This window comes from Colius striatus, chromosome 1, assembly GCF_028858725.1.
Source record: "Colius striatus isolate bColStr4 chromosome 1, bColStr4.1.hap1, whole genome shotgun sequence".
Lineage (NCBI taxonomy): Eukaryota > Metazoa > Chordata > Aves > Coliiformes > Coliidae > Colius > Colius striatus.
Genome location: NC_084759.1, coordinates 91,102,649 through 91,210,706, shown reverse-complemented (window position 1 = coordinate 91,210,706; position 108,058 = coordinate 91,102,649). Strand labels below are relative to the sequence as shown.

At 41.9% G+C, this 108,058-nt stretch overlaps 2 protein-coding genes across 3 annotated transcripts; one reads left to right on the top strand and one right to left on the bottom strand.

Annotated features, from left to right (window-relative positions):
* Window positions 1-11,139: 11,139 nt before the first annotated feature.
* Window positions 11,140-67,827, top strand: ABCG1 (ATP binding cassette subfamily G member 1). Of its 2 annotated transcripts, none has more exons than XM_062000785.1 (15): window positions 11,140-11,272; window positions 14,334-14,577; window positions 43,999-44,116; window positions 44,259-44,391; window positions 45,778-45,828; window positions 49,599-49,744; window positions 50,430-50,553; window positions 51,506-51,620; window positions 52,316-52,464; window positions 52,648-52,749; window positions 55,703-55,871; window positions 56,622-56,722; window positions 57,190-57,348; window positions 58,687-58,805; window positions 59,960-67,827. In XM_062000785.1, exons 1-15 carry the CDS (start codon window positions 11,231-11,233, stop codon window positions 60,186-60,188), a joined length of 2,001 nt encoding a protein of 666 aa, XP_061856769.1. In that variant the 5' UTR covers window positions 11,140-11,230; the 3' UTR covers window positions 60,189-67,827. The 2 variants fall into 2 exon arrangements, with proteins under 2 accessions (XP_061856769.1, XP_061856776.1); XM_062000792.1 differs by lacking the exon at window positions 11,140-11,272 and adding an exon at window positions 11,760-11,809.
* Window positions 67,828-77,332: 9,505 nt separating this feature from the next.
* LOC104553614 (trefoil factor 1) lies at window positions 77,333-80,799 on the bottom strand. Its single transcript, XM_010196323.2, has 4 exons — window positions 80,718-80,799; window positions 79,608-79,754; window positions 78,373-78,522; window positions 77,333-77,349 (listed from the first exon to the last, which is right to left on the bottom strand). The coding sequence occupies exons 1-4, from the start codon at window positions 80,797-80,799 to the stop codon at window positions 77,333-77,335; spliced, it is 396 nt and encodes a 131-aa protein (XP_010194625.1).
* Window positions 80,800-108,058: the final 27,259 nt, after the last annotated feature.

Genomic DNA, 108,058 nt, shown 5'->3' with positions numbered 1-108,058 from the left:
CTGTCCTTTTTTAGGTGTCTACTTCAGATGAGATGACATCACCCAGAAATGCCTGTTTCTCTCCATTGACTCTGAGGTCAACCTAGTGCAACATTAACTCATAGACACCTACATTTGAAGACAGCATTAGGTGCTCAGAAGAAAGCCCTCCCCCAACTTTCATGCCTTGGAAGAAGGTATCAGCTTCATCCATCATGCCAATATTGGGTGAGGTAGGTCAGCAGATCTGTGGCATTATCGGCTAGGCAGGGCATTATACTGAATCATGGAGAGGAGAAACAGTTTTTGCAATTATGGGGAGTTCAGCAGCTGCAGCACCTAACTGGGACCCTGCGGTTCCACAGGCACACAGCTGGCACAAGATTTTTTCTCTCTTTTCCAGGATTTTGCCAATAATGGCACATAGATTCACATACCACAGCAGCTTTCATGCCTCCCCTCTCTGCTTCATGTTTGAGCAGGATAGAGGTCTTACTAATAGGACTTTGGCCTTGGAGGAAGACAGATGGGATAGGACACACATCCTTGGTGTCTTAGCATCCCATATTCCTGCCACTGTGCCTCTCAGAATGCATCTTGATCCCAACGTGCACATTAGAGGCATACGGTGGCACCAGTGTACTACTGCATGTGCCCTTGCCTCCATCTCAGTGCAGCTGCCTCCCGTTCTATGCGGCCCGCAGGTGGAGCAGCCAGATCACATGTTTCAGCAAAGACTGGGCAACCCAGGGCCTAACAGAGGTATATGTGTGTGCAGATTATGTAGGAGGAGTGAAAAAAAAGACAGTAAAAAAAGGATTAAAGCACAGACAAGCTGAAAATTCCTTCAATGCCAACTTGTCAGTGCCTACTGTCAGAGCTAAGGAAACTTGTTAAGGAGAGTTGTGACTGCATCACTCCTTCATGACAGATCACTGCCCAGCCTTGCACACTCACTGAGACCACCGCATGGCCCCTCAGAGCAGCGAGAAAGCAGGGACATGTTATCACTGTGCAGGACCGGCAGGAGACGCCTGTTCTCATTCTGGCTGCTAGCAACCTGCCTGTCTCAGACAAGCAAGCTGGCAGCAGCGGGTGTCATCTGAGAGCGTGATGGAAAACAAATAAACCCCTCCTGCTTTTATATTTTTATGAGCATGAAGACTTGTAGTTGGTATGTTATTAATAGTGAGTGTGGTCACACTGCTCTGTGAAAAATGTCCTCAATTCTCACCAAAAGTGCTAAAACACTTCAACAAGAGTGAATTTTTTATGCCATGTTTGAAAGCTGAGTTTTCCTTGAGTCGTTCAGCCTCATGTTAGAAACTGGTTCTTGCTTTGCTGTAATGACTCTCTGTTCTCTCGGTTGTCCTTAATGCCTGATGGTGCGAATGTGTGCAAGGTGTATTTACAGTTCACTTACAGGAAAACATGGTCTAGGCTGTCACTGCCAAAAAAAACCCTAACAAAGGAAGCTCTTGGGTCACTGTAAAGGATAATCTGATTTATTCTGCTTGTGAAATGTCAGAAGTGATTGATATCTTAAACATGAGGAAATGGAGTTTCCTGCTTTGTCCCACAGCTTGTATTGCAATTGTCCCTGTCTCATTCTCTTTTATTATATGATCTAACCATGGGTAGCTGGGAATAGTCTCCCTTTTTGTTCTCTACATTGTACAATGTAGTTTGTAATTATTTCATGACGACTTTAGTTAGTCTTTCATTAAAGTTGCAAGAACCACATTTAGTGATTCCATTTTTTTTTTAGTTGACTACTCAGTTCTTAAAAGAGCTGACGGAGTTAACTGGCCTAAAAGACAGTGAAAACGTTCTTCAGTTTTGGAATTACCTGTTTGGAATTACCTCAGACTCAAGAGTACACAACCAATTGTCATTTTTTCAGACCAAAAGTATTACACTGGAAAACTGCCAAACTGGAAAAGAGCTCTGTGGGATCCTGCATGTTTTCCTGTTGGCTTGCTCAGACTCTGGCCAGGGAGGCTGCAGGTGCTAGTGGGGAGCTGGGCAGTGAAAACTTCCAGCCATGACTTGCCTGAAGGCTCCTTCTCTCCCTAACCCTCGTCTCCTCTTCACTTTCCTTTCTCAAGGAAAAGTTAGCAGGCTGCTACAAAACTGGAAGTATACCTTCAATAAAATGACCTGAGACGTCACCATTCATTAAGGGGTTACGTTGTCATGTCCCTCAGTCCTCTCCTCTTCTAATAGTTATCTGAGCCAAGTCTTAGGAATTACTGTGTTAGTTTGAGAGGCCCAGGTGTGTGGTCTTGTTCTTAACAACATGGCCTGCTGCCACTGAGCATGCATTGTACCATGAACATATGCATGCACAGGTGAAAGGAGCTTCTCACCAAGGGTCTTCTACAGCTGGAAATTCCAGATGTCTATAGTGCATGCACAGATGATGTGGAAAGTGGGTCTGAATGGTTCAAAATAGAAAAAGGAAACAGAAGAATGCTTACTGCTCGGGTACTACACAGACTGCACCTTGGGAAAAATACAAGTTGAAAGATTTTAACATGGGAGAGGTGTTGTATATTGCAGCTGTCAGTAGTAAACCAATACTGCAACTTTTTAAAGTACCAATTTGGTAACATTTAAAAACATTGTGCCCAACACCAAGTATGTAAGTATTTTCTGTCTCACAGGACAGGAAGCCCGTGGTTGCTGAGGGACCACTGATGCCAGTCTGCCTGTTTACAAGCAAGACAACAAGAGTCGAATCCCAGAAGTGCTCTGTATATGGGATAGACTCAGTATGAAGCTGACGTGACTCATAGCACTGCAGAAATAACAGAGTAATTTAATAACATTCGGAAAGGAGCTGCACGGCCCGAGTAAATCAATGAAGACAAAGGACTGAAGATGATGCTACATAGCACTTGCTGGCCCTAAACTTGTAAATCATTGGCCTGGTGAGTTTACCATTGTGATTCCTAAAAATATCTCGACACAGAACCTTAACCACATTGAATAAAATTTGCAGTCCTGGAGAAATGACATGGTTCCTAAAAATGTTACATGAGAATTCAGAAAAGGCCAGAGCAATGGCTGCATTAGGTTTGGGTCTGTGACTCCAGCTCAAGGCAAAATAACAGAATGGCTTTAGTTTTTTTATGAACTATAATATCAAACAAGATGTATAATGCCATGTGCTGAGATGACTGCCCTATTCTGAGCCTGCCCTAGCCAGGTCAGCCCCTTTCTGTGAGCAGGTACGACCGTGATTTATGAAAATATATGCATGCTCACACATGACATAGCTACATTCTTGTGAGGTTTGACTCAATATCCCATGACAATCTGTTCAATACTGTACAGCAGCAACTGCTAAACTAACATATCTCAAGACAGCCATCACTGGAGAAGCTTTTAATGGGCATGTTTTGATTAAGATTGCACTGGAGATAGTGTTAGGCCTGAAGTGATTAAATACTTGCATTGGTGATTTGGAAGTAAATATAACTCTGCTGATTAAGGTGTATGACTTATGCAGAATGGTAAACAAAGAGGCTAAAACTGTTGCATGCAATGATCTTGTCTGCTTGATAAGCTTGACCCACTTAAGTGAAATGTATTTAAGTGGTTGACTGCATAGATAAATTTTTAGGAACAAGGTCATACCTACAGAGCAGGAAACTGTATCCCAGCAAGAATGGACTCAGAAAAGGATTTGGCAATGGAAAGATAAGCAAATGAGCCCGAGCTCCCACAGTTACACTATGGCCAAAAAAAGGTTAATGGGATGCTTGGATTAACAGTGCATAAGCAAGGCATAAGTAATGTTAACTCTGAACAGGGCATTAGTGGGATCAACGTTGGAATGCTACATCAAGTTTTGGCATCAACTGCTCTAAAGAGGGGCTGAAAAGGTATAAAAAAAGAGCCATGAATTATTAGATGGAGGAGAAACTGCCTTGCAGAGTGTTAAAGTGTTCAGTGCATTTCACTCCTAAAAACAAAGACTGGATACAACTTGATTATTATATCTAAATATCTGCCTTCTTAGACCCAAAACTGGGAAAAGTAACACACTGTAAAGGGTTTTTTAACCTGGTTAAATGAACAGCTGAAAACTGAAGTAGACACGTAGATTTTTTCAGCAAATGACAAAGCACTGGAATAATATCTATGAGAGGTAACTTTGCCCTGCTTTGATTTGGTACCTTCAAAAAAGCCAGAATGCCTGTCCAGAAGACAGTTGAACATTAGTGAGTCCCATATAGGGTAACTGAGGGATGACTGAAGGACCAATGACATACAAGGGATCAAATTAGCAGATATGGCCTCAGTCTGATGTGTCAGGAAATCAATATATGTCCAATGTGTATGAATTAAGAAAGGCTCATCATGAAAGGCTTTCACTTCAGGCCTGTGGGCTGACCAAGGAAGTTAGGCACTGCTGAATGCTATGGCTATGAGCTTTCTGATGGTGCCAAATAATTTGCAGGGTTCCCAGTACACCGCTCTTAAACCTCTATTAGCTGTGCCAGGGACTCAAAGGAGCTCATCTCTCCAAATTGACAGACTGTCACTGATAACCACAACAAATTTAAGTGTAGTTCATAGCCTGCAGTTTGGCTCCCTCATGGGTAACGATAGCTCTGCTTCCTTGGGAGTCTTACCAGAGACCACTTTTTTTTTTCAGAATGCATCACACTCATTTCTTGTTTCTAGATTTAATTTTGGACAAAGGCATTACCGAGTACATTTAACAAGCAAACAAGCATGTACAAAGCTTGCCAGCTCCTGCTGTGCTCCTTCCTGTATGTGGTCCTGGTAGCTGGCTGATAGAAGTGTGTTGGTGCTTTGTTCCCCTGTCAGTCTCATGTGGGCTACAGGAAAGAGCAAGGAGGACAACTTTTCCAATGCCTCATTGCTAACTATACAGTTTTTTTTGAGGAGTTTTGTAGTTTTCTTCCCTTGAGCTAAAGCACAACATGAAAGTTCTCAGTGAGACGGAGGCTCCAGCAGACTGGTTTTGTTGCCTAGGAATCATGGTCATTATCTCCCAGGGATTTCAGTGCTGCCGGATATAAATGTACACATCTGCAGGGGGCATCAAGGGAGGTTCATGTCACTTATAAAATGATCTTTGAGATATGCCAGATGGCATGGCCATGTGGAATAATCAAGGTTTCTCTGCCAAGCCTCACATCTCACAAAAAGAGTCTAAAATCCCAGATCTTCTGTGCTTCTGCTGTCATTCATGTACAAAACCACCTGAGGTGGACAGAGCTGGGAAAAGAACTGTTTTTCTTTCTAACGTGGATGGTTAGAGTGCTTTTCTGGCAGGCATGGTAACTGCTCTGCCTAACCTGGAGCAGGGGCTTTTGTTCACTCTCCTGTCCTTTCTAGAAGAGCTCTATATCCTGGGGTGAAACTCAGAACTTCACGAAGTTGTTCCACTTCACACAGAAACAAAGAGGAGAGTGGCATTCACATCACTTCCCTAGTTGATGTTTAACTGCACTTTCAAAGCAGAACAACTGTAAGGGGAGAGACACCCAACACTTTCCCCACAGAATACTTGATTTCAGTGACTCAGATCTTGTCCTGTCCCAAAAAGCACGTTCAAAACTTTTCTTGAAATCGAGACTGAATTTGAAAGTTTGAAAAAACCTTTTCAGCACCAGGAGTGCTTAGTGGCAGGGCTATTGGGTGCAATGGGATAGGTGCCATATGCAGCTTTCTGTGAGGAAAACAAGAGTTGGTGTCATCGCTGAGAATGTCCTTTGGAAACAGCTTTCAAGGACTAAGTCCAAGTCCTCCAGGCATGACTCTTTCCTTGGCACTTCCTTCTGCCTGACTTTTACTGTTGATGCCTGTGCTTAACTTCCCAGGTGCTTGACTGTCTCGGTAGCATACAGGGAGTCTAAGCTGGCAAAGGATTTCAGAAGATTAGCACCATGTCTAATTTTCAAGTTGCCTTGTGAATTGAGACTGCAGTCTTTCCAGCAGACTGAGAGAATATTTTCTTTACCTAATCTGCAGGGTTGCTGAAGTTTTCCCCCCTGGTTGTCTCTTCACAAGTAATATCACTTGCTCCCTTGAGCTGAAGACCCTGAAGCTACAGTCCTGGAGGGGAAACATGATGCCTAAAATTCAGATGCCCTTAGCTGCAATTACCAGCTGTCAGTCCAAGCAATGTGTCTGCATGTCTGGTTATAACAAGGGCAGGATGATTTGAGGGGGACTGCACTGTAGAAATCCAGAAGAGTGTCTGAAATTGTGTCTGTGCTGGGGACCTTTTTTCACGTGTCCTTCCAGCATGATATATGGATGACAGGAAAATTTGCTATTTCTCCTCTCATGATAAGTGAGGGAAAGTAAATTTGCTGTGATCATGCTATGTTGACATCAACTGAAAGTAGTGAGTTCATATAAATTATGCTCATATAAATTATGCTCAATCTCTGACAAAATAACTCTGCTGAAGAAGGAAGAGTTACGATGTGTTTTCTTGCTCTCTCCTGGCACGCCTTGGGATCAGTGGGCTATGGCAACTGAGGACTACTTAGATACACTAACGGACCACCATCTCTTGCAGAGCTGAGCTAAGCCATTGCACCTATTATTACTTCTTTCCAGTATTATTCCCCCTAGTTTACTTGAGCCAAAATTTGAGCCATGTGAGGTAAACATTTAAGAAGACTGATTTTTCTTTTGGGGATGCCCATTTCTCTCCATCGTCTGAAAGAGTCGGCTGCATGACTAACTTAGATACCAGTTTTCTAGGCAGCTAAAATTAGAGATGAATCCCACCCATTATACAGAGTATACCTAACCTGAAAGGAATGACTGATTATGTTCTTCAGTATTAAATAGATCTGAAGGCAGATCTGTTTAAACTGACTGATCACATTCTTCTCAAATAGCATTATGTGACTATTTCCAGAATTGATATGGAAGTATTAATGTCATGTAGAAAAAGACAGGGCAAAATTGATAGGAGTTATGACTGTTGTTCGAATAAACAGGGAAGGGGAACAACAGGAAGAGAGAAGAAAAACATGATCTAAGTAACAGAGTTTATTGCACTTTAGTAAGATGCTTCCTCAAATTTCCAGCCCACTGTCAAAAAGCACTAGAACTGTCTTTTTAGTTGGAGACTGAGTGCAAAGCTGCTTAATAATTTCCTAGTAGTAAAGGATGGTATTTTGTTTGATGCATCATCTGAAAGTAATATGTATATTGAAGTCTTTCAAGTCCTAATATGTAGGAACTTCAACAGAGTTAAAATAATTCCCTTCCAGTAATACGCCAAGCTTTTTTCCCCCACTATACTTTCCCTTCCTCTGACCCTTTTTTAAAAGCCCAATGCACACTCAAAACTACCCAGGCCCTCAGCCTTTCTCAGGTCAGACCATAAGTTTTTTCTCAACTTCATCTTTAGGCTGTTCAAACCTACCAATATTCAGGGAGGGTGTGGAATCTCCTTCCTTGGAGGTCTTCAAGACCTGCATGGACAAGTTCCTGTGTGACCTGATCTAGGTGGACCTGCTTCTGCAGAGGGGTTGGACTAGATGATCTCTAAAGGTCCCTTCCAACCCCTACCATTCTATGATTCTATAAGATGAGAGAAAACATATTTCAGAATCCATCCAAACCAGAGTATATTTTCAAATGGAAAAGTGACACTCTGTCTGGGATAAAGTGTTGTTGTTGGGTTTTTATTTAGGTCAATAATTGCATGAAGTGTTTCACAGTGGGATGTGTTTCTTTGTGCCCTCAGCTCCTCTGACTTTTTTGCTAGATTTAGAAACACAATTCTGAAACCAAAATCCTGAATGTTTTCCTTTGATAAATACATTTTTTGAAAAGAGGACATTTTTCTCAAAAGCTCCTTAAATCTCTTCTGTCTAATTCCTTAAACTTTACCCAGATCATCTCAGATTAATAGCAAGTTGATAATAGTTAGAGCTGAGGTATGTCTTTAAATGAAAACTCCATCTAAAATATTCTTTCTTTTGCAGTTAACGCTTCAGTTTTCTCATCTGCCTCTTCCACAATTCTTGGCTGAACTTTTCCTACATGTTGTATCTCAACCGTTAAGTCCACGTCGGTCTTTGCATTTCCCCAGGCTGTACCGCTTATATACACGAACAGACACATCAGAGCTATCAGAAATGCACTAAAATACTTCCTGTGGCTGTGCTGTAAATCTGCCCTCTCTTGCAGCTGGTGCATTTTCACTTTGTTCTGCCCTTCCTGGTGCATTTCTGCTTGCGAGGGATGTCTTTTTCTTTCCTGTGGGTTGCACTACTCTATTCTCTGTAATGCTTACCCTGCTGTAAAGCCTGGAAGCTACTACTATTTCCTCATCTATTTTAGGAGTCAGGGTTTTGTCCCTGTCTACTTGTCCTCACCTTCATTTGTAGCTTCTTTTTTTTCTTGCCCTGGATTTTTTTTTTTAAACACAGTTTTATCTCTCTCTTCTTTTACTTCTCTTTATTTTTTTTTCTCATGGAGTTGTGTTCTTGATCTTTTTATCTGCAGGGACCAGGGGATCACCTGTAAAGTTAATGGAAGAGTTAATGAGGGAATGTAGGAATGCAGGAGACTGCTATTTTTAGCATGCTTCATCTTATGCAATCATTTTTTTCCTGTGTGGTATCAAAATAGATACCAAATAGAACTCGGTTTCTGAGAAACCTGTTTTATGTCTCAGTGTTTTACAAGCTTCCTTAGATACTGATACTGTGGCCACCATGAAAAAAAAAAACCCAACAAATGTCCTCAGGATCCGATCATATACTCTTGTTCACGAAAAACTCTGGAAGGTGATGGGAGCCTCTGGGGAGGCTGCAGAGTTAAGCCACCATTTCTCTTCGTATCATGCCTAATATCTGTGCCTCTCTGCCACTTCAGACGGTGAAGAGTAGTTTTCACGTACACTATTAGAAGCAGTATGGCAAACACACAGTTGAGCCTCCACTACTTCAGCCATAACAGAAACACAGTGATGGAGAAGCCATCAACCTCATTGATCAGGGGAGTGTATAATGTCTCATGAGCTCGGTCCACGCTGCTGGCCTGTGAACAACGGGCAGCAACAATGACCTAGCTGGCAATGCAGACCAGATGAGAGCTAAAACTTTAGTTTGTGCAGCAGATTTCAGTACTGTATATTTAAGTTTCACCACAGCCTTTAAGTTGCATTCTTTCCTTCTTCCTGAGCCTTTAGCAAGTTAAGATGGAGGACTGGGCCTGTATCACACATTTGCCAAGACCAGGGTATCTCTTGTTCACTCTCTGTATCTTGTTCCCCCTCACAGTTAAAATACATGATGCCTTTAAGCAGTTTGTTTTACCCTGTAAATGCCTTAAACATATAAAGCAGTATTTCACAGACCTTTCTGGGTCTCTTAGGGACATAATGCATCCTTCTCAATGTTTCTAAGGGAAAATAACAGATAAAAGCTTGAAAAACTGCTTTGGACATGTGCTCCAAATCAAGTTAATGAAATCCCTGGACCCTCACTGAATGGATGCTCCATAACTTCTCTTTATTGCTAATATTAGGAGATAATTGTATTTAATTTTTTTTCTCAAACACAGTTCAAGACTTCTGTTGAGTATTTCTGGATGTTTTGTCTGGTATTCCCAGCAGCTAGGCATTTCTTCCTCAATATATTAGTTATAAGTAAATAATTTCTACATCTATACACTGACTTCAAGGCCAAACTTGGTGAGTTTCCACACTATTCTTTGGCAATAGGATGTATCAGATGGTAAAAAATCATGTGTTTCCAAGGGGGAGTCTTCTGTCATGGAAGAGATACCTGCTGGGGGTTATTGCCACATTCAGGAGCAACAACTACATCAGGAAGTCCTCAAACCAGAAACAGCTGTAGGGTGTGAGAATACCAGTGAGACATCTGATACAAGCCAGCCCTGTGCTTAAGCTCTTCCTTGAGCACACATCTCCTGGCCACTGACAACAGGGAGGGTATTTGCAGGAGATGGACTGCCACCTGACTCACTGCAGATGTTCTGTGCAGCAGTTCCCTCCTCACAGTGCTATGCCAGCTGCAGTAAACATACCTCCACAGCTCAGCAAGGATAAAATACCTACCTAACATCCAGGAAACTTGTGAAGATTACCTCTGTGTCTGTTTAATGCTACTGGAGCACTAAGCGTTATGGCAAGCTCCCTGGTTAGAAGATTCGTCATAGATTATGAACTTGTGCATATAACCTGTGGTAGATGCTTTGAATTCAGTTCTATGATCCCTGCTATAATTTATTCCCTCTTCTTGCTGCTTTCTGAGGAATAGAGAGGGAGCCTCGGCACATGCCACAAGGAGGCCCAATGAGTATGTCACTTCAGAGACACTTCAGATGGTTGGTGGGTCTTTCAGTATCTGGCTTCTTAGTGAATGGGTTGGGCAGAGCTTTCTGCCACTGGGTAGCATGGCTAATGAGTCTAAGTTAGAACCTAGTCTCAGATCTAGATTGAAGTCTGCAGTGCCAACACAGCCCTAATGGCATGTGAAAACCATGCACTGCACTTCATGGGCAAGAGTGTGGTTCACACCCCATCTTTGCAGGACCTCACTGAAACACAAGTCTTCAAATTAAGGAAAAAGTGAAAGAAGAGAGGAACTCAGTGACCACCTTCCTATCTCTCAATTTCTGAACCACTGACTGCTCAGCTTACAAACCAACGGCACGAAAACCCCAGGGTCAGAAGCACCCTCTCCAAATGGTGCGGGCGGGATGGTACCAGGCGCAATGAGATGGTGCTTGACTTCCCGTTTCCTAAGGGGAACGCCATCCCGCCTCCCCTCCGCGGGCTCTTTAGGAAGACGGGCTGTCAAACTCTGTCAGTTGTGAGCGCGGAGGCGACGCTCGGCCGCTCTCCTCAGCGGGGTCCCGGCGAGCGCTCCTCGGCCCCTCAGTTCCCTGAAGAAGCGGCGGCCGAAGGAAAGCCCCGACCTCGCGCATCCCGGGCAGCTGCTCCGTGCTGAGGGGCTTCCCAGCCTCACCTCGCCCCCCCGCCCCGCCGGCTCCCTCCATCCTGGCGGCGGTGGGGGCGGGTGAGGACCGTACCAGCCGCGGCGGGCCGGGGCGGAGGCGGCCCCAGCGCGGCGGGAGGCCGGTCCCTCCCTGCCCGCCTGCCTCCCGCAGCCAGTCTCGGCGGCGGAGAGGCGGCACTCGAGGGCTCCGCGCGGTGCAGGCGGAGCGGGAGCGGGAGCCAACGCCAGCAGCCGGGCCGGCAGCGGGGCACATGGCATGTCTGATGGCGGCTTTCTCCCTGGGCACCGCTTTGGTAAGGCTCGCTCTGCCCTCCCTGCCGCCCTACGCGGGGTGGGCGAGGGACGATGCGCGGGGCTGAGGGGGCAGGTGACGGTGCGAAGGTTCCTGCGGGCGCCTTCCCGCTGTCCCTAAGGGACAATCGGGGCCGGCCGGTGTGCCTGGGACCGCGTCCCGCCGCTGGATGCCCGTGCCGGGGTGCGGGGAGCCCCCCGATCGGCGGGGGCGCGGGGCGTATGAGGAGCCGGCGGCGCACGGCGCGGTTTGACCGCTGGTTACCTCTGGGCTGTCTCTAAAACGGGGGGATTATCGGGCGCTGCGAGCATGCTCCCTGCGCCGCTGCGCCCCGTCCTTCGCGAAGCAGATTATCTGTGGAGCGACCGTAACCTTTGCATAACAGCCGGGGCGAGCGGCTGGGGAAGGAGCGGGCAGAGCCTATGGGACCGTCCCGCCGCTGACAACCGGACCGGCGGGCGTCCGCTGCCCGCCCATCCTTACGGGCGAAACGACACTGCCTGAGAAATAGAGCTGTGTGAAACCAACGGAAATAGATGTGAGGGACGGCTTTGAGAACATATGCGCGGGTGGGGACGGGAGGCGCTGGGGTTGAAATGGACAGCAGTTTGAAGTGCGGGGCTGCACGCACATACCGTTATGTCAGTGGAGAAACGAACGGTTCGTTGGTGTGGGAGGATACGGGAAGGGAGTTGAGGTGTGTTTGAGGAGCGGTTACGCAGGGCTCAGGGTGAGTCTGTGGCTGTGGTAGGCACGGGAGCTGCCCGCCTCTTGGCAAGCAGAGGTGATCCTGCGACTGGGAGCCACTTCTGCCACCCCAACTTCCCGGGTAGAGGATTCTCAGCCATATCAAGGAGTCTCGGCAGGAGACAGGCATCTGACTGAGGGCTGGCAGGATTCTGTCATCCTCTGCTGAAAACAGGCATTTCAGTCCACCAGGTGATTGAAATGGTCTGTTTAATGTCCCAGAAACAAAAAGTCTCTGGCATCTTACTCACAGATGATTAAGCTAGTGGAGACAAAGACCTTGTCCAAAGGGTGTTTCTTTTTGAGCCTCCTGAATACTCAAGGTGACCTGCTCGTTGAGTCTTGTTTTTTTTATGTTCCCCTTGACCTGCGAAGGTGCTCAGTGGTTCCTCTGAACCAGACAGCTTATGAGTGCCAGCGTGAGCCTTGAAAACATCCAGGAAAGAATATTGCTAATGTGCTTTCTGTTATTTTTTTGGGACAAAGGAAGTTCCCATAGTTTTAATTGTTCAGTTCTAAGATGTTTCACATTGCTCTTGTTACTGTTCAAATTACATACCATTACAGTCAACTATTTAAGAAACTGGGAGTAAGCATTGCTGGATACCTGATCTCTGAGTAAGTTGAGAGCAGCATTAAAATCTCTTTCTTGTGAAAATGTGGTAAGCAGAGCTGATTTTTACATCCACAACTTGGGGCTGGTGCAGACGCTTAGCTATGTAGTGGTTATGTGGGATAACTTTTACGTTATTTTTCATCAGTGGTTATGTGGGACTGGTTTTTTGAACGTTTTTCATCAGCACTCATGACAAAGGGCTCATCTGAGGCAAAGCTGCTCTTGCAAGATAAATGGGAAGACCAGTAACAGTGACGGAAAGGATGAAAACGATGCAGTGAAAAGGAGACAATGTGACTCTTTAGTTGCATTGGAGGATAAGTTGGGGGAGACAGTGGCATGACCTACAGCTCTCTTTTTGAGAGTGTTCAACAGTGATGCCTTGAAAAGTAAGGCAGCACATGTGTTTTCCAAGAGGTGCCTTTGTAGGCACGTAGGTTGTTGGGCAGATGTTGACAGCATGGAAAGCCTAACACATAAGCCAGCCACAGAAGTCCTTTCCAATACAGAGCTGTATTAAAACTGTAATATTTTCTAATAGACAGCTGTGCAGACGTTGGGCTCTGCTTATGATATACTCCAAACAACAGATGACAATAAAGAGCCTCTGAACTCTTCAAAATTCTGTTTAGCTGAAGAAAATTAATGATTGTTTTACTTTTGGCCTTACACACATCCTGTTGATACTGCTGCAAGGTGCCTGTGCAGGTAAAAGGAACGGAAAAAGTTCAGATTTTGTGTGCACAATAAAAAAGATAAAGGCAAATGGCAAGGCCTTTGTCATGGTCAGGACAGGAGGGGAAGGAGATTCCTTCTGAAAAATGCAAAGTGGAATTGCACCAAGTGCTGTGATGGGCAAAGCATAGTAAGAGATATGACTGAAAGCATGAAGCATTGACCTTACAGTGTAAACAGTGCAAGTACTGGAGTAGGGTTTAGTATGTTTATGTAGCTGATAAGATATCCAGTAGAGATCACTGTCAACTGAGAAAAAATGTGCAAAGATCTTGGGAGGAAAATGCTGTGCTTTCCTAACAGACCTCTAGGAAAGGAGCTGTGCTGCTCCAGGTTGCAAAGTCTCCAGAACAATCAGTGCAGGAACAACTAAGGCACGAACCAGTGCATTTTAAAATTCTTAGAAATTTTAAAACTTTAACTCGGGTAGTTTCACAATTATGGTAATATATGCTGATCCAAAGGAGTAAGAGCTCTTAGGCTTTTCTGAGTGACTGTCTTTTGAGATTTCTGCACAAATAACTATTTGGCCAGCTCCCTTCCCCCTTCATCTCTGTCCCAATATAAGCCCTGGAAGCGGAGTAACTAGAACCAAATTCTTTGAGTGCATGAGAAACCAAATACAATGGGGACTAAACTTACAAATGTATTAATCTGATACGAGAGCTACCCTGTTCTGAGGATATTCATGTGCTGTGTATATACCTTTCGATGGGAAACTGGTGCTAGAGGAGCTGCCTTTTGTGTGCTGCAAGCGCAGGAGCTCTTTTACCTCTTCTGTCAAGACATTGGCAGAACAAACGAAAGATTGTTTTGTTTTCCTTCCCATTTCGCCTTTGAGCACGTTGCTGTGCTGGATTCTCGTGTTATTTAAATAGCAATTCTTCTACTGCAGAAGGTTTTGAAACGTGTTCCTGAGCAAAAGCCTGTGAACTCTATCCATTCTCTGACTCTTTCCCTCTAGAACGGCAGCAGTTCTGCTTGTACCATGGCTGAGCCAAAGTCAGTGTGTGTTTCAGTGGATGAGGTGGTTTCAAACGGCACAGATAACCAAGACGGACGGCTAATGAATGGACATTTTAAAAAAGTGGACAATACTCTGACAGAAGCTCATCGTTTCTCATACCTACCCCGCAGACCAGCTGTGAATATCGAGTTTAAAGAACTGTCATACTCTGTCCAAGAAGGCCCATGGTGGAGGAAGAAAGGTAAGGAAAACTTGATGTTGTGGCTGTAATGTGCAAACGTTATTGTCCATGTGAGTGGCCACGATAGGTTGAATGAGTCTGATGTGGACAGTGAAGCAAAATGAGTAAAGGGAGCGACTGTGTTTTCAGAGTTGCTTTTCACTTGGCTTCTTGATGTACCCGCTGCCCCCCAGCAGGCACTGGGGAACTGTCTCGGAGCCTGATGCAGTGGGGTGGATGGTCTGTTGCACTCAAAGAGACTGTAGATGCAGTAGTTCATACAACTGCTTATTTTTGCCTCACAATTCTCAAGTATCTGAACTAAATATAGTATTGCTTTCCTGCCAAATATGTGTCCTGTGATCTTGTGTGTCTACAGTTTATTGTCAAGGGTGGGTAGAGCATGCAGTAGTTTAAAGATTGGGGTGGGAGGAAAGAGGATGCTTTTTTAATTTGTGATTGGCCATTTGGTGGAATGGTATTTTTTTTTTTCAGTACTCTTTCAGAACAGCAAGCACCTCTGAGTTTCATAAGGCTTTTGAAACCAGGATAAACATTCTTCTCTTAGAAGTGATGTGTTTGGAGAGAAATGCTATGAGCTTCAGGAATGCCAGCCCATCCATGTCTCTTGGTTTTCCGTGATGGGTCCCTCTAAGCTTTTAACTGACACAGTCACTGACTATTGCTAGGACTGAATCCTGGGGTGTTCAGGGAAGGACCAGGATGCTCTTTTGCTATTTTGCTAATAATATGCAGCAAAGAGCTCTCAGCATACAACACAGGGCACACCAAAGCATTACAAATACTGAGTGCATCTCAAGGAAGTGAAACATTGCCACTTTCGTGTCACAATCCAGTTTCACTTATAGCTGTCTCTGAGGCAATTCCTCTGGTTCTGATTTACTGATAGGAGTAAGAAGGGCGTACTCACCTCTCTTCTTTATATGCTGTTGGTCTTTTCCAGTTCTGAAAGGTGGGTGTAAGGTGACTCTGTTCTTTTTCATCTGCTTTGCATCTGTTCCTTTTACACCTTCACCTGCTTTGTGTAGCCATGTGTTTCCTAGAGAGTTTTGGGATTTTTTGTTTGTGTATGACTAGTAATTTCTGAAAGGAAAACTAGGTCATGCAGTAGATTCCTTCTAGCACAAAGAAGTAAGCCCAAGAGAAAATACTGAAATCTTCAGGAGAATTTTGTCTGCTAATGACATAATTGCTCTTCCTTGAGAAATTCTGTCTTAGTAACATAAATTGATGTGGTTGTGTGCTTTAGCTGTTTTTGAGAGATAAGCGGCTGCCAATGAACCGCTCACCTGAGCCATACTTGATACCTGTACTTGCTCTAAATCTAGAAATACACTGGTTTAAAGGTTCCACTTGAAATTATTTCGTAAAGTACACTGCTGCTGTCTGGAAATTGTGTCCTTATCATAACACTAAGACCTTAACAGTCTAAAAATGCATGGTATGAAAAACACTGGTGCTATGGCTGTGGAAGTGCTACTGTATGTGGACAGATAGTGCATACAATTAGTCGTTTGTTGAAGGATGTGCAGACTTGAGACTTTAATGGGGTTTTCAACATCAAAACTGCATGTACATTCACTTGCCTTCTTTTACATGTAGCCATACTGTCCGAACTTTGTTTGACAGCAACTTTTGTACATTCAAAATGATTTTTTTTTCTTATTAGAACAAACTCAAGCATTGGAAGCTCCTCCCCCATCCAAGAAATGGAACTATGCCAAAGTGTTTTGTGTAAGATTTAAAAACTTGAGATTTCTAACTGGACCTCTTCCTTATTGGCCAGAAATGATCGAGAGATTCTATACCAAAAAAACCTCTGTCCACATTTGCTGACACATCTGAGTGACTTGGCTTAAACAAAATGGCACACGCTTACAAAATGTCTTGCTGATGAAAAGGAACTATTGGAAGTATTTAGCTCTAGGACATGGGTATAACTGTGTCACCTCACTTAGATTTGGAAGAAAAGACTGAACTTTTCTGGCTTTCTGTGAACAAGAGTAGATACTCTTCCTCCTTACCTGGTCTTGCACCATATGTCTTTCCTCAGACCACTAAGGACAGCCTCTTGAGTAGCTGTGAGGCATGCTGTCTTTCCACAGGTCTTGGCACTCTTCTGCTAAACAAATATCTAAAACAGACTCAGGAGGTATATAGTTGATGCCAAGGCTGACTGTGAGCCGAAGTGTACTCTCACTGCAAGTGAGATGAACCACATGATGTGCTTCCTTTGGAAGACATGGCCAGATGGAGACAAGTTGTTATCCTTCTCAACATCAGTGAGAGCACAACTGGAATACTGTGTCCAGCCTTGGGCCCTCCAGTTCAACAGAGATACTGGGAAGCTGGAAAGGTACTGTCAGAAGAGTAAAAAATTGGTCAGGGTACCTACAAAAAGAGACTGAGGAAGCTGGGCTTGTTTGGTTTGGTGAAGGGGAAGCTGGAGATGATCTCATTCTGGCATACAACTACCAGGAGGGCAACTATAAGGACGGCGGAGCCAAACTGCTGTCAGTAGTGCCTGATGGTATATAACAAGAGCTAGTGGCCACATATTGCAGTTTGGGTGGCTTATGGTAGACATTGGGAAATACCTGTTCACCAGGAGGTTGATGCAGCAAGGTTGTGTGCTTTCTCTGTGCCAGGGGGCTGTAGAAAGTTTGTCTGGACAGAGCCACAGTGACCTGATCTTGTGTTGGTGATTGTCTTGCTTTGTATAGAAGGCTGGACTAGGTGACCTCCAGAAATCCCTTCCTTCCATGATTCAGTGAATTACTAGTCAGATTATGGAAACCTTCTAGAAACAAACTTTCCTCCCAGCCATGTTCTCTCCTCCAGGGACTGACCCAGTTAATTGCTTTTAGTAGAGAAGGTTTTCCATTAGAGAAATAGAAAACCGAATTGCCCAAATAGTCACAAATAATCTCAGTTTCCTTGAATTGCTTTAGTGTAATTTGGGATATCTGTCTTTAAAACCAACGAACTTGTCAAGGAATGTATTACATGTAAAACTATTCTGAATGCCTCTTAGGTTTCTCCTCCCATGAAAAACTGGGACTTTGCAGTGGGTTTTAATCTTTTTATGCTCAACAGAAGGGCAATATTGTGCTTCCAAACACTGGTGGTTTTGTAGCTCTGCAGTCTTTGTGGGTTCCCTGTGCTAAAGGATCTCTCATTGCTGTGATGTGAAATGTTTAAATTAACTTTTTTTTTTTAATGAGAAGAGTAGCAGAAAACATATTCTAGAAAGTACAAAGTCCTGTGTAGTAAATGCTACTGATTTAAAAGAAAAAAACCAGCAAACTTGTATGCGTGAGCTAAAAGAAGAAAAAACACGAGATGTCTCTCAGTTCACATTGTTCTTGGGTGCTGGTTGTGGCAATAAGTGATAAGGGATGCTGTTGTGAAAATGTGCCTTTTAAGTTCACAGTGTTTCTGTTCTGAAACGGAGCTTGGAAAAAAATTCTGCTGTTTCTGCATCATTTTCCATGACTGTAATGAATTAGTTAAAACCTTTCATGAGTGTTGGATCACAAAGGGAGAAATACAGTTTGCTTGCAAAGACAATTTGTGCCACTGTGTTGGAGAGGAACTAAAGAGCAACATCAAAAAGAAGAAGGTACTCCCTTCAGTAAAAACGGTACTGCAAAGTAATATTAAGGTCAGGCTCTAAACTAAGAAAAGAAGGAATAATTACTAATGATGTCATTGTGTTCTGTACTTGGCTTCATTGTTCAGATAATGAAACTCATCATGTGTAACATCATCTACATTTTATTAAAAGCTCAAAGAAATGTGAGTTTGCATTGCTTGTCAACAGCAAAGCAGCTAAATATGCCACAGTAGGTTCCAAATTAGCATTTGTCATTGATTTGTGTCTCAGTCTTAAAATGTCTAATTAATCTATTGAATCTTATTTTCTTTTTAAAAGAAAGAACATTTTCATTCTCATTTTATGTGATAAATGCTGCTCTGCTCTTTTAATGAAGCTTTATCAATTTCATAGCAAAGACTGATAAAACTCTGGACCTGATTCACTCATGGTGTAGTTCCTCTTGAAGCCAGTCATAACAAGGAAGAATCTGGCAGGTGAGTCCTTGATCAAAGGAGCTGTGCCTAACCCATCCTGTTCAGGAGTAGTTCTTACTAATATGGGAATTTGGAAAAGGTTACAGAAGTAAAAGTTTCAGAAGGTCTCAGATGTCTTTGTCATTTTCCCCATAAAGCTTTCAGGGAATTAATCAACTGATAGAATCAACTGTGTAAAATCAACCGCTTCTTCAGTTTTGAAGGAAAGAGATTGATAAGTTACTTGATTCAGGACTTGTTAGGGTTAAAGGTCTTCCAGAGCTGAAAATGGGTCTCAGTCTTTGAGTCCAGCCTATGCCTCAGGGGTTTCTTGTGGGTCATCAAGGTTCGAGATTTGCTTAAGAAAGCTGCAGGACTTTAGGAGTAGACACACTGTATTTTAAGATTGAGATGAACTGGCAAAACCAGAACAAGGAAACTTCAACACACAAAGAATGATAAGGCTGCTTAGTCTGAAAATGCCTTTTTTCATTTAGGACTGGCAAGCCAGCTGGCTTGAAGGGGAAGAGAAAGAAAAGAGTCCTGCATTAGACCTAGTGTGGGCTCCTTAAATGTGGAAAAGAAACATCTGCAGAGCTTCAGAGAAAATGTGGCCAAAGTTTCACTATCTTGTCACAAAGCTCTTTATCTGAGGGTTGAGAAACAAGATCTAAAAATCGATCTTATCTTGGCCACTGTACTTTTTGTTTAAACTGCAGTTTGAAGTGCAAATCACAGACACATATATTGGTTTTACCAGTTTATAGAAAAATTACAGATGCATAGGTTTTAATACTAGCTGAAAATATTAGCTGGAAAGTGTTTAGTACCTGAAAACTGTTTGCAAGAGGATTTTGGAGAAAAGTCAGTCCCTTAGGTTTCTACCATTTTTGTTAACAGCACCATAAAGCAATCTGAATTGAATGGGTGGTTTGAGGATAAAATTATGCATAGTCCCAAATATGAAGAGGGCATGAGAAATACTTTGGAGCCTTCTGTCTTGGTCAGATTCATTGAGCTTTACTTTGAAAAGAAATATACATTCTATATATCCACCAAAGAACATTTGTTGTAATGTTTTTCGGTGATTTTGCTATAATATAGGATGGAAATGGAAATAGTGTTCCTTCATAACTTGAGTGCATCCAGGAAGAAAGTAGAAATAAATTTGCTTTCAAAACTCCCTGCAACTCAGGGATTACTTTTTTTTTCCTCAAGCCTGTCAGTATTCATGGTTAATTAGGCAATATTTTAGTTGGAAATTTCTCTGTTGTTATTTTTAGGACAGTAATGACTCATTTGTGCTGCATTTGAATGTAAGCTCTGGTAGGATTTGGTCTTTAGTAACCTCTGAGGGAATGGGCTCCAGACAGTCAAAATGCATCTGGGTATTTTTACGGTGCAGTTTAGTAGCAATACAGAAATTCAGGCTCAGCAGAAAATGTGGTATTTCTGTTACTTTGGGTTTGTTCTAATGGCTCAGACCCCGTGGAAATAAAACAACCAGAAAGGTGCTGTCTTTTCTCACAAGGTTGTTGCTTCGCAGCTTTGAGATTTGTCACATTAAACGGGAGGAGTGGAAGGAAAGGAATGAAGGACAGTGCTTATTGTGGATGGTTTGATATTCATGAAACACAAAAAGTGGCTGTCACAGTCTGAGATGCTGTGATTGGAACAGTGAAATACTTAGGTTTCAGCTAGGAGCTCTGTGTATTATGTTAATACTGATCTCTGCATAAGATGGAAACTTAACCCCCTCGCCAAATCATCAGCAGAGATTTAAACAGGCTGGATTTTGCTGATTTGCTTTGGTGCTCTGTTACTAATTAGTTCTGGTACGTGCACCGGGACAGACCTGTTTCTTTTTATTTAGATAGGCGCTTTTTTTTTCCCCCCGACATCCTTTCTGTGACTTCATTTAAAAGATTTCACACATATCCCTCCCCGCCCCCCCCCCCCCCCCAACAATTCCCCCCGGGGCGGGGGTTGGGGGGGGGGGGGGGCGAGGATTTGCCCTAAATTATTTGCTAATCCTTGCTGGAAGAGTCGGAAAAAGCCTGTCCTCATGGGCAGCAGCAGGTGCACTGCGGTAGAGGTGCCGCATGCCCGCTCCGGGGCTGGCCCGGCGCGGTTACTGCCGGGCAATGCACTGCAGTAAACCCGGCACTGGTGATGCTCTCAGCCAACCGCCCGGGCCCTGGTTGGCTGCTCCAGGCGCTGTTGCTAAGACGAGAGGAGAAGATGCAGAACAGTAAAGAGCAAAACCCACTTTGCGAGAGAGGGTTTGGTGGGGTGGTTTTGGATTTTTTTTTTGGTTGGTGGGGGTTTTTGTTTGTTTTTCTAGCATTCCTCTGACAGATGGCTTGTATTGTTCGTCGGTTTTGCCGGCTTTGTACCAGAGTGTGTTTTCATCTTGGAGAGCAGAGTGTATGCAAATTGAGATCCATATATGCGAGAGAATAAGCACGTGAAGCCGGCTGAAGTGATCTGCGACACTAGTAAAAGCCCTTTAAGCAAATAGTCCGTGGATTCTTTTTCAGGGTTGTAAATCTTGTCAAAATTAATGAGAGCAAAATAAGATTTTTAGCAGAGGATTTTTAAATGCTTGTTTCTACCTTGATAAAAACCCATGCAGTTTTTAACACCTAAGCTGTCTCAGGCTGGTGAAAAATATACTAAGTGGTCACTGTTGCTGGAATAGTTCACAGCACTGTATTAAGTGATACATATAACTTCCTAGCATCCTCTTGCATGGGTTGTATAAAATAGAGGTTATTTGGGACAAGTCTTGGTCAGCCTCTTTATCTGATCATTCTACTGTTTCCAGCTGAGTATGACCTTACTTCAGCATGACTTATTTTCCCCTATGCAGAGCCCATTGTTACTATTGTGGGTTTGGTTTGTTGTTTGGGGTTTGGGGTTTTTTTAATGTAAAACTTTTTTTGAAATGTGTCTGAGATTGACTCAGTGAATTTTAGTCACCTATTTTTTTTCCTTCTCTTTGCTGTATTGTTTGTTTAAACATTACAATGACCCGACTGTTTTTCATTGTAGTTAATGCTTTACTACAATAAATTTTATTAGTTGGTGTTGTGAAAACTTGTGGCTGAGGAAGGAAGTTTTAAGAGAGATACTAATTAAAACAGTTTGGAAGTTATATGCCAGGAAAGTGGTGATGGCAGTGGCAGGGTTGTTGGGAATTTGAGCTATGGTCTCTGCTGTTTTCATCTCATGGTAAGCATATGTTAGAGGCTGTCTGTAACTCACCCTGACAGCCCTGCACTACAACTTTCTATACACTGAGTGGGATTTGATGAAATGCTTTGATCTTTTCTGCCCATCCGTATGCAATGATGTAATGCTCAAGGTGTTGAGGAGGTAGAGACAGTATGCACCATCATATTGGTGATCTTTTCTCACATTTCTAAGTGGAATTTGGTCCACAGTCTGAAGATATGTCTGATTTGGTCCACAGTCTGAAGTCTGAAGGAAGAGGAAGCAAACCATTTTGCAATTAAAGGCTTCAGCCATCAGATGGCTGATCAGAGTTCTGCATAAACACAGTAAAGTGAAAGAGAAATTGCAAAAGGAACCAAAAGTAGAAGGTGGCTCAAGAGTAAAAAAGTTAAAAGCCCACTTTTACTTCTGTGTTTACATGCCATTTTGGAAAGCACTTTCTCTAAGCCCCTGGAATCTAAACTTACCTTTTGTTCTCAGAAGATTTAATATCTCGCTCAGCTCTGTATTCTCTAAGAAATTAATTTCTTCACACTTCCCTGTAGCATTGTTCTTGAATTCTGACTTTGGGAAGTCAGAGTTCAAGGAATTTCATACTAATCAAAATGTGGCAGACCCTCACAAGGGATTCAACTACATTATAATTCACAATTGTACCTGCTAAACTGATGGCTATCTATGTCCTTTATCAGATAACTGTGGTTTTACCATAAAAATAAACATCTCAACCCTGACTCCAAAGAACACAAGAGAATCCCAGCAAAATTTCAATGATAGTTCAGCACAAGGAATGAACTGGTTTAGACTTAAAATTGAAGCATTGCAAACTGAAGGGTGGATGTTCAGTCTGAAGATGGATGTCCGTGAGACAAAACCTACTTGTATTAGCCAAAACCAGCTTGCCTTAAATGTACAACTTCCATGATATGCACACTCTGAGGTGCGTATCTAACATAAAACTGAGTTTCTGATAGAATAAGATGGGAGTTTAGGTCAGCTTGCCATTATATGAAGTCAGAGAAAGTCCACCTGGCCCAGTGTGCCTCTTTTGACAGCACTGTAGTGGTTTTGCCTAGACCACGTTTTGGTAGTGGGGGGACCACAGGGATGGCTTCTTTAAACAAAGATCTGCCAGAAGCTTCCCCTATAGCTGATAGGCTAAGACAAATCAGTTCTAAGATGGACCCTGCAGCTGACCAAGGCCTGGCCAACTGAGGTAACGCCTCTGTGAATAATGTTTTTTAGAAGGAGGAGAAGTTGCTGAACAGTTGCAAAACTGCAGCAGCAGCAGGGAGTGAGAATATGAAAACATCTCTGCAGACACCAAAGTCAGTGGAGAAAGGAGGGGGAGGAGGGTGCTTAGGTCCTGAAAGGAAGACTCCCCTGTGACCTGTGGTGAGGACCATGGTGAGGCAGCTGTCCTGCAGTCCATTGGAGGCCACCGGGGAGCAGAGATGCACTCTCAGCCTGTGGAGGAGCCCACGCCGGAGCAGGTGGGTGCCTGAAGGAGGCTGTGACTGCCTGGGAAAGTCACCCTGGAGCAAGTTCCTGGCAGGACCTGGGAGCCTGTGGCGAGAGAGGAGCTCATGCCACAGCAGGTTTGCTGTCAGGACTTGTGATCCCGTGAGGGACTCAGGCTGGAGCAGTCAGTGCCTGAAGGACTGTTCTCCTGGTGGATGACCCATGTTGGGGCAGGGTGTGAAGAGCTGCCCCCATGGGAGTCCTCATGCTGGAGCAGTTCATGAGGAACTGCAGCCCATGGGAAGGACCCACGCTGGAGAAGTTCATGAGGGAGGGACCCCACAGTGTAGCAGTGGGAAGTGTGAGGAGGCCTCCCCCTGAGAAGGGGCAGTGGCAAAGTCCATCTTTAATGAGGGGTGAGGGGAGTGTTTTAAGGTTCAATTTTCTTTCTCATCCCTTTGTTCTGATGGTTCATTAATAAATCAAACCTTTTTCTCCCCAAGTTGAGTCTGTTTTACCTGTGATGCCAATTTCTGAGTGATCTGCCTGTCCTTATCTCAGCTTACAAGCCTCTCATATATTTCTCTCTCTCCCCTGTCCAGTTTAGAAGGGGGAGTGATACTACAACTTGGTGGGCACTTGGCACCCAGCCGGGACAAAACCAGATAAGGCTGAATGGTATGGGAAAAGCTGAAGTGCAGACAAGTGTGTGTAGTAGTGTTTCCCTGGATTCTTGCAGCTTGCAGCTCAAGAGTTTTCCTAAACTAGGTGTAGTATCTTCGTGTTTACGAGTTCTCAGTGGATTTTTCTTTTATAAAATCATTCACTTGTCTCTCTGAACCTAAGCAGGCTTTCGGTGTTCTTGCTGTCACCTCACTGTTTGCCTCCTTTGTCAAACCATTTAGGAGTGAGGTGAATGGCACATAGCCTGATAAAAATTCTGTGAGATTTAGGAGTAAACTTTCTTCATTGATTGAGCACTGACTCCTACTCTTTTGGTTCCTGTTGCTTTATCTGCTTTCCCATTTATTTGAGAACCATCCATCTACTTTCCTGTCAGATTAATTTATTTAAGAACTTTGTTAAAGGCCTCGTTGAGACCTGACATCCATTTAAGATGACAAAATGGCCCTCTTTTTTTAGATATTACTTCCAAAAGACATTGAATGCCATTTATATTACCAAATCTTGTGTCAGAGACTTCTGCACAAGATCTCTCTTTTTTGTCTATCAAAAGCATTGGGACAAGCTGAGATATTAGTGGTTCAGATTGCCTGCCCACCGTTCCAGCTTTGAACTTAGAAACTAGCAATTTTTTTTTAACATCATTGGTTCAGAGGACAGCAAAGCCACCAGGCCTTACTTAAGATTGATTGTGTCTTAAGTAAGCTGTGAAAAATGTAGTTACCTTGTATGAAGGCCTTGTATGAAGGTAATTTACAGGCACGTCTTAGACTGGCAGAGGTCACCTCATGAAGACCAGGCTGCAGAAGACATCTTCTTGATATCAAACCCTATGCTACTTAGGAGATTGAAAGTCTGAGGGTCTCCAGATCTGTCCAAATGCAAGCACTTTTTTTTTTACCAACTTTCAAATATATGAGAAGTAGTTATGGTGCAATAAAATATGCATGGAATAATTACTGCCCTGATCAACCAATTCTTTGACTTGTTCATCCTCAAACCAACATGTTAAGTATGGTGGAAAAGGGTCAAAGTACATACATACAAAGGCCAAGCAATTTTGTGTTTTTCCGGTAATTATTTGAATCTCAACAGCTACCTACAAGTAGAATAGATTAATTTCTTCCTGAGATAATTATCAGGAGACCTGTTGAACCGTTGGTGATGATTCAGATATTTGAAAATGGCTCCCTTGTGAATCAGGGGCTTTAGTGCAGATGTTGGAGTTTCGTTTGGATACTTAGTCTCTTAGAAAAGAAGATTTTATAATTATTTGATAGAGAATGTAAGTGGTAGTATAAAGTACAGAAGGACTAATGATGTGCAAGTGTCTCTGGAATGAGGACAAAATAATTCTGTCTAGGAAATGGTGTGGCTAGAGACACAAGCTACAATATGCCTTTAGTCACACCGCAGGAACCTTTGTAACTGCGTTTCCTGATTGGACTTTCTTGTTGCTGTTAGGCATGTGTTCTTGTTTACAATTCATTTAGACTTTGCTGATTTCAGGGGGAGAAACAGATGCACTCTGAAGACTTAATTCTCTTCAGAGAGAATAGGGATGAAACCTTCCAAATTCTTATCAGAAAGAAGTGTGTGGGATTACATAATAGTCAGACTGAGTTAACCATTTTTTTGTTTGTTCGGTTTTTTGTTATGCATAGAAAAATAAATGACAGAGGCCTTGACTTTACAAGATGATTTACCATCTGCCTCTTATCTACTATGTACAGTTTACATCTTTGGTGTAAGAATCATATTTCTTCCTGCTTTGCATGTTTAGAATAATAACAAATGTTGTTTATAATTGCAGTACCTCTGCAGCAGGAGAGAGGAGATTGGAACATGCCGTGGTTAAGTCCCCGGGCAAATGATACTGAGTTGCTTGCTCTGTCTCCTGCTCTTCAGACAGCAGGCTTTTATATCAGACAAGAGAAGAGAGGAATTTTCAATAAAGTGATGCACCTAGTTAATATGAAATTTGAAGGAAAAAAAAAAAGAAGGTTTTAATACTCTTGTTAAGCAATGGAGTTAAATTCTGCCCTGTTGCATCTGTTTTGTGCTTGGAAGCGGTCAGTTGACTGAGGCTGCACCACCAGAGCATGGCTGGTATAATTTTTTTAGTCATGATCCAGTTATTACCTCAAGGGCTTTGAAAATTAAATGTTCTAATAGCACCAACATGACAGGGCTAGAATTGGTAAATGAATGCACAAATAAAAGGGCATTGAAGGTAAACATTTGCTATTAGAGGAAGGGCAGTTATTTTTCCTGGGTCAAAAAACCATGTATTTTAGACAACTTACATGATGCGAGTACTAAGGCCCAACTGTCTAGCTATTTGAGGCTTATAAAGCTGAAGGCTGTAGATGACTGAGTGGGACTGAGTTCCTCTTCCTTCTCCACTTGGAGACTTGAAGGTCATATACTGCCACCAGAGAAATATGAGTGTCAGAAAGACAAGGAAAAATGCGGAGGGGTGCATCTGAGTACAGCTGGCCATGAAAAGTTACCCTCTTGGGTTTTGGTTTTGAACCTGAGTCTTGGAGAATTATTTGAAGGAGAATTTGTCCCGAAGGAGCAAATTGACAGTAAATAAATATGAAACATGCAGATACTGGATCAGAGGCCTTTCTGAAAACCAATTGGGTCAGATCTGTTTTGTAATCAGAACTGTGATTTTTTTTGCAAGAAATTTGCAGTGTTTTCTAATTGTGGTGCTTGTAAAACAAGACTGCTGACAGCAGCATAATCTGGTGGGGCTTCAGGACTCGAGGGGTTGCGCTTGTGTAAACCTGACCACTGCTGATGGCTCTCTGCTGTTCCTCCTCGCTGTCTGCTTGGGAGCTGCACACATGCACAAGGCAAGTCTCTCCACCGATGGGTTTTAGACACTCCTATCTCCTCCAGTTATTGATGTGTGGACCTACAAGCCCTCAGGTTTGCAACCTCTCACTTAAGTGCCTGACGTGCAAACTTCTGCTGCTCACCGTGAAGTCCATCATGATATTTAGTTAGTGTTCATTTACACAAGCTCACAGTAGAGAACGTATTCACATGGTAGACAATTGGGAACAGTGTTTAGCAGGAGTACAGATTGGACTGTGTTGATTCAGGGCAGGTCTCGGTCAGACAGATGTGCTGGCCAACTGTGTGCTCACATGCATCTGGCACTTTTAATTCCCTTTTCCATTGATTTTTGCAGGCTTGTTCCTCCTCAGCCCTTAATCCATCCCTTTCCCTGCCTCTGGCAATTCCTCTAAATGTCCCTGTAATTGCCATAGCCACGCCATGGCTGGTTTTATACCATCCCAAACTTCTGTTCCTACTGCATGATGTGGTAAGTCTTATTCTCCACCAGGGCATTGTCCTTTCTCGCTTGCATGGTGTACCATGGAGAGAGCTTCCCTGTTAATGCATCTTGGTGGGCTTTACTCCAGGAACAATGGTCCTGTCCTTTAATTGTCTTCACAGTGACTGATTCAGGGGGCTTTGTTGGCACTGGGTACATTAGTACAATTGATTCACAGAGCCTCGACTTGATCTCTGTGCTCAATGTTACTGATCTTTTATCATACAACTGAACAAAGACCATTTTTAGATCCTCTTGGCTGATTTGGTTTTTCTAAGCTTTCTATTTAAAAATAAATACAATAATGTAGTTGACCAGTTACTTGTTTAAACCTATGGAAAGTTTCCTCATGATGTTAATTGTCTCTGAAGTGGAGCTCAAACTGGCATGTTTTTACCCTCACTTGTGAGAGTTTCAGGAAAGTTATGAGTGACTGCAAACAAGGAATCGAGTTGCTGCCACTTGTGATTATAATGAATCAGGTTTTGCTGTCTTAAAGGCTGACTATGCGAGCTGCTATATCAAAAACAGTCAGAAGTGCTTGACAGACATTGCTGAAGAAGGCTGACTGATTTCTTGTATGGGAGGAAGACAATGTAAACCTCAAGGAGAAATACGTTACCTGAAATAGTCCCAAGTCCATGAACCCTGAAATTACTGTAAGACTAGATGTTCATAGAGAAGGATTGTGTCTTGTCCAGTAATATTATGAACCTGGGGACACCAAAAGAAAGATGAAACTTCAGAATATGCATAGTAACACTTAATATACTTACCCTTTAGCCTCTCAACAGAAGATTTAGCATCAGTCCTCTGAATTCCATATACTCAAAATACACCATGTACACGTTACAGAACCAACCAAATAAATAAAGCAGGCCTTCCCATACAGGGCATAGCTGCAGCATTGTAACACTCAGCGTTTGAGTTTTATTGACAGGTAGTAGAAATAAACTCCCCAACCAAGCAAAGGGAGTTGGAGCAAAAAGCGACACACATTCTGCAATAAATAAAACTAGCTTTGAAGCCAACCTACAACTCATCTGGGATGTTCATACTATTCCACTTTGAAAGTACAGGACCGAGTGAACTTTGAAGTCTCTACAAGAGCATAATGAATAGAGTTTCCTCAAGGAACAGGTGTTGGCAGTCTGCCAGGAGTGTCGTCTTATGATAGAACATTTTGGACCAAATTCACCCCTGATATAGCTTAAGTGAAATGGATAAAGCTTGCTGAAGTAAAAGCATGGACTAATACCTAAAAGACACTTTTTCACTCATCAGTATGGTTTATTGCTAAAACTGCATTCTGAAAAATAGAAATTCAACACTGAAATGTCAGTGTTGAATGTCAAATCAATGTGCCACTTGGGCCAAACTAGATGCAAAGGCCATCTTTTCCCCACTCCATCCCACCACCCATGGTTTAAACTTAGGAAAACTTGTCCTCAGTTGAATTCCAACCCCTGTCCACATGTTCAGCATTACAAATGAGAAGGTGGAAGGCATATTTATGTGGTGGTAGAAATGTGTCAGCAAACATAATCCAATATAGGCACATCTCAAAGCATTAGAGACTCCTCTTTCAGGGTGCAAAATGCAATGTATTGCTTCTTACCAAGATTTCTGCATTTTCTCTTTAGTAATCTATGAGTATATTGTATGTGTGTTGTCTTTAGATATAGCTAAATATATATATATAATATATATAGATACATCTATTTTTATATGTAATTTGTAAATGCAAGTGTGTATTTATATACAAATACATGTTATCTCTGTTTTCATACATGTGTATGTGTATATGTATATGTACACATATACCCATGCACTCAGGTATATTTATTTATGTACAAAATCTGTGTATCACTGTAACATATATTTTGAAAAGAATGTTTTTATAGTGGTGCATATTCCTCCTCCTTTGTAGTGACAAGATGATACAATCACAGAAAAGTGGCAACAGCCTGGTGGTTTTTTTAAATGAAAAGCAAGAGAGTATCTGTTGCTTAAAAGTGGTTCAAGTCTGTTGCTATTGGATTAACAGCATAACAAACTAAAGTAGCAGGGAAAATGACTGTAAAACTGAAGCTGTTTTATCCACCTGAATACCAGTGGTGTATAAAATGGTATAAAGAAAAGACAGCATTTTACTGGTGTTTTTCAGTAGGGACTCATTGTATTACATAAGTTGAGTAATTTTCTGCTCTCACTCATTTTGCTCATAGTCAGACTGATTGTGGTTTGTTCTTGTTTTCTTTAGAAGTTGTAAGAAATAGGTTGGAGCTCTCATGTGTTAATGGTTGGTCCAATTCATATATGTTTGTGCAATTCTGCCTGTTTGTAACCACTCACATTGTTGTCTGAATTTCCCTCTTTATTAGCTGAGCATTACTGCAGCTCACTTTCCTGCTGGGTGTAAAGGAGAGTAGACTTACCTGCTAGATAATGTATGCTGCTTCTGTTTGTTTGAATAGTGGTGACAGAAAACTGGAAGGAGTGTATGCTTTGGCATACAGAAGGAAAATATCAAGGTTTTATGTAAACTAATGGGAACATGTGCTTCAATCTGTAAGAGCCACGGAGACAGTGATACAAAGAACATGAATATGGAAGTGATATTTTTTGGGTTGATTTTCATGGGGTCTAGAAATGTCCCTTTACTGCACTGGGGAAGGCAAATAACAGCACCACAGATGGAGGGCACTTAGCAGAAACAGCTCTGTGCACACAGTGGGTGTCCACATTCCCTTGTGGCTGCTTTCACCTTCCCTGAGCGCCTCTGATGTGGGGAAGGGAAAGAGCTGGTGGGCATATTTTCTGGTTGTGGTCCACACTGAGATGATTCACACTGATCCCTTACACCTGACATATATCAGAGGTGTAAGCAGGAGTGTTCACTTTGTGGGAGCGAGGGGAGCAGGGTAGGGGTGGCAAGAGCTCTGTTGTCATTGTGGTTTTTTGCTAGCCACACCAATACTTAATACACCTTGGGAATTTTGTGATTTTCCCAATGCATTTTAAAAGACTTCCTTTTCTATCTCCTCTAGCTCCCCAAATTACCCACGCTTGTAGCCATTCTGTGCAAGTGCTGACACTAAAACACATAGGAAGAAGTCTCCAAAGAAGTCACATTTGTCTCCAAATGCTTCCAGGGTGTTTACAACTGTACACAAGGAAAGGAGATTGAAGGTAGTCAAGATTAACCTCTCCTTTTGTATTGCAGTATCATTATCTAATTAGTTCAGAAGCAAAGCCCTGCAGCTTAGTCAGGATTAGAGCGTAGGCATCCATTTCAGGAGGAAGCCTTTGAGAAGAGCAATCTTCAGCCGTCCACCTACAGCATTTCCTTTGTGGCTTTGCAAGATAGAAAAAGTGACAGATGTAAACCTCCCCAAAGGCAGTTACGTCTTCTTACATGCACTGCTTTTAAAGGTACTTGTGCCCCCCTGGACCACTGACTCTTGGATAATGGCCCTTAGGTCCTTGGATAATGGCCCAAGGGTGCCCCTTGTCTTTGCTGTGCATGGGCTGTCAGGGCAGAGATAGAACAACTCCACTGGAATTCAGTGGTTCAGATCCCAAGGAGAGGGTCTGCTGGTTCTGAATCACTCATGCTATTTTGTTGCTGGCACAGATAGTTTTTATCAGGGAATTGGAGCCATGATTCAGATAAGCTGGATGGAGAGGGAATGGGAGGGAGTGGGAAATTTTTCCCAGTGGCCAGAAAAGGTCCTTTACCTGAACAAGGACCCTTGTCACCCATTAGTTGCTTTGCCTTACTGCAGAAAATGGACAAAGTCGTTAAAATACACGGAGATATCGCAGCTGGGACTGTTGCTACACATTTCACAGGTCCCATTCTTGGAGTTTGTAAATGCTGGGACTCATGCCTCATTCTCTGATTTTGGTTCCTCATCCATTCTGAAATTACTTTTTTGTTTAGATTCAGCAGGCATCCTTGTAGAGGAGCATGTCTTGTGCAATTTCCCCAGGCATTCTTCAGACATACAGATGGTGAGATTTCTGTAGGCAAAGCCAAACTGTGGGTTTGATTAAGTTTTGAATCTATGTGAATCTAATCCTGATGTGACCTTGTCTTCACTGACATGTAAAGGTCTTAGAGCAGTGTGTTGGGTTCCTGCTAGAAAGGATACTGTAGCAATCCTGTCATTATATCGGGACAGTTTGTCATCAGCATATTAATGAGGAGTGTGGGAGAGAAGAATAAAGTATATGAATTCTACCCCCATTCCAAGACTTTAATATTTGATGTCAGTTAACTAAGAACATGAGACCGTGAGTCTGACCAGGGCATGTCGAGGCTGCTGTGTTCACAGTAATATCACCTGTAAAACAGGCAAGGATTCTTACAAATATTACAAATACAGGAGTGGAAACTCATCTGTTGGGATTAGGTAGCAGAGCTTAAAAGCAGTTTGTTGGATTTCACTCAGGTCTTCACTGGAAGTGGAATGGTGACTCAGTTTTGACACATACATACATGATTAAAAAAAAAAATAGTAGTATTTTGAAAATGTTGTTATCAGACAACAGAACAATGTTCTGTACTTCTGCCATTACCTAGATTGTTGCAGCCCCTGTCAGCATAATGTAATCTCACCTGTTGGCACAGAGACAAAAAAGACACAGGTAGTGCATTCACCACTTGCATATAATGATCAAAAGCATTTAGCTAGCACTGAAATGAAAACTAACAGTATTAGATGTGCTTATTTTTCCATTTGCACACAGGTTACAGCTGTCATTACTTTCCCTCTTTCTGTCACATGCATTTAGAAAAAAAATGCATGAAAACTTTGAACTTCCATGTCTGTGGCACTGAATGCACTGCCCGTAGGAGCGTGTGTAGCCTGGCAGACTGCAGTTGCTTTATCACTGCATGTAATGAAGCTACTCATCTCGCACTGAGATTCTAAATTATACTTAGGCATATTAGATATTTTTAAAAGCATAGATTGCATGAAGGGTTATACCTAATAGGCCATGTTTTTCCTTGGGCATCTCACAGCAGTGAGACACAGGCTTAACAGGCAGATTCTTCAGAGTCCATGTAGGTTTCTACTGTGTAAGAGGCTGTGTCCAAGCTAGACAACAACCTAGACTCTCTTCATGGACAAAAGACTGTCAGTGGTGTGTAGGTTACTATTAATTTTATTCAAAATAAGCCAGAAGTGACTCTCTACTGGGCGGAAGAACTGTGTTGGGGTGTCCCTGGTGAGCAGCTGAATGCACACACAGCCACTCTCCCAGTTGAACCTGCTGGAACAGGAGAGAGAAGAGTAAAAGCTGAAAACTCATGGATTGAGGTCAGGGCAGTTTAATAAGGGAAGCAAACCTATGCACACAAGCAAAGCGAAATAAGGAGTTTATTCACTGCTGCCCATTGGCAGGCAGATGATTAGACACTTTCAGAAAAACACATGGAAAGGTCCCTTGGGAAGACAGATGCTGTAACCTCAAACACCCCCCCGCCCCCATTCTTCCTCCTTTCCTTCAGCTTTTATTGCCAAGCACAGTATTGTAGGGTATGGGATATCCCTTTGGTCATCTGTCCTGGCTGTGTCCTCTTCCAACTTCTTGCGCACCCCAGCCTACTCTAAAAAAAGAAAGCCTTGACTTTGTGCAAGCACTGCCCAGCAATACCCAAATCATGTGTTAGCAGTACTGTCACAAATGCAAATCACAGCACTTTAGGGGCTGCCCTGAAGAAAATTAACTCCATCCCAGCCAGACCCAGTAGAATAGCTTACAGGTGTTACTAGGGAGTGAACCAATGCAGAGATGAAGTGTAAACAAAAGGTCTGTTTAACACAGATATTGGAAAATGGTAGTGCATCAGAGTAGAAGCACCTTTTTTGCTTTGTGATATTTTTCTGACTATGTTTTCATAGAGAATTGTTAGGTTGAAAATTTTCTAGTTAGGAAGCAAGAAAACCCAATTGAGCTAATGATGAGGGCACTTAAAAATGTGAGACCCAAGTTGGAGTTCTTGATCTGACTCAAGGACTTAGTTCACCTCTCACTGGCCTCTGGCATTGCTTGTTAATGGTTTGTAAAAAACAACCAAACAAAAAAAATCCGTCTCTAAAACTCAGATTTGAGTTTTCTATCTATCTCAGAGTAAGAACAAATCGAAACTTGAGGTGGAAGTCATGCTTTTGTGAAATGAGTTCTTGCTTCCCAATTCGCTGTAATAACTTTGTAGATGACTTAGAAAAGATAGGATTTACAAAATGCGGAATGATTCTCATGCCTTATTTTAGTATGTCCTGAAAATATGAATTAGCATCGATGTTACTATTTCATTTTAAATGTTAGATAATTTTAATATGTACATATGAAATCTTTTGTTATGTAAAAGTTAATTAGTTTGATGATACTTTGATGATATTGCAGTCTAAGTGCACCTGTCAAATGATTGTTTCTGTTTTGTGTGTGAAACATCAAAGAGTTTCCGTCTTGAAAACTCATATCTTTACATGGGACATATTGATAAAACATTTAATTCCTTAGTATATATTGTTAGCAGCAAGAGTCAAGCTTTGTTTGTGTTACTCTATAAGCTTCAGCTAATCCATAATATAAAATGTAGGTCAACTGGAGCTCTTTAAAACAGATGGAAATTTAGTAGTTTATGGTAGTTCAGTGGATGTGTGTCCGTGCAAGGCTGCCAAATTCTTTTATTCTAAATTGAGAAGAAAGCAGAAATCAGACTGCTGAAAGACACTCCTTCTAACTCATTTTAATTCCAGAAGCAGCAGTGCCCTGTGCAGTGGGTTTTGTTTGTAACATATTCATCTCTGACATGCTACAGAAGATGATAATTAGTTCAGTGGTGTTTAAAGGATTTTATATTTAGTTTGCTGACAATTAAAAGTATTTTAATTTGGGCAACTTCATTACTGTAAATATTCAAGAAGAGAGATAAAAACACAGTTTTCCAAGTAAAATGTGAGAACTGGAGGTAAACCAGAGTTTATTTCTGCACACACTTTGCATTTGTGGTTATTTTTACATTCAGGGAAATTGATTATATCTCTTACAAGATTAGTGCTAGATTAAAGTAAGCATATCCTATGTTATGTTTCTATTTCATGAAAGTCTTGAGAGTGTTGAGCACAAATAGGCAGAACCAGTATGGCTATTTCTGAAAAGTCTCCCAGAACACATGCTCTAGCCATCCATGTGGTTGGCTACAGACATGTCCTGCTGTTGTAGGAGCTTGTTAGCCTCAGCAGTTCTTCTGAACTTGACTCCTGTTATTTGCAGAGCTCTTCCAGTTTCAGAGGCCTACAGCTCAAGTTTTATCAGTGTCTCTGCTTCTGGATGTAGTAGAATTAAAGACTCATTTGTGAGCTTAAAGTTTACTTTTAAAAACACTTCTGATATTTGCATTTGATTGTTTTTCAAAGGGTCCTCCTGGCTCCAAGCATTCCTTAGCCTGCTTATGGGAGAGAATGGGATGGGAGCAGTGGGAATGTGAGGAAGTGAAAATGCTTCTTGCAATTTGCAGCACAGAATTGGTTTGAGATACTGGGGAAGAGGCAGGAGAAGGATTTGCAGCAGTTGTTCAAAAGGTCTGATGGCCAAGGTGCTTGGTGGTTGCCTGTTGATCAAAGTTCTTACAACAAAACTGTCATTACTATTACTGTTGGATAAGACTACTGCAAAAACTTGCTTTTTGTTTGGAGTCAAATGTTATGTTTTGAGTTATTGCATCTGACGTGTGAACTGTCAGTTTAACCTAGACTTAGTGGTAAAGATGTACATAGAAGTATTAGGGAAAGCTTCTTTTTACACACCAAGGTCTTCAGGCTAGATATTGCCATCATGCCCAGCTTGGAGGAAAGAGGTGCTACATAACTTCATCTGCTTCTGCTGTAACTCCAGAAAACCCCAGGGCCTTCCTCTCTAGCCCTTACACAGGTAGGCAGCAAAAGAGAGACAAAGTTTCACTTTTGGTTTCTCCCTTTCTCGCTTTCTTGCTGTGTGCATTCTTGCAGGTGGGGAGAGGCTGGGAGGCGGAAGAGAGAGCACAACACTAAAAAATGTAGTGGCTGAACACCAACACAGGAAACGCAAAAGAGTCTTCTCTGAGGGAGGAAGGATTTCTGGCCCACTTGACCTGCTGGCCACACTCTTCTTGATGCATCCCAGGATGCCATTGGCCTTCTTGGCCATGAGGGCATATTGCGGGCTCGGTGTTCAGTTTATTGTCAACCAGGACTCCCAGGTTTCTCTCTGCAGAGCTGCTCTCCAGCAGCTCACCCCCAGCCTGTACTGGTGCATGGTGTTGTTCCTTCCCAGATGCAGGACTCTGCACTTACGCTTGTCGAACCTCATGAGGTTCCTCGCTGCCCAACTCTCAAGCCAGTCGAGATCCCGCTGAATGGCAGCACAGCCTTCTGGGGAATCAGCCAGTCCTCCCAGTTTGGTGTCATCAGCCAACTTGCTGAGGGTGCACTCTGTCCCCTCATCCAGGTCATTGATGAAGATATTGAACAAGACTGGCCTCAGAACCAACCACTGTGAAACTCCCCCGGGAGCTGCTGGGCTATTTTGAAATATCTCGTACTTGAAGATTTTTTTCAAAAGGGGAGGGATGTTGGGAAGGGCTCTGGTTTTATCTGTTTGTAAGACTGTGGATAATACTATTTGTACTTTGAGGTATAAAAGTTCTGCAATTATGAGAAATTACTTTCTGCCTGACTGGCACACGTAAACATCTTTCATCTTTAAATGTATGTATGAGGCTCGTGACTTTAGTTTGTCATTTGAGGGAATGTGTCAGCCTTTCATTTCAAATTGTGTTGGCTCTTCTTTTGTCAGGGAAGACCTTTCATGCGTGCTTAAGTAACAGAAACAAAGGCAATTAAAAAAAGTCAGTGAAAAGCAATTATCAAACGAGGATTAGGCTATGAATATTGCTTTGAAAAGACATTTCCACTAGATTCATAAGAAAGATGAAGCATTGCGTCATTCATACATGTGGGGTTTTTTTCTCTTTCATGTTTCCTAAGGGTTGAAGATAAATTAGGGTAGCTATTTTCTTTCAAGGCAAAGTACAAGCTATGTCCCAGATCTCAAAATGCTTCAACATGTAAATACTGCTTCTGAAGCCATCAGGTCTTGCTGCAAGTACAGATGTATTTGCATTCATGTTTGAAGGTTACTTTCGTTCATTGACCCATTTAATCATCTTCTCTATCCTCAGTTGCAGACATATGGCTTCCTGTGCATGCGTATGAAAGATGAACAGCTTTAACTCTCTCAGGCGGAGACATTCAACAGGGAAACCAACAAGAACTGAATCTTACTGTGGATGCATCTTATTGAAATTAATACACAGGACTCATATATATTAGTATAGTCATCCTGTAAACCTGAGTAGAAGGCTGTAACCTTGCTGTAGGGCCGGACAAAAGGAGCTAGACAGAAAAGGTGCCTACAAGGAAGGGCTTAGAGCAGCAGTTCCAGTAAGACTAATGTCAAACAATATAAGAGACTTCTTTAACAAGAAGGGAGTCTCGTAGTTGGCCGTTACTGGCTCAGGTTGCTGGCTGTTACTGGCTCAAGTTGCTTACGTACTTCAGCTTCACTTAGTCATAGCTGTAAAGAATTAAAGGGGGCTGGCACAAACCTCATTCATGTCACAGCATGACAGGGAGGTGTAATCAATAGTTGGAGGAGCAAGAAGGTGTGCCCACGATGCTACTGACTCTTGTCCTGCTCCTCTGTGCTTTTGGAGGAATGTGTGTTTCAAGAAGGTCTGTAAATTGTGTATCCATCTGCAAGCACTTCACTTTGCTGTTACTTGGTAGCATGGATTGTGTGTATATGAAACCCATCTTATTTACAGAGAAACATTGCCTGTCCAGGAGATGTGATAGAGCCAGACAAGGTGAGTGAGATTGTACAGTCTATTAACCTTCAAACTCAAAATTACGAGGCTGCAGAGTTTGTGGCCTAACAGACTGTCATATCTAATTAGTTATTCTGAAGAAAAGCAGTATTCAGATACTAAAATAATGCTATGAGCAGCCTGCATAATAGAGAAAGAGCACGGTGCACACAACTTTTATTTCAAAAGTTTCAAAAAGGAGTAAGTTTCGAAAGGAGTAGGTCTTTTATTTCAAGTTTCAAAAGTGAGCGAATGAGAGTACACAATCAAAGTGATATTTAGGAGGGCCTGTTTGTTAAGCTATATTAAGCAATACAATTTACTCCACCAGAAAGACAGAGCTTTGCTGCTCAGGAGGTTTTTTGGTTTTGGTTCCTTTTTTCTTGTTGAAGAATGAGAGGCTTCTTATATTTTTAGGTTGAGGGGAATGGCTTCCTTTTTTCAGAGTTGGAAAGGACTTTGAGGCAAAGGAATTTAATTTCATTACTTCAAGCACTCACTTAGCTTTTCTGCCCTCCCTGTCCTGATGTTTGGTGCCTGGCATGCTGCTTTATAGACATTTACATAAGGAAGGTCGTTTCTCTTAGGCAAGGTACAAGAATGCATTACAATTGTAAATTCCCTTAATTGTCCTAAAGAGGGGCTCACAGCTTATACAATGGAAAATCCCATTCTAGGTCTCTGAGAGAAGTCTGAATAGAATAGAAATATATGGATGTGTGGACTCTAATGCTGAAATGGAAAAGTGATTAATAAAGAAGTTTATTCATTTTTGATACACAAATGATGGTGGAAGCCATGAATAAACAACCTGTAAGTTTACTAATGGGTTTTATTTGGTAAACAGGTACCTTAAACATGTTTAATAGCTTCAGTGTCACTTTGCCTCCCCAGGCTTTATAGAGGTACAGTTCAGGCCAATGTACAATTAGGAATGTTCCTAATTCCTATATTTTTTCACTGTCAGAAAAGCTGTTTCTGTCCCACATATTTTCTGAAAGTTCAAAGATGCCTTTTTTTCTTCAGTATTGATATCTGTAATTAGTGTAAGCCTGTTTGAACTCAGTGGGGAGTTTGAGAAAGAAATGTCCATTTAAATAATCATAGAATCATAGACTCATAGAATGGTAGGACTTGGAAGGGACCTTTTAGAGATAATCTAGTCCAACCCCCCTGCAGAAGCAGGTCCACCTAGATCAGGTCACATAATCCCTATCAAGTCCCATGCTAGCTAATAGGAAGAAAATTAACTCTATCCCAGCCCAAGATCAGAAAAAGAGTCTAGAGATGAAATATCTGCCAGATACCACTTCTGCAAGCTCTTCCTGTTAATCAACAGGTCACTAAGTTTCTCTTTAATTTGACCTGTGACTGTGTTAGCTTTTTTTTCTCTGTTACTTGTGTTGTTGTGCAGTAGGTAATCCAAGAAATTAACTTTAGCTGTTGAGGTGTGGGTATGGTGTATCTCAGGGGCAGCAGCAACGTCATGAATTTGATAGGAGCATTTTTACATACTAGGAGGACTCACTGCTGCTACCTCCGGGGAAGAATGTGAATGTGACTCTTGATTCCACTTTCCTGTATTTGGGTTTTGTGTTGGAGAATTCCTTGGACTTGGGCATAGTTTTTTGATTAAAACAATGGGAAACAAGATGAGGGTCAAGCCTATACATTTTAGAACAGGAAGATGCAGCGGAGTTTCTTTAATGGAACAGGATCAGTATACAGTGCCAAGAGATTGCTGTGGTTTGTCTCCATCATTTAACAAACAATTTGACTGACAGTGCTGTAAAGAAGAATTTTAAATTACTGTTTAAAAAGTGTGTTACACTACAAAAAGACACAGAAATACAGTCCTTGTATCTTTTTTTTTTTTTAGTACATTAGTGGTGCCTTTCTGTCTGGACACAGGTAGAGTGTGGAAAAAACAGGTTATGATGCCTTTGGTTTTGACATTTAAAGTGCCAGATACTGATTACTTTGTGGCTCTGTTTTCAGTTGTTCATAGTTTTGCCAAACTTGAGCTGTTTGAGCTGAAATTTCCTGTTACATATTTGCTGTAGTGAATTTTCTCAGAAACCTTTAGTGATTTCGGGCCAGTGATACTTGCAGGATACCAGCAGCTATTTCCTGCCTTCAAAAGAGGTGGTGATGAAAGAGAAACAGTTCAGATATACTGGGAAGAGCAAATCCTGCTCTAATTGCAGTAAGCAGGGAAAGCCTGCTGTGCTCACTTGGGACCCGAGAACGGGGGCTCTTACTGTCTATTGATGGATACAGAATTAGATTACAATACCTAGAAACTTCTAGGAGTCTGTGTGACATTTCTCTCAATAACAAATGTGTGTGTTACTAGCAATGGAGTGGAAGTGAATGAAGCATTTTAGTGAGAAACCTGAAGGTGACATTTACCTGAGGAAATTCACTGTAAGGGTAGGGAGTTTATTTATGATTTTTTGGGTTCTAATGCAGACATATTCTGAAGCAGGCAGTTCTATCCTAACTATGAGGAGGGAATGGCTTGCTCCTTTCTAGGTTGATCCTAATTTTAATCAGAATAATAAAACCAAATATTCCCAGAAATCCATGTAGAATCCCTGAGGAAGCAAATAAAACCAACATATTTCTTCCTTGCTGAATCCACTAGCAAAAATTTTGGTGGCTTGAGCAACAAGAACTCCCCTAGCATCTTCATCAAAGATAAGAGGTCACCCTCGATCAGCTCATTAAACAAGGGGCTGCTGTGGGCTTTGTGCTGCAGCCAGGCAATGAGGGAAATCTGCCTATTGAATGGGGGTCTATTCAGGCCAGTCATGTGTTTCTGGCTGCAAATTTGCTCTAGTATCACAGTGCCTGGTGTTAGCTTTCCATGGGAAATCCTAATAGGGGAAAATGAAACACATTTTGTACCCATGGAGAAGCAGCTGAACTCTAGAATGTAATTTGAGGTGAAGTGAAAACCAAAAAATTTTGCATCACTTGAATTTACTGTTGCAATGTTGATTTCTTACTTTTTATATTCTATTTTTCATGGGTTGGATAGAGAAAGTTCCTGAGTGTTTGTTCTGGTTGATAATGGTGTATTAATGTCCTATTGACAAGTTTATATTTTAAATAGTTCTTGAAAGCTGGTGTTTGGATTCCCAAATGGACATTGGCCCCTAAATATATTCTTAATGATGAGGTTGCAGTAAGTGCTGGAAGAGACACTGGAAAACTAATACAAGGTATTTTGCACTAGAAAGCAAAACAATTTTAAGAGAAGTAACTAAAGTCATGCTGCTAAACTCAGTCTTAATGTAAGTCCAATCCCAAAGCAGCCAGCCACTGTGGTGCTTGAACTGTATGGCCCCTAATACACATCCATCTTGGGTTGAGTTCACTCTGAGGTTCAGCCTTTTGTTAAACTTGGAGGTACCAAAACTCCTTGTGGCGTGGATCATGGTCTGGTGGCTTAAGGAGAATAAATGGAGTTGAGCTAACTAAACCAGGATTGATGGTGGTCAGAAATTCTTAATATACAGCAGATGGATATGAAACAGTCCCTGTACTGTACTGTAAGAATACAATCCCCTCCAAATGCATAATCTGTTTCTCGTGAAAGACATGTGGCCCAATATAGAAGCTTTAGGTCAACTGATTCAGTTAAAGATTAGCCTCAATATTCTGAAAGAGAAGACTGTAGTTACTTATGGACTTTAATTCCTTATAAAGGATTATATTGGGCACCAGGCTAGTGCCACAGTGTCAAATCCTTTTGTGGGTTTGCTAAATTAACCTTTGTAATACAAAGGCTTCTTATGTGTGTCCACTCAAAAGAAGAAACAGTTTTGAGTTTGTAGGGACTTAAAATGACAGTGATTGGGATCCTGATCTAAAATTCATGGGTTTTTTCTATTTCTTCTTAAGTCATGTTCCTCTAGTGCTTTGCCAATGAGTTGCAGAAATGTGTCCCACTGTAATTTAGCATTATGTGCTTAAAATGGAAACCTCCATCAGAGGGGCAGAAACAAGTAAGTGCAGGTAATGAGAGGGAAGATACTGCAATTAAAGGTAAACTGGTTATCATTTGTGAAATGATGTTTGGAAAAGTAACTGTAATATAGGTAATGTTAAGTCACACACTCATGTAGTGAGAGGAAAGGCTTCAGTTTTAGGTAATGGTATGTCTGTTGATACATGTTTTGAGGTGATGCATTTGTATTTTCGATTGTACCTCCCTCAGTATTCATGATAATACACATTCTTTATGCTCCCTTATAAGTTTATGCAATATTGATCTTTAACCTCACGATGACCTGACTGCTATGAAACTCTAACAATAACCCTTTACCCTGGAAATACAGGTCAGGACAAGCCCATAAGACACAAATTGTTCTAATGGAATTGCCATGAAATGCTCTGTCATGTTGAACTACTTTGCAAGGCAGACAGGGAACAGAGACATACACCAATGAATACTTTAGCCCATGCGCTAGATGTGGGACCCAGTGAAACAAATCTCATCCCAGTGGATGTTAATGACAGACCAACTTGGCCAGCTCTTGACCAGGGTGCGAAAGAGTTTCCTAGCAGTATGTAATGTGGTGGATAGGTGCATAATGCAAATCATTGGTGGTAAAGTCTACTATTTGAGTCTCTTACAAATTTAGTAGGCTTGGGGAGTAGCACTTAAGGTACACTGTGAAAAACTTTGTCTCTTTAGATCCTATTTGGTACATATTGTCATGTTTGAAAGGTCTGATGTCTTCCTTAGGCTTTTCCTTCAAATGCAGATTTCCAAAAGGTGATGACACTGGCATGAAGGTCAAGCTTGTTAGACCTTGTCAAGGTGCCATGGTTTTCTCTCTTTAAAATAGCTGTTCCTTTTGATATATTGTCTTTGCTGTTGTTTGTAGGACTTGCTCCATAAACGGGCAATGTGAATACACTGCTATTTTCATATTTGTGGTATCTCATAGCTTCTAAAAAGTTGTTTCTTTCAGATATTTTAGAGTGAAAAAATACTGATCTGTTTAAAAAAGGCACTTGAGCAAACTGTTATTTTGATATATTGGGTCAGTTATGTTTTCTAGGACATTTGCCGTGAAAACAGTAGAATTCATTATTTCTAGAGTAACATTGGCTACTGCTTTCTTCCTGGGCTGAGGAGTACTGGAAGGAGAATATTTGCTGTGGATTTGGGAGATCCAATGGTAGCATTACATTAATGTTTTTGTGCAAGTTTGCTCTCTGTGGCATTGAAAGGGTGTTAACAAAAACTAAAAAAATTTAAAGGGAATGCTAAACAGGGATGAAAGGAGGCCGAGAAATAATGGAGTTAGGAAGAAAGAGAAGATAATCCACCATTCATTTTCTAGGAGCTTGCAGACAGATGATTTTTTTTTTACAGCATTTCAATGTTCCAGCTACAGCTTATTCTAATAATAATCACAACATTGTTATGGTTTACAGGTGTCATGTAAAATCTGCCTGCATATACACCAGCATGGCAAAATGGATTGCCAAATCCCAACACTGTATGTAAATAGGTCTTCCATCCTTCTGTTTTTATTTTAATTAAATTACAGAAACATTCTCAATGTATTAGATTGTGTTTTGACACCTTATTTAACATTTTTTTATAATTAAAAATTTTAACTAAAAGCACTGGTAATTAAATTACTCTAAGTAAAAAAAAGTAAAAGGGAAAGAGATCCTGAAAAGTTTAAATGCCAGTCAGGTCTCTCTTCAGTCTCCCCATTCAGTCATTATTGCTTAAAATGAGAGTCATGCAGATGGATAAAACTAAGTTCAGATTTGGAAATCTCATTGGAATTCAGTTTGCTTACACCTACAGTAACATGGAGTTTGGGCCTTTAAATTAAGGCTTATTGGCAAAGGTATTTTATTCTGGAATAAAGTGAGAAATTTGAAGTTGGTGGTGTGCTTATTCTAGAATAGCTTTGCCTGAGGACATGTTTATTGTTGTATGATCTTGTGAAGCGGATTAATCTAAGTGAGAAAAAAACCCATATGTTCTTAATCTGAAATAAGCATTTCCCTAGGAATTATTTTACAGAGCTACTGTGATCTGTCTTCCTGCCTAGACAAGCCGATATAGCGTTTGTGATAAGAGAGTCCTTATGGAAAAGAGAGTGAAGCAGAGTTGTCTTTTCCTGTATGTCTCCTTTCTCTGTGTTCCTTGACTTACCTCTTTTAGCAGGAAATGAACAAAGGTGTAGGGCTTTGCCTTTTGAGATCCTGGGTATTACTCTCCAAGAAGTTGTTGTTTTGGTGAGAGGGCAGAATTTTGGCAGTGAAGCTGCAATGATTGGAAGGCTGTCTGCTCAAGGCTGCTGAGTTATGTTAACTGCGGGGTATGAGATACAGTAATGGAGACACCAGCACTCTGAGAGAGCATTTAGCAAATAGCAGCAATGCTTCTTAGCCCTGGTTGAAAACTTTCTTGGTGTTAATCAAGAATGTGTGATCCTGTAATCTCACCATACTACTTGTGCAGAAATAGGAGGCTACTGCTTCAGATCAGAATTTGGCTTTTGATAGTTGTTCAGTGTGCTGATCTTAGCGTCAGCCTCTCAATAGGTACCTGGTAACAACTATTTGTGAATGTTGTTTAGAGTCAATAAACATTTGTTGCCCACCAGATGTGACTGCGAAGGGTTTGGTGAACTTTTATGTCTTCTTTCAGGTTATAAGACCCTTTTGAAAGGAATTTCAGGGAAGTTCAGCAGCGGAGAACTTGTGGCAATTATGGGTCCTTCAGGAGCTGGGAAGTCAACGCTCATGAACATTCTGGCAGGATACAGGTCAGTAACAATGAAAATCCCAAGTAAGATAAGATCGCTAGCCTGATGGCTTACTGGAGACAACAGCAGAGGAAATCTTACCCCAGTGTTTGCAAAAAAAAAGGATATTTCACAGATGTTTTATTTTCCTGGTTTGTTTCAGAGAGACGGGAATGAAAGGAGAAATTCTCATCAATGGACAACCTCGTGACCTGCGCTCATTTCGTAAAGTCTCCTGCTACATCATGCAAGATGACATGCTTCTTCCTCATCTGACTGTCCAGGAAGCTATGATGGTGATCTTTGTTTCTTGCTCGAATTTGTTTTACTGGGAAAAAATGAGAAATATGTGTTATGCACATGTTCTTATTCCTGGTAATGCCATGAGCTGTTATGTCTATTTGGTCTCACTCAATGAAAGTACTTGATATTTCGATGATGCCTTAAATTCCCTTTCAGACTTATCCTTCTAGGGTATCTGATCTTTAGCTTCATCATTTTCAATTTGTGCCCAGTATTATGATCAGGAAAATTTAAGGCTGTGTTGTTTAGACCACTCAGAGAATGGAACCTGCAATTCTGCATAGAATGAGCCTTTATGGATAGTAGTTGAGTAACTTTTTCTCTTCCTCTCTTCCCATCTTCTGTGTTATGACTAAAAATTGCCTTGAGCTTGCACTCTCTGCTACTTCTACTCTTTCATACCTTTTCTTTAATAAAGGCATTGTATAAATTCTCTTTCAATTTTTCACAGGAAAACAACAGGAATTAGAATAATCCAAGACTTACAGGCAACATAAATTCTTACTGCTTTTCCTAGCATCAGTTAGCTTACTAATTGCCAGTTTGACTAATCAGTCTAGAAATTACATTTCAATTTGAGAGAAGAGATTATGTTTCTCAGAGGATGTTAAGAAAATAAGGCTAAGGTTGCTCATACTGTATACTAGCATCAATTCACTGATTTTAAGGCTGGAAGAAATCACTGTAGTTTTTATGTGGCTAATTTTCTGCAAAAAACTCTGTGAGGAAGTTTTTCTTCTCTTGTTTACTTGAACATTGTAGTCAGAATCCCATAGGACTACTTTTGTAGAATTGGGCCCAGATGATACTTGCTGTCTAAATTAGTCAATCAAGGCTCTGACAAAAATAATTACTTAAGAGTTTAATTGCTTCTAATAGGGGTTAATCATAATGTTTTGTAGAGCTACCTCTTAGGACAGCAGATGACATCTTTCACAAGATTATTTATTTCTGTACTCACTTGTTCACATTCTGGAGAAAGGCAAAGTTTTTTGGTTATCCTTATGACATAGATGAAGCACAAATAAACTCCGATTCTAGCGTTGCCTGGGAAGTTAGTGGCTATGCAAAGAACATGACTCCCCCATCTATTCTCAAGTTCTTTGACTTGCAGGATGGCCTTTATTTCTGATAGGCATTTTGTCAGATGCTTGAGTGATTACTGAAGTCAGATTATACTCACTTACCTACTGCACAGTGGTGCTTGTGATTTGTACATTATAGATCAATTTAAACTTTCCTGACTGGATTGAAAGAATTTATTTAAATGGTACATTGGGATATTATTTAGATGTTATTATTAGGATGAGACATGCACTGTAACTGATTGTTGTGCTTCAGACCAGTTTGAAATCAAATTCCATTATATTGCATTGCAGGTATCTGCTCATCTGAAACTTCAAGAGAAAGATGAAGGCAGGAGAGAAATGGTATGTATACTGTCCATCAAACTGAGAAAGAGGAATGCCAAAGAGATCCATAAAGTGAGCTCTGTAAAGCAGACATTTTTATCTAATATTGAATTACATGAGACTTGTAATGATAGAATAAATCCTAACCTCAACGTTGACAAGTATCATTAGGAGGGAGTGTTTACTACAATCTATATGAAAATTGCTTTCAGTATGAGACTGAGTTGGTACCTGTAAAAGTTCTACTGAAATGAATCCACAGGTTTTGTAGGATTCCTTTCAGTGTACCTCAGCACCCTAGATTCTCTTACTTGTATTTCTGAGACCTCAGGCATCTCACATGTGGCGAAGTAAGTAAGTCATGTCTGGCAATGGTGAGTGCAGGCCTTAATTTTTCCAAGGACGAATGGGAAACTCAGCAGTTCTTATAACTGCTGCAGAAATTTCTGTGCTCCTTTTCGAAAGCATTGATCTTTATGGCTCTGCTGGTGTGCATATCATTGCACTGCAGAGGTTAATGTAGTTGCAGTTAAGATACAGACTAATGTATTCTGAGTTGGGTGACTGAGATTTGGACAAGCGGGAAACCAGGCTAAAACAGACATGTATCTTTTTAGAACACTGGAAATTAATTGCACAATTTACTCTTGCACATTTGATGCATTGTCCTGCTTCTGACTGTGGCTGACATCCGACTTTTCTGCGTGAGAGGGAGATCAGGGTGTGTTTTTGCCCATAGAGACCTACAACCAAGACAGTACCTGTGCTAGGAAATGTGATCCTCTCACACATGTGATTGCCATGATTCTTCCCTGTCGTTTATACTGACACAGAATCACAGATCTGTCCTGTTAAAGAAAATATCTTGGAGGTGTGTGACCAGACAAAATGTCTTTTGACGTGTTAGCTTGTGCATGAGGCAACTTCCTCAACTGAATTTGGTTATCTCAGTTATACTTTAAAGGGCTGGAAATGTGCCCTTTATACACATGTATTTTGCATTTTAAATGTCTTAGTCTGTGTATTCCTAAGGACACTCAGAGCTCAGGCTTCATTTCTGCTCGTGTGGAGTTACCAGAGCATGCCATAGCCTAGGAGAAGAAACGGTTCGGTGCTGCACAGCATATTTCAAACCCATATATGCCCATGGAGGATAATGGCTAGAGCTAAACATAAAAAAATCACAGCACTTGTGAAAGCTAAGCTAGTTCAGATTACTGAGAGAGTTGTGGAACGTGGAGTGGTAGCTCAGAAAGTGTTTGGAGGTGTTTGGGCCATCCTCACGCTGTGTTTGAGTCCAGCATAAGACGGCACCAACAAGGAGACAGTACAATTTCTCATACACTGCCTCGTTGAGGAGCAAGCCTCTGTTATGTGGGGGTGGTGCAGAGGGCTAATGTGGCTCATGTCGTAACATGGGCTTATGGCTAACATTGAGACTTACCTTCCAAGAAAGCTCTCTGCTCCTTCTACTGTTGTTAGGGACAACAGTTGGAGGAATCATCTAGTGACTTAGCAACTCAGTTGTCCCAGCAATGCAAAGGGAGTTACTGTTAGTGTAGGAAACTCCCTGTGTTTGTGCTATGTTTACTCCGGTAAAATTAAAGTTTTGGACTTTCCATGATTTTTCAGTGTTCTTTTTTTACATAAATAGAAAGAAGGATGAGGTTTTCATTTTGATGCATTTTGTGCTCCTAAAGTCATAGGTAAATTAAAAAATCATACAAGTGAAAATCATGTAAGGAAGAAGCCACCTTACAGGAGTCAACTTCAAACTGACTTGTGGAGAAGGAGGGGAGGACATGGAGAGACACAGGAGTAGGAGTGGAGCATGGACACAAGAAAGTGTTGGCCTGCTGTCTCAGGAACATGAGAAGCTTCCTGCTCTTCCTCAGATGTCAGTTTAGTTATTTTGTTTTTGTTTTTTTTTACAATCTGATAGGGGTCTGAACTTGACTTGTTGGACTTTACCATCTCAGAGGAGTCTTTTACTCTAGTAAAAGCCACCTCTGGCAGTAGTTGGCATGTGATTCTTAAACAGAGGTTTATAAATGAGAAGGTGAAACTGCTTCTGAATCATCTGATGAAAAGTATACCATTTGCCTGAAATATTAAAATTATGTCAACTTCAAAGGTAGATCATCCATTTTCATGGCTTTCTTTTGTCTATTATCTATTTCCAAATTGGAATGTTTGGCATTTTTTCAAGCTCAAGAGAATCCTTGAAAATTGGAAACACTCCAGAGAGGGAAACTTACAGGAATCAACATATGTTTGGTTGCTTAAGATTGCTTTGGTTCTCTTATTACTTTTTTTAATAAGAAAATACATTTCTTTAGAAACAGCTGTTAATTTTATTTGTGCTTTGAAAATCTTAATTCATTTACTTTACTAAGTTAAGTCAAGCAAACAAATTCACTCGTTTACACTCTCACTGTAACTCCAAACAGCTCTTTGAGGAAAAAAAGCCTAAAGTATGTATTTATTCAACACATATTAGAAGGGCAGTCATTTTCTGGTTAGTGTTACTGGCCTGTGCTGGACTAGGTCATTCATTTTATTGTTGTAAATTTTAAGATAAACATTTATCACATAAATTTCATTAACGTGTCTGCTTCTGTTAGCAAGATCATAGATGCTTGTTTAAAGTAGGGACAAGTGAAAAATCCTTCAGGGGACCGTAGTTTGTTTCTAGTTTATCTAACTTGTGCTGCCCATGTCTTGTAGCATCCTTCTTTGAGAGAATGGGAAGGAGGTAAGTGGGCTCTCCTCCCTGAGAATCAGGGTTAGTGGTTTTTGTTCTTTTTTATTTCCTATTCACTGAGAGAGGTGGCTCCTGGAAATCAAAGTCAGGACAAAAGAAGGATCAGACCTTGGTTGTTCTAGCCAGACTTTTCCATGTTAGCTACCCTTTCTGGAAAGTCCCTCCATCCAAGTAACTGCTACTTTAAAAACTGGTAGCTCCTTTTGCTGTACTACAGTGAAGTATTAAGCATCTGTGCTTTCTTTCTACCTTTTAAGTGATTTTTTTTTTTTTAATTCTGTAAGCCATGTAGCTTGGATTTACTCGTTTCTTATGTCCATGTTTTTGCTGATACTGAAGAGCTGTTTTCCTTATATGGGACTACCAGGCCAGATCTACAATCACTGAAACAGAAAAAGTCACAGTAGCTGGGATTACTCTCTTTTTGCTGCAAAGACCCTGGGACAAGCTGTACCCTTCCTGGGGCTGTTGCTTGAGGAGAACCCAGACATCTGAGAGTATATGTGACATACAACTTGACTATCAGGAGGAGAACACTTTAAAATTAATGGATGCACTTTAAAGAGTAAATTGTGAAGAACAGATGAGATAAGAGCAAGTCATTGCTCTATAGAAACCACTGACTTTTATTATACTGTTCTCCAGTTCCTCATAAATACAGCCTAGAAGTTCTGTTGAAAGAATGTTCTTGCTTGCACTGTGTCTATATCTGTGCTGTGTCCAAGGGATGCTATAAACTTAGTTGCCGCACCATTTTCACAGCCAAGGATTCCATACTGAGACAGGTCATGTAGGACAAACAAGTAGAGGTTGGGTCAAGAGAGTAAATGATAGGCTGTTAAGCCCCACTGAATCTAATAAATGTTTAAGATCCACCTTTATTTGCACCATTAGATGGAAAGGGCTTTGGAGTATGAATGGCAAAACAAAGTCATGAGCTAGTTTACATTCTCCAGGAAAGTCAGTAAGGAGGCTTTTCTTTTGTGCTAACAAATTTAAATGGTGCATTGTTGGTTTCCTCTAGGTAAAGGAAATATTGACAGCCCTCGGATTGCTGACATGTGCCAATACGAGGACTGGGAGTCTTTCTGGAGGCCAGAGAAAGCGTCTCGCCATTGCTTTGGAGCTGGTGAACAATCCTCCTGTCATGTTTTTTGATGAACCAACCAGGTACTTCAAGGCCAAAAATTAAAGATAGGCAAATATTGTTTATATAGTCGTGATGAAGAAAGGTTATTTACTTCTAAGTCACTGGAAAAGGTTCATTTTGTATTGCCTGTACGTACTGAATAAAGCCACAAGAAATAATTTGATTTGGGTACTTAGTTCCTTGGGTTTCCACTGTAACTGCCAGACCATAGGACCATAAATAATTTTTAAGGGAGACGCAAACTAAAACAGGAAGGAAGATAAGTAAACATTTTGAGGATGTGGCATGAGATTTCTTTCTCAAGAAAAGATAGCTTGGCTGTAAGCATTTTAAAATGTGACTTTTAATAACGAACGTAGCATATTTAGCATCAAATTCTGTGATCAATATATGAGGACACTGGGTGACCTGTGAATATGTATCTGTTCGTTAAAGTTGGGAGCCTTTAAATCTGCAGTCCTAAAATGTAGACGTCCCTTAAGGCAGCTTTGAGAATACTCTATTTTTCCTTCTCAGGCATGCTTCCAACTTAATTAAAAGACTGATGGAGAAATACAAGCATAGGTTGGCATATGATAAAATTAAACTGCTACAGCGAAAATTTATAAAAGGATAATAGTGAGAGACCAAAGCAGCAAATAAATGTGCTAGTTTTGAGTGGTGCCTGTGGATCTGTGGATAACAAATGTCTTTCTTTTTATTCAGTGGCTTGGATAGTGCATCATGTTTTCAGGTTGTCTCTCTGATGAAGGCTTTAGCCCAAGGTGGCAGGTCCATTATCTGTACAATTCACCAGCCCAGTGCTAAACTCTTCGAGTTGTTTGATCAGGTATAATTCTCAAACTCTTTCTTTTTATGTGTACTTTAGGTCAATCATACTCTTTTCGGTTATGTTTTTTTCCTCTTCTCTGCTCACTTTCATTATTTACATGTAATGTTTTTAAAGAATCTGTCTGGTACGTTTGTGAAATCATGATTGTTGCACTTGTGATTTTCATGCCTTCACCCACTGCTTCTCCTGGGCACAAGGCTGTCAGTAAAATAAATTAGAGTCATTTAAGAGCAAAAAGAGCTTTAGTGTCAATGTCTGCAATGTTGCTAGTACACATTTTATTCCTAGCTACACAGGTGTAAATTCAGAAGAGTTTATTTATGTGAAATAATAATCATTAAAATGAAGTCGATTGGAGATCTTTTCTCCAACCTAACAAGAGGACATAGACCATGTGTGTTTAGGTTGGATTTAAATTTACTGTAATCTTGTTAGGAGATTTAAATTAGTCCTGTGTGAGATAAGAAAAAACATACTACACCATTAGGTGAACAAGCTCTTGTAGATTGCCAATCTGGGTAAGGAGGTTTCTTTAAAGACAGTAATGTGGCTAAAGTAATTTCCCATTGCTGTGCTGTTCTACCTCTCCTTTCATTCCTGCATTCACCAGCTTTATCTCCCACCTCAAAATATCCATAATTTTCTTGACTCTTTCCAGCATGTGTCTAAGGCTGAAACTAGCCTATTTCTCTGTTGACATCCTTTAAGTCCTGGAAGGATTGTTTACAGAATTCAAACCTTAAGCATCTCATTTTCCATTACTTGTCATTCCACATGGTGACAAATCTTCCCAACATGTTCTTCTCACAGGGACAAGAGGTCATTAGGTTCATGGATTGCTGTCATACAGATAGCAGGTTCAAATATTTTGATACTATTTCACATTTTCTTTATTTTCTTTCTTTTTCTTTTTTTTTCTTCTTTTTGTTTTCTTTGCCTTGTTTTCCAGCTTTATGTTTTAAGTCAAGGTCAATGCATTTACCGTGGGAAGGTATTAAACCTAGTCCCTTACTTGAGAGACTTGGGTTTGAATTGCCCAACCTACCACAATCCAGCAGATTTTGGTAAGGACTATTTAGTTTATTTAATTTATTTTGTATTTGATTAGCACCTTCAGGGTAATGATGGCCATGGTGTATTTTATGTTTTTGTACATATATACATGTGTGCATGTGTAGGTATATGTACCAAAATCCAAAGTTAAAATACTCTGATTTTTTTTTCTAAGTAATTTGAATGCCATCTAGTGGTAAAAGTTATTGAGTCTGTCTAGTGGAAGTCCAGGTCCAGGAAATAAAAGATAAAACATACTCCTTGATGCTTTATAGTAATTAATCTTAGTGGCTTTTCGAAGTGGCTCCAGTATTCCGTTTTTTTATCGTGAACAATACCAGTGTGGTAATTTACAGTGAATAGCAGTGAGAGTTATTTCATTGTTGTTTCTTAATTTCAAAGGAGCAGTAAGTGCCACAAATATAGACTGTTGTTTTTTTTCTTTTTACCAAGAGTACTCTCTGTTCACTGCCTTTCCTCTAAAATGGTTCATTTAACTTCCAGGATAAAGAGAACTCCCTGAAGATTTATAGAAAGATACATTTAAGTTATGTGTATATACATATGACTTTGCATGTGGCATTTTAGAGCTCGTTCTTGACAAAAGTTCTGTTTCTGTCAATGCTAGATAGTCAAGGGCAGCTAATAATAAGGCTTGTGACTAGTCAGAAGTGTAAAGCAGTAACTTCGCTTCTGGTTTTTGTAGTCATGGAAGTAGCATCTGGTGAATATGGAGACCAGAACAGCCGGCTGGTAAGGGCAGTACGAGAGAGGATATGTGACACAGACTACAAGAGAGATGTTGGCGGTGAGAATGAGTTGAATCCCTTCCTCTGGCATCGGCCTTCTGAAGAGGTATTTTGTATATCACAACTGATGGGCATGGCTTGAGGCTGGAGGGGGAGGAAGAGAATTTAAATCTTCTGTCAATGGAGGAGGTTTCTGGGGACATTCAGCTGATGAGACTGGGGTTTTGTGAATGGAAACTAAGCAAGATACTGCAAAGAAAGAAGTTTATTCTTTTATGTGTTTCCGCAGGATTCCTCCTCCACAGAAGGCTGCCACAGCTTCTCTGCCAGCTGTCTAACCCAGTTCTGTATCCTCTTCAAAAGAACTTTTCTCACCATCATGAGAGATTCGGTAAGACTGCCTTTATAATAACTTTTGTAGCCAAAAGATCTATTCAGTTGGTTGTGAGGTGGTGTAATATGCCTTAAAGGTCCTGTCCAACAGCCCGTGCATAAAGATCATCACAGAATTTCAAAGCAAAGAGACTCATCTTTCATTCTTGCTATTAATTGTACTGTCTTAATTGTGAACAACAGTTTTCTTCAGAGGAACTCAGAAGCATCTGGCCTGAAAACCTAAAGCTTAAAGCCACTCTGTGCTGGCAGGTCCATTATACAGTTATTTATCGTGCTGAAAAGTGAGTGAGGAGCTGTAGTGGTGTGTCACAAAATTAGTTTTCCCTGAAAATTCAGAGTGGCAGAGATAATAATTCAAGTGTGATGTAAAGTGAATAGTTCAAGATTTTATTTTCACAACAGAAGATTTGTAAATAAAAAATTTGCTTCTCTGGAAAGGGAATATTTCTCATTCCATACATTTGACATCAAGATGAAGTAAGTATCATAATGAAGCTCTTCATTCCCAAGGAAAAAAACAACTTTTCTTCCACCTTTTTTAAAAAATTAACAATCTCCTTCAAAATCCCCAACTCTGCAGTTTTCATGTATGTTCATTAAATATTTTGGGTGCCTAGTTTGCGTGAACATTTTTTTTTTCCCCTCGGGAGAGTTTTTCTTCTCTCTGAGTAGTTGAGTTGTTTGTGAATTTAAGAGGTATGACTATTTACGTTGTCTGATGCTTTGAAATGTCCTCTGGGCATGAGTTAAGGAGATAAGCTTCTTCATCTAGACGTTTCATGCACACCTGTCCAAGGAACTCACATGTATACAGTATAATTGGTACTGGTTGGCCAACTGCTTTTCTCTGTGGCAAATTTGCAGTTTGATAAATATGAGTAGGGGTTATCTACAACTTTTTTTATATGTTGGGAGGATTTCAGTGTTTTACATGATGGGGGTGGGGGGCAACAATATATCAATGAATATATATTGCTGTATTGATGTATCTTAGAAAAGGAGAAAGCCAGACAATATATCTCTACTTGTGAGCTCATGGTAGGTTCAGATAAGACAGGTTGGAAACCGAAAGCACTTGAGCCATGTGGAGCTCAGCATGAGTAAGTTTGTGACAAAGTAAGCTGAGCTTCACTGAACTCCAGATGGCTGCAGCTACCCTGCTTTTGCCCTGCACCCTCTTTAGGACTGTTTCCAATGTATATATGTCCACACAGGCCTAGTAGAAATGTACTGGACCATTGTCTCCAGGCCTCTGCTATCAGATAACCACAGTATTCCTTCTCTGTCAGAGAGAGAAACAGTGTATCAAATACCGTACTAAATGCAATCAGCTGTTTTTCCTAGTGCTCAGGTTGGGAAGACATGGCAGAACCACAGAATCTTAAGCATTGGAAATGGCTTTGAAAGATCATGTAGTCCAAGTGCCAGAACCATGCAATTTTAATGGTTAGGAAGCATCTTCTTATTTCTCAACCATATAACGCCGATTTATTGTTTTGCCAGCACATTTCTCTGCCATAGCTTGCTCTTCTCCCTTTCTGTTTTACCTTATAGTGCATTTGTCATTTAAGAATTAACTTGTGAATTTCCTGCAAACTGGAGTAGTTTGCACATCTGCTCTAGTACCAAATATCTGGTCAAAAATAAACTGACGTGTTCATGTGGGAGGGCTTTTGTCATCCCAAGCTTCACATTCTCCATGTTGCTCAATTAGCTGATCAGAGCTGATCAGCTCTCCCTCTACTCTGCCATCATGAGACCGCATCTGGAATATCGTGTCCAGTTCTGGGCCCTTCAGTTCAAGAAGGACAGGGAGCTACTGGAGAGAGTTCAGCGCAGGGCCACCAAGATGATTAGGCCACAAGATCATCCCTTATGACGAAAGGCTGAGGAAGCTGGGGCTCTTGAGGAAGAGGAGACTGAGAGATGACCTCATCAACGTTTACAAATGCATAAAGGGTGGGTGTCAGGAGGATGGAGCCAGGCTGTTCTCAATGATGTCCAATGATAGGACAAGGAGCAATGGGTATAAACTGGAACACAAGGGGTTTCAAAGAAACACAAGGAAGAACTTATTCACTGTGAGGGTGAGGGAGCACTGGAACAGGATGCCCAAATGAATTGTTGAGTCTCCTTCTCTGGAGACATTAAAAACACACCTGGATGAGTTCCTGTGTGACCTACTCTAGATGGTCCTGCTCTGGCAGAGGGGTTGGACTAGGTGATCTTGTGAGGTCCCTTCCAACCCTTAAGATTCTGTGATTCTGTGAATGTCTCTCGTACCCTTGGAGCACACTCCTTGGAGGTGTGCGAGCACTAACCATGGATCATATGGTCCTCTCCTCATCTCCACCAAGAGGAAATTGTAACTTAATTTCTGATGCATGGGTTGAAGAATAGTGTTGGTTTGGAGATATTTTTTTTCTTGCTCAACCGTAAAGCCTGCAGTTGTTCCAGATTTTATGTCTTTTGTTCTTCCATGCCTTTTGTAGGAATACTGTATTGCAGAGAAACGGACAAGGTTAATTTATGCCTGATTAAGGTAGATTAGTCTGTAGAAGCCTGAAATAACCTTTTCTGCCTCTCTTCTGCTTTGGGACACTTAGTCGGAGAGAAAGTCTTCTTTCAATGAATGAGAGCCAATGTCTCTGTGGCATTGTCAGTAAGATTTCAAGTTGCAGCATTTGCAGTTTCTGCCTGCGTTTACAGGAAAATGTTTTCTGTACTGTGATAGCCATGTGTCTGATTGGCACTGGGAAGCTTCCTACAGTTAAGTTTTTCTTAGCTGAAGCCCAATTTGCCACTAGCAAATTAACATTTCTATATGAGTTCTTGTGGACATAAGTACTCCTTTTCTGCCATCTGTGTATCTGATTTCAGTCATATTGTGATAGCTGACATTGAGCCCAGCCTTTCAATCACCAATACTACTCTTTCCTTGCTTGTAGGTCCTGACGCACTTGCGTATCACCTCCCACATTGGTATTGGGCTGCTCATTGGCTTGCTCTACTTAGGCATTGGCAATGAAGCTAAGAAAGTCCTCAGCAACTCCGGCTTCCTCTTTTTTTCCATGTTGTTTCTTATGTTTGCTGCCCTTATGCCAACTGTCCTTACGTGTGAGTACCAGTCATGCTGTTGCATCAACGGACAAGGGTATTGCAGCAAAGTGGGAGGGTGTTGTAATGTATGTTTTGTATAAGGTATCATTTGACTTGTGCTTCTAAGACATGTGTGGGCATAATTTTTGCACTCACCAAAATACCGTAGAGATAGTGATAGGCTTGTCCAATGGCACCTCTCTTTCCCCAGTTTTGCCAGAATTTCTCAGCCCAGACAGAACACTGTTACAGTCCTGGACTGGGATTTCCCCTTGTGCCAGTGCATCTCAACTTTGTCTGAGCTTATGGTTGGTTTTAGGAAGGATGTGATAATTTCTCTAGGACTTCTAAGTCATGACTACTGCATAAGATCAGTGTATTCATGTAGTGTCACAAGCAAACTCCTCCAGTATGGACTGTTCATACTTCCTCTGGGAACTTTCTTTGGATTCCCTGCTGGACCAAAAGGAATAATCTGGTTCCTTTAAGATTTGGCACCACTTTTAATTCAAAAAGCCCCTTTAAGGAGGGGTTCACATCATCTGATTAGACTGGTACATAGTCTAAAGAGTGAGCAGCTCTCAGGGCTGCCCTCTTATATTTCGTTACAAACCACTGAAACTATTGCTGACCTGTCAAAGGCCTCAAGAGTTCCCAGTCCCACTGTGAAACTGCAACAGTGCAGGATTAGATATGGATAAACTATGTTATTATGTGCAACAATATTGCACATTGATAACCTGACATACTAATTTTTGTTCTCTGTAGTTCCTCTTGAGATGGGAGTATTTCTTAGAGAACATCTGAACTACTGGTACAGCCTGAAAGCCTACTATCTCGCCAAAACCATGGCTGATGTCCCTTTTCAGGTATATGCTCTACTCTTTAATAAAACAAGAACCATTTAAGTTAACGGCAAGTCCACTTGCCAGGAAGATTAGTACTGGTATTTTATCTATCTGAATAGTGGAGAAACTGTCCATATACGTGTGCTGAAGCTTCAGGTCAAAATGAGAAGCACCCTAAGAGTAAACAGCAGGACTTCACAAAAGCTGAGACCTGAGCCAATATTTTTTAGTAAAGAGATGAGATCTTTGCTGTTTTGCAGGAGAGGGGTCAAAAGGGACTATGAGCGGGATCTGTTTTCTGATTCCCAAGTAGTAAAATAGATATCACTGTCCATGGTAGATCTGTTTATTCTCTTCAGCCATGTCTGTCACATGCTGGAAAGGCTGAGAGCTATGGCTTGACTAGAGCTCCCCATGTTTTTATCTTATTCAGAGTAACAGTGAATGTTTGGCTTCAGTGGACTAACTCCCAGAGTGTCTCCTTGCAGATCATGTTTCCTGTGGCTTACTGCAGCATTGTGTACTGGATGACTTCACAGCCGTCTGATGCACTGCGGTTTGTCCTCTTCGCAGCCTTGGGAACAATGACATCCCTGGTAGCACAATCACTGGGTCTTCTCATAGGTGCAGCCTCCACTTCCCTCCAGGTACTGGCAGTGTTTTGTAGTCTCACAAGAGTTCTGCTGTCTCCTAACACTGGCAGCTTGCTGTAACTGCTGCTGTGTCCCCAAGATATTTGTTGAGAGGTGACAGATGGAGAGTTGTCTTGTTCTGATGGAGCTACTTGTTGCTTCCAACTATTATCAACTTAAACAACATACACATGCACTGGATATGAGGCCTGAAATTCCTTCTACATCTGAATGGGGCTGTGTCTGCGTCTGCTTTAGTTGATTGTCACTAGCTATTCATCCCAGGCTGAGTGGGTCCTAGAAACTGCAGGACTGATGTATTTCTGTGTATCCACAAAGAGGAGGTAGGCCATGATGATGAGAAGAGGGTTCTTCTATACACAAACAAAGCAGTTGCAGGAGGCAAGGCAAGAAAATACTTACGTAGAAACTAAATTTCTACAAAGGAAGGGAAAGAAGCAGCTGTTGGCATGACTGTCACACTGGAAGCTCGCCATGTAACTCCATTCTGCTTCCTGGCAGGAGATGTGCTGAGATGACTATTCCATTGCAGAACTGTTTGTGGTGTTTGTGATAACAGATGATATAGACACTGATATGCGTTGGTGCTCTTAAGATTTCTACAGTAGAAGGCTTGATCCCCTCTCTGTGCCGCCCACTGGAGACCAGCATAGCCCTGTTGTGTGACCCCTATGCTTCTGCTCTCTCCAGAGATACCTAAATGGCTTTTTGCCCTAGAGGGATTGTTGAGAGGACAGGCTGGACCAAGATCTGTCTTTCCCACCAAAGCCACCTAGACAGAGGTGTTCCTTATCATCTTATCAACATTTTAGGACCACTTGAAGCTATTGTTTCTTTGGGGTTAAAGAAAAGGGAGGTCTGTGTGTTCTCAGTGGAGAGTGAGAGAGGACAATGTTTAGAAAGAGGAGTCTCATTTCCAGAGAAGCAATGGAATCACAGTACCCATCTTGTTCTGTAAACTTCTTGGTGTGTTCAGGTCCTTCAAAGGACAGATCTCAGCACAGCAGCATCATCAACTAGTACAAGGTTTAGAAAGAGAAGAGGCATCCCCTTTCATCCACTAACAGCATCCAACCTCGCCCTCACAAGAAATCTCATAAATAAATCAGTTATTTCCTAGTATTTGGAACTGTGGTAATTTTAGGGAGTAGCATTATAAGAAGTTTTCATTGCATGTTTAGGTTTGGCTCAAAACAAAGGATTTACCATGAGGAAAGTCTGCTCTTCTAGAGACCAGTTTCCTCACTGGAGGTCAGGTCATCAAATGGAAAGAACATGTTAATTTTTTTTTTCTCTTTCTGACAAGAGACTGTCTGTTCCTTCTCTTCACAGGTGGCCACTTTTGTGGGCCCAGTTACTGCCATCCCGGTGCTTCTGTTCTCTGGGTTTTTTGTCAGCTTTGATACCATCCCAACATACCTCCAGTGGATGTCCTACATTTCCTATGTCAGGTACTGCTAGGGATGGTATTAACCTCCTATCTGGAAATGCTGTCTGTTTGCCTTTGCTTGTTGGGTTGGTTATTTTGGGTGCCAAAGAGACTATGTTCACAGCACATTCTTTTAGAGTATAAACACATACATGTGATCTAGGTGAACCTGCTTTAGCAGGGGGCTTGGACTAGATGATCTCTAGAGATCCCTTCCAGACCTTACCATTCTATGATTCTATGATGTATGCCACATTATCTCACTGCATTTTGTGTTGTATGTGATGTGAAATAAATAAGAACATTTGGTACCGATTATCAGCTACAAGTCCGTGTCAGTTCCCTTGGGTTCAGTGGGATTGCACAGCATGCAGATCTTCCTGAAATTTGCAATAGTAGATTTCTGAAATAATGGAGACAGTATGCTCAACTGAGAAATTGATGCCAGCACCTTATTTTGGAAGAAAATGTTATGTATATCACTGAGCTGAAATTAGTCTGCTTTCATGGAATGAATCATAGAATAGCAGGGATTGGAAGGGACCTTTAGCGATCATCTAGTCCAACCCCCCTGCAGAAGCAGGTTCACGTAGATCAGGTCACACAGGAACATGTCCAGGCAGGTCTTGAAGACCTCCAAGGAAGGAGACTCCACACCCTCTCTGGGCAGCCTGTGCCAGGGCTCTGTCACCTGAACAGTGAAATAGTTTTTCTTATCTTTAAATGGAACTTTTTGTGTTCCAGCTTCATCCCATTACCCCTTGTCCTGTCACTAGATACCACAGAAAAAAGGAGTGCTCCAACCTCCTGACACTCACCATTTAGATATTTGTAAATAGTAATGAGATCCCCCTTCAGTCTCCTCTTCTCTAGACTAAGCAGCCCCAGTTCCCGCAGCCTTTCTATTTTAACATTTTCCTTTGGAGAAATTTCACTATACACTAACTGGAAGCAACTAAAGGCAAAATTTTTGCCCTTGTTTGATCTTATGTAAAATGCCAGTGACATGCTACTTACTTGGTTGTAGAGGGGATAGAACTTGCCCTGAGACATGTGTGTCAGAATGCCATTGAACCCCTCAGCATTTCAGGCAGTCTCTCATAGGGATTGTATTGTTTGTGGAGTGCTTCTCAATAGATCATCAACACTTTTCCTTGTCATCTGTCTTCTTTCCAGATATGGGTTCGAAGGAGTTATTCTCTCCATCTATGGACTGGATCGAGAAGATCTGCATTGTGACAAAGATGACACTTGCCATTTTCAAAAATCAGAGGCCATTCTGAGAGAACTGGATGTAGAAAACGCCAAACTTTACCTGGACTTCATCGTTCTTGGGATTTTCTTCTTCTCTCTGCGCCTAATTGCCTATTTTGTTCTCAGATACAAAATCCGAGCAGAGAGGTAAAGGAAAACCAGCTAAAACAATGCAGTAGGAAGATCTTTAGACATGCAATAGAGGGCACTTGACATTGTCTCACTATGGCAGGCCTGTCTCCAGTGCCCAGCTAGATGCTGTTATGACCTAGCCCATAGAGAACCACAATGGGATAGTGGACAAATAGTGTTAAGCCAATCAGTCCAGTTGGGTTGGGTCATGTTTTCATTACACTTTCTAGCTTTAACTAGGAAGAAGAAATAGAAGGGAATTTTACACCACAGAATATCAATACTGAGGCAGTGTAACTGTAATTAAAAGAAAACAGTCTACAGGAACTTCCCTTGTGAGAACCAGTTTTGTGATAAGGTCACTAGGATACTATTCCTGGTAGCCAAAAGAGTGTAACTGTTTTGTCATCTATAGTTGACAAGGTAATGAGGTGCAAAGTGGGGGATGCAAGGAAAATAAGATTCTCTCATCTTTTTAAATTCAAAGTTTCATTGTTGCTGTTTTCTATGTATTATTTTGCAATTCTTTACCATAGAACTACCCCTTCTGGACAAAAGTCTGTAAATGTATGAATTAATAAGGTAAAGATATCTTTTTCATATGGATACTTTTTTAAAACAAGCCTAAAGTGATTCAAATCATTATTTTTTTGTCTATCTAAATTTAGAATTCTGGTGCTTTACTTGTCGAGCTGGTCTCATACCTGAAAACTGTAATGATAGGAGGAAAAGGCAGATGCTGAGTCTGCACTAAACCTGTGGTCCATATTTGGAAACACCAACAGAGGGCACAGGCAGTCAGACATGTTCAAACTGTCACTGAGTGATTGAAAAAAAATGTTCTTTTGCAGTGTCTTATATATCTTCAGTATTTATGGTGGTTAAAATGCTGACTCTGCTCATTATCTGTTTGATCTACCTCCTGCAAATGAGAAAAAATCAAAGCACTCCAAGGCTTATTTGTTCTTAAGTTGTGAAAGCAGAATCTGTCCCTAAAGCCTGATGGGGTTCAAGAACCAGCCACAGCTCAAAGTGTGGGGTATTGTGTTGAAACACTGTGACTGCCTCATAGAATCATAGAATGGTAGGGTTGGAAGGGACCTTTAGAGATCATCTAGTCCAACCCCCTCCGCCAAAGCAGATCCACCTAGATCGTCGCATAGGAACGTGTCCAGGCAGGTCTCGAAGACTTCCAAGGAAGGAGACTCCGCAGTGTTTATTATGTCTACAACACACAAGATATTGCTAACACCCTTGTAATACTGCAGGTATAATTAAGCCAAACAATGTTTTTCTCATCCCAAAGTCTACATGCATGACATGGGATTAAATAGCTACTTGATCTGAACACCAGTGAAGCCCTTACATTTCCATATCTCACCTTTGTAAATTTGACAGGGAGGATTCTGGTTATGAATTAACGGGAATTTTGTCATTGATATTTGTGGGTTTGGATTTTCAATCCAAAATGAAATGCTATTGCCCATACTCATGTTGGACACTGTGGTGAGCTTCTGTGTGATTTCCACTACTTTTTGCTGTTCCCATGCATTCACCTTCGTGTCACACACCTCCGAGTCAAAGCTACAAATTCTAGAAATACATTGTTCATATGTAGAATCTTGTAGATTGGAAGCAGCTTGATGTCAGCAAACTGTTCAGGAGCTCAGCAGCCCATGTCAGTAGATGAAGAGATGCCTTGTGCATCTGTTGGCCACTGGCAGTCCCAGCTCACAGACTGTTTTTGAAGACTCCATGGCTATATCTGTATTAGCAAACTAAACAGTGCCAGGACCAGCTCTGTTAGTCCTCAGACAACTGGGGCTAATGGGAATGGTTCCCTGTACTGTACTAACTTCTAAACAGAGCTCGAACGTTGTCTGGAGAAACTCTGTCAATGCTGGGCTGCAGTTCTGCCATTTAGGAGTGAAGACAGTTGTTTCTGTATCCTGTGCCCACGCTCTGTTTAATTTACTAATACAGACATAGCCTGAGTGTATCTGTTAAACTCAGGAAGCTTGGATTAGGCCTGTGTTCTCGAAGACTTGTTTTAGGAAGTCTTTTTTTAGGAAAGTTAGCTGGACTTTCCTCAAAAATAATTCCCAGCCCTCTGTGAAAGCAAGGTCAATATTTAGTGTAGAATTAAAAAGAAAAAAGTTTACGTGACCTCTTCGCATAATTTTGTTGCTGTTTTTTAAAAAAAAGCTTTTACACAGCTCTAAAGCTTTTCCAGGCATAATCACAAGCAGGTATGGATCTGTGTGGCTGTCAGAAATGAAGAATTTTGGGTATTCTAAATAATGCTCATAACTATGTAAATCGCAAGCTGAAATCCCTTGGCACAATGTGCCCTGATTATTTCAAGACTCTCAACATATGTCTGAATATGACAGGCAGTTCAAATGCTGTTTCCAAGCAGCCCAAAAAGGCTACATTTGCCAAATTACTCTGGTTGCACAATGCTGGCCCAGCTGTAGGCTAGTTGGGGATGAAAGAGGGTGATAATCAAGGCATTAAATACATTCAGGGTTCATATTTTGTGTTTACCCACACCATTTACCAAAAACCACATTGAAAATCTATTACAGTGCACCAAATGAAGTAACTTTGCTGACATTTCAACACTGTTAGCTTACAGAATGGCAATCCTATCTTCTCCCATCTAGACAGGTTGAGCAGTATGATTTCCTTGGATGCTGTCTTGTTATCTGTGCCTATTCCTCTCTTCGTAGACTTTCTTGTTTTACCTCTTTAGTCTGAAACGTGTCCTCCTGTACTGCAACTTTGTGTTGTATTAAGGTAGCCAGAAGTCTGATCTGCCACAGGTATTCCCAAGAAATTGCATGCTTTCGAAAATTGTTTGTCACTCCTTTTTTTGTTAGATAACATTTTTCCCCAGCCGTCTGCTGATAGTGTTCAGCTGAAAGTTACATTGTAAGGAACACTTGGAGTCTGTAGTACCACAGTAAAGAAATAAATTCAGTTGAAACTCAGCACGACACATAAACGAGAGAATCATTCTTTCCCTTCTTAGCTCTGAAATGAGCTAGCGACATCTTCTGTGGCACTGCTGTGGGACAGAAGTGTTTAAAGTCCATCTCAATTATGTTTTCATGTACTGCAAAGATATTTAATGTAGTCTCGGCTTGGCTTTTTTTTTTCTATTTATGTGCAAATAAATTCTAACAGGCTGGTATAAAACACATTCCCGGGTTAATGAGCTGAGCATGTGTTAAGGAAGCACACTGTGAAGTTCTAGAGGCTTCACGTGAAAGAATAACAAGGCCAGCAGGATTCTGAAGGCTTCACATCATCAGTTTATACAGCCATGTATAAATAGCCATAAACTGGTTGAGATCAATGACATTATTACCATTTGAATCTCTCACATTCTGGCTAAAAGTTCCCTAAGGGGCTAAAGGTTTATTAAGGTCTCTTGAGGACTGAATGTATGATTTCTGTTGGAACTGGAGGAACACTTTAGTGTTCTGTTGTCTTCCTTGTTTGACTTGCTTTGACATGCTGCTTTGGTATCTGTGTCCATCAGTTAAGACTTCAGGTACCTGAGATGTTTTGTTCTTGTTTTTCTTTGCGGAAACTTGCATATAATCTGAAAAACCCCGAAAGTTTATTCAAAGAACTTAAAAAAAATATATTATTTACAGTTAAAGAATTGGAAAGCAGACTCTACTCACATAAGAAATTGAGAAAAAGTCATCTTTATAAATGGAAGGGAGTAACAGAAGAATAACAGGTGCTGAAATCCTGCTCACTTCTTAATATTTGGATCTCAGGATACCCTTTTTCGTAAGAGGGAAGGAAAGTAGACACACATAATAGGGAGAGCTGTTTTTTAAGTGGAAGTTAATGAACACTTGAGTAAAAGTACTGGATGTATCCAATGACTGGCATTTCCATCTACTCTTTTGTGTCAAAGTCTATATTGTCAACAGAAAGACGTGTTGTCTGGAAAGAAATGTGGTACACAGTGACCCGTACCATCACCCCAGTGATCCTCACAGAAGAGGCACTGCCTGTCCTGTTTACTCATCACTAGGTGGATGTTTCTGACTCTAATCATATCCTTTCAAGCCCCATTCCAACAAAATGCTTAACGAACCTAGTAACTTCTCACATCTGCATTGTCTCATGGGAATCAAAGGAACAACTCATGTATTCTAAGTCCAGGCTTAAGTGCTTTGCTGGGAGAGGACTGTATTGCCTACAGGAAGACTGAGATGTTGGCTGTCTAAACAGACTCAGAGACTGTATTGAGAAGCTCGTTTGCTTTAGGTTGGTCACTAGCGATCTCAGATTAATCTTTTTGAATCGCAAAATGCTTCTGATGAGGGGAAGAGGAGAATGAAAATCAAGGATGGACTTGAGTGTATATTTTTCTGCATATTTACTGTTGCTTTCCATAGTTGCTTGTGTTGTCTGCCTAGTTTTGGTAAGGCAAAATGAACTTTCTGTGTTGTTTGTTTTTTTCCATACCAGAAATGCCAATCCAGGGCTGCTTTACATTTGAACAAAGTCAACATTTATTTTTACTTTCCAAGCTAAGCAGGAAAGGATCTTAATATTTTATTAGAGTATGACTTTATTCTTTTGTTTTCTGCTCTGTGACAATCATATTCAGGAATGGTAACAAAGAGCAGAGGGAGAGACTTAAGGTGCAGTGATGGTGTTTCCAGACAGAGCTCCTCAGAAAATGTGTGTGAGGAGGGTGCAAATGGCAGGCATACCTCTTTCTGCAGCTTTGCACCACCTTCTACTTTGCCTCTGCTCACTGAGCTTCAGATTCAGTCTCATTTGGTGGCTGTCTGGGAAAGAAGGTTACTTGTGTTTGTTCTGCATAGTGCAGGAGAGTCCCCCAGCACTGCTGGATTGGTTATCAGCTCCTCATTGGTGTTAAGTTAGTTCTGTGCGTAGTTTTTGATGTCTGTGGGATTTGTTTTGATGTTCCTTGATCTTAACACAGCAGAAGCTGGCTTGAGCCCAGCATTTTCTGTCCCAGTCTGGCAGTAGAACTACTCTGGTGTATTCAGAGAGCATTTTGAAGTACATCAGCTGTCTTGAGTTGAATGTGATGTAAGCAAAAGTTTGAATGCTTTCCCAAACAGAATAGTTCTCTTGATGGGTGTTTGTTTTGGGCCAAGCTTTGTGAGTTGGTATGAACATGACTGAGAAGGACATCAGCTGCAGCAGCAGCAGTGAGGCAGAGCTTCCTTCTAAATGCATAGGTAGAATCTGAGGTGCAGGTGGCCAGTCGCAGCATTGGCCTGCTTGTTAGGGTCCAGGTGTGAAATAAGAGGAAATTACATGCATGCTGCTTTTAACTCTGGATACCATGATTTGGCCAATGAAATTCGGGTTTTTATCATCAACTGGATAGTGGTTTTGGGGATGGTTTATGTCACAGAACCATAGCTGTCTAAAAATGAGAAGCCCAGTCTGAGTTAATCATCTACTTTTCTCTGTAATAAAAGGAAAGAAATGACTATGGACCTGAGCCCTGAGGTAGGCATTTTTCCTAGTCACTTGAATTCTGGGCTGTATGGTGAGTTTTATTGTAGCAGATGCCACATTTGAAGTCATGCCTGTTCCCAGGACTATTCGAGGCAGTGTCAGCTTGAGGAAGCCTGGATCCTGGTTACACCAGTGTGGTTCCAATTTTTGCAATGATCCTGAAGTGGATAAATTGAAATGTTTGCAGTGTAATTCAGCTTCCTGGACTTACTGAGCAGTAGTTTATGCATTTTTTTCTGATTTTCCAAGCTTCTTCTCTAGTTAATGGGGACTAGTCGGGCAGCTACAGAGGAAATCCTTCACAATGAACTTAGCATCTCCTTTGTGGTCTTTCTTAGGCATGTGTTTTGAGCACTAGCAGAAGGTTTGGAATTAGATAGTGTGACAAGAAGTGAGTATGGTTTGTCCTCAGGGAGGTGTGTAGCATTTTCAGGGATCAACTCCTACTTGCCTTGTTCTTAAGTAATGGTTTTCATAATAGATAAAGAGATTGTTGTAACATATCCCGCAAGTGGTTTTATAACCCAGGGTATCATTTGCATATTACACGTCCAAAAGTTTCAGGTTGAGCCTGCAAGCATTCACAAGTTTCCTTTTCATTCTGCGCCCATGTTAGCATATTTCTGTTGCTGTGCACATTTCACATAGAGTTTGGGAAGGAGTAATGGGACAGCAGAGCACAAATTCTAGCTTCATTGCTTTTATTATTTGGAAATCTTACGGTGAACTGTAACTTTATGCAGTTGTTAACTCTAGAGCCTTCCTGTAAGAGATTTATGTTTGAGTTGAGACCCATTGCCAACACAGTAAAACAAAGAGTGACCAGTCAAAATACATGTCTTTTGGCACAAGAAATCGCCAGGTCTCAGCCCGCCAGCCTGCATTCTCTGTATTGTTTATGCCTTCAAGGTACATCAAGATTTTGTCAACCAATTTTCCTTCTGGGGGCTCCATGCAGCTCAGCCCATGCTTACCAATTGCTTGTGTCCTTACCACTACATATTTGTAGTTGCTATCAATCTGGGGTGTAAAAATGAGCTGCTTGGGAACAGTGCGAGGTAGTCAGAGGTGGAAGGATGACTTTCAGATTTCTTTGAGCTATAGAATACCTAATGTGATGGATCTATGGGTGTGCTTTACTCTTTCAGGAAGAAAATCTAAAATGTCTTTTTAAGTGGGTTACAAGACAACACGGAGATCTTTATTTTTAAGGTTGACAGGGTTTTTTACTTCAGTGGCATCTGTGATGTCTTTTTTCCCAACCTGATTGAAGCTTACTTTAGTAGCCCATTTAGGGTAATGGTTACACAGACTCCTTTCTATTACTTCCAAAAAAACAGTTTTCCTGGCCTCAATGATAATTGTACCAACCTTTACAAATGTGACTTAGTGATAAGCATTTTTAAAAAAATGGGGGGGAAAAATGCTCTTAAATTATGATAAACGTGAATGGAATTTAAGGAAAAGATTACACTGATTCTCTCTAAAAGGAAGACAAGTCCTGTAGTATAGCCAGGCCTTTACCTGTGTCAGTAAAGATTTGTGAAATACCTTATCAGAGTCAGTTGACCTTACTGTGAGATACTGCCCTTGAATCTGTTACTGAATTATTTAACGTCTGTTCTTTTGTTTTCAAAGCAAGAGTCAATGCAAGGTATCATTTTAAATCAGCGTGCTAAAGTGTGCATATTCTGTATATCTAATATGTCATTGTTGTCTCCTGTTTCTGTAATGCATTTGCATTACTATGAATCAATTTTATTACGCTTCTCTAGAGACTATTGCTGCCTGCACGCTGTGATATATTTGCACTGTTGTAGATATATATATACATACATATATATAATTATATTATATAAACCATGTCTTTTTCAGGTTGCTTGTTACCTTTGTAGTTTATGCTTTACAAGTACAGTGGACTTGAGTAAAAATGTGGGATGTGGGGCATTCTGAGGACATATTACAATAATAGAGAAATCTTTGTATATTTCTGTATACTTAATACCCTTAAGAAGAGAATTTGTATGTGCATTATTTTCAAATTAGGGCTTTGTTTTCTGAGACTAGAGAACATTTATGATAATGTAAAAACAACAACAAAAAAATCAAATAAAGTGTTGTTATTTTCAGACAGATGCCTTTGTCCCTGTTCTCTGGTAGTGATACGTTTTTCAATGCCTGCTCTTAGGTTCTGACAGCCAGCAAGGACATTGAATTGCCTGTTTCAGGTGTGCATTGTGATAGTTTCAGGTAACTCCCAACACAGGTAGGTTACAGAAATACAGAATATTTCTGGCTCAGAGCAAATGTCTGTATTGTGCAGTACCTGACTGTGAACACCAGCGCTGCATAGGGAATAGTGCAAGAAGAGGGAAAGGATCAGGCAGTGCTACCCTGACAAACCCTGCACAATTTGAGGGTTTCCTGAACCCTCACCCTCACAGTTAAGAAATTTTTTCTTGCGTTTCTTTGGAACCTCTTATGTTCCAGCTTATACCCACTGCCCCTTGTCCTATCATTGGACATCACTGAGAACAGCCTGGCTCCATCCTCCTGACATCCACCCTTTACATATTTGTAAACATTAATGAGGTGACCCCTCAATCTCCTCTTCTCCAAGCTAAAGAGTCACAGCTCCCTCAGCCTTTCATGATAAGGGAGATTCTCCTCTCCACCAATTTGTGGCCCTGCACTGAACTGTCTCCAGCAGCTCCCTGTCCTTCTTGAGCTGAGGGGCCCAGAACTGGACACAATATTCCAGATGTAATGGATGATCCATTTTCTTGCCTTTGATGGACTGTTCTTCTGCAGACATCTGCTGTACATCTTGACCCCACTACCTGCAAGTGTCAGCAGATATTCCTTGTGCTCCTGCGTGATAGGAAGTACTAAGGGAATGTTCCCTTTTTACCTTCTGGTCTGTACTCTAGAATGTACAGATTTCCTCCTCCTATGTTCCTAAACAAAGAGCAACTATGATTTACTTTGCCTGTCAAACCTGTCCGTTCCCCATTTTAGAAATCACCATTCTCCCTTTTTCAGCCACACACTCATGCTCTGTTCTGCAGCCTTCTGTGCATTGCTGTTGTCATGAAAGGACGCTTTAGCTAGTTTAAAAAGCCAGTGTTTTCCTCTCTTGTTTCCCCTGAAGATCCACATTCTCCAAAAAATGACGTGCTTACCATTTCTGCCATTCTGAACATCTCCCAAAATATAGTCTGTGAGTCTGTAGGTCTGTTTCCTATTGTAGTGGCAGGGGAACTCTTGGGCAGAAAACTTGTAAGACCAGTGTAAGGCCTCAAGAATGACAACATCCCCTAATTTACTGTATGCTGTGTTTGACTGGGTGGCTTTTCATACTATTAAGCTCTCTGTCTGTGTATTGGTCTTAAGGTCAAGCCTAGAAAACATTGCTGTCCTTGTGGCACCCCTCCCAACCCCCACAGCAACAAAATGACCTGGATTGGTCACCACAGTTCAAGGTTAACAGCCGTAACTTCTACAAGTTAGTTAAGTGTCCTGTCCTAAATAACGTGAGCAGTGATGTTTAAAGGATAAATTCCCCTAAGGATGCAGTAGGATTGCACTTCAAAACCAACAGCAAGACCAGTTTCTAATGGTAGCAGGAGTCATACTTTATTTTGTGTTTTATAGACCAACAAATAATCCCAGATAGAAGGGATTATGGTCTCAAAAACTAGATGCCTTCTCCTGCCAATCGTCCATAGATCAGGAATGGAAGAAGAGGAACAGGAGTCCTTCGTAGGCTGAGTGGCAGCATAGATTACTTTTGAGTGTTTTATATTGCAGTTAATGCTATGAAATAAGCCAACCACAAACTTCTCATTAGCAACACAGCAAAAACTACTATGCCTCACGTGCAATTACCATTCACTGTGTTCTCCAAATGGATTCATAAAATGAAGAGCATTTGAAAATAAGGGACACTTCATGATGCATTTCCTAATAGCTGTCCATTCAAAGCCTGCTTTGTAATGCAAGCTGAAAGGCATTGGAAGCCAAGAAGCTTCTAGGGCAAGAATGATGGCCTCTCTCAGCATGGGAGGCTACAAGGATCTGTACAGTGCCCAGGTGAGCAATGAGCAGCCGTTGTGCTGTCACTGACATCTTCTCTTGAGAGAGCCTTAGTAAAGGATTTGGCAGGAAAATGGATGTTGCAAGTTCTATTTAGGGCAGAGAAGCTGTCAAGGGCTGGATTAATCAAATTGCCTCTAATGGCATCACTTTCCCTTTTTTTCTTCATTTAATTTTAAAATACAAAGCCTCTTTTGCTTTCTATTTTTTTTCCTTTGCCTTGAAGATTTTTTCAAGATCTGTGACTTTTGAATATAATGTTAACCTTGTGCAATGGCATTGCTGTATCCCTGACATTTCAGCTTTGTGCCTCTGCCCACACACACAGAGGAAGGCTGAGAAGGAAGTCAATTCTTGATCTCTTCCACAGACAGAAAATATTATCAAAACATGAAGCTGACCCATTGTCAGCCTCTGAATTGCACTGTTTCCCACCTCTTCTTTCTAGCACATAGTCATTCTGTTGTCCCATTGCCAGTTCGTCTGCTCTGCCAGGCGGGTTGAACAAAGCTCCACCTGTTCCTAGGACCTCCTTTCTCATCACTACCAGCATTTGTAGAGTCAAGTAGATTTCATGGCTTTATGAAGATTCTTACAGGTATTTTTTGTCTTTCTCCTATGTAAGAATCAGAAAGTAGCCCCAAAGCAGTTAGAGAAGAAACAAAAGGTACAGTAAAGCTTTTGATTTTGCTTCTTTTGTTTGTTGAAACTTGTATCCTAACTCTTGATGAAGCATCTCTTGGATTGGATGTAATGCCAAGTCTGAAAAGGAGTTACAAGCAGGGGAAGTTCTACTTTGTGGCAGGAAGGATCATGTGTCCTCATTGGATTTTACTTACAAATTACCTTTCATGAAGCTTCCTGGAAACACCAAACATTGAAATCATCAAACTGATGATACCTTCTTTCAAACAACCATCAGACCCCTCCTGTGTTTAGTCACATCCAACCAACTTTCGTAGGCTTTGAATCCTGGGAAATTCCTGGAGTTTGTCCAACAAGTTCAGCAATGAAGGTGTTTGGCTCAGCTGCAGTGAAATATTTTGATTCCAATTGTTTCATTTCAATTGTGGTATTTCAGTATTAGATCCCTCAAAAGAACCTTCTATTACTCAGAAGGAAGGGCATGTTGAAAGCAGCCTGGGACACGTAACTTGGAGATAGATGAGAGCAAGACCCTGCAAGAGCCTGTCTTTGTCTAGTGTCTTCTCTGAGAAGAATTTCTGGGTACTGCAATGGGTGTACAAAGAGTGCTCACAAAGCACAGAAAGTTATAGCTAGATGAATAGATACATCAGTCTCCAGCAGAAGAGTATTTTGTTTTCTTACCCTGCCCACCTCTGATAGGCACACAGAAATTTTCTAATTCCCTAGTAGGGGGAGCAGCACCAAAGGACTGCAAACACTTGAACAAAGCAGCATCCTCTTCCACAGTATCTGAGTGCTACTAGTTCTAGCAGTATTATGCATTGCAGAACGTATACTTTAAAGCAAAGTCTGTCTGTTTGGCCATTGTCTTCTAGTACTGAGGACAGATTTGTAATCTCCTCTCATTTTGTACCTGGTGGAGCGTACTGAGACAAAGACCATGCACAATGTTTAGGTAGTTGGGCAGCTCACTGTTTTGTATACTGACACTGTCAGCTTTCAGATGTTTTAAAGGAAAGTACAGATGGGGAAAAGGAATTCTGCAGAGTAATAACGGACTGGTCTGCCCAAAGAAGACTTTTGTTTCTGACAGAGTGCTGTTTGACAGCTGCTGAAACTCTCACTTGAACTTTGCTCATAAGAAAGGTTTTGTAAACCACACTTCAAAGCAGTGAGTTCTCCTTTTTGGACTCAGCCCGGCAGTGAAGGCAACTACCTGGAAACTGAATCTGCAACTTGAAATCAGCATTCTGCCTGGTTTCAACACTGGGAATCAGGTTTGGTTCCTGTGTTCCTGTCATTCTGCTTTCCATGCCCTTTAATGGCATCATGGTCAAGTTTTCAAGCTTTAGTAAAGGCAGTGGCTCATTAGAGATTTGTGGCAGAACTGTGTGATTCAGCTGCTCTTTTTTCACTTTGGTTTAGCACCTTGCCTGAAACCTTCCTTTTGAAAGAACGGGAGCTTTTCTGGAGGAGGTGAGTGATAGTAGCTACTGTAACAGGAAGCATACCCTTTCTAGAGACATTCAGGAGTGAGATCTCAAATAAGTGGCCACATTAAAATACACATTTTTGGAGATGCTTTCAGTTATATCCCTTTTTCACATTGCTATAGGTTTGTTCTTTGTTGCTAGCACCCATCTGCTATGAGCTCCTTGTCTGTCCTAGTTTTGCCTGTCCTATTAATGCTCCACGTCAGCCAAACAGAGCTTTCCTGCATTGCTTCAAAAGGAATGACTTCTGAGACCTTTTATGTGGCTGCAAATGCTTAAAAATGGTAGTATATCTTTACTCACTTAAGAACCATACAGGCAATCACTCTGCAATGTCAAATATTTTCTATTTCTATTTCTATTAGAAGCTGAAGCATTGTTTGCACAGAGCTGTCATGATTACAGATTAGGATTACCAGGCATCTGCGATTTTAAATGTCATGTGCTATCTGCCTAATAACCTCAACAGCATCCATGCTTTATGTCACAAAGAACTGATTTCTTTTAACCTTTGTTGACAAAAATCAGCCTATTTGGGATTTTTCCCCCAGAAAAATACTCTGAATTTAGTTGACTTATTCAGCACTTGCTGTACAGTAATGTGGGTGTACAAGTAGAGCTGCACAGATACAAAGGGTTTCTCACACTTGCTTGCTAAAATTGATTCACCTTTGCGACAATCCTGCATTTGTTAGAAGAGAAGCATCATTACACACTTACCTGCATCTCTCCCTAGACAAGCCTTTTAGTGACTGAGGAACAGATGAACATCTGAAATCACCCAGCATGTCCACCCATGAGTCTCAAGGTACTGTGAGTGCACATTATTTCTTTCCCTTATACAGACTGATTAGGTAAAGCAACCAGTCTGAAACAGTAAAAACAGTTTTCACAGAACTGCAGAATCTTAAGGGTTGGAAGGGACCTCAAGGGAATTTCACAGTGCTGGATAGAGCTAAATGCAAGCAAAAAGAACAACAACAACAAAAAAAGAAGAGAGAAAAGAGCAGACTTTACACAATCCAGTAATAAGAAACTATTTCCATCATGTCAGCTAGTGAAATTTGTTGATCTATTGGAGCAAAATAAATGAACATACAACACACCTACTGGTGTCTATCTACTGTCCAGACTATGAGTCCCAAAAAAGGACTGCCTACAGCCAGGACACCTCTGTTCCCTTGAAGTGATTTGTGTTTCTTGGGCCTCTGTCACCAGGTTTGCTGGGAAAGCTAGCATTAGGTCAAAAATCTGCGCCGGGGCAGTGGTGTTCCCCAGCTCTCATTCTCCTGTCCCTTGAGTGGTTCTCTCCAGCATCAAGAAGTACTGATGGGTAAAACCAAGGAAGAAGAGCAGATATATGGAGCTGCTTGTCTAGACACCCTTTGGAGAGAGGCAGGGAGAAGGCCTTTCTGAGCAGTTTGATTCACTCTACCAGGGACATCTGAACTAGCTAGATGATTTCCAGCACAGAGGTCTCTTTTTTGTCTCTAAAGGCTGTGAACAGGGCCCATGGTGACTGACTCAGAGGAGGGGAGCCCACAGAGTGACCCTGAGGGTGAGGAGAGGAAGATCCTTTCTTCTACAGCCACATCTCTAGAGGTCCTGTGTGCTTCTCTCTGGTCTGGATTCCTATTTTGGGATCTCACTTTGCTCTACCTTGGTTCTACCTGTCATCTTCGAATCCTCAGTAGCTGTGGCTTTTATCTGCTTTTTCCAGCTTGTTTTATCACCAAAAATGTTAACTTTAAGAATCTGAGGCAGTTTCATCGAGGGATTTGGGTGGGTGTGGATAATAGTCTACACAGAGAGACTTAATGTAAGCAGTTACTTAATGTAAATTCACAGAATAGTCATCATCTCTTAGGACTTAGGTCATAATTCTCATGTTATGAAACAACTCTGATTTATAACCTCAAGTGTCCAGAGCAACTGCATGATGCAGTGCCTTGGCTTAGAATGCTGGTGATAACAACTTTGCTGGGTAACACACAGCAGTCAATGTTTTTGCAGGAGACACTATGATGAGAGACAACACTTGACCAAATTCAGCCCTTCATGCTTCATCCCTTTGGTGTAAGACTGCTGACAGCATGGCTTTTCTGCACTGTCTCCACTGTTTTGCTCCATGCCAACATGCAGACCATTACAACAGTGGTGCTCGAGTAGTTCCCAAGAGTTTCAGCTATTGTGCCTTGCCAGGCTGAGTTTGCCATTCAAATTTTGCAGCAGAGGATGCCACAGTACCCAGTACCCTCCCTTACAAAAGCATTTCTTTTGGTATTTTTTCTTGCAAAGCCAAATACAGTCCCATTACACTGTGGCAGGGCAAGCTCAGATGGGTCACTGACCTGCGCTTGTCTCACTGGCACAGCCCCAACAGAGAGATTTGGAAGGGTGTGATGAGCAGTAAGCAGTTATCCATCTGAGCCTGTCACTCTGAAATACCTGCATAGTCCCTTAAAGCATCAGAGGCTTTTTCTGCCTTTCACCCTGCTCTACCAGTGAGTGGGCTAGTGGTGCACAAGAAGCTGAGCGGGAGCATGGCCAAGACAGCTGACCCAGACTAGCCACAGGGCTATTCCATATCATAGAATGATATCCCCAGTACAAAAACTGGAGGGAGTTGATGGGGAGGGGCACTTCGTTGCTCAGGCATCAGTCAATGGGTGGTGACACAGTTGCATTGTGCATCACTTGATTTTCCTTTGGGTTTTCTTTCTCTCCCGTTCTCTCTTTGCATTATTATTATCACTAATATCTTACTATTCTTATATTTTATTTCATTTTAGTTATTAAACTGTTCTTATCTGAACCCACACCCTTTAATTTTCTTCCCAATTCTCCTCTCCATCCAACTGGGGAGAGACCAGGGGGGTGAGCAAGTATCTGCGTTGCTTAGCTGCTGGTTGGCGTTAAATCACAACACTCAGAAGAGCTTCAAAGATCTTCAGTAGTGTGGTGGTTTAGCCCTGGCTGGGTGCCAGCTTCCAATCAAGTCATAATATCACTCCCCCTCCTAAACTGAACAGCGGAGAGAGAAATGTAACGAGCGTTTTGTGAGTTGAGATAAGGACAGGGAGATCACTCAGCAATTAGTGTCAAGGGCAAAACAGACTCAACATGAAGAGAAAAGGGTTTGGTTTATTAATAAACTCTATGGACAGGGAAATGAGAAATAAAACCGAATCTTAAAACACCTTTCCCCACCTCTCCCTTTTCCCAGGACTCTCCTTCCTTCCCCCCCAGCGGTGCAGGGGATGAAGGATGGGGGTTGCAGTCAGCTCATTACAGATGGACTTTGTTGCTGCCTCTTCTCAGGGGGAAGCCTCCTCACACTTCCCACTGCTACACTGTGGAGTCCCTCCCTCAGGAGACAGTCCCTCATGAACTTCTCCAGGGTGGGTCCTTCCCATGGGCTACAGCTCCTCACGAACTGCTCCAGCATGAGGCCTCCCACGGGGGCAGCTCCTCACACCCTGCCCCAATGTGGGTCATCCACCAGTAGAACAGTCCTTCAGGTACCGACTGGTCCAGCCTGAGTCCCTCACAGGATCACAAGTTCTGACAACAAACTTGCTTGGCATGAGCTCCTCTCTCCCCACAGGCTCCAAGGTCCTGCCAGGAACTTGCTCCAGGGTGAGCTTCCCACAGAGTCACAGCCTCATTCAGGTATCCACCCACTCCAGCGTGGGGTCCTTCACAGGCTGCAAGTGAGTCTCTGCTTCCCAGTGGCCTCCATGGACTGCAGGACAGCTGCCTCACCATGGTCCTCACCACAGGTCACAGGAGAGTCTTTCTTTCAGGGCCTAAGCACCCTCCTCCCCCTCCTTCTCCACTTACCTTGGTGTCTGCAGAGATGTTTTCACATCCTCACTCCTTGTTGCTGCTGCAGTTCAGCAACTGCTCAGCAACTTCTTCCCTTTCTCAAATACATTAATCACAGAGGCGTTACCTCAATCACTAATTAGCCAGGCCTTGGCCAGCTGTGGGGTCCATCTTAGAATGGACTGGCTACAGCAGAAGCTTCTGACAGATTTTGTTTAAAGAAGCCACCCCTATAGCCCCCTGCTACCAAAAACCTGGCCCAGGCAAAACCACTACTTGTCAGTTTATTGCTCATATTAAAAGCAACATCCTACCATGTTCATATCATATTATTGAGCTTATTGTAAGTGTAAGATAATGAAGTTTTATGAATCATTAATTTTCACTTGCTTGGATGAACTTACTCATCACAAAAGCATACTTAGAGAAACCTCTAAGGAGGCATGTATCTCCAACATTTTCTCTCTCCTTGCAGCACAAACTTGCACAACTGTTCTTTCCTGCTATGCTCTGGGCATGACGCACTGCCACGGTAGTCTCACATTACCCATTTTCTTCCCAGCTTTGCTCTTAGGATCTCTTTATTATCACTCATCTGAAGCATTTGAGATCCTGTGCTGAGCATTAAGGAAACCCAAAATAAGAGAACGCAGCCACACTGACCTGGAAACCAGGAGATTCTCCGGTGTCTGGCAATACACAGCAGGCTCTATTTCAGGTACAGGTCAGGGCCAAGGGGATCTGTGTCTTGCTTTTAGTGTTGCAGAGAGTCTTCCTGAGTATGACCCATGGGAATGCTGGTTAACAGTGCCCATTGATTCAGCTGTAGCAGCTTTGCACTGTGTAATGGGACCCAACACGAAAGTTGGAGAGGGATTTTTTTTGCAAGGGTATGTGGTGGTAGGACAAGGGATAATGGTTTTAAATGAAAGAGGGTAGATTTAGATTAGCTATAAGAAAGAAGCTTTTTACTGTGAGAGTGTGAGGCACTAGCTCAGATTGTCCAGAGACGCTGTGGTTGCCCCGTCCCTGGAAGTGTTCCAGGCCAGGTTGGATGGGGCAACCTGGTCTGGTAGAAGGGGTCCCTGCCCATGGCAGAAGAGTTAGAACTAAATGATCTTTGAGGTCCCTTCCAACCCAAAGCATTTTAAAATTCTATCAGCAGCTAGGGCCTATGTTGGGTTAGGAAGTGTCCTGGGTGGCTACTTTCCTTCCTGAACTACTTTGTAACCCTCTCATGTCAGCACCAAGGGCTTGAGAGCACCAGAGACACGGTGATGCAGAGAGGAGGAGACGTTGGAGTCAAACAAGCTCGGTGGTCAGCTAACAAAGGTACCCTTTGCTAAGTCTTGAGTGGAAAAAAGGAAAAGCCCAAACCCACAGCTGTAGCTATATAAAGGGAAACACTGCATGTTTTCAATATTCAGAAGGGTGTGTGGCCCGTGTGAAGCCATACATCAGCTAACAAAAGCAAGCAGTCACTTGCAAGGGTGAAGTGCAACTAACACAAAAAGCTGAGTGCCATGTTCCTTTCAGAAGTGTTAGTGACTACTTTCTCATCAGTGGGTTGCTAAGATGAATAATATTCTGGGAAACAGGGAAATACACAGCTTTAAAACAAAAACAGCAGAGAAATCACAAATTGTATCTTAGTTCCTTTATTACAAGTGAAAACCTGCACAGTACTAACCTACTGAAAGAACAAAAGCTGCAAGTAACTTTTCATCAGAAAGGAGTCAATCCAAGGTAAAAATGACCTAGACACCACTGTTGTAAACTATAACATCTGAGTTGGGACCTCTGGCTGTTTCCCATTGGAGTATGTCCCCAGATCTCAAGATTCATGATGGAAGTTTCTCCTTTAACAAGCTGGGGAGGTAAAGAGGAGAAGAAAATTAAACAAAATATTTTCTCCACGAATTACACAAGATGCTAGCAAGTGTTTTGCCTAGATGTGGGACATCAAAAGATTTTTTTTGTCAATTGCTTTCCTCCCCCTCTATCCATCCATGTGTTTCCTAACTAAGATTCAGGTCAGTAAAACAAAATTATGGTGAATTGTTTCCATTACAAAATACCCTGTGGGGTGAATTGGAATTGGCTGAGGCTTTTGGATATTTATGGTTGGGTATGCTGAAATTACAATTAATTTTTAAAAGTCCCTAACTAAAAAGGGGAAGCAGAGGATCAGAAATTTCTGTTAGTTTCAATCCACATTTCTAAATCAAAGTTTCTTCTCTCTTGTGAGAGAGTAGATGTGAGTTTGGTAACTGGACCTCTGCCATCATGTTAGCTGAGGGCTTGAGCTCACTCCTGAGCCCAGACTACCTGTGCAGCCCACAAGTCTCAGGTTCATCATCAACACCACTCCTTTCTGTGAGAAGCTGGTCTTTTTAGTGTTTAGCCACCTTCTTCCCTGCTCACCCCTTGAGTGAGGAAGCTCTGTACCCACACTGGGAAGAACAGCAGACCCCATCCTACTCACTGCCTTGAGTGTGGCTTCCTGCCATGATGACATAGCACACCAAGTCCCATCACAGCACAGGTGCTGCCAGGAGCCGTGGTGTACCCACAGGGACGTGGGGGACGTGGTCTGATGTGGCACCTTACCTTCCTCCACCACGTGGTGGTAGAAGCACCAGGGGACACCAGCGGGCCGTGCCTTGAAGCAGCACCCCTTCCTTTCACACTCTTTGGCCGTGATGCCAGGGAAGCCGCAGTTTCTCCTGGCGTGAGCGTTGGAGGGACATATTTTCCTAACTGTAGGAAGGAAGGATGCCCTGTTTACTTTATGCTTCATTTACCCAGTGTCACAATTCACAAATGAGAAGCAAGCCGCGAAAGTAAGGCCAGTGAGCAGACATGACAGCCACAGTGACCTTCTCCGTAACAATTACAGGCAGCAAGGTCACCCAAATCCTTACTATTCCTGTCAGACAAAACTCAATACCAAAGGGTAAGGAATTACTATTGTGCCCCAGGGGCCAGATGGGACAAAATTTGCCCTTGGAAGTATCTGGTAGACATCAACTCAGCTTCACGTTTCTAGATCCAGCAATGGGGTGAAAAGCTATGTGTCCTGTAATGGTGCCACAGACGCTGGCCTTGACAAGGGTCTATTCACAACCTGACCCAATGCTAACTCAAGAACAGGCAGGCTCATGTGGGGAGGGGGACATCTAGCATCCTCTATATGCCAGCTTTTTTTCTGAAAGGGGCCAATTTAGAAGGAAATCATGGCTCAGTCAGGCATTTCAAAGTAAATCACGGGTAAAGAGATTATACCACCTGACCTGAATAATTTACTTTTTCTCTCCTGAAACAGTCCAGCTCAGAAAAGCAATTCCATGAAAATGACACTGTAAGGTGTTGCCATTCATTTTTCAAGATTTGCATGAAAGACAAACAGTATTCAAAAGAAAAATACTTTTCTTCCTCTGACAATTTTGAGCCCTGTTGACTAGTCTTGATTCATATCAAGTTCTTTTATTGGGTAATGCTGCCTTTGCATGTTTACTTTCTCTCATTTCACCTGTGCAAAAACTGATACTGCCCTAAAGTTCTCCTAAGAAGGAAGCTGCTTTGTAGTCAGCCCAGCAAATGTAGCTTACATTCAGCAGTTATGTAAAATATACATCCAATCCCTGAAAGTCTGGGAGAGCAGTTCTCACCCTCTCAGAGAAAATAGAGGCAAAAAAAATGGAAGCAGGGTGTTAGAAGCTTTAGAAGGAAGAATCTAACAGAGAAAAGGTTTTCCCCAGTGATATTTTTGAGATTTCATTGCGTGAAGACTGGAAGCCAAAATGAGAGAGAGAAAAAAATGAACCACCAAGAGCAATTATTACCTTTCCTTGCTTTAGGAGAAAAGCACCAGGGAACACCACGGACTGAAGAGTTGAAGCAGCAGCCAGCTTTCTTGCACTCTGCTTCTGAGATTCCTGGGTAGCCGCAGTTCTTCCGCTCCTTGGCAGGCAGCTTACACTGGCATCGTGCTGTTCAGGACAGAAGTTGCAAGTTACCAGTTGTCAGTTTGCACACTCAGTGGAAATGCATTCATCAGATATCCACGAAAAACAGCGATCTTTCCCCAGACTCTATCCATCTTTGCAAGTATACTTAGTCTGTCACTTGCTAAGACCAGAACTTGTATGATGTAAAAGCTGCTATAAAACTTCCATGGTTTTCAGTAAGGATGCTACACCACCCTTTGAGAATCTGTGGTCTCACTTGCAGCCAAGGCAGCCCAGCACAGTGGGGTCTGTGGACATCAAATAGATCACATCAAACAGTAAAACCCCATAACTTCAAATGTCACAGGAGTAAATGTTTATTGCTTTGCCCATCTCTTGTGAAGAAAGAAAGAGTTAAGGGTCCAGCGGATATTCAAACAGATGTAAAGATACAATGCATTCTTATTAGGTAACTATAAAAACATGTAAACAATTGTGGCTATACTTTTAACATTTTGAGTTAACTGCATGGTCATCCACAACCAAGGAATTCTGGAGATGTCCCTAGGTGCTCATTGAGTTACTTGCTTTCCACTTCTTAAGTTGTCTAAATGACTTGTCTTTTCTTGAGAAGGCAAATAAACTCCTCTGAAACTGTATTCACATTGCAAAGTGGTATAAAATAAATGTCAAAACACTACTTAGATAAAGCCAGCTTCTGTTCCAGTCCTGGTCCTGTTTTAGCAAGCTCCCAGGCACATCTGTCCCTCTACCTTTATAGCATGTTCCTGGTTACAACACCAACATGAATTAACCTACAGTCGTTTTTATTTTGCCAGTGATTTCTCTGAAAAAAACCCCAAAAGTAGATTCCAACTTTGGTAATAGTACCAGAGCAAGACATTTGCTGTTTGTTACATAAACTGGAGGCATACTCTTGCTGCAGTTACAGTCATTAGGCTCACGTACATACCCGTGAAGGCAACGGCAGATAAGTGTACTTACTTGGTGGTCTGTTTCCCTCTGCCAAGGTGCTGAGGGCTACCACAAGGACGATGGAGAAAACACAGATCACTTTGAGATCCATTGCTGTTGGAAAGCAGGCAGAGGAGAGGTGCTGCTTTTCTGGGAGCAGCTCATTTTATAAGCTCCTTGTGTTTGTTCGGTGAGGCTTGATAACATTGTTCCATCCGATGCTTTACCCAGAGGTTGGGTTTTCTTTTGTTTAGTTAGGAAATGTTGCCATGTAGATTTTGAGATAAACTGCTAGGCTTCCATGAGCTGTTGATCCCATATATATTACGTACCTATAGATAGGTATCAATTACATGGATGCTGCTGGGTGCCTATGGTAGCCTCAGTTGATTTTATTGCCATTAGAGTATTTTGAACCTCTGGGCAGCTTTAAATGGTTGTCACTATTGAGAAACGTGTACATACATTTCCTATCTAAGTGTGTCTTTTCTGCCTCAGTTTTTTCCTGACCTCAAGGTTTTGGTTATACTTACTCTGAGATAGGTAAAGAAGCTCCTGTAAGCTTCAAGAGACCACAGGAGAAACCATTCAGCTGAAGAAACATACAAATATGGAAAGTGGAAGGTGTGACTGTGAAAGACTGGACCCTCCTGGGGCTGCCATTCGTTTCCACACATGAGGCAATTTGCACCAGTTTGAAATAGGAAAAGTAAGATCTGGAAAATAAACCAACCTCCCAAAAATCCAAGAGCGATAACAGCTTAAAGAGACTCAAGAAGGAAAGGGGAGTTTATCTATGATCTCAGCCTGACCAACAGGCACTGTGCTTGTCCGGGGGCTAGACCTAGGTGTCCCAAATGATATTTTGGAGTTACTATCCTGGGCAAGAAGGAAGGTCGTGTTTCTGGAGCAGACGCCATCCGAGTCTGCAGGTTATGTCACGGGGAGGCCGTGATGGGGGCTGCGTTCATCCCCCCTGTCCAGTCGATGAAGTGGTGTATTGCTTCACAATCCATCCAACACCACAGGCACATGGTTTCCAAAAAATCAAACTTCTGAAGCACCACATCTGACCTATTAATTTTCCAATTGTTTTTCTCTTTGTTTCCAAGGTGGCCTCTAAGGCAGCCTTTGGACTGTTTCAGAACAACAAGCCTTGGGACTTGGACTGCCCATTCAGAATTTAATAATATTTTTTGACATTTTTCCACCATTTACTGTAACTTTTCTTAACTTCTAGCTGCTTCCCAACACTTGAACAGAAGCAAGGATGGAGAGACAAGCAGTAAGATGGGTGGCACCATCTCTGCACCTTTCCCAAAGGAGACACCCACAGAGCAGACAGGGCCAGCCACAGCCATTGCGGTGCTCTACAGTATTCCTTTTCCCATGAGAAAATCACCAAGGAATTCTTGCTGTTCATCACCAAAAAAGGGACTCAATGCTTTTTTTTTTTTCCAATCTATGACAAAATTATGCCTCCATGTCTTTACTATGTTGAAGTTCGGTTTATGCCTCTTTCCTTGACAAATTTCAAAGAGAGAACTTTTAACTTATGTAGTTGCATTTTGAAGATAATTGATTGGGTGAAAAATAGTTTAAACCCTGCAAGGTGGATTTTGGTCTAGAAGGGTAAAAATAATAAAGCTCATTTTCCTGCTGTTTAACTTACTTATTACTTTATGGACTTTGTGTCCATCTCTATTTAATATATTGCTGGCACTGCTCATAGAAAGTCATGATTCATAAACCAGGCATTTTGTGTATCCTTTATCTCACAAGATAGCAAGCTGCAAGCAGAAGAGGACTATGTTCCAGAACTCGGCAGTTCACATAACACCCTTTACCTCCATCACTGGGAGAAAATGTGTCTTAAAACTTAAAAATCCAGTTTTCTCCTTACAGGTAACATCAACAGTGCTCCTCAAGACCCATCGTGATGCCTAGTCCAGCCAAGTCATTTCTCCATCAGCATTCTTCTCACTGTGCAGGGAATGAAACTGGCTGAAATATTGTCTGTGCGTGAGAGGAAAGCAGTCATCCCAAGAGGGGAAACATGCTGTTTTCAGACCTCCGTGGAGTTCTCAATAGATTATCAGCCCATCACATGAGTCAGGTGAAGCTGTCGATAACATTCGTCACTCCTGCTTCTTGTTGGACATTAATTAAGTCCTTATCTGTTGCCTGTCACCTCTTGGACCTGATCCCAACTATGTGCACAAAGGCAAATCTACGACTGCGTTTTTGCTGCGGAAAGACCGTTTGATTGGCATCTTAAAACAAACACACCAAAAGAAATAAGCTTCTTGCTTTCTGCCAGCGGATTACTTTAAGATCTTTAATATGTTTATATAGCAAAGCCTTGAAAATTATCTGGGGTTTCCCTCTAAATGTGTTTCCTCTTCTGAGACTGGCACCTACCTAGACCTTCTGGTGACTTGGTGTAGGATGACCAGGTTCTGCAAGTATCCATGGCCACAAGAGATTTGGAGGGTTCTTTCCTTTTCTCTCCAGCCTCCACGTCCTCCCTTACCACTCTCCTCCAGTCCCATATGCTTCTAGCTGGACTGTGTTGTTCTCATTTCTTTCCCAGCAAGCAAATGGGGAAATCACCATGTCTGGTACAGACCTTCTTGCCTTGTGTCAGTAACAGGCTGCAACTTTTTATCCTGCACAACTTTTAAGGGATATGGCCATTTTATTAGGTTTTTCTTTTCACTTTAAAACAAAGAACACAACAACTTAGTTTTTCACCCTAGATGGAGTTTTCTGTCCTAACGGGAATTTCCTTTAGTGGGATGAGTGATGACCTGAGAAATCTGTCAGGAGGTCAACACCACTGTATGTAAGCCCACAAAATAAATCCTAAGTTTTGAGTGCTCCCTACAGTATATTACCATAAAGGAAAAAAAAAATCAGAGACAAAAGAGGGAGGAGTCTTTGGCAATTTTGCTCCTTCCAATTGTGTGATGAGCACTCAGCAGGAGGAGGGACTCAGAGGGATAGTCTGACAACATCTCTTAGATGACCTTCACTACATGCCACTCACTCACTGCAATACTGTTTTTTAATGAGAATGTTTCTAGAGACCACTGCAATGAGTAGTAGTCTCCCCTTATTACCAGGCTTACTGTCTGCCTTGCTTCATGACGGCCACGAGTGTCCTGACACATCTCCTTTCCTTCATCAGTTTTGGAGGTACATGGGACGTGATGTCATGTATGGGCAGCACAGGCACCTTGCTCTCCATTGTGCTATGGCCTGTAGGACCACAATATTTAAAGTATGTATTTCTCAGAGTGTACTTTTCTTGGAGCCCATAGGACCATGCTGTGAGGCTGTCCATGTGGACATGGTTTAGTAGTGGGCTTGGCAGTGCTTGGACTTGGTGATCTTAAAGGTCTTTTCCAACCAAAATAATTCTATGATTCAATGCTTTACCACATCAAGTTTGGTGATTTGTGTACTACACCAACACAAACCATCCCTGTGTGTGTCTACACAGGGTACCTGCATTAGGGGTAGAGGACTTTTATCTCAGCAGGCATCTCTGGACAAGATGCTATGGATGGAATCAGGGATGTAGGTCTCTGCCAGCTACTGTCCTGTAGACCCTTGTGTTTTCAATAAGCACATCCCCACTTGCAAGGCATGGTACAGTGATGAACTTCCTTGCTGCTCCTGATAAAGCCTAGAAAAAATAAAGAAAGATAAGTAAATATAAATAAAATAAGGGACTGAACATGGAGCTTCAGGTTTCTGCACGCAACAGAGATCCTGGGCTAATAGCAGAAATCATTCCAATCCTCCCTAGTCCCTGGTGTAAATTAGTAGAATCTTTGAGGGATATTGCAATCAGTTTCTAATGTTCCTTCCTGTCCTGAGCCTGTACTCATTTATTTCTGTGCCAAACACTTCTGGGAATTTCAAGAGGACAGTAGGTTGTTGAGATTGTGCAAAGGCACATATTTGAACAGAAGCAAAAGTAACAGGAAGAAATTCTCAGTAAGATTCACAGCTCAGTGTCTGTAGCAAACACCATGACCTCAGATTTGTACAGGGCTCCCTAGCAGAGGTTATTTTCTGGCACATGTAGGCAATCCCCATGTTTTCGAAGCTTAAAGGTCAATATTTTGAGTGTGTGTGTAAGGTGTTTAACCATGTTGGATTTTGATACAGGTTTGTTGTAAAATATGCTCAAAAATTTTGTTTTCCACAAAGCGGTCAGGAGCTGGGCTGCAACTTGGAGGTGTCTGTGCACAGCCTTGGTCACCCCTTACTGGGCACAAACTGGGGTTGTCTTTTTTTCTTTCAGAGTGGCCCCCATTTCAGAAGCAGTCATGCAAGCAATTTTTCACAAGGAAGCTGAAAAAGGCCATATTTGGGAAAACACATCCAGATTTAACTATAACATGCCAGGCTGTAAAGCTTGAAACCACACATGTTGTTAAACATGGACTGAAAAATAGGACAGATGAGATTTTGGAAAAAAACAAACCAAACCAAACCAAAACATTCATTAATATATGTAAGCCCTAGGAGTTCAGCCAAAAGTTTTGCAGTGCTCCAGTTGCATAGTTGCTGCCTGGCTTACTTTTCCAAGCCATGCTACAGAGAAACCTGTTGTATAAAAACATCAGCCATCTAAACAGGGGCAGATATGTGTCACTGGATAAAACAGGGGAGGCATGGAGAAGAGAGAGCCTAGAACCTATTTCAGGAGAAATATCCTATTTTCAAGAGAAATAGGATATAAAGGGAAACTTTGTGACCCTCATGTACACCAAAGTCTGGATGTAGGTTACTGCAGCAGGCAGTCCCCCATTACTTTTTGTCTCCCCAAGTTACTAAACTCACTCTCTGTGGGACCAAAATCCGAACAGGTCTGGAGAAGGAATTTCAGAATGAGAAAGAAGAATTGAGCTGTTAATGAGGAGGAAAAAGAATGCAGCAGGAATAAGAGGTGACTACCTGTTATATAAGAGATGTTGTTCCATGCTTAGGAGCAATGAGCTAACCCTGACATTTCCTGTGTAAATGAGGGAGAAGGCTGTTAGCCTCCCACATATCTTTACTAGATGAGTTAGCACAAAAAAGTTCCAAAATCAGGATGTTATATCTACCAAATCACACATTCGGCTCAAAAACATAAAGCCCCCTACATCTTAATTCTGGCAATAGTCAGTTCAAAGTAATCATTGAGATCTACTGCTTTGAAAAACTCAACTACCTGAGATATATTAATGTATACTTTTCTAGACCTCATCAATTTTGCAGTGACCCAGAGGAAGAAACACTTGAACTGTGCCTGAGAAATTCAGTTCTGGTTCAAGATGCAGCCATTTAACGGTCCCTTTGTGACAGCAGTCATGATGCATTCCGGTCTACCGTGCCCCAAACAATAAAAAAACCCAAATCCTGATCTATTATCTTCTAAAAAGGGAAACATATGAACCAAGTAGGCTTATTAAATGCAACTTAAAGGAAGTAAAATAGGTGAAATGTTCACAAACAGTAGGGTGCTATTTAAAAACACAATGTGAAAGCCTCAGAGTAAAGATTTGCCATCAAACAAGAAAATGTGAAAAGGATGTCCTCAGGCACACATATAGACCCAGAATAGTTAAATGGCAGGGTAAAGAAAGCTACCAGAAGAAAAAAAAGGACATTTTTTTTTAAAGCCAGATGAAGAAAACGGGAAAAGAACCTGCACCTGATTGCAGGAAAGTAAAATCATAAAGAGTTAAACAAATAACTTCTTTTAAAATCAGAGACAGAGCTAGCAAACATAAAGGAGAGGATTTTTCCTGTTCAACATACTCATAAGTGGTCTGGAAATCTTGGTGAATAATGAGGTGATGAACATGCTGATGATTCAGAATTATTTTTCATGTTTTTTCGAAAGTGCAGGTAATAATAATTGGAGAAATATCTTGCAAGATTGACTGGGTGACAAATGGCAAATCAAAAGCAGGGTGGGTAAGTGCGAAGTAAAGTGCATGGAGGAAGAGTAACCTAATTATATAAACACAAATATGGACTGCAAATTAATTATTGTTGCTCACCTACCTTCGCATCACTATGGATAGGCCACGTATTCAAAATGTCAGAAAGGCAAATTGAATTTTTCTGTAGTTATTAAGAAAGGGACCGAGTACAAAGTGGCAAACAGAATTTTGATACTGCCTCAATCCCTGCTTTTCCCACGCCTGCAGCACTTTGTGACATCTTAGTTGCCCCAAGTTAAAAAGAACAGTGCTGAAAAAACTCCGTTTCATAGGAGCAATGAGCTATGAAATCAAGATTTTGAAGACTGTAGGATCTCAGAAAGTAAGTTTTCACAGGACAGATGGGGAAGTTTTCATAGAAACATCGAATCATTTTGGTTGGAAAAGACCTTTAAGATCAACCACTAACCTAATGCTGAAAAACCCACCACTAAATCATATCCCTTAGCATCTCATCTATGCATCTTTTAAATATCTCCAGGGATGGTGACTCTTCCATCTCCCTGGGTAGTCCATTACAATGCTTAATAACCCTCTCCTGAATAAATAACAGGGTAAAAGCAGAGGGCAGGAGCCAGTGAACAGTTTTCAATGGGAGCGGTCATGAGGAGGGTCCTACAGGGAGCTATGCTGGACCTTTGCAGCTTAACAAGCTCATAAACCATTTGGGAGAAGAGGTGAGTGGGGAAAATTTGTTGACAACAAATTTCTGTGGTAGTAAAGATATAAGTCAGTTGCTCAGATGGATTGTGCAAAACTGAGTGGTGGCAGAATAAGATGGCAGGTGGTGCTTAGAGTCTGTAAATATGAAGAGATGCACATCTGGGAAAGGAGCAGTCCCACCTTTTCAAATAAAATAATGGGCCCTGAGATGACTATGATCACTCAGGCACATGCAAGTACGATGTAAGTATGACATAAGCATATGGAGAATAACAGACAGTTTTATGAAAACACCAGCTCAGTGCTTAGCAACCGTCAGAGAAGCAAGTGGCAGGTTAACAATTATTTGGCAAGTGATAGAGAATCACACAGATTCACAGTGTTATGCCACCTCAGAAATCTATGGTACATCCACTTTTTCATGCTGTGTTCTCAGTCTCAGCCTGTAAAAGTTCCTGTGACAGGGACAGCAATGTGGGACGGCATCCACACCAGAAATGACTACGTACATTAGCTCTCTTCAGGCTGCAAGCTCCACACGAGAGGCAGAGCTCGTTGTCTCATCTAATATAAAAGCTGGAGTGATAGTTTAGAAGCATGAGAAGGAAGATGATTCTGTGCTAACTGCATGAGGAAAATGCAGTTCAGCTGTGGAGCTCTCTACTACAGGATGCTGTGGATGCTAAAACTTCACATAGGTCTGAAAAGTAATTGGATGAACTCATCAAAGAAAGATTGTTTGAGCATATTAAATCCCCAGACTATAAGTCCCTCTCAGAAAATATTTAAGCTGCAAATCACTGGAGGTTGGAAGAATATTCTGTGAAAGTATCACTGCCTGTGTCTGGCTAGACTTGAGCAGATGTTACTCATAATTTCTCAGAATACAACAACCAGAAGGCACTAAATAAAATGATGAGGCAGCAGTTCTAAGCAAGAAGAACATGACGTGTGACTGTATTCTCTCTAGTCCTTCTTGAAGCTTTCCTATAATCACCTTTAACTGACCATGCATGGCATGGAGAGCTGGGCTAGCGATGGATTTACCTTCATTTGGTGGATCATTTGATTTTATCATTGTATTTTTTGATTTTCATCATTTTTTAGGAGGATCTTTTCAAACTCACAAAAACTGATGACTTTAATCACCAGGTGAAAGTTGCGAGCTTAAACCCAAGATACTCTAGTTTGTTTTCAATAATGAATCTGGCAAAAATGTCCTAGTTTGGAGAACAGGAAATGCTGTGATGGGTGGAGTTTTGCAGATGCTTCTGAAACTCAGCAAAAACTCAAAGAAAAACCCAGCCCTGTGAGCTAGTTGCAATTACAAGAAGAAGGCCCCAAATCTGGCACCACTTGGGAGGTGGGGAGAGTTTCTGAGCCAGTTCCCTCCCACAGTGACTGGCAGGAGGGAGGAAGGGAGGCTTATAGGTGCAGTGCAATTGCATTGCCCACGGCACAGCCAGCAAGGGATATGAACATGCCGACACCTCTCACCTGCACCCAGTATGGGGGACAAGGAGGTACTGAACCAGACAGCAGCTCCAAACACAGAGGGCAACACCATGGAACAACTGATAAATATTACCCATTCGATATCATTTTAGCATAACTCATTAATGACAGAACAAGTATCAACATAAATAGGAGCATGCAGAACTTCACAGCCATTAATCCTTCAAGCTAAAGGTAAATGCTCCGTTTTTAGTTTACTTGAAACTTCTGAGAGCAGATGGTGAAATCTGGTTTTCACCTGACATGTCGAGGACTGAATATTTTTCAGAATGCATGAAAAATGAAACAAAAACCTGTAGTTCTCACTTGCTGATATGGGAACAGTGGGTGATCAAAACTTTGAAAACCAGGCAATGCAGGCAAAGGGCCGTAACATTATTTCTAGCACAAATAGCTAAAGACAGAAATAAAAATGGGAGATGCCTGAAAGAGGAGAAGCAAGAAACCTAGGAAATAATAAGTAATCCTAAGACATCAAGTGGGAGACAATAGAGTCATATCAGAGAAGTTTTATCCCAGCTATTTCAAAATCAGATGTCAAAAAGTCACTGCCATAGCTGTGATCTCCAAATAAGGGTGAGAACTGGAGAAGGCTCAGAGGGAGGCACAAAAAATCACTGCCTTAGCTGCTGTCTCCAAGTAAGAGTGAAGATTGGAGAAGGCTCAGAGGGAGGTAGAGTCTGTCAGGGTCTGCAAAAAAATTAGAGTAGAACATGACCTGGACTGGCTCAGCTGGGCTACTAGCAAAAATCACCTACAGTGGGGGCAGAGTGGAGTCAAGAAAATTGCTGCTATTAGGAAGTTTCAGTAATTGCTCTTTTCGTTGATGACTATGAGTGGAGAAAATACTGGCCAGGAAGTATTTCTTCTGTACCAATTAAATGTGGTTAAAAATAGAGGGAGAAATATTAAGCTCTAGTGTTAGCAGGAGTATATAAGTATTAGTGGGAGAGCTGCTTCAGGGGAAAATCACCTTTCTCTATATATATATTCTTCAAAGGAGTTAACAAAAAATAGTGAAAGAAGAAAGTAGAGATTTCAAAAGAAATTTAAAAAAGGTTAGCTATAAACTTTCTTTGAAACCTTCCTTCTAAGGATTTTAAAGACAGTGAGCATGGGAAGTGACCTGTAAATTTAAGGCAAGAATAGAAAAGGGAACAAAAATATTTCCTCCTCTTAAAACTAAAATCTTAATAAGAACATTTTTCTTCACTGTATTTTTTATAATATGTTACTGCAGGTGAGAGCATTGAAGAAGTTGTAAATGCCTTTTACTTTAGAAGAGGAGACTGGGGGAGGATCTCATTAATATTTACAAATATCTAAATGGTGGGTGTTAGGAGGTTGGGGCATCCATTTTTTCTATTGTATCTAGCAACAGGATAAGGGGTAATGGGATGAAGCTGGAACACAAAAAGTTCCATTTAAATATAAGAAAAAAACTATTTTACTGTTCAGGTGAGGGAGCCCTGGCACAGGTTGCCCAGGGAGGATGTGGAGTCTCCTTCCTTGGAGGTCTTCAAGACCCGCGTGGACATGTTCCTGTGTGACCTGATCTACGTGAACCTGCTTCTGCAGGGGGGTTGGACTAGTTGACCTCTAAAGGTCCTTTCCAACCCCTATCATTCTAGGATTCTATGATTCTTTAGCTCAGATCCAAATGTCAGTGGTCTCCAGCTGGGATGTAGGATGCCATGGCAGATGAAATGGCACCTAAGGCTGCTCTTGCTGCATCCTACTTACCTGATGTAACTGGACGAAAGGTGATGTATCACATTGGACTACAGCTGAGGTGCAATCACTGGATCAAATGGATCCAGCAGAACTAAAACATTGCTTGTTAAAGTTGGGTGGGATTCTTTTCAGGTTTTGTCAGGATGAGTAGCTTGAAATAGAAGCTTAATACTTGCAAGGACTGCATTGGCAAAACATCGCCATAACACCACCGTGACAGTTCTTCCCCATCAGAAGGTATTTTCAGATGGGGCAGATAGCAAGCAAACTCTCTGTCAGCTCAACAAAAAGTAATTTGCAGCAGTTCCAGGAAGAGAAAATCCATCCAGATTTTTTAAAAAACAAAAAATGTCACTGTTAGTTCATGATTTCCCTGAGTCTGGAATACCCAGCAACTGGGAGTATAACAGTAGCAAATCCTTGCCCTCTTGCTGTGACCATGGGGGCTGTTGCTTAGGGCTGAAGGCAGCACAGCTTTGCTGTTTCACACTTGCAGAGCTGGTAGCACCAGCTTAGTCTATTCCCCTTTCAAGTGAGGCCTTATCTCAGATCTCTGAGGCAAAGTGAGTGCTAAAGCTAGAAAAGCTGTTTAATAGTGAGAACAAACAGCTGGTTTTGGTGCAAATAGGAAAGCAATCAAATTTTGATGGTAAAAGATACTGTTCACATTTTCTGTATATGTCACAAAGACAATTCAGTAGCCCAAAAGGGTTCTTACCTTGGTTCACTGGATTAAATCTCTCATTTGTAGCACAATGAAGCAAATTATCAAACACATCACTGTCCACAATAGTAAAACAGCAATTGATTCATGACCATAAAAACAAGGAAGAAAATGTTAATACTGCAGTAAATCAAGTGTCTTCACTCTCTATTATGTTTTGCTTTTCAGAAGTGAGACCTGAATTCTCAGTGTCTCTTTGCTAATGGAAAAATTCTAAAACCTAATTAAAAAGTCTCTACTCAATGGGCTGTGGAGAATTTACAGCAGTGAAACTGTCTGTGTCAGACAAATATGCTATTGATAGTCCTGTGGGAACTAATGACGAAGGGACTACAAATAAGAACAGAGACAGAAAAAGGGAATAGGCAGTATGCTGGGCACTGATTCAGACAGCTGGGTGCTGGTATATGGTGAGGCCAGGGAAGGGAGAGGGCTGGGAGTACACTGGTGCCAGCACTAACAAGTGTCTCTCCAGGAGATGTTTCAGTGGGATAACTAGAGATGTCCTGTGGGCTTTTACTTTTTCTAAAGGAAGAGGCTGCATCTGTGGTTTTGGTTAACCAAAACGGCAGGAAACCACTCCAGCAGGCATCACTACTCAGTAACAACACAGATCTCTATGAAATGGTGACAATAAATACCAAGGCACAGCACCAGACCATCTTGGACACTCTGTTACCCCTGGTGACAAATATATATATGGCCACATCAGCATTCACCCAGCAGGTAGCTGTTTCCTGCCAGCCCATGATGCAACCTATCTTGGCTCTACCTCCATAGAAGGCTTTTGAGGAGGTCAGGGGCTGCTGCTTCCCTGGGGCTACACTATGGAGTATAGATGCTGGGAGTGGCCTGCACCCTGGGCTGAAGGAGGACATCACTGTAGGTAATGGTCCCTGCAAGGACCTGTGGGTCTCGATCTTGGTCAACAGCCTCCTGAATATGAACTATCCAGAAGGCCAATGGCATCCTGGCTTGTGTCAGAAATAGTGTGACCATCAGGGAACTGATTGTCCCCCTGTACTCAGCACTGGTGAGGCCACATCTCAACTACTGTGTTCAGTTTTGAGCCCCTCACTACAAGAAGGACATGGAGGTGCTGGAGCGTGTCCAGAGATGGGCAACAAAGCTGGTGAAGAGCCTAGAGAAAAAATCTGATGAGGAATGGCTGAGGGAGCTGGGGTTGTGTAGCCAGGAGAAGAGGAGGCTGAGAGGACACAGGATCACTCTCTACAGCTACCGGAATGGGGGTTATAGTGATGTAGGGGTCAGTCTCTTCTCCCAAGTATTAAGTTACAGAACAAAAGGAAACAGCCTCTAGTTGCCCTGGGAAAGTTTAGATTGCAAATTAGGAAATAAAAATTGCAACTGAAAGGGTTGTTAAGCCTTGGAACAGGCTGCCCAGGGAAGCGGTAGAGTCACCATCCCTGGAAGTATTTAAAAGACAGATAGATGTGGCACTTAGGGGCATGGTTTAGTGGTGGATGTGGCAGTGTTAGGTTAACGGTTGGGCTTGAAGGTCTTAAAGGTCTTTTCACAGGATCATGTAAATGGTTTCCAACTGAAATGATGCAATGATTCTCTGGTGCAGACAGTTCTGCTGGGATCAGCTGAGCACAGATCCCCATACATCCCCGGACTCATTGCCTCCCATTCATCCCCAGGACTTGTGGTATCTGCATTACAGCTCTCAGCTCACCTTGCTCATAGGCAAAGGCACTTCAACCGCAACCATGCTATACAAGAAGTGCTGATGAGATTCAGCAGCTGTTCTAACAGCCCTTGAGGCTTCTGCATGGCTTTTTTCAGAAACAACATCTGTGAAGAAACATATGTGCTGAGAGCAGGCTTTGCCATTGACCAACTTCATGCAAGCCCAAAGGACTTCAGGCTGAGTCCATGGAATTTCTCATTTCAGCAGCCAGAGATCAAAGGCTGCTTTTGTCCCAAAGTGAAATCAGTTTTTCCAAAGAAAACACAGGCTCTGCCCAGCTGTTACAGGTGGGGTCACACCAGGCAAGTAATAGTACTGCCCACTGAAAACACATCCTTGGTGGCAAATGTTCCCCTGCCACACCTTTAGAGACCCTCTGTGTCACGTCCTGAGCCTGCTGGCAGCACAGAGCACAGGGGTGCACAGCATCTGGCAGCTGAGGACTTTGCAGTGGCAGTGCTCATTGCTGATGAGAAGTCCAGCAAGGTAGCCAGGAAGTTTCTGGTTCTGGAACCCGCTGTTACTCTGCTCTACAAAGACTGCTTCTGGGTTTTAGTCTCATTGACTGGACTTTGTTTGTAGAGGTTAAAAACCTCTTTATTCATCTCCTTGATAACAAAGGAGAGATTTAGAAGTGTGGAGAACATGAGGCCCCTATATAAGAAAGGGCCTCATTTCTGAACAACAAGCCAGGTGCCCATACCTTCTTGCCAAATGTCTTTCTCATTAGGCAATAGGATCAGCCACTTTTACCTAATGGACATTTGTTTGCATTAAAGAGGGTTATTTTCAAGGGGAGAAACTAAGAGGGAAACTGTGTGAGTCATAACTAAGTCTCAGAAGTCAGGAGGCCTAGCCAGGTGCCCTCACCTGCGGGTTTAGGGGCTGGGTTTTTTCTCTCCAGTCTCTCCTCTAGCTGGGCCTAGAGGTAAATCCCTGGCTCTGCCCCCTTAAAACACTTTTACTCAGTGAAATTACGTCAGTAGTCAGAAAAGGTTCTGCCAATACTTTAATTCAAATTATTTGTTGTCACCTGTACAGTCCCTGGTGTTTGTGTTGCGATTTATCCAGAATAACTGTTATTTATTAAACGCTTTGTTTGCTATTCCTAAGTGTAGCTTTAACAAATTTTTATTAGATTGTTCCCCCAGTTACGGGACCCAACATATTGGTCAGCAATTTCCAAACAGAGGTTTTCTTCCCATGCTGTAACAAAACCCGACCATTGATGTAAGATGTAATGTAAGAGTGTGATGTAAAAAAATGATTGCTGCTTTTAGGGAGAATCGGTTTAAGTTTTTTGGTATTATATTAGTCTCAGAGATTTTCTATGTTCAAAACAAAAGATCCCTATTGTTGTCCCTTAGGAAATGCAGAACTGGAGATGGTAAAAAGTGATGACCCTGATGAGATACCCTCAGCTAAAATGCTTCCAAAAAAAATAGCTTCCAAAAGAGACTTCAACTGGGTGATGCCACCACTACAGCTGGGAGGTCCTGTAGAGGGTAATCTTTCTGCTACCAACCTGATCTCATTCACTTTACCTTTTAAAAGTAAGAAAGAAAGTTTACACATGTTATTGAAGAGAACGATTCTTGTGCTATGGTTGTAGTGAAATGGGTGGATGAGGACAAGATGAGGACAAATGGCTTTATATGTTCTGTCATCCTTATGTTCTTCTATGATCTAGGAATATGAGTCATCTATCTCTAGGACTGATGGGAAGGAAAGAAATCTTTAAATATTTTTCACTTTGCTGTTTGTTTTCTTTCTTTCTCAGTTGGCTAAATTGAAGTTGTCCTGGACATATAGGCCTCTATACAAGCAGATGTGCTTAAAATCTCTGGCACTAGCCATGTCTGGACTACCCCTGTCTCTCCCTGCCTGCCCAAAGCACTGGACCTGGGGTCGTCCCTGGCTTGAGAGATCTGCTCCAACTCCAGAGAGCCACTCCTGCTTTGCCAGTCCTTAGGGCTGCATGGAAAGGGCTGATAATTGCAAGCCCCATGTTTTCCTCCTGATTTTCCTTCTTTAGCAATATTGGGATGGGAAATATCAAGAGGCTAATTGCCAGAGATAGAGTCCTTTATTCATTCTTCATAAATTGAGCACATTTGAATCTAGGAAGTGCTGACCATCCAAAGCACTGCACCTTGATTTGAGAGTGGGCTTTGCACTCCCTCTTCTGGCTTACAGACTGGCTGTGCAGAGGGAGGATGAGGCGAGCCAGTGGTGGTGGTTTCCTCTGAAGGGCTGCTAGATGCTTGCAGGTGCTGGCAATGAGGGGCCCTGCCTGCTCTGAGCACCCTTGGCCCTGTTGCCACCAGCCCAGCTCTCCGTGGTCCTCGTCACCCAGCTTCAGGCACTTTGGCTCATCTTTGTGAGGGAAACCACTTGCTTCTCTTTCAACAGGAGCCTCCTATTCCAGCTGCATGGATGCAGACACTGGTGGGAGAGTGTCCTGAGAAAAACCCTGCTTTGTGGGTTGCACTGGGGAAATTACCCTAGTGGTTCTTTCTTCTGTCTTTGTATATGCCAGTGACCCCAAGAGCTTTGCATCAGGGCTCAATTTGGTTGTCTCTATGCTTTTCTTGGTTGACAATAAACTAAACATGAGCCAGCAAGGTGCCCTCATGGCCAAGAAGGCCAATGGCATCCTGGGATGCATCAAGTGTGCCCAGCAGGTCAAGGGGGGTTCTGCTCCTCCTCTACTCTGCCCTGGTGAGGCCTCATCTGGAGTCCTGTGTCTAGTTCTGGGCTCCCCAGCTCAAAAGGGACAGAGAACTTCTGGAGAGAGTCCAGCGCAGGGCCACCAAGATGATCAGGGGACTGGAACATCTCTCATATGAGGAAAGGCTGTTGGAACTGGGGCTGTTTAGTCTAGAGAAGAGGAGACTGCACTCATTAATATTTACAAGTATATAAATGGTGGATGTCAGGAGGTTGGGGCATCTCTTTTTTCTGTTGTATCTAGCAACAGGACAAGGGGTAATGGGATGAAGCTGGAACACAAAAAGTTCCATTTAAACATAAGAAAAAACTATTTTACTGTGAGGGTGAGGGAGCCCTGGCACAGGCTGCCCAGGGAGGGGTTGTGGAGTCTCCTTCCTTGGAGGTCTTCAAGACTCACCTGGATGCATTCCTATTCGACTTGATCTAGGCAGACCTGCTTCTACAGGAAGGTTGGACCAGATGATCTCTAAAGATCCTTTCCAGCCCCTACCATTCTATGATTCTATGATTCTTAGTGCCAGCTGCACTGCCCCTTGGCATCTGCAACACTCCTGGGTGCTGGTGGCTATCACAAGAGACCTGAGGTCTTGCTAGAGGGCACCCAACAATGAGGTATGAATGACTCAATCCAGCTCTCAGCCTCTCTTCCCTGACATTTCTCCTGTGCACAGGTGATCCAGTGCTGCTTGTTTTAATTGTTCCCATAACTCAGGTATCAGGGGGCCCCAAAAAGGTCATCTTCCTGTTGCCTCTTTCCCCTCCCTCCCTCCCTCACCAGCTGAATACACCCGCAACACTGCAGCTTGCAGCAACAGAAAGAAAACCATTGTTTCTTGTCAGTTCATATACTTAACGGGCACAAGATAAAATTGTTTCCCTTTGGCTCAGGTCAGTACATGGATAACCCTGAGTTCCTTCTAGCACTTGTTCTTTCTCTCCAGCTGTACTCATTCAGAGGAGGAGATCTCTGCTTATCATCACACTGTGGCATTTGCCTCTCCAGTATACCGCAGTGCCTCCTCCCATGCCACAGCACTGGTACCCAGGTTACACTACACCATGGGCTGTCTCCTTGGCAGGACCTGAAGGCTGCATGGCACAGGACTGCAGCATCAGTCTCTCCTTGGCCACTCATTTATGTCAGGGTCATACCTACCCTTCCTGCTGTTCACACTGGCAGGTATCTGTATCACAGGATCACAGAACCATTGGGTTGGAAAAGACTCTTAACATTGAGTCCAATTGTAAACCTAAATCTACCAAGTCTACCCTGAAACCACATCTGTATGCTACATACTGGTTTCCTTCAACCTTTGGCACTGTATTATCAACCAGAGAGCAGCAGAGCTGCAGGTAGAGTGATGCTTAGTTCACCTTGGGATCCATTCTGCACAGTCCAGCATGGATGTTAAACTGCAGATGCGCCAATGCTGAGCCCTTAGCATAGCACAGGTCTGGAAGAAAGCCATGGACAGTGTCACTAAAAACTGAAGAGAACTGACAGTGCTTCTAGTGGATACTGACCATGTGCAGACAGGTCTGAAGCAGTAGGGTACATCTGGGATAGCTGGGTCAAAGCAACACATCCATTGTAACCATTGTGCTGACTCTGTGATGTCTACAAACCCATGTCTTTCCATTGCTCTTGGGTGCACATCACATTAGTTACAGTTTATCTAAAGCAAAGGATAAGGCAAACAAAATGTGTATATATCTCTATGCCGCACAAACATATGCATATACATATATAGAATCATAGAATGGTAGGGTTGGAAGGGAGCTTTAAAGATCACCTAGTCCAACCCCCCTGCAGAAGCAGGTTCACCTAGATCAGGTCACATAGGAACATATCCAGATGGGTCTTGAAGACCTCCAGGGAGGAAGACTCCACAACCTCTCTGGGCTGCCTGTGCCAGGGCTCCCTCACCCTCACAGTGAAATAGTTTTTTCTTATATTTAAGTGGAACTTTTTATGTTCCAGCTTCATCCCATTACCCCTTGTCCTGTTGCTAGATACTATATAAAAAGGGATGTCCCAACCTCCTGACACCCACTATTTAGATATTTAGATATATGCATATAGAAAATTACATAAAAGCACAGACTTGAATAAACACTTTTTCCTAGCTAACCAATGCAGCCACTCCAGGATTACATTTGATATTTGACCTGACTAGACAAATATCAACACCAGCTGTCAACTCAGGGGTGTATTCCTTCCCACTATAAACATGCCCAACACAGATCAATCCTCTAAGTAAAAGGCTACTTGGTGAAGTAGGTTACAGTCTTGGCCTGCTATCAGAAGCAGAATATGCTAATCTTCACAGTTTAATGTTTTCCCTAGCATCTACCTATGCATATGGCTAATGTTGCTGTGCAGACTGGCATGCCTCTCAAGGTTGCCTCGAGGAGCCTTTGAGGGGATGGTGCTGTGCTACTCTGTTTCCCTGTGGAAGACTCTCTGACTGACACTGTGGCTCTTATACTCCTCCTTTGCCAGGATAGCTGAGGGCAACTGCATAAGGAATATTCCTAAGCTTTGTACAGCAAGGTTTATACAGGATAATGCCGTAGAAACTTATTTAAATAGATCTTTCTTACATTATTAACACTAGATTAACTAAATATGTAGAAAATCTCCTTTACTTCTGAATACTGGCTTATTTTTTGAGTTCACTTAACTTGAAGAATGAAAATTGATTAGAACTTTTGTAACGTAACCTTTTCAATGCTACTTTATTTTTCCTGATGTCACATACACAACAGAGAGGCTCCCATATACTATTTGAAAGCAGCTACACAGCCTCACTCTCTGATTCTCTGCTAATAGAATGGAGCTGTTCCCTTTGAGCTGCTAAATGGATTGAACCCCAAATTAAATCTGGTTTTCATCAACTCAAGAAAGAAAAGTCAAGCTGCAGTAATTCCTGATCAGATTCAGAAAAAAAAATTGTTTTGAGCTGCTTAAAAAGCTGTGTTGCTGGGAAAGTAGATCTGCATGTGACTGTGCTACCACAGCTAAAAGAAACAGAAATCATTCAATCTCTCCCCTCCCTTCTGACAGGAATGACACTGAAAGTGCCTTAATTTGCTGTGTCCATCATGTCTTTCGTGATCCTGTACTGAATCAATTATGTTTTATGGCATTACACCTACGAGCACAATATTCAGTGTTTAGCATTTCTTGATAAGGTAGCTTCCTTAATAAGCTAGCTCCCAAAGGAAAAAAAATGTTATTTGGCAGCACAGGATAAATTCAGATGTCTTGATTTTACACTCAGTGCAGCTGATGGATCCTGAAATACAAATTCCCGTGCTCACTGCCTAAGAGGCTGCTGAGCCCCACAGCCAACAAGACCGTGAGGAGCCAGAGGAATGTCTTCTGCATGGATGACCTCCACCTGCGGACTTTAGGCTGGATATGTGTCTACAGGAAAAAGTTGCTTTTAAGGCTTTTAATTTATATTGATTATGTTTGTCCAAATACTGTGATTTGCATTTGCCTGAGGAGGAGTTCTTTGTCTGTTTTATTTTTTTACTCACTCTCAATTAACATGTTGTTAGCACAGTGGTGTCCCATAAACAGGCAAACAGCTGATCCCAGCCAAAGGCTGGCAAAAGTATATGGTTCAGTGTCAGGTCTGTGTGGTAGAGGGGTTTGACCATCAAACTGGTCTCTCTCACAGCACTAGCCTGGCCCTTGTTTATCACTCTGTGTGTTCTGCCAGTTGCTAAATAAGTTATCTTCAACACGGTGAATCACCAAGGCAATGCTTTTATGTGTATGTAGAAAGATATTTTTTATTTACTTCTTAAATTAAGGAGGTGATTAGGAACCTTCAAAGAATGTACAGTCTGGGTACAAAATGAACAGGGGCTGCAAGTTCTGGGGTTTCTTTTCCAGGGAGACACATGAGTACAAATGCAAACAAAGGGATTTGTTATTACTGCTCCTTTCTTTTAACAGTATGTACTCCCTGGTAAATGGTAGAGGAACAATTATGCAGTCTCTCCACTCCCAACTCTCACTGCCTTGCTGGAGAGCATACATAGGTTGTCAGTAGCACTGGGAAAAACTGAGACTATGGGTCAGGTGGAGTGCACTTTTCTCCTTCATGCTGCAAAAACATCATCAGCAAAACAGTCCAGAAGTCAGGTTCAAGCCTAGATCTGTGGTTTCCGTTGCTTTCCAGGATCTTCAACAGGGCCTAAAGTAAAGCCTTTAAAATATTACTTTTATTGCAGTTGCAGATGATATCCATAAGGACTGAAAAAGGCTCAGACAATGTTGCAGAGCTGGTAACATCCGTGCAGTAAAAGGGATAACACTGCTGCCTGCTATGCAGCATAGGTGGAGGGGTTACAAGCAGGAGTAATCTGGATGCAGGCAGCCCTCGAGGTGCAGGTAGTCATTTGGTGAGGCAGTCCTCGGGTACAGGCAGCTCTTGCAGGGCTACAGGAACTCTTTATGGGGAAAGCCTGCAGTACGGGCTGGGAGCTCTCTCCCAGGCCCATGTGGTTGCTGGCCTTCCTCTGGGGTGGTCCTGAGCCTCTCCTTGCCCCACTGCAGTCTTCACACTTCAGCATGTGTGATTTCACAGAATGACAGAATGTTTGAGGTTGGAGGGGACCTCTAGAGATCATCCAATCCAACTGCCCTGGTCAGCAGGTCCACCTAGATCAGGTCACACAGGAACACATCCAGGCGCGTTTTGAAAACCTTCAGAGAAGGAGACTCCACACCTTCCCTGGGCAGCCTGTGCCAGGGCTCCCTCACAGGAAAGAAGTTTTTCCTTATGTTTAAGTGGATCTTTTTGTGTTCCAGTTTATGTATATTACTGTTTGTCCTGCCACTGGGCACTACAGATAAAAATGTCACCCCATCCTCTTGACATCCACCCTTTAGGTACTTGCAAATGTTGATGAGGTCCCTCATTAGTCTTCCCTTTCTCAGGCTAAACAGCTTCAGGTCTCACAACCTTTCCTCATTAGAAAGATGTTCCAGAAAGAATATCCACCAGGAAGATGTTTATGCAATTCTAGCAAGTGACACATTACCCATGACATGCAGGTCTCTGTAAGGATGGGTCTCACAGTGAGGTTTCTGGTGCCTCACAAAGGGATGCCTGCAGCTCTCAGAAGGCTGCTGGGAGTAGCAGTCATCACCATCCCCTCCATCTCACCCATGTCTCAGCCAGGTATGAGGATCTACAAGTCCCATCAGGTTCAATGGTCAGCTTTTCTTTCTGTCTTTCTACAACACAAAGGGGAATTAATTCATCGTCTGGAGCAGCATTTCCAAGTCTTTAGTTCCAGCCTGTTAGTGACCAGAGGGTGAATTGCACAGCTGCTGCCAAAAAAAAAGGAAAAAAAATCTTTATAGAGATGAGCATGTGTTCATGTTTGCAGGTGGGTGATCAGGAAAAGGAAACTAGCATAAAGAAAGAATCACCTCTACTTGCAAATAAAAACCGATTTTGTCTGCATGGTGCAAGATGATCCCTAGTTTTGTTCTGTGGCTGTCAGATTCAGAAAGGTGGGAAATACTCATCCCAGCGTAGCATACATGCAGTTTGTCTGGTATTACACAGCAGACAGGGCTGCCAGTGATAATGACCTTGCATTTGGCAACACATAAACTGGGATGCTCCCAGTTTGCTACTGGCAGGGAATGCAATGTGTCTGAGTCCCTCTGACAGAAGCACAGGCTCCACTGTGAGGGTCTTGCAGTTGCCCAAGGCAGTGCAATGTGCTCTGCCTCTGCTGCCACTGACTTGGGCTTGATTTTCTCTGTATAGTCCCATCTCCACCAAACACAGCCTTTGGGAGTGCTCCTGGACTGAGGATGGCTGTGAAAAGAAGCAAGGTCCCGGAGGGATGCTGGAAAGGAACCACAACCACAAAGCTCTTTAACCTTTCCAAGGCATATTTTTGGTTTGCTGGTTTACTGGCTTATGTTTATTTTCAAGCTTATCTGCTTTTTTGAGGTTACATTCTTTTCTTCTCTTCACCCAAGACAGACAAACACCTGGAGGCTGAAGGATGAGACAGACAGCAGGGCTGCAGTTGCCCTAGGAAGGAGAGTGCTTGGTCTCAGACAGCACAGCCACATCGCTGGAGCAGGGCACCTGGCTCTGCCCTGTGTGGTGCCAGGGTGGGAATTGCAGGAAAGGCACAAGGATGCTGAACAGACAGGGGCTGTCACAGAGGTTGCAGGAGCAGAATAGGAAGGCGCTCTGCCCCAGGGGAGGAGGAGAAGCTGTTGTCTTTGGGAGGGAATGAAGGCTTGAAGCTATCCCGTGGCTTGGGGATACTTGTGGGGTTTTTTGCCTGTTTTTTGCAAGTAGGCAACATGTCTGCCTTCCTCCTGTCTGGCTTCCAGGTCCTTTAATGGCTCCTGAGCCTGCTGGACACTTTGAACAAATTCAAGAGACAAACTATTTAAAGAACCATAGCAACTTCTGTCAAGTCTTGTGCTAATTTGCAACTAGGAGGAAGAAAGAGATGTGAATGACTGTTCCCACTGAAGGAAAAGCGAAGAGGCTTCAGGCTTTGGTTTGACACCAGCAGATCGGCCACTGGGATGGCTGGTTGGTTAAGGATTGTCCTGCCTCCTGCCCAGCCAAATGCCATGCGCAGGGGACGTGAGGGGCAGCCAAGGGAGAAAAGATAGGTGTTTAGGGCTACAGAGAAGTGGAGAAAGCAAAGGGCTTGTGAGGCAAGAAAGAGGTCTTGAGAGGTGGAGAGGATCTAGGGGTATTGCGGAGGAAGCACTATAAAAAGCAGGGATTATCAGAGTGTGGGTGGACATGGGGACGTGGAGCCACTGAGGGGCAGGGACAGAGCCTGACTGCAGCCTCACACTGACATGAACGTACCATGCTACCACTGCAGGAGGAAGCAAGAGGAGGAAGTGAAGGAAACCTTTAATGGGTGACCATCTTTCCCTTTGCTTTATCTACAGCTACAGTGTGATGAAGTAATTTGTTTCCAGAGGAATTTGTCTTCCATTTTCCTAACAGTTTTAAGGACTCCTTCAAATTAAGCTACCTAATAGGTACCTGCACATGGCTGTAAGTGTCTAGCACTGGGTCCTGTACAGACATACTTGTATGTGACAGTTATATCTGTGCCCTAAGGTCTGCAAGTCGTGATACCATGACACTAGTTGTGCTAGTAAAAAGGAAGGTTGCTAAATCCCTAAATAAACATTTTTCTTTCTGCTGTCGGTGAGTGACACAAGATAATTTGTAGAGAAAAGGTTATTTTTCACTCCTGTTTTCCAATCCTAGCTTCACTCTCAGGTGGAAATAGTCCAGCTGGGTAGTTGGAGATGTGGACAACATACTGCTAAACAGATCTCTCTGGATCAAAAAAAGTTTTGCAGTGACAACTTACTATTATTCTATTGCAATTCTTTAATGTATTAAATATATCATATATATCACTTTTAAATCTATCAAAGCATGAGAAAGTCTGAGACTGTGTTTTCCAGGGCATCCTGTACTATGAAGAGCCAGCAGCACCAACATATAGCACTTTCTTGGCGTTTTCTGAGCCCAGGACAGCACACACTAGAGACCTGTGTAGGTGTGTGGATGCTCTGCCAATGCTCTCAGGTGCCTGAGTTCCCTCATCTGCTGAGGAAGCTGCATTTCCTCCAAGAACCTCTCCTCAAACAGCCAAGAGTGCAATGGGAACCGTAACTGTGTTCACACAACCTAGTTCTGAGGGTTGAGGCATGAACTGTTTTGATAGTTTTGGGGTTGTATTTTTTTAACACAGAGGATGTAGGCAAAATTTTGATGTATGCTGCCATCTGCTGTGGGCTTAATATTATCAGAAACATTTCAAATTTGTTTCTGATAGAAGAAACTACTGGGGGTGAGGGTGCCCCAATAAATGGTACATGGCAGTCACATCAGTTGTAAAAATAGGATCCAAAACTCCCTTCCATTTGGCTGTCTATGCAAAATATACTTCAAAAAAAGGAGAGAAATCTGTAGAAAGGCATTATAATTTACCAGTCATTTTATTTTTAAGGACAAGTGATTTTCCCCATGAGTCCTTTATGCTGTGGTGCTTTAAGACAGTCTTATTCTTTACTTTTCCCTTCTCATTTTTTACTCCCTCAATGCCCATCCTCTCTTACCTGAAAGCTTCAGAGGGAATGTGTGTATTTTTAGATCACATATGAGAGAATAAGACCTCATTCCCACTACTGCCCTTGGAAGACATTTTAATTCATCAAGAATTAAAAAAATCCTTTCTTGGGAAAGCCACAGACTGTCACACAAACGCTGGAGCCCTACCAGCCTGTCCTGCACAGCCTCAGGAGGAAACAGTCCTTGAAAAATGAGTGCAGAGGGTAGTGTTTCACTTGGGGCAGTTGTCTTCCATTTATTTCGTCCTCTGCTAAAGGATTAAAGTGGTTGCTTTGTCCTTATCTTCTAAGGCTGCATTTTTCAAGCTTATTTTCACCATGTGCCTGTAGTCAGCTCTGGCTATGGGCACACGTAGATGCAGGCTGGTAACCTCAGAGCAGAGGTCTAACATGAGTGCCCAAGGTGAGGCTGGGCTCCTCGTTCAGCTGCCAGTTATGTGTCTGCATTTACCTTGCCTAAACATTAGTAGATGGGGGAATTATTAAATCTTTTTCCTTTTGATCATTGCACTTTGCTCAGACTGGCAGGTCCCAAGGTGCTCTTCAGGAAAACAAATCAATTATTGAGTCAATTTTCTTTTCATGAAGAAAAATTGGTCTGATCATTTTGTGCCACCCACAAGGATGCATTTTTACCTCTTCCATGCCAGATTTTGAAGCAAATTGTTAAAAATCCTACCTAACTGCTGTGGACACAGCCTGCTGCCTTCTACTGGGGCAGGAACTCCACTAGCAAGCAAATGTATGACAAAGGCAACAAAACAAACTCAGAAGCCTCTACTCACGTAAAACACAGAAAAGCAGAGATTAAAGGCAAGGATGGAGTGTGCTCTTTCAGTTCAGATAAGAAACATTTCCTTGTACCTTCCCTAAAGTTAAACAGCAGAAGTAAGCTCATTTCTTACTGTGCTTTATGTAACCTCAGGGTCCTGCTTCGCACAAGTGTGATACTGCATCTCACAAGGCTATTTGTTGAAGAAAAGAAGCTTGATCTGCATGTGTTAAAATGGTACTGCACTCACTGAGGTACTGAAGAGAGTGCACCTTTCGGGGTTCAGACTACGTTTGTCACTACAACAGCAAGATTTACAGTGCAGCACATGAAATACAAGATTTCAACCTGCTTTGTTTGCATATTGAAGACTCTAAAAATATTGGATAAGCCAGTTCTATTTTTTTTTTGTTGTTGTTTATTTTAATGTGCAGTTCTCATATTAGCATTTACAGACTTCTATGAATCCTGACAGTGAGTGAGACCTCTGCCCGTAGCAGCAGAGCCTGTGTGCAGTGACTGCTTCCGGGTGCAAGATGCGATAGCTTGTTAAAAGCATGTCACTGCTCAGAAAACACTTGAGCTTTCTCAGACACCAAACTTAGGCTTTTGTGGGGTTTTTTTTTTTTAGCAAAAGCTTGCTTTTATGCTTATCTCTGTGAGATAACTTTACAGAAATTGCCTTTTTATTTGTACACCTGGAGTGAAATGAGTTTTGTATTGGCCAGAGGAGAGTTTAACTATGTGATGTTTTTCATACTATCTGGGAAAACTGCATATTGAGTAAAGTCACATCTAGTTGATCCAAAATTATCAACTTTATCTCAGTTTCTAGACTTATCTGTCATGATGACAGGAAGAAATGATGAATGGAAAAGGAATTTTTCTTCACATGCTGGACATTTTTTGTGAAGCTATACATTGGATTAATTTAAGAGTTGATGCAAGGTTCTCCATGGGTTGTGCACACAAGTAGGTTGTATTTTAAGGGATACTATGGCTGTAATCTAACTCTATGTTAAAGCAACCATTGTTTCATCATTGTAGTTTCATCATCGTTGTTTCATCATCCTTTTTAATAATGTAGCAGACATACATTCCTCTAGTATAAAGAACTTAAATACTTCCAAGGTGTTTACCATGAAACTCCTAATCAGGATTAGTTAAACTAGAGCTGCCTTGAGCCCCATCTGGTTTGGCAGGCCTTTGTGCATGGACATGCAGTGTAGACAATTATTGTAATTGAATTGAGAGAAGAAAATGAAAAAAAAAAAAAGGAAAGGCTTGATTACAAGTCATAGAATTTCTTTGAAAAATTACTTCACTGTCTAACAATTCCAGCTATAATACTGGTTACCAGTAGTCTCATCAGTCCTACCCCTCTCAGACTAAATCACAATGCTCATCTCTATACTAAACACTTCCCACAGCAAATGTCCTAAAACCCCACATATCTTCACCTGGGCTAACACAAAGAAACATGCTAATATTATGATTGTATGTATTAAAAAAACTCTAGCATGCATGTTAGTGACATAACTGAGAAAATCCAGCTTTACAGAGTGTCCCTTCTGTATTCTGCCTATACCTGAGATGTCCCAGCAAGGGGCATAACAGAAATCAGAGTTTGCAAACTCACTGGGTCAGATCTATTCATAAGTGAACTGTCATTGGTCTAGGGGTCAATGTGGCTTCTTGTTAAGAAGAGTTCTCTAGCTTTCTACATTTTACATTGGATTTCTCTTCAATATAAAGGCAGATCACAACAGATACTTTTCATACAGTCTTTTTATGGAAATAGGAGTTTAGTGAGACTTTTCAGAGGTCCTTCCAGAAATATGAAATAACAACCCCATGAGCTCAGAGAACAGTTCCCTCATCTCCAGATTGCTGATAATATGAAAACATGAGCCATGTTGAGGTCATGAAAATGTTGTAATAACAACAATGAACATTAAAACTCTTCTGAAAACGTCTTAGTTACACAAGGATTCAACATATTTTGTTTTAATTCTGTCATGGTTCTGTCAAATTGAAATTTCCCATTTCATTCCAGTTTTTGTGTCAGCTTTACATTAATCCTTCTTTTAAACCACATGCTGATTTTGGAAGTGCTGTTTCCATTGCACTGCAGTTTCTTCAGCCAGGATGAAAGTTATTAATGCAATGTCCTCTGAGATCAAACCAACGTGGAGGTTGGCAGTTTGTGTAGGTTTCTTTTTCCCTCTAGATTTTGACTCAATATGTTGCATTAAGAATGCAATCCCAGTTCCTCCAACGCTTTCTTGCAGCAGTGGTGGATGACAGTGGTGATGCAGATACTGCTTTAGAAGCATACAGACAGCACCCAAAACCACATTTCAAGCAGATTAGCAGCATTTGATCATATGATACAATCATTTTTGGCTAATACTGAAAAGCTCTCACAATATTATCCATTGTTCAGCTCACCTAGTCCCTAGCAATCAATTCTAAAACTCACAGCTTTCATCCCAGGATTTTTACAAAGGGTAGGGGCAAAACAATCAGGCATTTTCCAACCTAATGACATGAGGCTGTTACATTAAATTGTCTTGTAGGACAGGAAACCACAGCAGCACTTTTTGTCCATGCCTATCTGGCACCACTTCATCCGCTCCACCAATGTCACTAATAGGTACAAAGAGTGAAGAAACTGTATTGTCCTGTATGCAGAGAAAGAGAAGGAAAACAGGGAAGGCAATTGAGTATGAGTGCCTTGGTGAAGTGTAGTACATGATGTGAGCTTGGGGGTATTCAATGGCTACTCCACTGCATGGTGCATCACAGAGCAAGGATTTTGTCTCTCCAGACTATTGAAAGGCAGTAAAAAAGCTCCTCTTCCATTTAAGACTGCTCAGTAAGCTCACTAAAGTTACAACCTGTGTGTTGCTCATTTCAGAGCTATTTACAGCAAGAAAACATCTAAGAATTCCATTTTTAGGGACTTTTTTTTTCACAGCCATATGATAAAAATATTTGAACCCAGAGACTTTTTTTCTAACAAGAGTTGAACACACTTCCCACATGCTTGCCAAAATTGCCAGCTGCTTGCTTCCTGCTTGCTTTATGACCTCAAAGAAAGCTGCTGCTGCCTGTGCAGCAAAGCATGGATCTTATATATGAATACTTCCAGGAAAAAGTGTCTTTTCATAGTCTGGTTCTTGGAATGTAAGTACTAAAATAACAGCCAGCAACCTGATCTGAAATTGCTCTAGTGTTGTATTCATTGTACCTGAAAACTTTATTGTGATAGCATCCTGGATGCTATCTTAGCATTTTGTATATATGTGTAATTTGTAGCTGTCAGTAAGGACACGAGC

What these genes read in the sequence shown, in the direction of transcription:
- ABCG1 (XM_062000785.1), top strand. Translation starts at nt 11,231, where the DNA reads ATGGCATGTCTGATGGCGGCTTTCTCCCTGGGCACCGCTTTG. An exon ending in AACATTCTGGCAGGATACAG is followed by an intron (nt 44,117 to 44,258) that starts GTCAGTAACAAT and finishes GGTTTGTTTCAG; the next exon opens with AGAGACGGGAATGAAAGGAG. An exon ending in TCTTCGAGTTGTTTGATCAG is followed by an intron (nt 50,554 to 51,505) that starts GTATAATTCTCA and finishes CTTGTTTTCCAG; the next exon opens with CTTTATGTTTTAAGTCAAGG.
- LOC104553614 (XM_010196323.2), bottom strand. Translation starts at nt 80,799, where the DNA reads ATGGATCTCAAAGTGATCTGTGTTTTCTCCATCGTCCTTGTGGTAGCC. An exon ending in AGAGGGAAACAGACCACCAA is followed by an intron (nt 79,755 to 80,717) that starts GTAAGTACACTT and finishes TGTCCTGAACAG; the next exon opens with CACGATGCCAGTGTAAGCTG. An exon ending in TTCTCCTAAAGCAAGGAAAG is followed by an intron (nt 78,523 to 79,607) that starts GTAATAATTGCT and finishes TCCTTCCTACAG; the next exon opens with TTAGGAAAATATGTCCCTCC.